The sequence below is a fragment of the Pituophis catenifer genome, unplaced genomic scaffold (assembly GCF_029215685.1).
Source record: "Pituophis catenifer annectens isolate HBS135680 unplaced genomic scaffold, rPitCat1.0.hap2 SCAF_1, whole genome shotgun sequence".
Lineage (NCBI taxonomy): Eukaryota > Metazoa > Chordata > Lepidosauria > Squamata > Colubridae > Pituophis > Pituophis catenifer.
The window spans coordinates 258,308,398-258,452,576 of record NW_027256881.1 but is presented as its reverse complement, the minus strand read 5'-3'; the positions used below and the strand labels follow the sequence as shown (position 1 = coordinate 258,452,576).

The 144,179-nt window shown below is 36.1% G+C and overlaps 3 protein-coding genes across 3 annotated transcripts; 2 read left to right on the top strand and 1 right to left on the bottom strand.

Moving 5' to 3' along the window:
* The first annotated feature begins 37,855 nt into the window (after positions 1-37,855).
* EIF3M (eukaryotic translation initiation factor 3 subunit M) lies at positions 37,856-52,121 on the top strand. The gene is made up of 11 exons (XM_070957505.1): positions 37,856-37,958; positions 40,078-40,210; positions 40,825-40,963; positions 41,222-41,345; positions 42,828-42,922; positions 44,924-45,010; positions 45,623-45,722; positions 47,555-47,636; positions 50,967-51,110; positions 51,477-51,537; positions 51,943-52,121. Exons 1-11 carry the CDS (start codon positions 37,917-37,919, stop codon positions 52,061-52,063), a joined length of 1,128 nt encoding a protein of 375 aa, XP_070813606.1. The 5' UTR covers positions 37,856-37,916; the 3' UTR covers positions 52,064-52,121.
* A 677-nt stretch (positions 52,122-52,798) lies between these two features.
* CCDC73 (coiled-coil domain containing 73) lies at positions 52,799-99,299 on the bottom strand. The gene is made up of 15 exons (XM_070957504.1): positions 99,168-99,299; positions 90,803-90,874; positions 89,961-90,032; positions 87,178-87,213; positions 85,400-85,474; positions 79,447-79,485; positions 74,691-74,826; positions 74,344-74,423; positions 70,297-70,422; positions 69,963-70,022; positions 67,374-67,478; positions 61,552-61,717; positions 58,587-59,492; positions 57,100-57,233; positions 52,799-53,044 (listed from the first exon to the last, which is right to left on the bottom strand). The coding sequence occupies exons 1-15, from the start codon at positions 99,297-99,299 to the stop codon at positions 52,799-52,801; spliced, it is 2,385 nt and encodes a 794-aa protein (XP_070813605.1).
* Positions 99,300-122,739: 23,440 nt separating this feature from the next.
* PRRG4 (proline rich and Gla domain 4) lies at positions 122,740-136,833 on the top strand. Its single transcript, XM_070957503.1, has 5 exons — positions 122,740-122,842; positions 125,063-125,226; positions 126,974-127,022; positions 128,373-128,505; positions 136,601-136,833. Exons 1-5 carry the CDS (start codon positions 122,740-122,742, stop codon positions 136,821-136,823), a joined length of 672 nt encoding a protein of 223 aa, XP_070813604.1. The 3' UTR covers positions 136,824-136,833.
* Positions 136,834-144,179: the final 7,346 nt, after the last annotated feature.

Genomic DNA, 144,179 nt, shown 5'->3' with positions numbered 1-144,179 from the left:
CCAGCTCTGTCTCCCTAACCCTAACCAGAGGAAATGGCAGGGACTGGCTGCACATGCATTTAAATATTTTGAAGGAGGGCTTATTTTCAGGGGGCGGCTTATTTTAGTGCATGCGCTCAAAAGGGTGATTGGGCTTTTTATTAGGGGGTGTCTTATTTTCAGAGAAACAGGGTAATCAAAGCAATGAAATACAGGAGAGATCTATTGAAAATATCACACTTAAATTGTGAAGAACCTAATCTATTGAAATTAATTTCATAAATATGAATGAGGGATATACAATAGAGATATACATGAGGGATATGCAATGATATATTTGCTGTTCTTGCTAAATGAAATACATAAGGGATGTGATGCCCTAAAACTAGTGCTTCCCAAGTGTTTGACACCTTAATAGTATCCCATACATCCCCAAAAATGATTCCCTTTCCTCTGAACAAGTGAGATATTTCAGGGACAATATTTGTTTGTTTGTTATGAAATTTCTGCACCATCCATCTCCACCCACATAAAACTAAAAATGTTAGCTTGCTTTAGGCGAAAGCAATGGAGAGCTTTCAATGGAAAACACCTTTGTAATATCTTCTTCATGTTCAGATACTGAAGCAAAGCATACATTCCTATAGGCAGGTAGCAGAGCTTAGACTGGATTTCCAAAGATTTTGTCCGCTCCTCCTTCCTATTAACTCCAGGGATGAAAAAAACCTCCCACATTTATCTCTCTCTCTTCCCCATCCCCTCAATTTAGCACCCAGATTCCTACCTCCCAGACAAAATTAAACATTTTGTTAACGGCATTAACCTTATTTTTAAAAAAAGAAAATACAAGACTTTCAAATTGATTGTGGCATCAGAGGATGTGACATTTAACCCTTCATGCTGAACAATTTTCCTTGCCAAAATACCCTCTCATGCCATTTATTTATTTATTTATTTATTTATTTATTTATTTATTTATTTATTTATTTTATTAGATTTCTATACCGCCCTACTCCCGAAGGACTCAGGGAGGTGCACAGCCAAACAATAAAAACACATACATACAAAATTTAAAAATAGAATAAAATCAAATTAAATAATTTTGGCCCCGACAAATTTAAAACCCCAAACTTTTAAAACCAATTTAAAATTGAATATATAAAATACTAAAAGATATTTAAAATTTTAAAAATCTTTTATAAAAGAGGGGGAAAATTTGGCCAGGCTACCATCTACAAAGGTGCTGTGGGCCACATGATAGCAAGGAAGCAGAATGGTAGAAGAAATGAATCTGCCCTTTTTTATGTATCATAATTCTGAGATGGACAGGGAAAGGGCCAGCATCTGGGTTTTTTTTTAAAGAAACACAGATAACTTTACTAGATATAAATTAATATCACTAATGTAAGATGATTTGCCAATCACATATAAATCTACAGAATGTTTAATTGTTCCAAATAAATTGCCCATATATGGTGAAAGAACATTAAAATGACCTATACCCACTTACTTTAAAATAAACCCACTCAAGGATAAGATATAGATAGGACTGCATCAAATTCCCTGGATCTTGACAGACTATTTTATAGTAATTGACCCATTCCAAATAATCAGAAAAGGGCAAACTCATAAATGTATTTCATTTCACAAGCAACTGAGACCAAGAGTCGAGGATTGTTGAAAGCTGAGCCCAGGATAGATCAAGCACTAATGCATTTTAATCATCTTTTATATAATAAGGCCTCAGGAATGACTGCACTATAGTTTTCCAACACTATAGATCCTGAAGAGATTTCCCTATACAGGTAGTTCTCGACTTACAACAGTTCATTTAGTGATCATTCAAAGTTACCAGGGCCGGATTTAGATGAAAAGAGGCCCTAGGCTATTCCACTTATGAGGCCCTTTCACCTATAGTGAAAGTGTAATTTTAATTTTGCTAACAATTTGAATGTAGGCCCCTCTTGATCTTGAGGCCCCCTCTTGATCTTGAGGCCCCCTCTTGATCTTGAGGCCCTAGGCTGAAGCCTAGTTAGCCTATAGGAAAATCCGGCCCTGAAAGTTACAATGGCGCTCAGAAAAGTGACTTATGACACTTTTCACATAAGTGTGAAAAACATAAGTGTTTTTCACACTTATGACCATTGCAGCATCCCCATGGTCGAATGATCAGAATTTGGATGCTTGACAATTGTTTCATATTTATGATGGCTGCAGTGTCCCAGGATCATGTGATCCCCTTTTGCGACCTTCTAACAAGCAAAGTCAATAGGGAAGCAAGATTCATTTAACAATTGTGTTACTAACTTAACAACTGTTATGATTCACTTAACAACCATCTCACATAAATTTGGGGCTCAATTGTGGTCATAAGTTGAAGACCACCTGTACATTTTTGTCAGAGAAGCATAGTATGCACCTTACATTTTCTTACAGAATTGTATCTGCACATATTCTGTAAAGATGATTTGACTTTAACTGTTGCAAGGAGGATGAAGCAGAGAACATATTCAATATAAAGGTGTAATTTAAGCATATCTAAGGGTACACATTGGGGGAAATAATTATTTCAAACACTCACAGTGTCCTTATCTTCCTGTGGAATTGGGTTGTTTACCTGGGATATCAAACTGCTGATTTTTGAAAATTAAATTTTAAGATACCAAAATGTGTGGTTCAACAATATTGATCCTTAACACTATGTATTGGAATTTACAGGCAAAATTCTCTGTCTTGGTGGCCTGGAAACTGCCCTTCTATTGGCAATAAGGAAGGATAAAATTCAGCTATTCAGATAAGACTAGCAAACATTTGCAAGTCAAAATCTGTAGTGCTTCAAATATTTCTCCAACACTTCTCAAACATTCATTTCATCAAGTCCTTTTCTTTCTCTTCAGAAAGATGCATAATTGTATTGGTAGACATGAAGACCTACAGTTAGGAGAAACCTGTTCATATGTTGAATGCAAACATGAGTTTAAAAACTTATTGATGCCCTACATTAATTACTTGCTATCAATGTGTAATCAGCCCCAGGAAAAAGACATCAATAAAGGAAATCAGATAAATGGGACAGAATAATGGTTCAGGGAAGCAATGTATCACTGCTGAATGGCTCTGACAGTGACTATAAACCTTTGGATCCTGCCTAGCACCCACAAGGACAAGAAGAATCTTCACATCTGGAAGAAAAGCAGTGAAAGAATCACTAGGCATTTATTTATAACTCCCGTCCTCTGAAAAGCCAAGGAAAACAAGTCTATATGTGAGTTACACAAAGAAAAGGAAAACACATCCAGATTATAAATCCTTGGACAACACTAATCAGATATAGCTTAATCAATTAAGAATTCTTAATGAAGAATATAGATATTCCTAAATTGTTTCTGCATGTGAAATATAAAATAACAATAATTAGCTGGGTTCATCAGAATTAATAATATATAGGACTGTAAAATATGGATTATATCCCATTATGATACCAATACAATATAAAATGCTAACATGGTGGAATCTCTTTCTGTCTCTCTCTTGCAATCTCTACTCATATCTGCTCTGGATGGTTCCGACAACTTCCAAAGCAAATTTAGGAATCCCACAGGAGAATGCAAAGGATAAGAAAGCAAGGAGATCACTACTGCATAAACTCATAATGGATGTAGTCTATGGATTTCCTGCCATTAATAAATCCATAATGAATCTTAGATTTTATTTTGCATTCATAACAAATATATTATTAGAATAATAAACAAATTAGCTGAACAAGAAAAAGAGAGAGCATAATGAAAGAGAGCCATCCAATATAATTTGAAAAATGTTTAAAATATCAAGCAGCAATGATGCCTCTATTTCACCTCCTTTTTTTTTTTTGGTCATTTTACCCGTATCTAATTTAGGCTATAAGAACTTTAGGTTAGAGACCATCAAACCAGAGTTTTGTCAAGCAGCATTTATAAACACAAATGATGCTCACTTTCAGACTTCAACAAAAATTCCCAATGAGCATGTCACTCATTAAAACAAAAAGTGCCTGTGAATCTTCTTTAGCTGTGAATCCAAAAAAGCTCTTAGAGCTGGGATGCCTTCTCCTGTCATATGATGTCATTCCATCCCTGAAATATTTGATGTGTGCATATTGGCAAACCCTGTGATCTGGGATACAGTCCAAACTCTGTATAATAATATGTCAGCAAGAAACCATGGACAATGTTAATTGTATCTACTATGTATAGACAAAGACTAAGATACTGGAAGATCCTTTAATAAGATACTAAAATTCACAGTTTATACTGTGAAGGGAATGCATATGATATAATGTTTCTGCATAAAGGTTTTTACATATGAAGGATAGGCTATAACTTTTCTCCCTCACATTATGTTTGCTGTGCAAAGTATTTTTTTTTCCTAAAGGAGCATTCCATTGCAGGATTCTTCCTGCCTTCTGAAGTGATACAATCCAGATATCAGTTAATAACTCTTTGTGACAACTAGGAATTAAGATGTTGCTAAAGATCTAATATACATTTGGTAGTCACGTTGTTACATGATCCTACACATGTAAAATGGACAGCCATTGATGTCTCTGCACAAGGGGAGTTGTGATTTGCCCAGAATTTCCCAGAGAATTTTTTTTTTTATTTAAATGTCCATCATCATGATTGCTTGATATATAGGAGGTAGGTTGGCATGATCTGTAAACTCCTCATATGTTTTGGTCCTACCTTAGCCATGAAAGCCGGCTGGGTGATCTTGGGCCAGTCACTGTCTATCAGTCCAACTTACCTCCCAGGATTGTTATTATGGGGAAAATAGGAGAATTTTGTGTTGGATATGTTCACCACCTTGAGTTATCTGTAAAACTAATAAAAGTGGGAAACACATTTTTTTAAAAAATGTCCTTTCAGGGTAAGAAATTTAAAAGGATCCCCTTACTATGAACCTTTATTAAGTAGCATGTTAACAATAGTTTATTTTAAGATAACAAATGCTATATGGATTGTTAAGATAGAACATAAGCATATAAATAAAACCTATTTAATTTGCACTTCTCTCTACTTTTTGCTACAGCTAATTATACTTCTGTTGTAAGGAAGAACAGCAGTAGACAACCGAACTAGAGATGCCCACGACAAAGAGTGTTAGGGAACTGCAAATTATATAGGCTTCCTTTGTAACTTTCTCATCTGGCATGGCAGAGCCAAAATTTGCAGAACAGAATGAAAAATCAAGGAGAAAACCCTAATGGGACAGTCCTCAACAATCACATTCATAGAAGCGGGACAAGCTGACAAGATGACTCAATAACAGAGCATGCTCAGTTGCCCACAAATGCTGTAATGCTGCCTGTTTATGGGGGTGAATTATGCCTGAAAATTCTACACTGCATTTGCAATGGTCCCACACTCTCAAATAAAAGCTTCCTCTGTGTCTTTGGTTTCCTTGTTGTTTCCTTACAGGAGGTAATGACACAAGAGAATTCACTACAATTAGCTTGGACTCTAGTCTAACCTGGAATAAAAAGAAAATCTATTGCAGGAAATATACATAACCTTCAATAACATGGATAGGTTCAACTGTTGGTAAATATCACCTTGGTCACAGTATCTGCACTTCCTCTCTACTAAAAAAAGCCAGTGTTACAATCCTAAATTGAGGACCCAGATTGTACAATCCTAAATTGAGGACCCAAAATGCTGACTCTGTAAACCACTTAGAGAGGGCTGTAAAGCACTGTGAAGCTGTATATAAGTCTAAGTGCTAAATATACACAGTAGCTAGCACCAGGAATTGAAAACTTGACAAAATGTATATTTTAAATTCATCATTTTCATTACTTATGGATTACCTGGTTTGAATGCTTGCTCTTCCTTCTGCAAGGACTTGCTCCTTGGTTCCTTAAGCAGACCTAAAAGTCAGCAGGTGGGCAGTATGGCATGGAGCTTTCTGTGCCATCAACTTGTTACCATATCTAATAGAGCAGCTTCCAATGCTCTTGATCTCCTGTGTGCAGACACCATGGCTTGATGGTTGATACCAGGCAGTGACCTTGCTTGGATAAAGTAACAGCTAAATGGGCAGCTGGAATTGAACCTTCTACCGATCTCTATTTTATTTGGCCAGTTGTGAGGCTTGGTATGCAACTAGTACACTTCCTGCTTTGCAATTTTGGAGGTTTTTTCTTTGATTGTTTGTATCCTACTTTTATTATCTTTACCAATAACCCAAGGCAAACATATCCAGCACACTTTCCTCCTCCTATTTTCCCCACAACAACAATCGTGTGAGGTGAGTTGGGCTGTGAGAGAGTGACTAGCTCAAAGTCAGCCAGCTGGCTTTCATGTCTAAGGTGGGACTTGAACTCATGGTCTCCTGCTTTCCAGCCTGGTACGTTAATCACTAGACCAAAGTGTCTCTGATGTCAAATTTTATCTTAGTTCAGGATGAGAAGTACTTCATAAATTTCATACCAATGCAGCTTGAAACTATGTGGCAGCTGGAACTGAAGAGCAGAAACGAGTCAGAGTTGTAGCATGATGCCTTCTCATGGCAAAGTGTTGCCCAGAAAAGGGTTGTCAACCTAAGATCATGGACAAACACCCAACCATGCCTCTGGTTTGGTCAAACTGCAAGAATATTGCTTAGAAAAACAGAGCTAGAAATCAGGGAACCAGTGTGTGAAGAGATCTTCAACTATTTTATCTTGTTGAAAGCTAGTTGGGAATGGTCATTTTAATAACTGTATTAGTGTCTGATCAATTATCACACAAATAATGTTTTATATAATACTTTATAAAGTATTCTAAAGACCTAACCTAACTTAATGGTTATTAAAATAGCTCTTGTAACGTTGTTTAATAATAGGTGTTCTCAAATGCTCAGTGGTCACTATCTTACTTCAGCAAAAGCCAGATGCATAAATTGTCAGAAAAGTTGACAATCCCCAAACTAAAGCCAATTCTGGGTAAGAATTGCCTCAGGAATTATCAGTTCACTGAATATGCATAGCAATTTAATTACTTTTTAATCAGAGACCTTTCCTTATAATGTGGAAGGTGGGAGCAGTAGACATAAAACTTCAGCCATATCTCTTGGAAGTCTACAACAAAATTCCAACTAGAAGCTCAGTAGACCAAAAACAATAAAAATTGCTACTTTCATTAAAGCTCTTTTTAAACGCTTTTAATTTAATTTAATTTAATTTATTTAGGGTGGGTTCCTGATTAATGCTATAAATCAAATCATTTTTTCTTCTAACCCATATTGAAGTTTAAGAAAACATTTCTTGAACATGTCACCTAAATGACATATAAAGTACATAGCAATACCAGTACAAGGAGACTGAACTTCTAAAGAAAAGAAAAACAAAACAGAGATGTACAAGTATCTCTGTGCATGTATGGATCAATACAAAAATCAGATTCTTGATGCAGTCTTAAAATAAGCAGAGGAGAGGAGCATAGATAGAAAAATTGATATATGACTCTCATCTTTTTGTTATCCCTTCCTTAATTATTGTTTTAGAAAGTGAGAGGTGACATAGAAAGTGGTCATCTTGGATTCTGTCATCCATCCTATCTACAGTAAAAGTAATAAAAGAAAACATTCCCCATAACAACCTGAACATCTATTTTTCTTTAAATAATATTGGCAAATGTTTCCAGATCTTTAAAATTATTTGATGGTGACATGATTTGTATTTTTAGCTTTCTAGCACTGCTTTGAAACCTCACATTAAATTTTCATTCTTAGGCTCAACTTCTTAAGGGCAAGTCCCACGAGTTTGCATGAGCTCACAAGAAAAAGAAGCAATTGTTAATGACACAATTATGCTCATCTTGTCACAGAGCTACACACAACTGAATAAGTAGAAAAAGTAAAACTAAATTGCTCAGTTTATACATAGATATATTGATTAGCTTCACAAGGCACAAAATTGAAAGAGCAAGTAATTTTGTTACCGGCAATTACTATCATCTTAAATCCCTATCATTTCCCAAGCACTTTGCAGAGGTTCCAGTTATTAAAGTAGCAATCAAAATAACACAGTCCATTAAAAAAAAACAGGAATGGGGGAGTTAGAGAAAAATGTGGACATTTTCTTCATATGCAGTTGGATATTTATGACCAGCAGAAACATAAATTCTCCTGAATAGCGATGAATATGAAAGAGATACCATCAGAATCAACCAAATGTATAGGTTTTCCATCACCCTCGTCTCAAGCAGGAAACCCTATACCATTTCCAACAAATGATTGTCCATTCTCTTCTTAAAAACCTCCAGTGTTGGAGCACCCATAACCTCTGGAGCCAAGTTGTTCCACTGATTAATTGTTCTGTCAGGAAATTAATTGTTCTGTCAGGAAATTAATTGTTCTGTCAGGAAATTAATTGTTCTGTCAGGAAATTTCTCCTTAGTTCTAGGTTGGTTCTCTTCTTGATTAGTTTCCATCCACTACTTCTTGTCCTGACTTCAAGTGTTTTGAAGAATAGGTTGAGCCCCTCTTCTTTGTGGCAGCCTCTTAGATATTGAAACACTGGTATCATGTCACCCCCAGTCCTTCTTCATTAAAATAGGCATTCCCAATTCCTGCAACTGTTCTTCATATGTTTTATATATACTGCTCAAAAAAATTAAGGGGACCACAAGCAGAAGACATCCGAGATCTGAATTAATGAAATAGCCTTATTAAATACTTTGTTCTTTACATACAGTAGTTTATACATTGCTCAAACAACTAAAAGGAACACAAAACTACTGTATGTAATGAACAAAGTATTTAATAAGGCTATTTCATTCATTCAGATCTCGGATGTCTTCTGCTTTATTTTTTTGAGCAGTGTATATAGCCCAGCAGTCTGTTCTCACAGTAGTCAAGCTGTGGTGGCGCAGTGATTAGAATGTAGTATTGCAGGCTATTTCTGCCGACTACCAGCAGTTCACTTCTCACTGGCTCAAAGCTGACTCAGCCTTCCATCCTTCCAAGGTTGGTAAAATGAGGACCCAGATTGTTGGAGGCAATATGGTGATTCTTGTAAACCACTTAGAGAGGGCTGCAGAGCACTTTGAAGCGGTGTATAAATCTAAGTGCTGTTGCTATTTTAAAAAGACTGGCTAATTTAGTTTTTTTAAAAAAGCATTAATAATAATAATAATAATAATAATAATAATAATAATAATAATAATTGTTATTGTTATTGTTATTATTTTATTTCTATACCGCCCTTCTCCCGAAGGACTCAGGGCCAATTTAAAAACACAAGACACAACAATGATTAAAAATTAAAATAATTAAATAGATTTGGCCGATTTAAAACCCCAAAAATTTAAAATACCCCAATTTAAAATTATTATGTAAAATTATTATTAAATGCAGTTCCTCTACAAGCAATGACAATGGAATATGTTAATTACTACATGAACACTAAATCACAGGTTGCCTATGATATGTACCAGAATGAAAAAAATATAGCGGGGGGGTTGACAGAACTATATCCAATAAAAGCATATTGCATATGGAAACACAAATATTTTATTATAATACCACCCTGTCTTAAAACTACCTAATGGCCTTAAAATAATATAAAGTAACACTAGCTTTGTATAACACATAATTAATCTGTGAACCTACAACTTTAGCAGAATGCAGGGTGGATTAGAACTGCTACATGAACATTAAGAACACTTATGTCTTTATTCCAAAAGGTACATTATTTAGAAGGAACATAAATCCCCAGATGACATGGTCTAGTAAACCGATCATAAAACAGCAAGATTGGGATAGACAAAGTATTCTAAGAGTAATCACCTTTAGATCTGTGTCTGACTCGGATGGTATTAGCCACTAGAGACAGCAGATATGAGACTGAAACTAGTTGGATTTGGTTTAACAAATCTTTTTAACTATCAGATTAAGGATTATGTGTACAAAAATATCTCTGATACTGAGTTTTCTTAGGTATCTTTTAATGTTACTAGTGTAAGTGACTAGTCTTCTACTGGTAGTATGAACAAGTTTTCAGGTTTTAAAATGTTTGTTGTGCTTCTTTGATTTCCTGTCATCTACCAATCTAAGTAAGTGTGACTGTGATATACTAAGAGTTTTATTTATTTATTTATTTTGCTAAATTCTTGTAATTCACAGGCATAGACCAGACCATTAGAGAAGCTTAACTCTGCATGGAATAATCAGAACATGGGAACAGCACATTTTACAAAGATTTAAACTATCTAAAGTTGGCAGATCAGATTCAAATTAAAATGCTAAATTTCTCAAATATATAATACTAGCAATATTTAATTCAAGGCATGCAATAAAACTGTAACTTTTATTTACCCTTTTGTCCATGCTGCCAAGCAAATCTTTATGTTTGGTAAGACATTCAGTTTGTAAATCCATAGTGCCCATTTGAAAATTGTTTATGTCTCTTTCCTGGATGTAAAGCTTCCCAGAGGCTTTGCTGGTGTCACTGAATATATTTCACAGCATGCTCATGGACACAAGATGCTTAAATTACTATCCTAATCTTTGTAGCTACATAAAGGCCCAAGGAATTATTACCCGTTTAAAGCTGGAACTAGTACAGGATTCATCTAATGCTGTAAGTCTCTATATACTGAATTCTAATACAGTAGAACCTCTGGTCACGAACGCTTCTGACCACGAACCAAATCTGGTTCCAACCAAAAAATTCACAACATTTTTTTTCCCGGCCAATTTCCCCTTCTGTGTCATTTTTTTTTGTAAGTGCCAAATATCCAAAATTAGGTTCAGGTCACAACCAAATTGGGTTGTGACCAAAGTTACAGAACGAATTATGGTCAAGACCAGAGGTTCTATTGTATATTGGATTTACTTGGTTCTCAGTGAGTATCACTGTTGATCTTTGGCTGCTTCAAAAATCTTTTTTTGAAAGATAATATGAGTAAAAAAAATGGAAATGTATAATCAACAATTTCAAGGAAGTTGATTGCATTTTCTTGAACATGTGGAGGATCATAGGATGAGTAAAGAAGGTACAGTTTTATTCACAGTTCCTACAAAAATACAGGTTCTCCAGTTCTTCAGAATATAATACTAGTATATATTTGTCAGTCTTCAAATAATTGTTCTTCTCATGTAAGGAATGCATATAAAACTTGCAGCAAATCAAAAGAAAGGATTTCTTTCTGTATTCTATATAACAGATAGAAATCACAATTATAAAAAAAAAAAAAATAGAGGAACCAGAACAGATCCACAAAACCAACCCAAGGCAGTAAGTACTGAAAAAGCTAAATAAACTCAAACAATTATTAGATTTATTAGAAATAACAGAACTCAAAAAGAAGATAAAATGTTATACAATCATTTTAAGTATGCAAATATACCAGAATTATTTGTATTTTTCTGGTTTATTTGCATAGCAAATCAGAACAAAGAGAGACAGAAGGATGATAACAGCAACAGAGAAATTGTTCTACAAGATTGGAAATAACAGAAGAATTTGCAGAATTTTATAAGGAATTATATTCTAAATTTAAAATTGACAAGAAAATATAAACGCATCATCATTCCTTAATTTGTGAGTCATGAATGTATGAAAATATTAAAGATTCAGAAATTAAAGAATTCACTCAAGAACACAAATTCTAAAAAAATCTATAACAATTCAAGAGATAACTTTTAATAGTTGTTATAAATGTTTATTTGCATCCTGTTTTGATAAACAGTGGTTGACTGAAGCAATATGGATAATGAGTAAATACAGAACACCAAATAAATATTTAGACAGATGTCTTTTTGGACAAGTGTTATAATAAAAATAATTGGCTGACATCAGCTGCTGCAATTTGAAGAAGCCTGTCAACATTTGTCATCATTTGCAAGAAAACCACTGGGAATGTTTAGTGGTACATTACATTTAAAGGAAAATGCCCTTTTGCTCACAGGTTTTTCATACCATGTACTGCTTCACAAAAGATAATAGAAATTCTCTTTAAACTAGTGTTTTGCAACAGAGAACTGGGAACTTTTTTAGAATTACTTTTAAAAATGTAATTCCAAGCAAGTAATCTTTTAATCCGTTGATCCTAAACGCTTCTGACTCAAAACCTAATTTCACAACCTTACTTTCCTTCCTAACTGCATTATTTCTATAGATCTTGAGACATACATTTTTATTGCTACTGATTCTGAGGGGTGAGTATAACCACTACTATTTTTGTTCTAATCAATATTAAAATAGTAGTTCTCAATAATTACATTGGGTAATATATTGTTATCATTGGAAAAAAATATAACTAAGCTTTTCTGGTACATATTGCCTAACTGGATTCATGGTTAATAAAGTAATAGTTGCAGAAATATTATGATTTGCTTAATCTCATCTATAGCCTAACAAACATTTCTTTGTGACTCTCACATACAGTATGGTAGTTTGCACTTTTATTCATCATTTTAATAGAATGTATTATCATTTCCAGGAAAGATCATTATAATACTATGACAGGTGGCATCTAACAAAAAAGCCCTTCTACTAATAAGATGTTTTTTTGAAAACAGGAAAGAGGTACATCCTTCCACCATCTCTAGACCTCTCCAAATCTGTTCCAGAGGGATGGGAAACCTTCCAGTGCACTTCAGAATGGGAAGGAACATCAGGGAGAGAGGCAAATTCATTGCCTGAACATAATCCAATCCCAAATCCAATATTGGATTTTGCCCCAGAGGTTTTCTATGATGATAGATAGCCAAGAATACAACACTTTTTAATTTAAGAGAAAGGAGAATAAAATAGCTGCATTAAAGGTTTTTTTCATGCTGTCTTGTTAAGATGATCTGGAACAGTTTTATGTTTGATATATATTGAAGAAAGTTGCCTCCACAGCTCCCATAGTATATCTCCAGTTAGAAACCAAATTTATATCAGGAGTATGGCATCCAGGGGCTAAGAAAAGATGGTTGGTGGATTACACAAATAAATGAGCATCATTGCCTCTGGACTCAACATAAAAGTGTTGCTGACATTCTTCTTAAGAGTGGGCTATGCATCTTGCTAGCTGCCTACATGTGCTTTTCTGGGAGAGGAAATGTTGGAATAATCCATGTAGTTGGATTTTATTTTATTTACATAGAGGAAATGTGAATATTCTATGAATAATGAATGGCAACATTTAAAACTGCATCTATAAACATAAGAAAATAACAAGTTTTAATCGCAAACATTTATACGGTTTTTATACTATTTATACACACTCATACACTCTCTTACACACATGCACACACATGCACACACACCAGTATTTCCACAGATGAAGGTACAAAATTCTGCATTCTGTATAGATATGATTGCCTACCTACCTACAAGGAGAGAAGAGATAGTGGAGCTTCTATTATTATCTTCAGCCCAAAGAAACTAAGTAAAGGTAAAGGTAAAAGTTCCCCTCGCACATACATGCTAGTCGTTCCCAACTCTAGGGAGCGATGCTCATCTACGTTTCTAAGCCAAAGAGCCAGCACTGTCTGATGACAATTCTGTGGTCATGTGACCGGCATAACTAAACGCCAAAGGCTGTTACCTTCCCACCAAGGTGGTCCCTATTTTTCTACTTGCATTTTTACATGCTTTCAAACTGTTAGGTCGGCAGAAGCTGGGACAAATAACGGGAGCTCACTCTGTTATGCAGCACTAGGGATTCGAACCGCCAAACTGCCAACCTTTCTGATCGACAAGCTCAGCATCTTAGCCACTGAGCCACTGTGTCCCCTTAAGTAAATCTTCCATCCCAGATAGGACACGAACCCACAATCCCTGGCTTAGGATGCCGGTGCCTTAAAGTCCATAAGAATTCCTCAGAATCAATGAAAAGTCATATGCTATTTACGCATGTAATTTTTTTTTTCTCGCAATGGATTCTAGTGTTTTGCAACAGAGAACTGGGAACTTTTTTAGAATTACTTTTAAAAATGTAATTCCAAGCAAGTAATCTTTTAATCCGTTGATCCTAAACGCTTCTGACTCAAAACCTAATTTCACAACCTTACTTTCCTTCCTAACTGCATTATTTCTATAGATCTTGAGACATACATTTTTATTGCTACTGATTCTGAGGGGTGAGTATAACCACTACTATTTTTGTTCTAATCAATATTAAAATAGTAGTTCTCAATAATTACATTGGGTAATATATTGTTATCATTGGAAAAAAATATAACTAAGCTTTTCTGGTACATATTGCCTAACTGGATTCATGGTTAATAAAGTAATAGTTGCAGAAATATTATGATTTGTCCCCTTAAGTAAATCTTCCATCCCAGATAGGACACGAACCCACAATCCCTGGCTTAGGATGCCGGTGCCTTAAAGTCCATAAGAATTCCTCAGAATCAATGAAAAGTCATATGCTATTTACGCATGTAATTTTTTTTTCTCGCAATGGATTCTAGGAATGAAATTTGTTTTGATAAGTAGACCATATAATATATATTTAGAATCAATGAGGGAAAAATAGAATACTAGATAAGATTAAAAAGTGTTATTTTTGCTTCTGTACAGTATTAGTCTGTTAGAGCAGGAAAAAAAACTAAGTTTAGTATAACTGGGAAAACGGAAGATCTGCAGAATTGGAATTTAAAGCTAAGTGGACAATCATAGAACAAAACAGTGGTAGTTAACACAGCAGATATAGTGAAATGCTGAACTTATCTTGATCCCCCCCATGAAAAGGGTACCCTATGCTGACTGATCTTCAGTACAGGCTGTAGGAGTGAAACATGCCCACAAGATAATCACATCCTTATAGAAATTGAAAACGTATGTGAAAGTCCTGGTGGTCCTGAAAAGACAAAGCAAAAAATACCTTCAAACAATTTCTTGATTCAGTGCCATCATTCATTTCTTTCATTTGAGAAATCAAGATTTAGAAGAACAAAGATTAATGTTTTTTTTTTTATAAAAGGGCATTTTATGAAATAGTGAAATGCAGCATATTTCTACCTGATAAATGCAAAGACCTGCAAACTTTGAACCTAACTTGGTCTTTATTTCTCTTGACCTTGTTAAACAGTGATTTATTTTTGGTGAAAGCCTGGAGTTTGCAAGAGGTAAAAAATGCAAAGATTTTTTTTTAATTCTAATAAATAATACTAAATCAGAATAGCTGATATTATAAATGTTAGGAAAAGTTTATTGGTTTTTGTGGTCATTTTAGAGACAATATCTGATTTGTAATTTGGTTTTTTTTAAATAATAAATACAGCTTATTAGAATTCACTTACAAAATTTGTAAGAAATTCATTCTTATGCTAAATGACTTTAGTTGGAAATATTTAAGGTTTATAATCTTTTAGACATCATTGTGCCCATAATATTCTTTATAAGAGAAAGATCAAATCATAGTTTAGCACTTTGCCATGCTTTTGGACATTGATATTTTTACTGTACTGATTTGTTTCTGTAAAAACAGGTTTAAAAAATAGCTTCAGTTTCTCAGAAAAAGAAAAACTCTGCTACAGTACATCCAATCAGTATTGATTGTAAGGGGCCTTTTTTAAAAAAAATTCAAAACTTTGTATTACCATTCATGCACATTTCTCTAAATAGTCATGGTAGGTAACACTTTTATAAGAATGTAACACATATTTCTACAAGTATAAACACACTCTTTTATGTGTGAACACATTTTTGTGCATACTTTTTAATCAGAGGGCTATATTGCAAAGTTCAACGAAAATATCAAAATCATTAGCCAATTCCATTTCAAATTACATAATGGTTCAGGAAGTGGGAATCAATGAAATTCACTTTAAAGTGTAATTTAATTTTTTCCCTTCTCTGTGGATAAGAATGTTGCTTGTGCCACAGATTTTTCAATGGTACATGAAAAAAATATTTCCTTCTACAACATATTTATTTCAGCAGTACTTTTTTTCTGTCGCCACCCCAAATTCACTCCAGAACATTTCCCTAAACATTTTTGGGAGTGAGGGAGGGTCACTGCAAAGAGGGGGAGAGAAAGGAAAAACCATATTCCCTTGGGGATGCATTCTATTGCAAAAGGTGCTATTGGATAACATCCAAAGTTTTAACTGAAGTTTTGCTGAAAGGCAATATATAACTGTTTTATACATGAATTGCTGAAATAAATAATACTTTTCCCTCTGTGGAAGTCAATGTGTTAAAGGTGATAGCACCTTCTGCATAAGATTAATGGCCAATAAGTATTATTACTGATTAGCGCAAAACTAATAATAATAATTCAGATGCTATATTTTGATTTACATGATGCATTAAGAATGACTACATGGTAATAAGTGATTATGATTACTGATTTGTTTAATTTCTGTACCACTGTTCCTCCCAGAATTGCCCAGTTTACAAAAGAGCAATAAAACATAGTCTTAAATAAAGCTATCATAATAAAACCATCAATGCCTAAAATATGAAATATAAAAATTGAAATGAAGGGATTTTTTAAAAAACAAAAAACAAATAATAGGTGATCTAAATAGTAGTTATCCTACAAATGCCTGGATACTCCTTTTTGAAAAAAGACAGAGCAAAATACTCCAAGAGATAAGTATTCCATAATATTATACCAATCAGCTTGCAAATAGTATAAAACTATTGATTTTTTAGTATAATCCCTGCAAGCTGAAAATCCTGACTTCAATGCCTGGATAATTGTTGGATGAGAGAAGAGGGGATTTCATCTCTTTTAGCTCCACCTACCACACTTCTCCATGATACAATAAACTACAATAAAACTTTTGTTTTTTGAAACAAAAAACCATAGCTATGGCAATAGGCATGCCATCACACTAATCAGATATTCCATTCCAGTAACATTTAGTTGGCTGGGACACTGTAGTAATACTGTAAATTGCCATAGTCTATCTGCAAAAAGACAAGGACATGAATGACTATGTACAATAATACAGGAATAAATCCACAATCTTATCCAGAAATTTCGTATTCTGATCACTTAGTGTCAAAAATCTGAAGGAGGAACTTTCAGATTTACATTGGAGTGTAAAAAAATCTCTAATTAAAATGGTTCAAGATAGATCCCTCAAGAATCCAATGTATTTGGAGAATTTCCCATTCTGATGACAGTATTTTTGAAACTTTTTGTGGAACACAGAAACAACCCAGGTAGTTCACACCAATGTTTCTAAGCCTTTGTGCAGAGTTAAATCAGCTCCTGGCCACTATGGAGTTCAGAAGATTGATGTAGAAGAATTGTCACCAAAAGGAGTGCATCTGAGCACGCAGTGAGACCCACCTCACAACTGTTTCCTCCACTTCCATTATATCCATATAGAAGAGGCTGACACTGGTGTGGAGAGCTTTTTTGTATCTCTATTAGAGGGAAGATGGGGAAGGCAAAATATTTCATAAGGTGTAATCTTGACAAATCTTGTCCTGCTATTTTGGATTCTTCTCAGCTTGTAGATATCAAGGACATGGACAAGATGTGTGGAGAGATGAAAATTAACACCTGTTTCCTTGATCCTCTTGGCTTATTAAGAAGTGATCAATGTCTTCTTGTGGGTGAAATCTCTGTTGAAAAGCACCTTCCCCTCAAACTTTCCATAGTTGGAAAAAGTAACTGAAAATGGTTTTCAGCTTGAGATGCATCTGGATAATACTAATTATATAAACCCTTTTTAATAGGCCTTTTGGCTCAGGTATGAAACTGAAACTGCTTTGATCACTAGCTGTAAGCTTTACAAAGTTTTTTAAATCAACACCATCAACTTAAATTCTGTTTAGTAAGTCACAATAAAATGGGCAGGGAAGTCTGTATTCAGCTTTGATAGTTCCCTTTAACCTCTCAGCAGCGTTCAACACTGTCAATTATGGAATTTTTATAGACATTGGGATACGTTGGTAAAGGCACTGGTTTGAAGTCCTTTCTGTGAAACCATAAGTGAAAGATGGTGCAACATTATTATTGCTTAACACTTGGCCATTGACCTATTTTGTGCTAGATGAAACTCTTGATGGGTTTTAGAGTAAGATACCATTCCAGGGAAGCAATCAATAAACTTAATTCAGAAATGGACAGGATGAGTTGGGTTTGACCCTTGGTAAGTACAGTATACAGGCAAATGCTCACAATTGTGAATGTGCCTTATGATAATCCACATGTCTTGCAACAACATTCCAGTGAAGTCCTCAATTCTAATTATTTACTTTAGCCACTATACTTCAATATAGTTTCACTTATATTTTTCTCAATATTATCAAGCACATAGGGTTTTTTTTTTTATCATCATCCAGTCATACCCATGTAAATTTCTGCATCTTGGAAATTGCTTCAAGAAAGTAGTCAGTTTTCATACCACCCATGGATCTGAGTGGTTGTTTTTGCAATATCTAGTGCTGTGTCTCTTACCTCTTCCCATTGCTCTTCAGGTCCTTTTTTGTGTGTGTAAGTTAAGCATGCCATATCTGTTTCTGATATTGTTCCTATCCTATCTGATAAATTTTGCTGGCACACTTATTCTCTTGAATTTCTTAAATCTCTTCTTAAATCTAACCTTATATTTGATAGTAATAATTCACTTACTGTTCTATAATGTGCATCTGGAAGTGTTTTCACTATATGGATTGCACTTTTCTGCTCTTATTATGCAGCCAATTTGATTCTGATGTTGTTCAGGTATAGAGTTTGCATTTATGTTGTGTCGTGGCCCACCAGACTCGGATGATGATGAGGTTGGGGAAGAACTTGGGCCAGTTCTGGAGCCTGGGAAAGGCTCTGATGGATGCTCAGCATCGGGCTCAGAGATAGAGCCAGGGCCGTCTGGCATTTCCCAGCCACTGGAGAGGCAGCTGCCTTTGGAGTCAGAGATGAGTGAGGAGGAGGAACAGCTGGGGCCTGTTCCAGATATGTGTATGCGCAGAGCAGATAAGGAGAGGTGAACAACGGAGGACAAGGAGTTAACTTGGGAAGCAAAACAAACCTGGATGCTGAATGGCCCCTCTCTGGCTGGGAAATAAATAGGAGGAAAGGGGAATGATGGTTGTAGTAGACAACCGTTCGCAGTTCTGGAGATTTTGCTCATTGTGTTTCATGCCACAAAGACTGCCTTGCCAGAACTGAGGTTTGTTTATTTGGACTGACTTAACTTGCAGCCTTTTGGCTGGAGCTCACGGCCTCATAACAAGCTGGTAAGGCCTATTGCTTCAGTTAACTCCTTGCAGAACTCTTGCCTGGGTGAATGCAGTTAATTCACAAGGTGTAAAATAAAGAGCGTTTTTTCTTTGCCAGGAGTCTGTTTCTTGCTTCTGCGAAGGCCGGGACAGAACATGTTGCTTGAAGCAAATGTTGAGAATGAACAATTTGCTTCTTTACAAAATTCCATTTTAATTGTTTATTTATATTTTTATGTATTTATTAACTCTTGCCTTATTGACTTTACTCTATCCAAATCTTTCTTCAATTCCAGGTTCGTCCATTTTTTCCAGGTTTTCTGTTTTAGTCACTATCCTTTCTAGCTGCTGCATTTATCACCTCTTATAATTTATCATCGAATTACTTGATGTTTTTCACCAGTCCATCTCTAGTATTCGTATACACTTATATTACACTGATAATACCTTCCAATTCTTTGCTATAATCCTATTGTGTATTAGGTTATAGCTAAGCATACACTTAGATGTGTCCTTTAAAGCAATGGCCTCCAACCTTTTGTGCACCAAGGACAGGTTCCATGGAGAGAGATTTTTCCATGGACCAGAATGGGTGTGGTTTCGCATGCTGCCTGCATCTCATGGATGGGGCTTCACTTGTTTGCAAGGCCCAGTTTCTGGCATGCTGTGGACCAGTGCTGGTTCATGGACTGGGGGTTGGGGGTTGGGGACCTTTGCTTTAAAGCAGTGTTTTTCAATCTCAGTAGCTTTAAGATTTATGGACGTCAACTCCCAGAATTTCCCAGCCATTGAGATGTTTTAGATATCACTGTCATTCTATTTCTTTACATAGTGGCATGTAATCCTCTGAGTTAAAATGTCTCTTTCTAATGTTCCCAGTTTCCCTTCTTCCTAAAGCATTTCATTTTCTCTGATAATTGTCAAATATTTTTATACACCAATCAATCTGTAGATAAGAAACAGCTGATCTAAAGAATAAGTATCTTGGAATTTTAATGAATACCTTTTAAGCAGAAGATAATGTTACAATGCAGGACTTTCAATGACTATTATTTTAAGTGAGAAAATTATCTACAGGCAGTCTAAAGTGCTAACACCCTGTTCTAATTATCTCTCTTGTAAAGATGGGGCAATATGCATTCATTAATTGTTTTGGGTAATTGTGGTTAAAATTTTTATCAGTTTTACATTGTCCTTGGCCCATGCTTCTCACAGCTGATGTTCCAGCCCACCCACCATGTCAATATAATAATTTCTTAGGCGGGAATAAGAAAAAGCTAGCTGAATTTAAAGCTAGATCAAGCAGAGTTGCTAATGGTAAATAGGAAACAGCTCAAGGACTGAAGTTCTGCCTGTTTGAGCAAGGTCACACTTTCCTTTAAAGAGCAGGCCTGCAGATTCTCATGTACCATTCGATTCAGAGGTGGTGGTAGCAAATGTTTTCATAGAATCAAGGCTAGTATACTAGGTACAATTGTTACAGAGTCAGATCTGGAAACCCTCTTCTTGGTTTACATAGCCTCTTTACTATTACAACACTATAAAAATAACATCCACTTTACAAGACTGTTGTGCTTAATCTGAGTGAATGTTATTATGACATTCCAATGCACTGAAATTTGCTTTTCACAAAACTACTGAGTGTCCTATCTAATGATACAATTTTTTTAGATTGTTACGTGTTGTTTTTACATACACATTGTTGTCTCTTATGATTCGTGATGATTGTATTATCATTATGATCATGATTTATCACTTGTTGCATGTATGTACACTGAGAGCTTCTGCACTGGAGACAAATTCCTTGTGTGTCCAATCACACTTGGCCAATAAAGTCTTCTCTTCTCTTCTCTTCTCTTCTCTTCTCTTCTCTTCTCTTCTCTTCTCTTCTCTTCTCTTCTCTTCTCTTCTCTTCGTTTCCCTTCCCTTCCCTTCCCTTCCCTTCCCTTCCCCTCCAATCCACTCCACTCCACTCCACTCCACTCCACTCCATCCACTCCATTCCATTCCATTCCATTCTAAATTTCAGGTTCATTTCTTTCTTTCTTTCTTTCTTTCTTTCTTTCTTTCTTTCTTTCTTTCTTTCTTTCTTTCTTTCTTTCTTTCTTTCTTTCTTTTGAATATTGTGATCTGTAATTTCTGTTCAAAAATTTGCAGCCAGAATAAAGTATATTTGAAACAGCCTCTGGGTGTCCGCCACACTTTTCTGAAATCAATGGCAACCTCTGATTGCATCCAACAGCTAACTTTTAAGTACTGAGGGCTGCATGGCTTTCAAGTTGCTCATGGCTCAACCGCATTTACTTCTCTTCTCCTCTTTCCCTCCCTCTGTTCTTGGCTGGAATCTTCATGTGTCGTCTTCTACCATGCTGATTTGGCTCAGCCCTTTCCATTTCCTAACTGGCTTTCATCCCACTTCCCTCCCACTTTTTCCTGTAATACCGCATCTAATAATCAGTTTCCTTTCTCCTTTTCATAACAACCTTTTGTCCTTACAGCCTTACTATCTCTTGCTCCTCTAACTTTCCCTTGATATTTAATTTAGTACTTTTTCAAAATTGTTAAAAAACAATCCCCACCTGTATTGTAACTTTAGTGAAAGCACCTACAACTATGTGGATATGCACTTAGCCCTGCCTCTTGTTTGGCATATTGTTCTTAGTTTAAAAAGAGTTTAGTGAGTTCTTGTCTTATTTATTTGTTGTGTAGTGGCCAGGCACATTTCTGGCACTTCGTTGCTAATAAATAAGACTAGTTTATGCAGACAGCTTGAACGAAATCCAAGTGCTGCACTCACAAATAGAAATTTCTTCCCAATAGAAGTTAGTTAAATAAAGCTGTGTAAATCTCTTCTCCATTCTATTTTTTTCTTTCTCTTCTTGGCAGAAACCAACAGCTTCGGTTCTGGCATAACAAAATATAGGAATTAAATTTCTGATATAAAAAAATGTTTATAAAGTAAGGCAGTTGTTAAAACATCTTATCTCCCATTTCATATGTATTTCTCTTAGAATCCACACTATTTCTTTTTTGCTATGATTAGTAAAATATTTGGAAATATTAACTTTATATGGTCTGCTTTTTATATTACGTATTCTTAATAATTAGATTTTTTTCTAATTATTATCTAAAAATCCTAATCCTGACCCTAATAAAATTCAGAAAATAAAATGTATTAATATATTATGTTACTTTTAGTTATAACATATTACATTAATATATTATCTTATTAAATGCAATTAATAAAATAATTTAACTTAATTCAACTTTAGTATGGATGACAATCCAGAAATATATTGAGTAAAATAATAAAGTATGACCTAACAGTACTTATTATTAAGTACTAAACAGCACTTAAACAGGCATTATCAAAACCTTGAAACATATTCAGTAACATTAGCAGCCAGTGCAGTTTCTTATGAATTGTGTTATATGCTATCTAAAAACATGGCAGACAGCAATCTTCATACCACAAGTCCCAGAGGTGGGTTTCAGCAGGTTCTGACCAGTTCTGGAGAACCGGTAGTGGATATTTTGAGTAGTTCGGAGAACCGGTAGTAAAAATTCTGACTGGCCCCACCCCCATCTATTCTCTGCCTGCCAAGTTCCAGCTGATTGGGAGGACATGGGGATTTTGCAGAAACCTTCCCCTGCCATGCCCACCAAGCCATGCCCACCAAGCCATGCCACGCCATGCCACGCCATGCCACGCCCACCAAGCCACACCCACAGAACCAGTAGTAAAAAAATTTGAAACCCACCACTGACAAGCCCCTATTTAAAAGTTTCTGAATCACCTTCAATGGTATATCCATCTAAAGCAGGGCTGTCAAACTCCCGGCCCACGGGCTGGATGTGTCATGTACTAGCCACACCCACGCAAAGGGGAAAAAAGTCCAAATACGTCACATGAGGATGCTGTGACGACATGAGTTTGACAGCCCTGATCTAAAGCATCTGTAAGAATCTTATCAAGAGGTCACCAACAGGGGTGGGTTCTAACCGGCTTTACTACCAGTTCCCTTTGTGCGTGCGCTTCGCGCACAAATATAAGGTTGGAATAACGTGGGGGCGGGCAGGAGGGCCCAGCTCCTGAAAAAAGAGAACCGGTTCGGTGACATAATAGCATCACTGCTACTGACTCGGCCGAACTAGGCCGAACCGGGAGCAACCCAGCACTGGTCACCAAGGGAGGGACTATTGAATCCAACAACAAGACTATACATCAGTGGTGGTATTCAGCCGGTTCGATCCGGTTCAAGCGAACTGGTAGTGGCGGCTCCACCCACCCAGACATCATCACATCCTGTTTTTGATGTTCTGTGCATGCATGGAAGCCTCTGCGCATGCACAGAGATGGTGCATGAACCAACATTTGCAAACCAGTAGTGAAGGTAAGTGAATACCATCCCTGCTATATATCTATCTCTTCCAGAAGAAATCCCCAACCTTTGTGGCTTGGTGGCCCAGCTGCAGGGACAGGGAAACCAAACCGTGTGAGCGATGAACCGGCGTGCACATGTATATGTGCACAGTTCGACTTGCAAATGCGCACATATGTGCATGTGCACTGGCCTGTTGCTCATGCGGTCCAGTTCTAAACAGGCCATGGTTCGGTGGTGGGTGATGGCCCGGGGGTTGGGGACTCCTGCCTTAGGGGACTTGAACCCATCCAGATACAAAGTCTTATTCAATTCCTGGATTCATGAATCACCAATCCACATCTCCACCATCTTAGTGTTCAGTTAATGAGAGAATCCAAACACCACTTCAACAATATTTGCACCATCTCACCTGACTTTGATGACAGGAAGATATAGAACTGAGGATCAGGACATCCAATCCCAAACCCTTGATGGTTTTTTTTCTTCAAGGCTTCATATTCATAAACAAAAATTACAGAATAAACCTTTGTTGATTCCTCTACCCTATCAGCAATGGGAACAGAATTGCCTAGTGCCATTACCTGGATCTAGCCCTGCAGTTAAAAGTGGATCCACAAGAACAGTGCCTCATAGTCTGGCCATGATCAGCTCAATGGGATATCACAGTTCATGGTGTGAAGAGCCACAAAAAGATACTAAAATATTCAGGAGAATCAATTCACTTAAAACTGAATGAGCCACGGTGGCGCAGTGGTTAGAGTGCAGTACTGCAGGCTACTTCTGCTGACTGCCGGCTGACTGCAATTTGGCAGTTCAAATCTCACCGGCTCAAGGTTGACTGAGCCTTCCATCCTTCTGAGGTGGATAAAATGAGGACCCAAATTGTTAGGATATTTGTAGCATCCAGGTCTCAAGTATTTAAAATGTCAGTAGAATACAGACAAATTACCATGCATGTTTACACATTATAAACATCTACATTTTGATGCATAAAGTAGGTTTTCATTGTACTTCTGATCCTGAAATCATGTCCATGGACCAATCCTCATTATTCACTATGATGTCTGCAAAGACATATTGTTTACTTACATTTACAGGCCTTCAAAATGGCCTGAATCAATAAATGAATGAAATACTGAGTGCAGAGCCAACAGTGTTTCTGTAGAACTAGGAATATATGTGCATATTTTATTTTTAAATTTTTCTTTGCTCTATTGGACTGTCTCAAATCTTTGATTTCTCTAGTAAAATTATAGCATTGTATGTTTAATCTTAATCTTCCAACTTCACTTTGTGTTCATGAGAACAATATTTTTCTTCTAGAATCAATTGTGATCTGTAAAAATATTTTGAAAACTCTCCATAGAGACTTTATAGAGACTTTGGGTAGAGAACTCTTCATTTGTAGCAGACTAGCACCATCTTATGGTCTGTCTAGAACATTTGCTTTCTTTTTGACTTTTGAAAACCAATTTGCAAATTCCTGTATTAATTTTTGTGCAACTTTGTACCATAATGATTTCCTTTCATGTCGAATGTCTATTATTTAAATCAATGGAATTTAAAAACACTTTTAAAAAAAAAAATTATTCAATAATAAATTTGGTTTTGTTCATCCTGTGATTTACATTTCTCCCTGGGGAGATGAAAGAGGAATGGCTAAATTCTCTAGTCAATGCACTTTTATGCTACATGACAAAGAGATGGCATTATAGAAATTATTTCAACTTCTGCATTTTGATGAGATCTAATTTCTAGAAAGGTAGCCCAGTATATGAGACATGTTTCTCTCGTGCAACAGTGTTAGAGGTTTATATGACAAGATGTTGCCCTCCAGAAGACAGAAAGTGGCAGCAGCAAATACTAGGCTGCTCTCTCGAACTAGAAGACAGGAGAAAAGCATGAAGACTGAGGGACTTCTGGAAAAGGACCTTTGGGAAATTTGGTTTTCTGGTATGCAGGCTCAGCAGTTTCCTATTATTAAATATTTATATATCATTTAGTAACCTTTATTTTTTTTTTCTAGAATGGTTCACAACAATAAAATTAAAGAATAAGAATATTAAATATATCGTGCCCAAAATTAAAACAATACACCAATATAATGTGGTGTATTTAGCCACAATAAAGAGCCTTGGTAGTACAGTGGTCTAAGGCACCCTGTTATTAAGCTGGTTATTAAGACCAGCTGCCTGCAATTACTGCAGGTTCGAATCTCGCCAAGGCTCAAGGTTGACTCAGCCTTCCATCCTTTCTAAGGTAGGTAAATTGAGGACCCAGTTTGTGGGGGCAATAAGCTGACTTTGTATAAATATACAAAAGGATGAAGGCTATTGCTTAGCGCATTGTAAGCCGCCCTGAGTCTTTGGAGAAGGGCAGCATATAAATCAAATTTATATATATATACATACATACATACATACATACATACATACATACATACATATATATATATATACATATATATATTCCTGCATGTTTGAATTTTAAAGATAGTACAAATTTTATTTGCTTTATTATTGTTCTACTTTAGTGTGACCGTGAGTAGTCCTGTCTCAGACACAAAGCTAGCCAGTTGACTTGGGTCAGTTACTCTCTCTCAGCCCTTAGGGACAAGGAGCCAATGTTAAACCACTTCCAAAAAAAATCTTGCCAAGAAAGCTCAGCAGGGGCTAGGCCAGGCAGTTGGTATGTGTCAAAAACTTGTCTTGAAGGCACATAAATAAATAAATTCCAATCGATAAACAATATGATCACCATTCTTGCTTGCAAAACTATAGATGAAAAATTTGTACAAAGAGTTGAATTCCCCATCATTGGACTTAACACACATTTGTCACTCAACTACAATGGCCAGATTGCTGGGGGCAATATGTTGACTCTGTAAAACAGCTTAGAGAGGGCTGTAAAAAGCACTATGAAGCAGTCTAAGTGCTATTGCTATTGCAAACTGGTTTTTCAGAAGTGGTTTGCCATTGCCTTCTTCCTAGGACTGACGGAAAGTGACTGGCCCAAGATCATCTAGCTAGCTTTATGCCTAAGGTAGAACTGGAACTCACAGTCCTCTGGTTTTCTAGCCTGGTACCTTAATCACTCTAACAAGCTGGGCCTCATTAAGTTCCTGAAAGCTGAGTAAACATTTCTCAGTTAAATAAAAATATGAGTTGAGGTTCATTTGATTGGCAGATCGTATTTGTACAAAACAGTTTGATACAAGTTCCACTGAGTTCAATCTAAATTACTCCCAAATTAAAAATAAAATTGCAGTCCCTATAAAATTAACAAGAATAAATGTGTATAATAAATATTATATACATTGAAACCTCTGTCAGCTAATTAGTAATGAATAATAATTTTCATAAATGATATTTTCAGTGTTATAAGGCATACTTTTAGGAATTTTTTGGACTTTTGCATCCATATCTATGTGCATCTTTTAGAAACAAATTGATTTAATCACGTATCTTTAGAAAGCAGTTCTTTATACTTTTTGTTCCAATAATTATGAATTTCCAAGTCAATTGTTTCATAAAAGACAGATTTTATTATTTCAATATTACATATTTATAGAAAATTCTACATATTCTGCACTAACTACTGCATGCAGAGGTACAATGTGCCTATTTTACTGGGAGTGGGAATGCAAGCTGTGAACATTTTTTATTGTTCGTCTTCACAATAAATATTTATTTATTCTTTTATTCAATTATTTATTTAATACAAAATTGTTCCCAATGTGATGTAGTATAATCATTACTCATGTTAAAATATATATCAAAGAGGTATGCTATTTCTTATGTGGAAATTTTGATCATACATATGTGTGCATTTATGTAATACATATACCCACTCACTGCCTATACATAACTGTAACAGAGTTGGAAGGGACCTTGGAGGTCATCTGGTCCAACCCCCTGCTCACACAGAAGACCTATACTAGGGATTCGAACCGCCGAACTGTCGACATTTCTGATCAACCAACTCAGCGTCTTAGCTACTGAGCCACCTAGCCAGGCTGAGCCACATAACAAGAGCCAGTGAGGAGGAGGAGTCATAATGCTTGACTAGGGGCAAAGATATGCAGGTTCTATTTCTCCTTGAGGCATAGGAGTCAACTTTAGGCCCATTGCTCTCTCTCTCTCTCTCACTCATAGACTAGAAAGTCAAGAAGCATCTATCTACCAGCCCACATTTGACCAGCATAATAGATTATAGTCCATGACCTTCAGTGTAGAACCTTCTATCCTGCAGTGGATTGCTTTGGGTTGACTTCCATAATATGCACATGCAGAGAGAGAATACATGGCTCATAAGAAGAGAATAGCAATATCTTTTTTTCATATACTGTCATGAGATCATAGTTGAAAATATTAAGCTGCCTACAGTTGTATGTTTTTTGTAAGCCATTCCATTATCCTCGGTCATAATCTTCAATGGCTTGAAAAGCAATTGCTTTGCAAAAACACACAGGAAGTCTGATTTTAATTTGCTGTCTACATCTACATTCTCATATTCTTTTTATAGATTATTTGAAGTTATCGCTAAAATCTTCCTTCACTCAAACATAAGTGAAAGTTTTATCTTCCTTTGTATATCGCAAAAATAATTTATTACTAAGGAAACAAAACCTTTTGTCTCAGAATATATTTCTTTAGGACAGCCGTGGAATTTCAGAGCAAGCAAAAAACTGCCATGATCTGGGCTGCAATCAACTATTTTTAATAGGAAACTTTTACAGACTTTTAATAAGTTTGCCTGACATAATTTATGAGGAGAGGTTTTGAAGTGAAGAGGCATTGCTTGGCAAGTGTCCTTCCTCTAATCTCAGGACATTTAAATAAAAGAGTGCTCATTTCCTCCAATTTGAGATTTCTGCCACACAAGAAAAAAAGTTAAGAAAAACACCTGTTACATAAAGCTACAAAACGGTATATTCATAGTCTCAGCAAAATATATTTGAGGGGAAAAAATCTAGAAGACACAAAGCTTCTGGGACAACCAATCATGTTAATATTATTATTACTAATATTTAAGAGTAGATATTTACCTATACAAGTAGTCCTCAATTAGAGTCAGCTTTATTCAACAACTGCTTGCAGTCTCACATTTATGACCACAGGTTTGTAAAGCAGAGGAAAACTGAAGTAAGATTGAAGACACAGTCCCAGTTTCACTTAGACACCACTTTTTAAAATGATGGAGTTGCCAGCCCCAGTTGCGATCACTAAATGAGGAATACCAGTAATTTTATGCAGCAAGAAGATTATGGGCTGGTGCGCCAGTTTGCTTATATTTTCATGAAATATATTTTCATTTTGAACTTCATGAGATATTAGAAACAAAAGAGATACCTAAGAATGACCAAACTATTTTACTTGCTATTAAATTGTTAAGACCATGTTAAGGGATATCCATCTCTCATATTGATAACTATAGGATGTAAATATGCTACATATGTATGCCTTCTAACAGTTCATAAGAAGCAATCTGCCCACCTAGTTGGCTTTGACTGAAGCAGGGTTGATCTGGAGAGCAATTGGATAAGAAGAAATATCATGGCTATAGGAGTCCTTGGTGCTCTCCAAGCTTGGTTGTTTCCTGCAGATGTTTCATTACTCAAACTAGGTAACATCATCAGTGCTAGTAAGGAGGGGGTGTTGCTCTCAGTTTATATTCTAGTGGATTGCCCTGTCAGGATTGGTGGGAGTGGTCCTGGAGCAGGGGTGAAATGCTCCCGGTTCGGACCAGATCGCCCGATCCGGTAGTGATGGCGGCAGGTGGTTCTGAGAACCGGGACTAAAGTAAACATTACCCCACCACCACCAAGCCACACCCACAAAACCGGTAGTAACAAATTTTACATTTCACCACTGTCCTGGAGGTTCTTTGGTTGGGCTGTTTAGTATAGGTTTGTTTGGCAGTTCCTTGAATCGGGTATTTACTTCTGGACTCTATGCTTATCTGAGCATTGATTGCTGATTAACTCCAAGATTAACATTAGACCAACAATCAAGAAGTAAATCATACCCCAATCAAGGAATTGTCAAACAAGCTAACAGTAAGCAGCCCAACCACAGAACCTCTGAGACCACTTCCCCAAACACTGACAGGGCAAACCATTAGAACATAACTGAGAACTAGAGAACTGAAACCAAACCTCACTCCTTACTAGCACTGATGTTACTTAGTTTGGGTATGAATCGTCTGCAAGAAAACAAGAAAGTGAGCACCAAGGACCCCTCATTTCATCCCTGAGTTATAAATATTCTCCTTTATTGGTAGCATGGTTATAGGTTCGAACGGAAAAGTCTCAGAGGCAATAGTGAAAAAGCACTTCCCGTATTGTTAAGAAAAATAAATGGACATGCCCAAGAAATCAGCATGAGTAGAGTTTAATGTGAAGACAACTTGACTTTTAGTAAAATAAATAAATAAAATGGCAGTTTGTAATGCCAACTGAGTTTCCCAGACAAGGTGCTATGATTAAGAACAGCCACAACTTGGAAAGAGGTGCTTCCCATTGGTTCCTCTCACTCAGATCACTCTGAACTTGAATCTGAATTGTTGAAGTTTGCAGGAACTTTCAGGGTCTCAATGCTCTCTCATGCATCATACAATAGGTACCAATTTTGTAAAAGAAAAAAGCCTTCTGTCCAAACTCAGCTGAATCAAGGCTCTAATGTTCGATACACCATCAGGTCATGTTAAATCAGTCTACAGCAGTGGTGAAATCCAAATTTTTTTACTACCGGTTCTGTGGGCGTGGCTTGGTGGGCGTGGTCTGGCTTGGTGGGCATGGCAGGGGAAGGATACTGCAAAATCCCCATTTCCTCCCCACTCCTGGGGAAAGGATATTGCACAATCTCCATTCCCACTCCACTCTGAGGCCAGCCAGAAGTGGTGTTTGCCGGTTTTCTGAACTACTCAAAATTTCCGCTATCAATTCTCCAGAACCTGTCAGAACCTGCTGGATTTCACCCCTGGTCTACAGTCATAGGAGTTTCATTGCTGATTTTGCTGTCTTAGTAAGTGCTTTGCTTATAAAATCACTCCAAAAGGTATATAGACCATGTATAGAGTACATGGTCTATATTCAGTTTGGAAGGGAACTCTTAAAATACAGGTTTGCTTTCCCTTCCCCCATTGTTCAATTAGCTGATGGTGACAGCATGGAACTTTAGAATACCAGCTAAAAACATGCAGGTATGTTGTTAGAATCCCTCAAATCATCATCAGCTCCTTGTGTCTCTGTGGACAAAAGCTCTGCAAACCACACAAATCCTGCAGGTGTATTCCTGTGGCTTCTAATACATATTCTGGCTATCTACCTCATGAAAACATACTCTGGCTATCCACCTTTTCTTCTACTTATTGTCCACCTAGCCCAGCACTAGAAACTTTTCCAGCCTATATGATGTGTTCTAAGTGAGATTTTGTTTTTGTTTCCCGATGCTTGTTTCCAGTGTGCATTCAGGCTTGATTTCCCCTAGAATGGAAACAGCACATGACGCCCTCCCTCTGAAAGAGAGAAGGGAAGGGGAAGAGGGACATACAGCTTTGGTCTGCTTAAAATGTGGGGGAGAGGGATAACATGGGCGGGGGAAGAAATGTGTGCTGAGTGCTTAAAAATCATCCTCCCCTGCAATCTAGAGCTTGTATAATTATAAAATGCTTCATTTTGGAGCTTGAACGGCTTGAAGAAAAAATACAGTCTTTACCCCTTCTGTATCAATCTCATCTGTCCCTCCTCCCTGCCACCATCATCAGTGACTAGAATTCAATTCCAGACTGAAGCCTAGATGAAGAATCTAGTTTAGTTTAGAGGATAATATGTAACTTGGACATTGTTAAGCTTCAGAGACTGCAGAGGAGGGAATTCCAAAAGAAAAGGCAAAAAAAAAAAAAGTTTCTTTGGGGATGAATTTGGACTCCAGACGTTGCTACCCAGACAAACACATTATATCTGAATGGGTTCCTTGCACAATGGCCAAGACAATTCGTTTTTAATATGTTTGATTGTTGTAGAAATGTTTTGAGTAGGGAAAAATTAGATGCTTATTTTTTTTTATTTTGCCCACAAGTTTTTAAAATTTAAAATTCAGTTGTACCCGAATGACTCAATGTTTTGTCATCTCACAATGACAAAGATTGAATAATTTTAAAGCAGTAAAATGGGAGCTTAGTAAAATAGCATTTTATTTTAAGTCATAAATGAAGACTATTTTGAATGTTCACAAAATGAAAATAAAATGCAATCATCTTCTGGCCTAATGACATAAACAGCAAGAATTTTCACTGTGATCTTTTATGTTATTTTAGTGTATTATAATTGTATTGATTTTCATTACATCTTGAGTTATTATTTTAAATTGAAGTAAAATGTACCTTATTAATGATTTTGGATAATGAGACATACAAATATATTAAATACATAATAAAATAAATAATATAGGAGACCAAGCTCAGTGAATATGGCTATTACCCGTTTTCTTGTTAAAAAAAACATGTTTATCTACTGTGAAGCTCTTACATATTCATTCAATGCCAGCATTCTGTCTTTAAACATAATCAAAAGAATGAAAGAAATCTGACTGAGTAGAAGTTGGATAGAGCTCTCTAGGTGCACTATTTCTTCTCTAGTTTATATTCCCCAATTTTCGGGGGAGGGCTGTTTTCAGCAGCCGCATTCCATCATAAAAGTCTTCCTGATCCATTCAACCTTGTTAGCATCAGTAGAGTCTGACAACTTATCAAGTTATTGCATTCCACTGTAGGACTGCTTGGCTGCTTGGGAAAAGTTATTGTAAGGTCATGAACTCCACATCTTGCTCTTTTACATAAGCATTTTCTCCATTCTGATACATAATACCCATTCACCCTATTGATGCAAAACAAATATAAATGACACTATTTGAATAAAATGGGCAAGTGCTTCCCTTTGCATAGAACAGAGTCAATAGAAGCCCTGAACAAACAAAAGTCTGTTCATGCAACAAAGCTTTTATGATGGCTCTCCTCACTCCTTACCATGGTTCTACTAATTTCCTAAATATGTGCCTTAAGGGTTAAAGATGTTTTTAGAATAGAACAGAACAGAACAGAATAGAATTTTTTATTGGCCAAGTGTGATTGGACACACAAGGAATTTGTCTTGGTGCATACACTCTCCGTGTACATAAAAGAAAAGATACGTTCATCAAGAATCGTAAGGTACAACACTTAATGATAGTCATAAGGTACAAATAAGCAATGAGGAAACAATATCAATATAAATCGTAAGGATACAAGCAACAAAATTAGTCATGCAGTCATAAATGGAAGGAGATGGATGGTGGGAACAATGAGAAGATTAACAGTAGTACAAACTTAGTGAATAGTTTGACAGTGTTGAGGGAATTATTTGTTTAGCAGAGTGATGGCATTCGGGAAAAAACTGTTTTTGTGTCTAGTTGTTCTGGTGCGCAGTGCTCTATAGCATCGTTTTGAGGGTAGGAGTTGAAACAGTTTATGTCCAGGATGGGAGGGGTCTGTAAATATTTTCACAGCCCTCTTTTTGACTCATGCAGTATACAGGTCCTCAATGGAAGGCAGGTTGGTAGCAATTGTTTTTTCTGCAGTTCTAATTATTCTCTGAAGTCTGTGTCTGTCTTGTTGGGTTGCCGAGCCAAACCACAGTTATAGAGGTGCAGATGACAGACTCAATAATTTCTCTGTAGAATTGTATCAGCAGTTCCTTGGGCAGTTTGAGCTTTCTGAGTTGGTGCAAAAAGAACATTCTTTCTGGTGCTTTTTTGATGTTAGCTGTCCATTTTAGATCTTGCGATATGGTAGAACCTAGAAATGTGAAGGTCTGTACTGTTGATACTGTGTTGCCTAATATTGTGAGAGGTGGAACTATGGAAGGGTTTCTCCTAAAGTCTACCACCATTTCTACGGTTTTGACTGTGTTCAGTTCCAGATTGTTCCGGTCACACGACGAGACTACTTGTTCAACCTGATAAGGCCAACAGAGTTAATGCAGCAGGATTGAGGAAAAGAATTAGTAAGAGCTGTTCAGTGTAAGAATGTGCTTCTCCCGATGAAAATGTGTTTAAAACCAAGCAAATTATATACGGATAAAAGTGTATAAAGGCATGGAGGTCCTACAGAAAAGGTTTTGTTGATCTTCTTTGAAAGAATTTGATTTCTTCCTGGGGTTTTTGAGAAGCTAGGTAAATTTATTTTTAGTATTACCTTGCTAACAAAACAGTTTTAAACTAAGTAACTGCAGGGATTTTCACAAAATCATCTACAAAATCATCCGAATGCCATTATTCAGAGTGCACATACTTTTCTCCACAATGTCCTCACTGCTCTGCTATACAACAAACCAATTTGTTCTCCATATCATGTTTTTGGTTACATTCTAAACCATTGAAGGAAATTTTCTTGATTTGAAAAACTTCATTGTTTCATTTTTATCCTGCTTGTAGAATTGATCTCCTTAGCCTGTCTTGTCATGAACAGAATCTCAAACTATTGTGCATTGTAAATCTTGCAGTGATCTATAAACCCAAGCACCAGATTTCTTCTATTAATACTTGAGCTCCCACCATAACAATTTCTCATGTGTGATTTGCACATTGATGATATCTGTGTCCAAAGGTGATATCTGTGTCCAAAGTATGAGTCTATTTTCTTCTTAATCCAATGGATTAAGAATCCATTGGATCCATGTTCTTAATGGTCAAGAACATTATGTCTCCCTTTTACTAATACTTTGTCTTTCTCTGATATATATCTCATTTATAGTCAAAGCTGGTCATTATCACCATGTATACAATGTTTGCACACCTTCAGGATTTACTATTGTCATTGTAGAGTCCCCAGTTTAAATGAAATGTAATAAAGGGTATGACTACTAAGGACTATTTCTTTGAAACCCAAGTACAGTATTTGTTTTCTCTACCTACGGTCAAAATAAGCAAAGCATACAGCACAATGAAGAACAAATGTCATGTTCATAAAAATAATAAAAACTATAACAACAGACATGATTGGGCTCCACTGAAATCAGTGCAAGATACATACATACTATAAATAAAGCAAGGAACAAGTCCTGAAAGGAAATTAACTGGAGCATATATTGCTCTTGCTTGATAATAGTAATTATGTTCTGAGAGTGTTGCCAGCTGCAAATATGTAAGAATTAGGTGGCAAGAATATCAAGTGCTTTGTATGCTTTTTTTTATATTTAGGTCTTAATGTTAGAAATCACTGGTCTGTAGTAACTTAAATATAAATTATGAATTCATGGTGACAGATTAATCCATAGAAACTGCTATTTTGTAACAAGAATGAGAACCGAACAGTCATTGAAGTGGATTTTTGTAGTGATATAACTCTGTGAAAACAATTTACTTGTCTCATAGCACATAGCTCTAAAATCCAAATACAGATACGGTTTTTTATGTTAGTGTAATGTAATACGTTTATACATCTCTTTTCCACTATAGTTCAAGGAGCATGACTGAAATAAATGATTATGAAATGAATCAATGTTGGTTGACCAGTGCCTTTATGTTTCCTAGTTCAATTTTAATGCCTTGTAGGAAGCTTTATTCCAGGGAGGGAATATTCTAAGAAGCTATAGCCAAATATATAGTCAGATATAACTATTTAGCCAGCTTGTAGATTTACTACTACACTCTGACAGTATTGCCCTCTCTAATAATTTCTACATTTTTTTTTTTTTTTAATTTGATTTATATGCCGCCCTTCTCCGGAGACTCAGGGCGGCTTACAATACGTTAAGCAATAGCCTTCATTCTTTTGTATATTTTATACAAAGTCAACTTATTGCCCCCACAAACTGGGTCCTCATTTCACCTACCTTAGAAAGGATGGAAGGCTGAGTCAACCTTGAGCCTTGGAGAGATTCGAACCAGCAGAAATTGCAGGCAGCTGTGTTAATAATAGGGTGCACTAAACCCCTGTACTATCAAGGCTCTCTTTTGATTCCCTCATCATTACACTAAGAAACTGCTTTTCCAGAAGCATAAATATGTGGCTGCTGCTTCTCAACATTATTCTTAGATGTGACAAATCATCCTGGGTTTTTGTTGTGGGTTTTTTTTTTTTTTGCTTCTTTAAAGTCATAAAAGAAAGATGAAATATGAAAGGGTAATTTCATTTCTTTTTGTCTTCAGCTTTGCTGTTACTAAAACAGCATGAATGTTTCCCACTTATTCATTTAAAAGTTTTTTTACAGCCACCCTTCTTATGTGGCATAATCCTTACTGACTCACAAATAACAATACAAGCATAAAACTCAATACAAAAAACTGACGGTAAATTTATATTTCATAATTAATTATTGCACTACAACCATTGGATAATTGACATTATTTAAGGCTGCTTCAAATTTTAAAATATGGCTGCTTCAATGCAGTATCGTCTCCATTTTCTCCAAAAACACATTAAACAGAATGGAAATTATAACAGAATATGGGGATATTAAGGGAAAACAGAAGACTGGGTTTTTGCACTAGATTCCTTCATATCCACTAAGCAAAAGTTTTACCCTTTTACTCTTTCTCAGCCTACTTACATGAAATGTCCATCCTCCACATAACCTTGTCTCCCAGAATCATTTATCTCAACTGCTATTCCTTTTTATGTTCTATAGTTCTATGCTTTAAAAAAAGAGACAAAACTTCCCCCCACCCCTTACTCAAATTGTGTCATGGTGCTTTTTTTAAAAAAAAAAAAAAAAACTAAGTACAAAGGCGGGGAAAACTCTTTTAAACAGTTCAAATATTGGATCTAGCATCAGACTTTAATCAGAAAAGGTGTCTTGTGGTTTACATATATAAGAAATGTCCTTTTTTAAGACAATGAAATTTTAATTGATATTTTCTGTAATAGCAGTCAATGCTATTATTATTTAAACATTGGTAAATATGTTTTAGTGATAATGACTGTTGTAAACGATCACTAGGGAAAACCCAGTTATCACTTTATGCCTTAATTTGTCAAGAGAGAGGTAAATATCAAAACCTTCCCTGGTATGGGGGCTTCTTTCACGTCTTTAGTTTCATTGGCCCCAGCACTGGAAGGAAGAAGCAGGAAGGTTTCTTCTTTTTCTTCCTTTACCTACATTCTTCTATATTACATGAACAAGAATGATTTAGCAGATCTCTGGAAAAAGTTTCAGGGCCGGAGCTCACACTTCAAAACAAGGCCCAGATTTACCCTTCACGTTTGTAAAGTACAAGCCCTTCTTTTTCTACCTTTATTGTACTTAAATGGATTTTGCTTCCAGATAAGCACCTGCACGAAAGCAGAGGAAGCATTAGTTAAGTTAGTGAAACTTTTTCTAAAATAGTACTGGAGGCACAAAGCAAAGTACCTTATTTTATGTCAAAGCAAATGAATACACCTCAAGGCTTCAGTGTGACAACCTTCCATCTTTTAAAACAGTAACACCCTATACATCCGCCACCCAAATTTTGACTTTTTTGTTTCAGCAATGACTTGTCTTTCAAATCGATTTAAAAAAACGAGGGCAAAAAAAAAAAAGTCTGATTAGGTGGCTCAATGTCTAAGACACTGAGTTTGTCGATCGGAAAGGTCGGCAGTTCGAATCCCTACTATAGGTCTCCTGCGTGAGCAGGTTGGGCTTGATGACCTCCAAGGTCCCTTCCAACTCTTGTTATTGTTATATATAAATATCTGTATTACAATCAAGCCGGAATTGACTAGATGAAAAAAGGGGAAGGGGCGTTTTTTCTTCGATCAACGTGTCCGATCCCCAAGATTAAAGCAGAAAGCACAAAAATGGCTTTCGGTCCTGGGAGAGCTAAAAAGGCTTGCTTTTTAGCTAATGATAAATTTGATGGGAAAACCATTGCTTATTAATTCACGAACTTGAGAACAGGGCTCGTTGTTTTTGAACCTGTGTAACATCTCCTAACTGCAGAGGGAGAAAAAAAAAAATCGGGCGATTTTTCTCCGAGCCGCAATGAAGGCTTGAAGGTTTTAAAACGAGGCTTGTTTCCCCATTTAAAAAAAAAAACCGTTCAAAAACTTGTTTATCAGAGGCAAAATAATATTAATAATAAAATAATAAAATAATAATACTACTAATACTAATACTAACACTAACAATCATCATCGTTCAATCCCTGCGGCACTTGCGACGGGAAACCGCGCGTCCCTTTATCGAAGTGCCGGAAAAACCCGCTCAGCACCGCTGTCAGCGTAACTACCCAAGAGACTGGAAGCAACTAGGCGGGCCTAGAAGCGCGCTGAGGAATGTCGATTGGAGGAAGGTATCTATGCCCCGGAAACGGAAATGACGTCCCTAGAATGGCGCGGCCTTTTCCGCCCGGAGAGTGTGGTAGAGGCGAGGTGTGGGGGTTGTCGTGGCCATGAGCGTGCCGGCTTTTATCGATATCACGGAGGAAGATCAGGTCGGGATACGGGGCGGTTGCTTTCTCTCCTGAGGCTGTTGGTGCCTTCCATTTGTCATACCCTCCCTTCCCTCCCCCAGTCCTCCTTATTCCCCAATCCTTAGGAATGACTGTCTATGGCAGGGGTGGGCAACTGTGGCCCTTTTACAACCTGTGGACTTCAACTCCCAGAATTCCTGAGCCAGCTTGACTAGATCAGGAATTCTGGGAGTTGAAGTTCACAGGGCCACAGTTGCCTACCCCTGGTCTATGGAGATTCTCAGTCATCCAGGTTCGTGGTTTGTCCCAAAAGGTGCTTTTTTTCCCCCTTTTTTTTTTCAAGAGGCAACTGGGCTTTTGTTTTTGTTTTTCCCCCATGGAGACGCTTCGCTTCTCATCCAAGAAGAACTGAAGAAGCTTCTTGGATGAGAAGTGAAACGTCTTCAAGGATAAAACAAAGCAAGTCCAGTTTTTTTGGGTGGGTGGGTGGAAAAAGCACCTTTGGGAATTTAGGAATGAATGTAAGACAGGACTGCGGCTCCGGCTGGCTTGTGGCAGGCAGAAAGGCAGGGATATTTTGCTGATTGCTGGCAGCAGGACCTGTCTGCCTACCTAGCCAACCTATGTCGATGGAGGATAACTGTTTAAGTCAGGGGTCTCCAACCTTGGCAACTTTAAGCCTGGCGGACTTCAACTCCCAGAATTCCCCAGCCAGCTAAGCAAAGCAAAGCTGGCTAGGGAATTCTGGGAGTTGAAGTCCGCCAGGCTTAAAGTTGCCAAGGTTGGAGACCCCTGGTTTAAGTTGCCTTTTCTCCTGGATCTGCTCATCCCTCCCAGAGGTAGGTTTTAGCAGATTCTGACCAGTTCTTGAGAACCAGTAGTGGAAATTTTGAGTAGTTTGGAGAATCGGTAGAAAAACTTCTGACTGACCCCGCCCCCATCTATTCTCTGCCTCCCAAGTCACAGCTGATGGGGAGGGAATGGGGATTTTGCAGTAACCTTCCCCTGGATTGGGGAGGGAATGGAGATTTTGCAGTATCCTTCCCCTGGAGTGGGGTGGGAATGGAGATTTTGCAGTATCCTTCCCCTGCCACACCCACCAAGCCATGCCATGCCCACCAAGCCACACCCACAGAACCGGTAGTAAAAAAATTTGAACCCCACCACTGCCTGCTCTGGCGATGCTTCATTGATCAGGAATTGTGTCAATATGGCTTCACTTGCAGTCCAGCGTCTATTTACCCCTATGAGCACTTCACCCCTAAGATTTAGGACTGACGCAAAGAAGAAAGTCCTAAATAGTTTTTGAGCCCTAGGGATTTTTGTTTTCAGTATCAGAACCGAACACAAAATTCACTTCCGTGTAACCATTTGCTATCCTTTCATGTTCATAGGGAAAGATAAGTAAAGTTGGTGCTGTTAAAACAACTGAAAATTCAAAAAGCCTTGAAGAGTTCCTCCCAATTATCACTAACTACCGTGTTTCCCCAAAAATAAGACCCTGTCTTATATTTTTTTGAACCCTGAAATAAGTGCTTGGTCTTATTGACATGCTCTCAAAAGCCCGATTGGGCTTATTATCAGGGGATGTCTTATTTTGGGGAAAACAGGGTAGATCCTAGTTTGCATCGTTCCTACCTTCTGGTATTCCTGGTTAGGCATCTGAGCCCTCGTGATTTTCTTTTTGACACTGGAGATCGCAAAATGGAATCAATTATGATTGTGGCGATTGTATCCTGAAATAATGGTTATATACTATTTTGTATGCCTGAGATAATAAGATACAGGTTAAAAAAAGCTAAATGTCAAATATCATGTGCAGCTTAAAATAGACTTGAGTGGAAAATTATCATGAAACCGTCGTGTGTTTATTCATATATAGGTTGTGCATAGTACCAACAGCATTACTATTCTTGTGATCAGCTGATCAGCTGATCAGTTTGTTCTCCGGCCATGCTGACTTTAATTGATAATTTTGACTACTTCAATTCTTTATGGTAAAATTTAAGTTCCAGTTACATTACTCTTATGTACGGTAACAAATTATATTTTATATTAACCAAGAAATGATTATAATTGTTAAGTTTTCTAGAGCTGCTGAGCATGTGCAGTTTTCACAGGCAATGTTCTTCTTTAAAAGGCTGCAGAACTTAGAGCCTATCTAAAATCCAAGGGAGCAGAGATCTCTGAAGAGAATTCAGAAGGTGGACTTCATATTGATTTAGCTCAGATTATTGAAGCATGTGATGTGTGCCTAAAAGACGATGACAAAGGTTTGTACAATACAGATGCTTTGGTAAATGTTTCAAAAATGAAAGAAATAGAAATGATGTAAAGACCAGGAATATTACAAATTAATTGTATTTTCCATATAGTTTTTAGCCTAGATTGAACATATAAATGAACTTAACTCACTGGTGGATAACTTACAGTGGGAATTGAATAGAAGCCGAATCACATGTATTTTTCTGTATCATGAGTATCTAAGGGTTACCCTTTACACGAGGGGAGGAGGTGCATGGAGATTTAAAGCTGCATTACATTTACAGGCATGATTAGGTTTGGGAGAGACTTTCTGGACTATCAGGAAGTTTAGGATTAGTGGGTGTTATAGTTTTGACTCTTTCTGGAAGAGCACTTCTTGAACAATGGTGCTGACAAACTTTTGTTCTTTTCTCTAATCAAGATCAGAAAGTATCAGTTCATAACCTAGTGTGATTATACTGGCCAAGCCACCTAAATTATATATGAGGCTATCAGATTTATGTGACGCTATTAAATTTATTTGCCCATTCTAATGTCAGAGATGAATCAAGGAATACTTGATTACATATCTTCAAGACAAGAACTTTTTTCTAATTAATGTAAACTTTTGTTTTCCATATAGATGTTGAAAGTGTGATGAACAGTGTAGTATCTTTGCTTCTTATTCTGGAACCTGACAAACAAGAGGCTTTGATTGAAAGTTTGTGTGAGAAACTAGTCAAATTTCGGGAAGGTGAACGGCCTTCACTCAGGCTTCAGCTGTAAGTGTCTTCTTTGGGAGAAAATAGTATGTTTTTCATTCCATAAAGAACAATTATCTCTGGTAAAAGTAATCTGGACGTCTTGTAAGACTCTACAAACATTTTTCACATTTCTGCATATGAGTAGCAAAATGGGAATAATATTCTATAAGGGTCAAAAAAATTCTTGAGTATCACAGAATTCATTGAAATGGTAAAAATGCTTGCTTTTAGTACACTTAAAAATTTGGTGAAAATAGATTGTCCTTTATTGTTTAGGTTGAGTAACCTCTTCCATGGGATGGATAAAAATACTCCTGCAAGGTATACAGTCTACTGCAGCCTTCTTAAAGTAGCTTCCACTTGTGGTGCTGTACAGTACATTCCAACTGAACTGGAACAGGTAAGCAATTAGACCTAAGAGGTGAGGGCAGGTTAACTAATACAAAATTACCAATTTAGAATAATTTCTAAAATTATTCTTTAAAAATTAATTTGTATCCAGAGATCATTTTCAGGAGCAGGATCATATGCTGAGAAAACTGTTCAGGCAGTCCATCTTTCTGAAGATGGGAAGTTAATAAGATTTTTATTAACTTCACCATCTTCCAGTATTCCACTGATGCTTTTAAAACACATTCGAGAGGATTAATGGACTCTGGAACATTGGCAGTGGAGGATTAGAACAGGGTGGATTTGATTTAAATCAAATCAATTTAAATCAAGTATCATTAGTAAAAAGGCTTGATTTAAATCAACTCGATTTAAATCATAATTTTTAAAGAGCAGTCATCACTGTCCTGCAGCAGCTCCTCCTCTGACCAACTGTTGATTTACCGATAATCCCAATATTGCAGAATATACAGCCTCATGCTATATAACTAAGCTCCATTTCATGCTGAATAAATTAGATTATTAATGTATCTTAAATAGAAAACTATCTTTAGATAGATGTTTACTCCAAAAGCATTTTATTAAAACAAATTAGATTTTTTTAAAAATCTGATTTAAATAAAAAAAATTGATTTTTTTGATTTTTTTAAAAAAATCATTGATGTTTATCCACCCTGGATTAGAATTTAGAGTTGCTATATTTTTTGCCATTGGGTCAGATGCCTTCCATGGGTAGAAATAAATCCAATCCATTTCTTTGGTACTATGTTGAATGCAGATATTTTTCAATTGGAGTTTGGTTTCCTGCTTTCAAATAAACTATGTGTGGTAATATTACTATTTCTGGAAGAGTAAGTATAACATTGTACTGATCCTTTCTTAATGGTAATGTGTTCAGCAACTGTTCGAAATTAGCCGTCTCTCTTCGGAGAGGGGCAGCATACAAATTGAATTAATAAATAAAATAAATAATAAATTATGACTGCGCTGAACAAAGGGTACTTATGACAGGTCTTAGTTGTGACTATCATAGCATCCTCGTGATCATGTGATCGCTGTTTGGGCAACTGGTTTGTAGTGTATGGCATTGCAGCATGCTGTGGTTACCTGATCGTCATTTGTGACTTTCACTGCCAAACAAAATCAATGAGAAAGCTGGCCAGAGGTTGCAAATGCCAATCACATGACCATGGGATGCTGCGACCATGCAGGATTCCCCTAACAATGGCAACTGGGCCTGCTTGAACCGCTATCATAAGTCATATGACATCACATTATTACTATTACTTAATGATGGAGCTCCTGGTCCCAATTATCATTGATAAGACATCAGGTAAGGACTACCTGATGACAGAAACCAGCTAATATCTGATATCCCAGATTTGACATTCTTATACCTTATTTTAGAAATGTTTTCATTTCGAAAACCAAACTATTGAATGATGTTGCTCAACAGTAAAAACATACTTTTCGTCTTAAATATTTTATATAGGTTCGAAAATGGATTTCAGATTGGGATCTTAACACGGAGAAAAAGCACACTGTTCTTCGACTGCTATATGATGTATTAGTGGACTGCAAGAAGAGGTAAGAAAAACTGCATGCATATCAATTTTTAAAATATACATTGAATCCACAGTTAAACTTATGTAGACAACTAGACAAAGCACTGAAATTTACCTTTGTCATGACTAATTTGGTTTCTGTTGAATTCATTGAGTCTCTAATAAATATGTTTTATTATATTTGGGACATCTTGGACTTCTTCCATTTGGGACAAAACTCTTCCGGGAAGTGTTAATTCCATCCCAGAATGACATAGTATAGGAAAATATTCAGTAGGACACAGAGAGGGATCAGAGCAGAATGCTCTGGTAAAGGGGTTTTTGGCCTAGTCATAGGATTGACTCCAGACTACTTTAACTTCTTCATTCAAAGAGATTGATTGAATCAATTTGAATATTTAGGAAATGTGGTTGTTAAAAACAGATGGGTAGGATTGAGGGGCAGATAACAGAATAGTTGAAAGTAATTTTATTACTTATGATGAATTCAAATGTCAGATTGCAAGATTAGATTAGGCTTTCAGGATTAGAATAAATGGTAATTTCCACATACCATCTATTGGTTAAGCAACAGGAAAATTTCCTCGTTTTGGCCCCTTCTAACTTTATTTTCCTAAGGGAAAAGTCAAAGAGGAAAAAATCTGGATTTGATTTTGGATTTTCTTGTTCTTAGATGATTTGATAGATTAAATATTCTTTGCTTCCCCATTCCTAAAGTAATACTGAAGTTATGTATGCTGAGTTAATGGGAATATGAATTAATAGTCATGTTATACTAAGTGATCCTACTTTTCTGTTGATGGTTTTTTTATATTTACATGATAGTGGTGCTAATGGTTTTCCTTTTCTCACTGTGAGAGTGAATTTCCAATAAATTTATACAACATAAGATCCATTCAGATTCTTTTGCAGAAAACTATTTAATCTGCCTTTTCTTCAAAGCAAATTTGATGATAATAGTGATTGATTGTTACAAGATCTGAAAATAGATTCTTGAGTAAGAGTCTCCAGGGATATTAAAATATTGAAGAACAATTCAACATTGTGGAAGCAGACTTCCCCTCTATAACACACTCTAGGGGCACATGTGGAAATTCATTCTGCTGGATGATAATAATAATAATAATAATAATAATAATAATAATAATAATAATAATAATAATAATAATAATAATTAATAATAAATAATTTTGACTTTGAATGTTTATTTGGCAATTCTATCTTGGATCTCCTCCCCTTCCCCCCCTAAAAAAAGAACAAGTTAATGCAGGAACATGGCTGTTGGCCTTGCAGTCTCAGGAAATCAAATATTAATTGAAGTTAGATCAAATTATATTTGAAAATTTGTGAAGGTTTATCATTAAAACTTTAGGCTCAAGAGATCATTCAAAGTACTTATATTTTAAGGTATGACAAGTTTAGAAATCTTCCAAAAGTATCACCCAGCACTGCCGGTTTTATGAACAGCCTCTCTGACATTTTGAGGAATGACACCTGGTACAGCATCGCCCCTGAAGTCCATATGGCCCTGATAATATTTTGTTATTATAAAGGCTTAAAGGCCTAGACTTTTCAGCAGACCACAGGGGGTGGTTTTTTATAATACTACTCTATAAATATTCTGTACTGTTTTTGTGGCTCTTGTATGATTTTCTTATCTTTTCTGCCCCTCCAAAAAGGAATTGAAAAGATTTAAGCAACATTAGCATTTACTTTGCTTCTTAACAATTATATACAGATGTGTTTTAACATTTTCTATCTGAAAGGGCTTCCTTCAACCAGCCAATTTTCCTACAACCAGTGTAAGATTACTGTATAAAATTACTTTATTAATTACTGTATAAAGTTAACTATGAAACTACATTTTAAGAGGAAAATTGAGACTGAATAACTTCACGATGCTTCTTTATCCTTATACTTCTACATCATAATTGTAACTTTCCACGCGCTTTGCATTAGAATAATAATTTTATAATGCCTTTATGAAATGATTTTCAAAAGAAGTGTTTATTTGTTTTTTCAGCAGCGACAGTGCAGCAAAAGTCATGGTAGAATTACTGGGAAGTTACACAGAAGATAATGCATCTCAGGCTAGAGTCGATGCTCACAGGTAATGTAAAATCATGAGTTTTTCATAGAGGATTTTGTTCAGGATTAACTGTTTACTTCCTCTGTGTCTTTGTAAAGCTGTATTAAACATAGGGCAAAAAGAGATGCAGCTAAAATAGTCTATGAATGGGAAAAGGACATAGGTGCACATATGTCGAAAAGGCAGGGGTCTTATTATTACTACTATTTTAATAATGCAGATTTCAGGCATTTAGAATGTAGGCAATAGGAAATATTTTTTTAGAAGAGTATGTTATATAATCTTCCAAAACATGGAAGAGTATTTCAGTTTAAGTACAATTCATTTCTTGCTATTGAATTTCTTGCAAAAGAAAAAGCTAAAATAAAACTCAAGGTCTGCCTACTTCAGTTGATTTGTACAGAGAAAGTGTATTTTTTTCAGAGAAAACTAATATTTCTTTATAAAAAGCATTGCTTTTCTTCACTGTTCCTTATTTCTTTTTTCTGTTAAATTGTAGTTTTAGGAAGTTTAGATCTAAGAGCACAGATTATAATCTTTAAATTATTACCGAAATGTGTTCTGCTAAATAGTAAGATAAAGTAATCCAATAATAGCATGAAATGGTGTATGTTCATTTTGCTTTCTGTTTAGGTGTATTGTCCGTGCACTAAAGGATCCAAATACCTTTCTTTTTGATCATCTTCTTGCTTTAAAGCCAGTCAAATTTTTGGAAGGAGAACTTATCCATGATGTAAGTATTATTAAAAAATATAAAACTCGTATAATACAACATGAGATATTCTATCTAAGGTATTTGAGTGATTTATGTCCACTTTCTTATGAATTCTATCAATTTTAATGGTTGCAATAAATTACATCCCAATGTGTTGTAAACAACCAAGAATGTTATAATTATCATTGGGCATGCATGCTTCTTCCTTCCTGTTTTCAACTTCTCCATGTTTCACAAATCATGGTTAATGTGAATAATACTTAGCTTCAAATAGTTCAACTTTAAGTTACTGAAGAAAGTAACTTGCTTAAATTGATTGTGGATAAGTATAACCAGCATTGTCTGAACAAGGGAAACTCCACTTAATGAAAGAGAAAGCTGAACTTCTTTCTGGACTCAGGAAGAAAGAGGAATGTAATAATCTAACCATGGTTTATTTCTGCTCATGCATGTCATGCTAAATCTCAGCTGGAAAATCTGAGCCCTATATATGTCCCTTATAAGGGACTTCTGTTTTATTTTATTTTATTTTATGTACGGGACTTATATGGTTCCTATCTTATAAAATAACTCTTGCAACTCAAAGCAGTCTAGAAAACATAGTTAAAAATAAAAGATACCTTTCCCTTCAGGTTCCAGACTAAACATTCTCACAGCTCAATCTCTTATCCTAGCCCAATCCTTGGGGAAAGAGCCAGATGGTCATAGCCCTCCGAAAGATTAAAAGGGTTGAAATCCTCCTGATTCCCAATGGGAGGCTGTTCCAAAGGACGGGGGTGGCCACAGTGAAGACTTATGGTTTTTAGCGCACTTAAATAAATAATCCCACCCCAAAAAAGAAGTCCAGGCAAAAAAATGCCTCTTTGCATAGCCACCATGATGCCTATAGCAATTTTATTTGTGCGTGTTTGTATGTGTGTATGTATTGGAGAAATGGACAATTTTGATTGCCTCAGGAAGCAACCTCTGAGGCCATTCTCAATCTTTTTTTTTTTACCTCTCATATCGATATCATTTCAGACCTTGTTTTTGAACTTGAAGTTCATATAATTGAATCAATTTTAATTACAACTGCATAGGAGCATTTTGTTGTTATGGTCCATTAAATCAAGGCTGACTACGTGAATAAGTTCTTGATGTTTTTTTTATTAACATTTTTTGAAGTGGTTTTTTAAAACTTCTTAGCGTTGTGAGAAAGTACCTAACCTAAAATTACTCAGATAGCTTTCATGCCTTAAGGCAGGACTAGAACTCAAGTCTCCTGGCTTCTAATCAAGCATCTTTAATTACACCACCAAATATATGAGGCTACCTTACACCAACTCAGAGAGTTGGCCGTTTTGCCTGGTATCATTAATGCTAAATGGTAAGAGATGGACATGGCGACGTTGAACACATAAGTGGTCATTTTCTGTTGGAATGAAGTTGGAATTTAGTGCATTGTAAAGCACAGAATTGCTTTACAATGCACTAAATTATTGCATTAACCCCTGATTTAGAAACGTCCTTTAGTTATAGTGGCCATGTAAAATTCCTGAATTATGTATTGAGAAAATCAAAATGGCGATGTCTGTGTCCAAAGAATATTGTTCGGAACTATTGGATTAAATAAATTTTAATCATGTTTATTAAGGCAATTTTTGTGTCCTTTCTGCACCTCAAAAAGATCTAGGGAGCTGCACATTATCCACACTTCTGAATGAAATGTTTGTGAAATGCCTATTGAATTAAATTTAGTTTTATCTTCAAACCTATTAGATTTATTGAGAATTTCTTTATTTCTTTCTTTCTTTCTTTCTTTCTTTCTTTCTTTCTTTCTTTCTTTCTTTCTTTCTTTCTTTTTTTGATAGCTTTTGACCATTTTTGTAAGTGCCAAGTTAGCATCCTATGTCCGTTTTTATCAAAACAACAAGGACTTCATTGACTCTCTTGGTAAGAATTTTGTTATTATCCTTCTTTTATTTGTTTCTTAAATCTGTGTTGTTATTATTATGAAATTTAACCTATCCCAGCCTCTTCAAGAAAGAGTGATAAGAATGGAATACGTCTCTTTATTCTGTAGTAGGCTGTAATAACTCCTGTTTCACCTCTGTTTTCGTCAGTAAGACCCATAACCCAGCTATCTTCTTGTAATCATATATGCATACTACAGCTAAGATAAGGCTCAGATGCATCATTGAATAAACTACTTTTAGCTTCCTCACAGGTGTGATTTATCTTTGTTTCTTATTTTTCAATTGCAAAATGTCCCAAAGTGTATCAAAATGAAAATCTGGTTTGATAATCGCTTACTTGGTATTCTCCTGGTGTATCAAATATTAGAATTGGGATGTCAGTTCTGTGCCACATATTATAGTAATAAATTATGCTAAAACCTCCTAACATATTAATTGGGATCATTCAAAGTAAACAGGCATATAAAGAAATGAATCTGCCTTTCTATAGAGTAGTCTTTAGATAATTTGAAAACTTTGTAAAGGAACTCAAATTACATGTCCTAGATCAAAGGTTCCCAAATTCAGATATATTCAGTGTACTGCTATAGCACCTAAAAATCCTGGCATTGTTCTTCTGACGAGATAAGGTTTAGAATAGTTACACGTTACTATTCACAGGGAGTGGAATTGGTTCCCCCCCTTCCAAATGTTCATTGTTTGAATTACTAAGAATTTCTTTTTACCGGTCTTGGAGCTTAGTACTGGTTACAGGCTTGTGCCCCATCTTTTGTGTGCAAATGTTGTTTAAGAAACCATTAAGGTACTAAAGTGCAGTAAAATTAAATACTTCTAAGTGTTCTTATGCAAGCTTAAGCTTTTTCAAATGTATTAAAACCTATCAAACCACATTCTATCAGAGTTAATATGTTTCATAGGATGAAGCTTTGTGATGGAATGTTAATGTCAGCACCCTCTTTATTTATACACCATGGAAAGAAAAGGAGTAGTAATTAACACTTTGACACTCCCCCATTGGTGTGTAATTGACTGTTTCAAAGGAGCACTGGTTCATAAGTAATTGCATGCATGAAAATTACTTTTTCTGTATTGCAGCATTTTAGGACAAGGGTCAGCGACAAAGCAAAAATTGTTCAGTGATGCAGGCTTTTATATTACTGCATTACGATTTAGGGATACTAGTACTGAATAAATATTTTCATAAAATCAGGGTTTAATATTTTTGTGGATTTTAGTTTCTAAAATATTATTTGTTTCCATTGGATGAAAAAAAATGTAATTCTAAAGCAAATGCAAAATGGAATGCCGCTGCTCTTATATCAGTTAATGAATACAGTAGAATTTTTAAAATAATTTTGTACCACATCCACTTGAAGTCATTGTGGTTGCCACACAAATCCACACATTTGCCCTTAACACAGTGTGGTTGCCTTTGAGGAGACAAAGTAAAATAGTGACTTTTGCAGATCTGTCCTTCTGGCTATGATCCATTTTTCACCAAAAGTTTGATCTCTCCCCAGAAGTATTAAAGATGGCAATGAGGGCTCAGGTAGAGAAGAAATGGCCCAATGTAATTTCATTTCCTTCCTGTATTAAAAGAAGCCTCTGCTAGATCCATAACTATATAGTAGACTAGGCTCAGATAAGTATACTCATTTTTTCTAAGCAAGTTTAGCTTATTTATTTATACATGAAACTGAATGTATACAGTTGCCTTTATACATAAGTAATAAGTACGGTAGGCTGCATGTGCTCTTTTGAAATATTAAGATACAGGGAATTGCACAGAATGCATTTGATACCTCTTCTCTTGTCAATCCATTTTACCCAACTACGATTATTAATTCATCTGGTATGTGAAGAATTCCATAAAGGATTACAATTCTTTTAATTTTCTATTCTTAAAAATTATTTTTCCTCTTTTACTTGCTCATCTCCCCTTCTTTCAAAATTATTAACAAGCCACATGAAGCTATAAAATCTGTTCAGGAAAGGCTCCCACAGGTGGCATCTGTTTGTTACAATGCATTGCCTTATTAATGTTGACAGGTTAGGCCAACAGTTGTATTATCTTGTGTCAGCTGTGAATCACCCTAACATGTTCACATTTGAATCTCATCATACAGACAAGAGGCAACCTTTTTACTTTTAAAGGGGTAATTAATGCTTCATTTGCATTTGTTAATTAGAGTTAATGCACAACTAATTGATTTTTGGTGCTTGTAGATTTCTATTAAGCCCAGTTAGCTGTAGTTTCTGGAGCACCCTGTTTGGTTGAGTTATGATGATCACATTTTTGTTGAATCTGTGCCAGATAAATAGTCTGCATCATAATTATTGCTAATTAATGCAGCATTATGTCTGGTAGTAATCTGCTTCCTGCTCTTATATTAATATAACAATGTTATGAATTCAAATATAACTATTAGTTGTGCATTTGGATTTGCTTTGGCAATTTCTAAAATATAATTAATGTATTGTACAATAGTTTTATATAGTTGCAAATTGAATGAAAAAATTGACATATAAAAGATTTCATCCAGCTATAACTTTCCAATAGTGAAATGGCTTTTCTGTACAGTTCTGTACACAAGACAAATTGATTCTATATTTGGGAGGCCTGGAAAGGAAGTTTTATTACATAAGCAGGTCTTCTTTGATGCTGGGTGAGGCCATAGAAATGTACGTAAATCAGATATTTATCTAAGCTTTCAATGCTCAATAACATATATATGATTCAGCAAGATGCTTTCCTCTTTCGTGTAACACTAGCATAAGAAAACACTGAAATCAACTCTTCTTTTTGTAGCTCATACCACATTTTAATTGTGTAGGTTTCTTTCCTCAGCATACCAATTGTCAAGCAATTTTCTAACTTCTTTATCTTAGTATTGCACTAGCACATTACCACTGTTTTTTTAAAATATCTCCAACTCTGATCTGATTTTCATTTTCTACCTAATGCAATCTCTTTGCCAACCATTATAATTACTAGCTTTTCATCTCAAATCAAAAATATTTTCTATTTTGAGGAACTTTACTTAGGTCAACAGTATTTTGGCAGGGTTGTATAAGCATCAAATTGGCAGAGGTGCTCACTGAATTAGAATTCTAAGATTATAACTATTGAAATAGCACTCACATTTTGTGTGCACTGGTGTGTGGGTACTGTGGCGTTTCATGAATCTGCAAATTTATCAAAAGAATCTCAGTTATAAAAAAGGATTTTTTCTTAAATCATGTTACAAGAAAATTATTTGTCAGAGTCTGCACACAAGTAATTACATCTCAGTATTCTTTAACATAGGTCTGTTGCATGAACAGAACATGGCAAAAATGAGATTGCTTACCTTCATGGGAATGGCAGTAGAAAATAAGGAAATTTCATTTGATACCATGCAGCAGGAACTTCAGATAGGAGCTGATGATGTGGAAGCATTTGTTATTGATGGTAAGGTAATTTGTTAAACACAATTTGTAGTATAATTCACTTCTGTTGAATATAAGATTTTTCAGTTGTATGAGTTTTTAAAGCTGAATTTTAAGTGAAATACACAATTACTTTAATAGCCATGCATAGTTTTTGCAATGTTGAATATCATTTTTATTAAATTATGTATTTTATGGCAGAATGTATAGGAATAAAAAATGCACATTGTATTTATTTTAAATAAATTAATGTATAAAATACATCCTGGTAATAATCCTTTCTTCCTGGGTTGAAATAAACCCACATTAAAAGAATAGAGAGTACTACAAGGATATTTTTAGAATTTTAAAAGGAATTCATTATGCCTCATTCTGTTTTGTTTTATAGCTGTGAAAACAAAGATGGTGCATTGCAAAATTGATCAAACCCAGAGAAAAGTAGTGGCCAGGTGAGTCCTCAGTCTTTTTCTGCACCAACTTAACGCGGTGCTGATTATAGTACTTATACATCTGTTTAATATTTTAACTAGAAGTAAGATAATTCTTATCAGTTTCCTGTAGTTAAATAGTTGCTATTTATCATAATTTTATTAAAGTTCAGACTGAATGTGATTAGCTTATTTAATGAAAGAGTCCTATTTTCCAGCACATTTCATTTAATGGCCAAACAGTGGCAAGAATACTAATGAGTCCTGTATGATGTTTTTTAACTGAAGGCTGCAGAATCCTTATAGCTGAGACTTGCTATAAACAATTTGAAAAGGATTTTTTAAAAAATCTAGATTCTATCTTGTATTTTCTAAGTAGAAAAGTGTAACATTTTTGTTACTTTATTATTTTTTACATTTCTTTAGTCACAGCACACATCGGACCTTTGGAAAACAGCAGTGGCAGCAATTATACGACACCCTGAACTTCTGGAAACAAAATTTGAATCAAGTGAAAAACAGTCTTCTCAGTTTGTCAGATACTTGATTCTTTATTGATAAGTTTATCTCATTGAAAATGGATGACAATAAACCATTCAGCTTAATTCTGTGAATTTCTTTATTGAGATACTAAACAACAATTGGATTTTAAGGCATTCATTAAATTGCCTTACAAGCTTGTTTAAATGTAGCAGCAGAAGTAATAAATTCCATTTTCATGTAAAATGTGAAACAAAAAAGTAGCAGGTTGACTTAACAAATAAATAAATCTGCTGACGATGTTACCTAGTCTGATAACAAAACATTTGAGAACTAAATGGAAACAAGCTCGGAGAGCAAACCACTGCCAAAATTTAAAACCCAAGCTACAAGTATTTTCTATTATTTCAATAACTAATTTTTTTCTAAAATAATAATGTTCTGTAGTATCTAATTATATAGGTTATTTCAAAGTTTGGAAAATTCCAAAGATACTGTATTAGGATTCTGGACTATGAAAATACACATTATCTTGAGAACTGATCTACATTTAGTACCCTCATATTGATTGCACTCATTTCCCTCTAATGATTAGTAGTGAGAAAGAAACGCTTTAAAAGAAACAATGTATACCTATTCTCCCCCCCTCACCCCCCCCTCCATTTGCCACTTGGAAATGGAGAGAAAACAAAGATTTTTGAGATTATCAGAGCAATTCAACTTTTCTCACTTCACAAGATGTTATTTTAGGCACTGAATGTAACAAGCATGAGACAAGTCAAGGACATGCATATAGGAACAATTACATTTCCATTTTTCCTGATATCACTGCTTTTTCCAAATATTCATACTTTCTCTTTCTGGACTGGCCGAGCTTTTCTAAATACAATAACTTTTCAGTTTTACTGATCTGGGTGTCCGTGAAGACATTTTGTGAATTCCCATCTTCAGTGCTGTCTAAGCTCCCTTTTAAAGTAGCTGTACTGACTTCAGAGAGCAGAAGCTGTATTGACTTCATTTGCGGCTGTGACAGAATCTCTGTTGTGGCCTAAAATGTAAGTATACAATATTAGAATAAATAAATAAATAACTTTATTGTCATTGTACGTGTATACTCAGTATACCCATACAACGAAATTCACTTAACACCCAAAGACCAGGTCCAACACACATAACAATCCCCAAACACACTCCCACCCACCGCAATTCTCCACCCCTAAACCACCCAAACATCCACACAACAGACCAAGTAATACTGTGTAACAGCTCACTGATGGTGGCCCTTTAGTTCATTGTTGAGTGCAATTATAGCTCTGGGATAAAAACTGTTCAGAAAACATGTGATCCGAGTTTTAATAATTCTGTATCTTCTGCCAGAAGCCAACAGTCCAAAAAGATTGTAAGCAGGATGGGAAGAGTCTCCTAAACAGTATATCTAAAGAACAGTCATACATTTTTCTATAAGTATTTTTAGATACTAGGAAAGAATAAGCTGGAATCTCTGATACTTATTTGGGTTTATTTTTCTGTAATTTAACTACCTCAGGCATGTTCCTGATGCAGTTTATGAAAGGTAATTAAACTGACACTACTAATAATAATTATTGGACCAGAGTTTCAAACACAACTCTATATAACATTCAAAAATATGTAAAATATGTACTGTAGGATTAAAACTAAATATTTGCCCAGTATCAGCCACATCGACAGCATTTTCTCTCACCAGCATGAGATCTACATGTTAGAATAACAAAATAACAGAGTTGGATGGAACCTTGGAGGTCTTCTAGTCCAACCCCCCTGCTTAAGCAGGAGACCTTATGCCATTACAGACAATTGGCTGTCCAATCTTAAAAACGTCCAGTGTTGGAGCACCCACAACTTGAGGCAAGTCATGATTAATTGTTCTCACTGTCACTAAATTTCTCCTTAATTCCAGGTTGCTTTTCTCCTTGATTAGTTTTCCATCCATTGCTTCTTGTTATGCCTTCAGGTGCTTTGGTGCTCCCTCTTCTTTGTGGCAGACCCTCAAATATTAGAACACTGATAGAATACTGATATCATGTTATCCCTAGTCCTTCTTTTCTCTAGACTGGCCATACCCAATTCCTGCAACCGTTCTCCAGCCCCCTAATAACATCTTTTTTTATATGGTGGCAACCAAAACTGAAGGCAGTATTCCAAGTGTGGTCTTAGTAAGGCATTATAAACTGACATTAACATTTCACAGCCTAGGACTGCATTATGGAGAAATCTGTAATAATTCTGAGTCTGACAACAGCAGGTGTCAGCTATCTCACCATTGCAAATGCCACTCAGCCGAGGCCAGCCTGGCAGAGAAGATATCAAAGCAGTTGACTCCAAAACCCAAGCTTGCTTACAGGACAATGTTATGTCAACATTATGTCTGACATTGAACATTCTTATGTAACTTTTCTTTGGGGTATAGAATATAAAATGGATAAGCTGAAAAATATTGTATAAGTCATCTAGTGAAACCCTCCTACTTAATACTGGGGACCACTGAATCATTTCCAATAGACAGCTACCCAAACCTTGTTTAAAACATGGAGAAATCCCCCATGTTCCTGGCAGATTGTTTTACTGCTTAACAGCTCTTGCCATCAAGAAAGTCCTCCTACCAAATCTCTTCTTGTAACTTCAGTACAAACATTTTCTTGTTTCTCCCCACCCCCCTCCCAAAAAAAAATCATCTGCCATTTGCAAAGGAATCCCTTTCAAATATCTATAGACCGTGATCATGTCTCCCTGCACTCTTTTCTTTGGAAAGTTAAACATGCCCAGCTCTTAATGCACAGGGCTTGGTTTCCAGACTCTATATCATCCTGGTAGCTTTCCTCATAACCCCTTCAGCTTCTTCATGTCCTTTTTAAAGTATAGTGCACAGTGCTGGCCATGATGTTGCTATTGCTTTTATGATCTTTATGCAGTATTTTCTTCTAATGTAGGTCAAGATGATAGATCTTCATTGTTTGTTCCTGTTCAGCTGCTGATCCACTAGTAGTCCTTGATTCTTCTCATACATTATACCACCATGCTAGGCCTTCCAAATCCTCAGCTATGGAAGAAGCAACAGAAGCAGGAACAAAGTTAAATATTCTAGGCAATTCAGGAACCCAATCTTGCTGGGTGTGGCTGCAATACACAAGCCTGTTGAATTCATTTTGAATTGTGATTTTGTAATCATGTTTTTGCTCATCTAACTTGCCCCTAAAGGGTTGGTTAGAGGTTTGTGACTTTCTGCTACTATAATGGAAGGGGAGGGGGGATGCGCCTTTGCATCCTACAGCAATGTAATAGCAATTGAGAGAGATTCAGGCTATTCAAAAATGGGAGCAGTTCCTTACTGTGATTTTCTTCAGAGTTCTGATATACAGTATTCAAAATGTATTTCTGGTTAACTGCAAACATATAATTTTATATCTTTTGGATTTCTTGTTTTTGGTTTATTTCAAGGAGATGATTAATATAAATAGTAAGCAAACTTTTGAATTCAAACTCTTAAATGCTCAAAACATTGCTTTGAGTTCAAACAAGTTCAAACTTTATCCAGAGTTTTCTCATGTTGTTTCATGTATTCTGAAATTTGAACCAGGACCATCTTGACAAGTGAATAATATGCCTCTGAGAGGGTAGAATAATCTGATTTTAATTTAAAATATTTTGAAATTTGAAATAGTTGGTTAAGGCATCAGGGTAGAAAGCAGAAGATTATGAGTTCTAGTCCCGCCTTTGCCATGAAAGTCAGCTGGTTGACTTTGGGCCAGTCACTCTGTAAGCCAAACTCACCTCACAGGGTTGTTGTGGGGAAAATAAGAAAAGGAAGATGAGTTGGAAATGTTTGCTGCTTAGAGTTATTTGTAAAAATAATAAAGGTACAAACAAAAAATAAATAAATAAATGGAAAGCCCTCTTTAGTTGCTGTTAACTTACACAAATGTACCCTGGTAAGTTTTTTTAATGCCAAATTCTCATGACCTTCCCTTAGTCTAATACCCAGCCTATAAACCATCTTAACATTGTTAAGTATTCCAGTTTTGAGTCTGCTTTTCCTTTTCTCCCAACAATTTTTGTTACGGATACAATTTGCTATTTTAATAATTTTTTTGTAGTCAGAGGTTAGGAAGTGCCCATATCCTTTAGCCACTGTAGGCGGCTGCAAGCATGCTTTCTCTCCTCCAGTCACTTCACTTGCCCTTCTTAGTCATTCTGGATTGGGCTGCAGAGAATATAAATTCTGCAGAAGTATATGCCCATACAATGCCTGAGCTTTGCTTTCCACAGTGCTTCTTGGGTCTTAAGCATTGATTCCTTGTAACCTGAAGCTTCATTTTCTGAAAAGAATTTAGACCTGTTCGTTAAATACGAGTTTAGTTTCTTTTGTAAATATTCTAGTCCTGGCTACCTAGAAGTTTGACTTGAAGCAGGTTCTGTTAGATGTTTGAACTTAATATTGTTATCAGGAAATATATTACACATTTTTGGCAAATGAGGTTTTTATGTGGCCATACTTTTTATTATATTATTTTACACAAGAATGGCATAGCTAATATTTTGGCAATGATCTTGGCACTATATTGATCTATGCCGTTTTCTTGTAGATGAGTACAATTTCCCCCATTCTGTTCCAACTTGAAGAATGCTGTTGCTTAAACAGAAGCCTGCATAACATACTCAACATTACTTTTAGATTTAGCAATCAGACAATGTAAGTAGAAGAAAAAGAAAATAAAGTCAAAGTGTTATAAATTGTATTATATTTCATTCAGACTTACAAATTGCTTATATCTGTAATAATAGTTAGAAAATAAACAGAAATAACTATTCATGATTTTTTTTACTTGAAAAGTTTTTATGTAGACCTTGTCTTCAAATAAGCTGTGATCGATTTGATTTATATGCTGTGACTTTTTCCTGCTGTTTTCTATCAACTTTAATTGTGAAAAATGATGCCACATTTGCCCTCTTGATATTATTGTGGAGATCAAGTCAGTCTAAAAGCATCAAGATGCATACAATTCTATACATAGCTGTGAGGTTAGCTCACCAAGGTCTGCTCTGCAATATTTTTAATTGACTTACATGTTCTGTGGGAAAAGAAGGATCATAAAAATTGTTTGCTATTGCATTCCATTCTGCACTGGGATTTCTCTTGGGGATTGGATTAATAGTTCCGGTATTCAAAGAGTCAGCATTTCTACTACTGCAAGCGGAAACTGATCAACAAAGAGGAAATGATAACAATTGTGCTATTTCCATATAATTTTACAGTGCCAAAACTTTAAATTTACTTGTATCTTTTTATTAAATCAAGAAAAATACCTTTTTGCATTATACTATAAAATAAATAAATAAATCTAGTATCAAAACTTAGTTGTATAATCTTTTGTTCTCTCTGCTTAAAGAACTTGATGCAAACTATATACATGTTACTTGATTATATATAGCAAAAAAAACCCTATAATTTGTCAACCAATACTATCCATGTTTGTTCTGTTCCTCCCACATTCCAAATGTTTCTGGATAACATAGGGGGAAATCCATTTAATAATTATCCAAAGAAAAACTCCCATTGGCTATTATACCAAGACTTTATCAGTAAATAGTAGCTTTAAAAAGAATTTAGAGTTCAGACATTAACAGGCAGGTAGATAACCACATTCAGACATCATTGGACCATACATCTATTACTTTATAATTTTCTCCAGAGAATTTCCATCCATTTCTTCAGTTCTGTCTACTTAGCCAAGTATAATTTAGAGTTAATAAAGTAAGCTATAGAAAGAAGAAGGTGACAGCAAAAGAGGTGAATAAACCAAGTAGTAGAAGCCACAGAAATTATTAGAAAGAATAGGATAACTCACAAAGTGAAGAAACAAACTAGGCCAGTGGCCCCCAACCTTTTGGGTACCAGGGACCAGTTCCTTGTAGAAAGCTTTTTTCATGGATTGGACGGTGTGTGGTTTCATATGCTGCCTGCACCCCATGGATGGGGCTTTGCTTGTTTGTGCGGCCCGGTTTCTGACATATCATGGACCAGTGCCAGTCCATGGACCTGGGGTTGGGGATCCCTGAACTAGGCAAAGAAATGTTCCAGCAAAGGTCTGCTGGATGCCATGAAAATAATTGTACCTTACAAGATCATCAGAGCTCATTGTCTTCTCTGAAGCTAGAACAATACTCTCTTCCTAATTCTACAACATAGTCAAGTTAATCCATCTAATGTCCTTCATAGTGGTTTTGCTAGCATACGGTCACACTCACTGGAGTAAAAACAAACATCACTTTGGGACTACCAATACCTTATCCAATTTTTCCAGGAAATCCTTCACAAAAGGCTTATATTAGACTATTGTCAAAAGTTCATTATATAATCCCTTCCCCATTGGTCAGATGGGCAGTGTGTTCAACTTCTACACACTTTGTTCAACCTGCTTCCTTGTTTTGCAGCAATCCCTTCCCTTGTCCCCAAATTCCAGCACATACTGGTTTGGAATGGATGTCAATTTATGACAGATGTTGTGGCTATATAATTTTAAATAACTATTGGCATTTAAATATTTTCTTACCTGGTGTTTCTTGTCTTAAATCACTATGCATGTTTATAATCTTATCAATTCTTCTTGAGCTCTGGGCATTTTTTATTTCTTGGGAGAGAGGCCTTTCCTTCAAAAAGAAAGGCATTGTTTGAACTTCATCTTGACATTTTCTTGATAAATCTAAGTATTCTGTTTTTTCATCCATAACTGGAAGGTCAAAGGATAGCCTTCCATTTCTGTTTATTAAATTTTCTGTTGTCTTCATGAGCAAAGAACAGGATTTTTTTGTGCTTTCTTCCACAGTTATTTTCCTAATTATTGTATTCAATGATTTTTCTCTTTCTTTTTCTTTATTAAAAAATTCAATAAATTGCTCACTGTTGTCTTTGGAAGTATGGACATTTATCTGTTTATCTTTGGCAACTTCATTAATTTTCATGTCTCCAATTTCAGATTCAGGTAGATCTTGAGAATGCAAGGGCAAAACCTTTGTATTCATTTCTTTCAATTCGGAACTGTATTTATCAAAGTGTTTGCTAGGCATTTCATGTACACCTCTAGCTGAATTTTCAATACTTAAAGCTTTCCCCAGAAGTAGATTATTAATGTTTTCATCGATATGAATATTTATACCTATATTCTGACTGGAAGATATATGAAGTTTTGGTGATGTTTTTTCTGCATTACTAGTATCATTGTACTTATCCAAGTCATCTGTGTTGATCGCTGGTAACAATACAGAATCCATTTCAGATTTCATATGGTTATTTGCAGTTTTCTCACAAGTAATTTTAATTTGTTCTTTAGGCTTCTCACTGATTCCTTTATTTGTCAAATAATCTTCCTCATGGGTTGCATTGTTAATATTTTCAGTACTCTCAGAAATGCAGTCATTTGCAACACCAGCACCCAGATAATCAATAGAATGTTCCAATTCTATAGTGGGATTAAAACAATCTAATTTCAACACTTTAAGAAAGTCTTAAGTTCTTCTACTGGTAACAACATCATAGAATAAAAATTGTCCAAGAGAATTACTTTTACCTTTGCCTGCCTTTTATCAAGTAAGGTTTCATTTCTTTCTAGAACTGCCCTTTCTTCGCAATTAGCAATCCATGATTATATAGGTCAGTTCTGGTGTAATTAAATTTAACATATAAAGGGCTTTGCTTATAATGATTTCCCTTTGGCTTTTCTTTTAAACGATCATCCTCATTCATACAATTAGCAAGTCATTTTAAATCTGTTAAAATCTAGAATATATTAATAGTAAATTACTCAAAAGTAAACTACTTTTAAATATGTTTCATGTAATATGGACACATGCATAATGTTTTTCTAAACAATAGTAGCAATTAATAAGTAAATGAATAATAGCAATTCATTTGCAATCCATTAATGTAGTTCTACTTCTATATATTTTAGTCAGGCTTGTCTTTCAATGTGCTAAGGTTTTCTATCATCCAGAGGGAAACTCACACTGGAAACCCATAATGTTTAGAAGACTATAAAAGCAGGAATAATGTTATCAGTGGGTTTCAAATCCTATCGCTACTGGTACACTCATGGGCATGCGTATGCTTGTGTGCGCATGTGACGCTTCTGCGCATGCTCAGAAGCGTCCAGGCAGGTGGGTGGAGCCTCCTGCCGCTACCAATTCACCCGAACTGGGGCGAACCGGTAGCAACCACCACTGAATGTTACTCTATCTCTGTAACCTTTGCTATTTTTCCAGAGGCAAGCAGTTGAAAGCATGGATATTCTCAGGAGCTTGTTGTTTTTCCATCAGAATTACAAAAGCAGCACTGTACTGCAAGCTTCACCCATATTGTATGTGCATGTGATACGATCCCTAACAAAAGGGACAAGGCTTGTTTCAGAGCACTGTAACACTGCTTTCATCGTTTTGCATCCCCTTGTATTCCTCCCATGGGTGTCTCTACTGCTAGTGTAAAGTGCAGATAAATGAATGTTAACATACGGTATGATAGTTATCAAGGTAGATGCTTACAGAGAATAAGCACCTATCCTCAGTCCAAGACTGTAAATCTGAGACAGTCTGGTACTGTTTTTCCATTGTAAAAATAATGGGCCTGCCCATTCTGCCGGGAAGAATAGAGTAAGCATGCTCCAGATCCTATCTATTAGAAACACTGTCTGTCAAATGTATGCAACCAGAACCACTCTGAATAGACTCAAATAAATACTTTATTGCTGACCACCTATATTACAAGAATCTCACCAGACCGTTTGCGTTCCCTTGGGAAACAGAAAATGTAAACCTAAGGGTTTGACCTCAGCTGTTTTCTCCCCCGAAATGACTTCAAGGTGGAATGTCTCTTTATTTCCCCTAGAAAACTCCCAGTCTCCTTAAGTTGTCATTTTGCAGGACCAAGGAGGTGTTCTTCTGTGTCACGGTACCTGGGCGAATTCAATATGTTGGTGATCGCCTATAAAGCCCTATAAGGTTTGGCCATTATTACTCCAAGGATGGCCATCCTTGCAAAAGATAGCTGTCCCATAAACTGACCAATGCTTTCTCCATATTACCAACTTAAAAAAATTACCTTTCAGCCATCATTCTACCTCATTATTGATTTTTTATCAGTTAAAAACAACACATGAGAAGATGGGAAAGTATTCTGCTACCTTGACTTCAGAGTCTCAGAGACTCAGGTAAGTGGAAGGCAGACACCAAACACTGTGAGCGAAGACAAGGCAAAAATTCTTATCATCAAAAATATGCCTGTTTTAAACCTAGCTTATGTACATTACTCACAGCTTTTCTACTTCTATGCTAACTGAGTTGGAAGTTAATCAGATGCAGAAACACATAAACTTATGAGAACAAGTGACATTGTTCAGATGTGTTAGGGTGCTCAATGTTGGTGTTTCTGTTGGCATTGTAGAAACGAGGAGATATAACTTATTTTATAACTTTTTACCATATTGACTGATTATCAACATTTTATGTTTTAATTATGAATAATTATACCTTCGAAATATTCTGAATGCTTTTTCTCTACGTTTATACCACTATCTATCTCCAGATTATTGTTTCTTCCATTTTCTTTTTGTTCATGTTCCTTAAAAAAATCCATTGTAGTTTGTGTATACTTATCATCTTTTTGTTCTTTATTTTCATTAGACATGTTTTCTACCTGCAGCAAAAAAAAAAAAAAAAAAAGTAGTTTTATTTTTGAAGATACGAAATTGAGAGACATATTATTTTCTTTGTAATAATTTTTAGCATTGAATTTACAAATGGAACAAAATAGTTCTAGAGTTCAAGAAAAATATTTCTATGCCAAATGTCCCAAAGATACTTTCTCCAAAAGACAACTGGTCTTTCTTGTTTTTTGTTTGAAAACATTTCACTTCTCATCCAAGAAGCTTCTTCAGTTCTAACTGACTGGAGGGGAATGGAAAAATTTATATTCTTTGCTCTGAGAGCCCATTGTTATCTTTATCCTCAGAGTCACCTGAATTAGAGTGTAAAAGGCTAAGGAACTTTCTTGGGGCTGCTGAAAGGACTGCATTGTAAACAGGAGGTAGGTGATGTCATATCCCTTCCCCTCTGTTGGGCTGTTCAATTTTAACATAGATGGCAACTTTGACACCTCTTTCAAACCAATGGTCCTCTCTGTCCAGAATGTGAACTTTGCTGTCTTCAAAAGAGCGGCCCTTTTCTTTCAGATGCAAATGGACAACATGTCATGGATAATTGAGAATCTCCGTTGTCATTCTATTCCAAATAGGAATGATATTACTTCTTTACACCAGGCGTACATTCCAACATACTGTATATACTAATGAAAATAATGCAAGGAAAACAAATAGCAAGCATTCAAGTATGCATTTAGATATACATTACCTGATCCTGAAGAAATAGCAGAAAGCCCACTAAAATGCTTTCCCTCAGTTTATTTGAAATCTTATAAGTTATTTCATGTTCAGTTAAAAATTAAATTAGGTATGTTATGGATTTTTATCACATGGAAGATAGTTAACTGAAAATTCTAATTCCCTTAATTTGACATGGAAAGTGATGGATTAATAACTGTGGAAATATTTTTGGTCACTTGAAGAGAAGAAACCAAATAAAATTTGCACTTTTTCTTCCTAAACAATGTAAAAATCATCAAAAGATCTTTATAATTCTGTAAGATTTTAAGTTTTAAGTTTTACACTGTTTGATTTCATAACAAATAAAAAATATTATGAAAGACATGAGTGGTTATGAATTTACTAATAACAGTTAGAATACAGTTGAAAATCATAAAATATATAGATGTCAGTGATGGAAATTTTTGGATCTTACAAAAATACAGAAAAAATACCGGTAGTCCTTGACTTACAACAGTTCATTTAGTGACCGTTCAAAGTTACAAGGGCACTGAAAAAAGTGACTTATGACCATTTTTCACATTTATGACTGCTGTAGCATCCCCTTGATCACATGATTTACATTCGGTTGCTTAACAACTGACTCACATTTATGAGGGTTGCAGTATCCCAGAGTCATGTGATCCCTTTTAGCAAAGCCAATGGGGAAACCAGATTCAGTTAACAACCGTGATTCTAAGTTAACAACTGCAGTGATTCACTTGACAAATGTGGCAAAAAAGTCGTAAAACAGGGCAAAACTCACTTAGCAAATTTCTCACTTAACAACATACATTTTGAGCTCAATTGTGGTTGTAAGTTGAGGACTACCTGTATAGTATCCTAAACATAAAGAAAAAGATTTCCCCTGTCTAGTCATTTCCATCCTTAGGAAGCGGTGTTCAACTTCATTTCTTAGCCGAGGGAGCCAGAGTTGTCCAAAAACATTTAAAACATTTAAAACCTAGAACATATAACCTTAATAAAGCAAATTCAGATTTGATTTGTTTAATAAAATAATATTAATAAAAGTATATTCTGCTTTTATTGTGGTGTTTATGTTCATATACAAAGGTTGGGAATGTGCTACATTCCATATTTCATAGGTCTGTACTTTATATTTTTCAGTGCATTAAAACTTATGCAGTGAAACTGAATAATGATAAATATTCTTATACCCCTTTATAGCTATTTTTATGAACTATTTTGGGTTAGCTAAACTGAATGCCCTTTCCTGTTAATTTATGAAAATTATTGTTGTGATAGCACATTATCACTGATCTGTATGGCACTTTCTGCATGTTATAAGAAAAGGTCTAAGCAACATAAAACACATCAAAATTCATTAAAGTTGTATTGATTACTTTTTGGATAATTAATTTTATTGCAGACCCTTGGAAGAGATAATGAGATGCAAAGGGAGAATGCAAAAGAAAATGAACAAAAGTTAGCTAGTCTTCTGAATGAATATAAGAAAGTACAAGCAAAATGAGGTTGGTTTATTTTATTTATTTTGAATTTATTATTTATTTTACTTTATTTTATTTTATTTTGAATTTGTATACCGCCCTTCTCCCTGAGGACTCAGGGCGGTGAACAGCCAAGTAAAAACATCAAATACAAATATTAAAATACAGTTAAAATATATATATAAATTTGGCCCCATTAATTAAAACGATAAACAAAACAATTAAAAACACTTAAAAAGAATTAGGCCAGCCCGGCTTGTTGGAAAAGGAAAGTTTTAAGGGCACGGCGGAAGGCACTGAGGTCATGGATTCTCCTTATCTCTGGGGGCAACTGATTCCAGAGGGTAGGTGCCCCCACAGAGAAGGCCCTCCCCCTGGGGGTCACCAGCCTGCATTGTTTGGCTGATGGCACCCCGAGGAGGCCCTCTCTGTGGGAGCATACGGGACAATGGGAGGTCGTCGGTGGCAGCAGGCGGTCTCGAAGATAGCTAGGCCCTATGCCTCAAATGCTGTATTAACAGAGTTACCAAGTACTAAGCAAAATGTTCCAAATAATCTCAGAAGATGACAAAAGTAAGAATAGGACAAAAAAGTATTTGTGTCGAGTCCTGCCGGAGCTCGCCATCAATGGCGGGTGACAAGCCGAGAATTTGTCTTTAAAAACTTTATCCAGTTGCTATACTAAAGACTTTTGAATAACACTGAGAGTTTTTCTTATTTATTTATTCAGTCAATGACAGAGCAACATAAAAAGGGAAATAAAAGACAATTACAATCAGAATTGAGAGTAATGAGTGCAACTATACAATAAAATAAATCAGGTTTCTCTTCAGATCATGTAAATCTTTCGCCTTTTACTTTGAGAGTTTGAATTTTTGAATATCTCATTATTGGGGGGGTTTCAAAGTTATATTTAAATGAAACTTTATTTTATTGGAGGAGAAGAAAGCATGAGTAATGTTCTAGAATCTAGATAATATCATAATTTTGCATACTCTTAACAGAAAAAATATTTCTAACTATCACTAAATTTGAGTAAGTTTTTAATACGGTAGACATAAGGATAAATACAGTAACTGCCAATAAAGTTATTTAGACTATTTCTGGTACAAAATAAGGCATATCAACAAGAGTAGCAGAGTACAGTAAACAATAGTATATTCTACAACACTACTTAATCAATTCCCCACATTTATTTAATACACTTCATCTATAGTAACCATCCAGTAACATTGCCTGTGTGATTAGTTGAGTTGTGCAACATTTATAAATTGTTTGGAAGAAGTGCTTTGGTCTTGTCCCTTAAGCAGATAGTGTTTTTCCAGACTTTTGTAGAAGGCTGGAAAAGGTTTACCTGCTTTAAGGAGTCAACTCATTAAAGATAATACAAATGTTAAAGCAGAAACATTTTTTCCAGGCTAGTGAAAAGGGATTGCTTTAATTAATAGCAGAGATGTAATGCTTGTGCTGAATTATTTTTTTAGCATGCACAATCCTAATTATAATTTCACAATTATTTTCTGAAAAATTTTCCTCAGATACAAAAATATTAAAAATATTGTGCAGATTGCTATCAAATCCACATTAATGTTTTAAAAACAAAAAATGGTTAGTAGTGTTATATGTGCCATGAATTTAGAATGCTCTTGGCTTAAATATAATGGATGTTTGATTTTGGACAAAAATAATTTAAAATTAGATTTAAAATCTAATTATTTTAAGGATTGTGAAAAACAACACAACTGCTATTTCACTGAGTTATTTTTGTTTTGTCTATTCTCATTTAATTATCCATTTAAATTAGTCCAATGAAGTAGAAAAAATACCTAAAAGTAATAATATTTATTTGTTTATTTGTTCAATTACTTAACATAATATAGCAACAAAAATGTATTCGGAACTAGAATTTTAAATTGATGCTCTTTTAAACTCATTGTAAGTTTGAATGGTCATTGAACAAGGGGTCAGTAAGGAAGGACTACCTGAATAGGGTTTGGGGTTTTTTTGCAATTCACTACTTCTATCCCATTAGAAATATATAATATTAATAATTTTGTCTATTGAAGAAACATATCAGAATATTTATAAATGTGAACTATAAATGTCTACTATACATAATGAGAGTTTTATTGGGGGGATGACATAATATCACATAAACTATATAAGCATTGACATGAACTAAATAAATGTTCCACGTAAAACATATTTTTAAACCTGAATTTCAGGAAGGGTTATTTCAATGAATGCTTCCAGATTGTGGCATAAAGTGAAAATATAATCTACATTACAGGTAGTCCCCGATTTACGACCACAATTGAGTCCCAAATTTATGTTGCTAAGTGAAACATTTGTTAAGTGAATTTTGCCCCATTTTACGATCTTTCTTGCCACAGTTGTTAAGTGACTCACTGTAGTTGTTAAGTTAGCAACATGGTTGTTAAGTGAATGTGGTTTCCCCATTGACTTTGCTCGTCAGAAGGTTGAAAAAAAGTGATCACATGACCCCAGGATATTGCAATCCTCATAAATGAGTCAGTTGCCAAGTGTCTGAATTTTGATGACATGTCCAGGGGGATGCTGCAACTGTCATAAATATGAAAAATGGTAATAAGTTATTTTTTTCAGTGATGTTGTAACTAGGAATGGACACTTTTAAATTGAGGATTACCTATAGTAGGGGAAATCTTTGAACAGTTTTGGAGAATACATGGTAGGCATCAGAGGGAGAGTAAATTGGCTCCCTCCTCTTTCTGTTGACAGAAGCCATTCCATCAATGCAGAAGGAACTCATTGTATAGCAACTTAGAACGAAGGAGAAATTTCCTGACAGTTAGAACTATTAATCAGTGGAACAACTTGCCTCCAGAAGTTGTGAATGCTCAAAGACTAGAAGTTTTTAAGAAGAAATTGAATAACCATTTGTCTGAAGTGGTGTAGGGTTTCCTGCCTGAGCAAGGGGTTGGACTAGAAGATTTCCAAGTTCCCTTCCAACTCTGTTATTCTATTCTATTCTATTCTATTCTATTCGATTCGATTCAATTCAATTCAATTCAATTCAATTCAATTCAATTCTATCTGATGTAACTTTTGCAAAGCATTCTATAATTCTATAATAAGAGCCTTGGTACTACAGTGGTTTAAAGCACCCTGTTATTAACACAGCTGCCTGCAATTTACTGCTGGTTCGAATCTCTCCAAGGCTCAAGGTTGACTCAGCCTTCCATCCTTTCTAAGGTAGGTTAAATGAGGACCCAGTTTGTGGGGGCAATAAGCTGACTTTGTATAAATATACAAAAGTATGAAGGCTATTGCTTAACGCACTGTAAACCGCCCTGAGTCTCCGGAGAAGGGCGGCATATAAATCAAATTAAAAAAAAAAAAATTCTCATTTTATACTTCATTTTAATTATTTAGAATGAATTGGGGGTCATTGGTATATATTCATATAGAGTCAACATTTTACCTGATATTCTTCTTTTAGTTTATTCAACTCCACCTCAATTCTGTTACTTCTTTTGGTCTGTCTGCAGAGCAGTTGCTGCATATGTTGTAGAGAAGCCATAATCTCCTTGTTTAATAAAAAAAAGAAAAGAAAAAGTGCAATACTTCAGGTTAAAGGATTACTCTGTGAAGTTCCCTATGATGGAATCATTAAATACATGTGTGAGGATATGTGTGCATGCATGCATGTACAGTCAGGTCCAGAAATATTGGGACATCAACACAATTCTAGCATCTTTGGCTCTATACACCACCACAATGGAGTTGGAATGAAACAAACAAACACAATGTGCGTTAACTGCAGACTCAGCTTTAATTTGAGGATATGTACATCCAACTCAGGTGAACGGTGTAGGACTTACAGCAGTTTGTATATGTGCCTCCCACTTATTAAGGGACCAAAAGTAATGGGACAATTGGCTTCTCAGCTGTTCCATGGCCAGGTGTGTGATATTCCCTCATTACCCCAATTACAATGTGCAGATAAAAGGCCCCGAGTTCATTTCAAGTGTGCTATTTGCATTTGGAATCTGTTGCTGTCCACTCTCAAGATGAGATCCAAAGAGCTGTCACTATCAGTGAAGCAAGCCATCATTAGGCTAAAGAAACAAAACAAACCCATCAGAGAGATAGCAAGAACATTAGGCGTGGCCAAAACAACTGTTTGAAACATTCTCAAAAAGAAGGAATGCACCGGTGAGCTCAGCAACACCAAAAGACCTGGGAGACCACGGAAAACAAGTGTGGTGGATGACCGAAGAATTCTTTCCCTGGTGAAGAAAACACCCTTCACAACAGTTGGCCAGATCAAGAACACTCTCCAGGAGGTAGGTGTAAGTGTGTCAAAGTCAACAATCAAGAGAAGAGTTCACCAGAGTGAATACAGAGGGTTCATCACAAGATGTAAACCATTGGTGAGCCTCAAAAACAGGAAGGCCAGATTAGAGTTTGCCAAACAACATCTAACAAAGCCTTCACAGTTCTGGAACAAGATCCTATGGACATATGAGACTAAGATCAACTTGTACCAGAGTGATGGGAAGAGAAGAGTGTGGAGAAGGAAAGGAATTGCTCATGATCCTAAGCATACCACCTCATCAGTGAAGCATGGTGGTGGTAGTGTCATGGCGTGGGCATGTATGGCTGCCAATGGAACTGGTTCTCTTGTATTTATTGATGATGTGACTGCTGACAAAAGCAACAGGATGAATTCTGAAGTGTTTCGGGCAATATTATCTGCTCACATTCAGCCAAATGCTGCAGAACTCATTGGACGGCGCTTCACAGTGCAGATGGACAATGACCCAAAGCATACTGCAAAAGCAATCAAAGAGTTTTTGAAGGGACAGAAGTGGAATGTTATGCAATGGCCAAGTCAATCACCTGACCTGAATCCCATTGAGCATGCATTTCACTTGCTGAAGACAAAACTGAAGGGAAAATGCCCCAAGAACAAGCAGGAACTGAAGACAGTTGCAGTAGAGGCCTGGCAGAGCATCACCAGGGATGAAATCCAGCGTCTGGTGATGTCTATGCGTTCCAGACTTCAGGCTGTGATTGACTGCAAAGGATTTGCAACCAAGTATTAAGAAGGGAAAGTTTGATTTATGATTATTATTCTGTCCCATTACTTTTGGTCCCTTAACAAGTGGGAGGCATATATAAAAAAACTGCTGTAAGTCCTACACCGTTCACCTGAGTTGGATGTACATACCCTCAAATTAAAGCTGACAGTCTGCAGTTAACGCACATTGTGTTTGTTTCATTCCAACTCCATTGTGGTGGTGTATAGAGCCAAAGATGTTAGAATTGTGTCGATGTCCCAATATTTCTGGACCTGACTGTATATATATAAAGTTGACATCTTAAATTTTAGTATATATATTTTAAGCATGCATGCATTTTATTTGTGCCAATTGTTAAATAGGAGTTTATAATCTAGTCTTTCATAAGAAAATGTTGCTTATCTGTAACTGGTTCTTCAAGTGGCTAGCTGTACATTCACCTGTACTGATACTGTGCCTGCATAAAGCTATTGCCTGGAGCCTTGCCTAGCTTCCTCTATCCTCAATCTTCTAAAATTCTAAAATTAATGTGCAATTAATACAGAAAGAGTAGACTACATGATTATATACTAATAACCTACAATTATAGATAAGTATTCTTCTTCATCATAGTCTCTGTGCATCACACAGATAAATAGCAAATTTATTTAAAAGATTAAGGAAGTGTTTTTATTAAGTCAACACAGAAAAAAATTCATTCAAAAGATGCACTGTCTGGGCTTGAATATTTCTGATATAATACCTGAGAAAATGTGTGACCAAACTGTGTGGATGCAGAAAAACAGTCAAGGGAATAGCATACAGCAGTGATTAATTCATGTGTACACAAAAATGTCACACATACATACGTATCTATATACAAGCACACATGCACATTTGTCTTTAGACCTTTCCTGTTCTGCTGTAAAGAGAGGAAATAATTCAACTCCTGTGACAATTAATTCCACAATATGGGCCCCACCACATTGAGAAAGCAGAAACATAACCTGTTTCTCTTCTTTGAGTCTTGCAATTTCTTCCGTGATTTTTCCATTTAAATCTACTTCCTATAAATAAAATAAGCACATTGATATCAATTCCACTGGTCCCTTTAGTTGGTTAATGTTTACTACTGTACTCAATAGTATGCTTACTTTAATATACAAGAAATGTAACATGAACTTAAAATCTTACACTATGTAGGAGGTATTAAGCAAAATTATTTAACATTCAAGTCATAAGTACATTAATTACAGCTGCCTAAAATATAAAATTTAAAGTCACCTTTTTAAAATAAGCACAACCTCTTTTTCTAAATTATCAAGAAATATTAGAAAATACCACTGAATTTTTTTGCTGTAGTATTTGTAGCTCCAGTTCCTTTGCTTTTACATTGAGATCTTCTTCCACTTTATATTGACAGGTAACCTTGGATTTTATCACATCTGATGTAACTTTCCTTAGTTCCTTAATAAATAAATATTAATTAAAAATTCATGTATGCAACCTGGATGAAAAGTTATACTTAAATTAATGCTTTTCTAAAATGACCAGAAGCAAGTTAGATCAACTCACTTACAGCAGTGATAGATGCATCATTGGAAAACTTGAAAGATCAGGTTAGGAACAGATCATCATGGAGAAAATCTATTGAAATGATCTACTGCATAGGATCATGAAAATTTGATACCTACTTCATCAGTCAAACAGAAAGACCAAGCACATTATTGGCATTAATAGAAGTTTGGAGAACTAGTTTGATCTGCAGATTAACTGAATTGGGAATGATCCAGCTTTAGGCACATAAACCAGCTAGCTGACTTTTGGCCAGTCACTCTCTCAGTCCTAAGAAGAAGGCAAGGGTAAACCACTTTCAAAAATGTTGCCAAGAAAACAAAATACACTTGTAACTGAGAGCCAATTTTGATACAGTGGTTAAAGACATGAAACCAGGACCTGGAAAACCTCTTTTGGCAGAAGCAGCCAGGTGACTTCGAATGGCATTCAGTCATTCTCTCTCAACAGTGGCCCACTATTTTTGAAAAACCTTGGGAAGAAAACTGAAGGGACTTGTCCAGGCAGTTGCCAGGAGTCAAGACTAACTCAAAGCCAATAATAATAATAATAATAAATTTGGAAGGACTTGATAGGTAGATAAAATGCCAAATCCAGTCTAAACATCTGGCAATTGTGCAATAAACTATCATCATCAACATCATTATCATCATCATCATCATATAAACAATGACATCATTTCAGAAGTGATATTTATGATTAAATATATGCTTTCTACATTCACCCATATGCTATCTACATCGTTCTTTTTTTGTTTGAACACTACTAGAAATACTACTGGAGAATGCTAAACAGTTTCCTCTGTACTGTATAGTATTGCCATATTACTAAAAGATCTGCCAGGTCTTCCTGATCTAAATGGAGCAAATCAATCAAAGAAGAAACATCATCAACTATCTAATGATTTAGCTCTCTTTGATACTTTTAACAATGAAAAATTGGATATAATTTATATTATTAATATAAATAATTGTTGATCTCATAAGGATTAAACATGCCTAGTCCAATTTACCTGAATTATGTCTAAAGATTTAAAATATAAAAATGCATTAAAATATGGTATTGTTTGCAGTTCCTTTTACCTTATTCCTTCCATTTTCTACCTAGGTTATTCACAGCAGCTAATGCAGCAAATAAACAGTACATGCTTTGAGCTTATTAAATTACCAAGTATAGATCTCAGAGTCATAAATATTCCATCTTTCCATACCTCTTCCTTTTTTTTATGGGGTAGCCTGTTTAATATCTCTCTCTCCTTGAGTGTTCTGACGTTTACTTAGACAAATAGCAAAGGTTATGAATGCTATTTGTAGATAATATCAGGAATTCTTCATAATGGCATAGCATTGAATCAAGTATTCAAATGGTGGTAGCTTTATCTAGGAGGAACTAAGTTTGGTCTGTTTAACTTTTCTTCATAAAAATGGAATTCCCCTTATCACAGTCCAACAGTTTAACTGTTCTGGACAAAATCATAAAACAGTGGAAAAATAGAAATAAATATTCCAGTTGCTGAACTTCATGAATATAAGGTTATATAAATACAGCTACTTTTTAAGGAAAATTATTTCAGTCATAGTCCGACAGAAGGTGATGTTACAAAGAGAAACTATTTCTAACCTATAGTTCTCTTCAAATGCTGATGCTGAAGTGCATGCAATGAAGCTATAATATTTTTTTTAAATGCTATTGGACAGTAGAATCAAAATAGCAAGCATGATATTTCTTCTGTTTGCTCTTGCCTAACAAGCATTGCCAAAATGCTGGACTTCCTGACATGACATTTCCTTTTTTAGAAGACACGTATAAGGTTTTGTGGTGGCTTATCATCCTTTGCTCTAACTGAGTAGTGCTTTATATGGCATCTTCTACTCCCAGAAGGTGATAGGCCTCTCCCCATTAACTAACAAGCAGAAAGAGAGAGGTGAATGCTAAATCAAATATATTTGGAAAGGAAATTATTTGCCAAGAAAACTGCAGGGAGTTGTCCAGGCAGTCTCCAAAAATTGAACAGAGGGTATATGTGTATGTGTATAGCAGTGTACAAACAGGTATTAAATATCTTATTTATATACAGCTGAGATATGATGGCATAGTGGTTAGAATGCAGTATTGGAGGCTAATTCTGCTGCCAACTGCCAGCAGTTCAGCAGTTAGAGTCTCACAGGTTCAAGGATGACTCAGCCTTCCATCCTTCCAAGGTCAGTAAAATGAGGACCCAGATTGTTGGGGACAATATGCTGATTCTGTAAACCACTTAGAGAGGGCTGTAAAGCACTGTGAAGTGGTATATAAGTCTAAATGTTAATGCTAGTGCTATAACTTGTTCTATGTTCTTTCGGTAAAACAGGCCATGTGCAGCAGCATTGGTGATGGGAGGCCATATCCACCATCTTTTGACCTTTCCATTGTGGTTTATTTTTATTTTTTTATTTTATTTCCAATTTATATACCGCCCTTCTCCCTGAGGACTCAGGGCGGTGTACAGCCAGAATTAAAAACATGAAATACAAATATTAAAAAACAATTAAAATATATATAAATTTGGCCCAAAAATTAAAAAATCACCAACCAATTAAAACATTTAAAAATTTCTTCTTAAGCCAGCCCGGCTTGCTGGAAAAAGTGGGTTTTAAGGGCACGGCGGAAGGCACTGAGGTCTTGGATTCTCCTTATCTCTGGGGGCAACTGATTCCAGAGGGTAGGTGCCCTGACAGAGAAGGCCCTCCCCCTGGGGGTCACCAGCCTACATTGTTTGGCTGATGGCACCCTGAGGAGGCCCTCTCTGTGGGAGCGCACGGGTCGATGGGAGGTTGTCAGTAGCAGCAGGTGGTCTCGAAGATAGCTAGGCCCGATGCCATGGAGCGCTTTAAAGGTGATAACCAACACCTTGAAGCGCACCCGGAAGACCACTGGGAGCCAGTGCAGCTCGCGCAGGAGCGGTGTTACATGGGAGCGCCATGCTGCTCCCGTCACTACCCGCGCTGCTGCATTCTGGACCAGTTGGAGTCTCCGGGTGCTCTTCAAGGGGAGCCCCATGTAGAGAGCGTTGCAGTAGTCAAGGCGAGAGGTGACGAGGGCGTGAGTGACTGTGCACAGGGTTGCACTGGCTGCACTACAAAAAGCAATAGCAAGACCCAAGACAAAAATTAAATCTGACCACATCTAGGTTGCATTTGATTGTAATGAAAATTAAGTAGAATTAATATGTTCCCTACACATATGTTTCACCATTCCCCTCTTTAAAAAATTTAAAGTTTTTAATTGATAACTTTTAAATGTTTCATCCAAGAATTTCTGAAGCTACATGAAGTTCTGAGGCCATAAATTATATATACCACTGTTATAAAATAACAATCCTATTTTTTATCAAATTAAATGTTACCATATTTTCAAGAGTCACCATGGCATACATCATAAAATATATTCTATTATATAGCAAAATATTGAAAGTACAATAATCAGCAATAACAATAATTAAAAAAAACAATGTCTCACCAAATCCTATGCTCCAGTAAAAGCATTCACATTATATTCTATTCTAAGCCTTAAGACAAAAAAAAAGTGAGACTAGCTATTTCATCCTAGGCACAAAGCAAAAGAAGATTATTTATAGCATAGATACAGAAAAACAGTTGGAACTGTCTTCTTAGGGATTACTGTTTATAACAAATGAGTGGGCAGACAAATCTTGATAACCTGCAATAAATTATTGGCGCTGATTACTTTAACAGGGTTCCCAATCGTTCAGATTATATGTGTTTGGATGCCTTAAACTCACCTGGGATAAAACAAAATGCACTTCATACCTACCTTTTTTAGGTTATTTATCTCAGACTCTTGTGTTGTATTAATTGCTGACAAGTTCTTATTGAACTGAATTGCTTCCACAACTTACATAAGGGATATGAAATAAAAAAATAATATTAAAATATAATCTTCATTGTGTTACTTCACATATTCTACAAAGTAGAATATTTTACATTTATATATACATTTATATATATATATATGTAAAATATATACATTTTAGAAAATGTGTTTGTGAACTTTTTTTCTGACAAAGTAAATCTCTTTTGAAAAGTTAGAAGCAGTCTCCTTTGTTAACATTACTAAGTTGTATTTTATTAAATTGTATCCAGAATGTATTAAATATTTACCATTTTTCTCTAATTTCCCATGAGCACTTTTTATTATTTCAAATTGATTCATTATAACTGCATGGCATTTTTCAAATTCATTCAGTCTTTTCTGATAATCTTCCTTTGATGAATTGTACAATTGCATCTTGTGCTCCTGCAAAAACAAGGAAAATTCTTTGAAATGTTGTATGATGTAATGTCCATAAAACAATAATTCTAAATCCAATTATTCTAATGTTAGCCTCATTTAAATATAGACTTTGTTTCAAACAAACAAGCTTTTGTCTGTAATAATCCAGAGTCAGGCTATATATAAATTAATAATAATAAAAATATATATGGAGCACCACTTGAATACGATTGACATTGACAAAATCACTATCCATCAATTGTAAAAGGCAATGTTACCTGGAACAGCTTACATTCTGCAATGATACTTTTACTACCATCAAATAACAACATCTACCTATCCCAGTCCTTGTAAATAAAAATGCCAATTCTAAACATCTGATTGTGTGTCCAACCATATTAATAACAATGATATCCTCCTGCATCATCTTTTGATTTTTTTTCCAAAGTCTCTGTAAAAACAATGTAGAACAATATCTCATCTACTTTCATTGCACACCTTTGATCAAAAGGGATACAATTTTTCATGACAATAAAAGTCACAAAGAGATGCATGAACACACTCCACGTTCTTCTCTCCTGGACATAATAATCAATCAGGGCAATAAGCAGATTCAAACATAAATTTGAAACCATAGAAATAGATTTACTAAATCATTCCAGTGTACTGTACTAATATTATTTAGATGTTTTGAGCAGCCATCAGAAGTAAAAGCAGTAACAGTCTGTTATTTAACATTTAAAATTACCTTCCGAGTTCTATTAATGCACCCATAAATCTAAAACATACTGTCATTCAATTTTCTTGATGTCATTTACGTTTTTATTCTGATCTTTTTTAATGTTAGTTAAGACTGGTGATCTGTACTGATAACAAAGATATATTTTATATTCTGGCATTATGTCTTCAATTTTTATATTTAAGATATTCCATACAAATAATTTATGGTCTGTCCACAAATTGCATTTAGAGGTATTCTAACTGATTGGATTACACTTGTCCCTCTTTTATTTCCCATTATGTACCTAATTTGATTTTGATATTGTGATATTCATATATAATATATATTATGTTACTTAAAGCTTAAAGGTGCTAGAAATAAAACAAACCTATATTCTGCATCACTGTGTTTACTTAATCCAAAAATTCGTGACCATATTTCTGTTTCCATATTCCCTACATTGTTACACTGATTCCCAAACTTTCTGCACCTATAAATTTATTAATCGCTTCACTCAATTGATGTAGAGATACAAAGCAAGGGAATTCTGCACTTTCCCTTTCAAAAGATTCCCTTTTGTATATCTCTATTGCCTTGACTGATATTCTAAACACTTTAACTTCCTTCCTTTCTCAATTCAGTTCTTGTTCTCTTCTGATTCCAATCTGAGCATTCCAGGCAGTAGTGGGTTTCAAATCCTGTCGCTACCGGTTCGCTCACAGGCACGGGCACGCTCACAACACTTCTGCACATGTGCAGAGACGTCCAGGGGGGTGGATGGAGCCCCCCGCCGCTGCCGTTGCTACCGGTTTGCCTGATCCAGGGTGAACCGGTAGCAACCCACCACTGATTCCAGTGACTTGGAATTATTACCTGACTTACCTGACTTCCTTTCTCTTTCTATAATGAAGGAAAAGACTTTTAGTTGTAGATAGCCTTAGGTAACTTGGGCTTTCCTTATTTTTAAAATACATTATTTTAAAATATACAAAGCTAACCACTTTCCAACATTCTATATTCCAATCACCGGCTAGTAGTACTGTGTCCCTTCTAAATGTACATTTGACATATTATGTCATTTGCCATGAAATTCCTCATTGTCTGCTATTAGAATCCTACATTCTTGATTTATCATCATAAAAAGAGTTGCTGAATACACACAGATTATACATTCTGCTTCCTAAGAATACTTCGCTGGTCACATGTTATTTCTGGAATTAGGTTGTATTAGTATACTGGGGTTAATTATCCAATAAAGATATGGTCAAAACAACCTCCAAAATATTTCCTTGCATATATTGTTCTATTATTTCCTTGGTTGTCAGCTACTCCTGCTTATCTTTTACTCTTGTGCTTAAAATAGCAGTTCCTGCCCTAGGCACAATAAAATGAGGATTAAGCATGGCTGGAATGTTGCATCCACTTGTATGTGCTCTAGAATATTCTCTGCAAGTGAAAAATAATACAACTTAAATTTGTATAATTGTATTTAGTTCACTTTGGATTTTTAAATGCATTACTCTGTGAAACAAACTTGGTTCTTATTAAATATGAAATCTGTAGAACTAGATTTATATATTTATCTCTTTACATTTAAATTTATACTTAATTAAATTTACATGTATTTATTAATTTATACAACCAGACCACTCCTGCAGTAAGATCAATTGCAATCTGTTTTACGACTAAGAAATTCTCTGCTTGATTTTACTTCTGATTAAAACTGGATGAAATGTTCATAGTAGCCATTTATGAATTTTTTTCTTGCCATAGTTGAGAAGAATAAATTCAGGGGTTTTTTTATGGACATTAATATTTTTTTGGAATTTCAACAAAAGTGAACTAATCTCTCTATACTTTAATAGGCATTTACAATGAAAAAAATTATATATACTATAGTTAGAAAAGCTGGGAGGGGGGGGATCCAGAAATATAACATTTAATATAAAATTTCTCTGTTTACAGAAAATCTTCACAGATGACATGACTTATTTTGCTCTCTATATCAGTTTTAGAATTTTGTTGTTGTTACTTTTTTTCTTTTCCTTTTCTTCCTTTTTTTAAAATACACATAATAAATATACCCCCAGGGAAAAACAAGCAAACAAAACAACCTGGAAAAATATTTCAGGGCCTAAGCATGATACATGAAAACATTTATGGCTGTAGTTTTTGACTCAATTGCACCAAAATCAACTAGTTTATTAATATGATGTAAAGACTGGGAAGCCATTATTTTTTAAAAAAAAATACCTTATGCTATACATTGGTGAAAATACATGCTAAGAACACATTTATGTCCTATTTCCTGCTAATAGGAAAGAAAATTAGCAAAAAAAAGTGGAATATATTAATGTAACACCCTTCATGTAGAGCTCTGTTGTCTGTTACAACTGAGTACAAACATTCACACTTGACCATTGAAATAGATTAAGGAACCCTTTCTTTTATGTGCAGAAGTAGTAATAAATTGGATCCAGACAAAAATAGGGACAGTGTTCACTAGAAAAATGAAAGAAACAGGATGAGACATGGATCTCAATCTATGATCCTTTTCCTTTGTTATCTCTTGATGCAGTTTTATTCTTATCAGAAAAGCAAAAACCAGACTTAGTAAGGGAATTGTTACCATACTCCAAAGGCCAGCTTTATGCTTTATTGAACATCTGGTTGTGTCAGAATGGTGTCCTGCCAACAGGTTTGCTTTCCATAGTTATTCAAATAGCATGGTAAAAATTCTCTTCATCATTAAAGTATGATTTCAAACCATCACTAGCCAAAGCACTTGTATGATTCTGAATGTATTTTGTAAATATCAGATTTTATCATCTTTAACATATTAAGAAATTATCAAATAAGTTCCAAATCTACTTTATATCTGATACATTAAAAGTAAAAGTGAAATAAAGTGTCATTTGTAAAATTAAGAATTAAAATGTATAACAGGCATATCTGTATGTGTATGAGTGTGGGTAGTAGAACACAACTTAAATAAAGAATCTAACTTAAAAGTGAAATAGGATAAACACATTTTACATTGCCTTTGATCTTTAACTTGTAGCCTTATCTCTCAGGTCAAAGGACATATTATTCAATTTCACCATATTTTGTGTAAAACCACTGTAGCGTTGAAGATGACTTTCTGTACAAATGTCATGGTACTTAAGGCTAAACTGGACTCTAGTTTTGAGCTTCTTAATTAAAATAACAGTTTATAATGGTCTGACAATATTATCTTTGTTCTTTCCAGTTGAGCAGCAGCAGAATTTTCACAGCTTTTAGTCAATCAAGCTTAGCAGTGTTTGAAAAGCTCTCTTTAAATTCAAACATGATTCAGAGTGGACTGTTCAGGACTCTTATTTTTCTGCATAACAGTGGAAGAAGAAGAACACTACAGTATTTTATATTCCCTTTTTTAAAATCAAAATTCAAATAAAATGCAGGTCTCATATGCATATTTTAATTATAAATACTGCCTTCCAAATAGAAAATAAGATTCATCAAGACACATGTCACTTTAATTCATGTAGCTCTTGCTAATAAAAGATTATTTTATAAATAAAGGTGGCAAATGAGAATGCACAAATGAGAATTTCACAAGAACAAAAAAAAATCAAATACTGCTTGGATAAATAATTTTAAGAAATATTGCGGTAGCATTCAATAAAAAGCTGCTTGAGTTGCCTACCAACCAATGTCAGCGATATACGTATAATCTAATTGTTGCCAGAGTTCTTAATTAGAATTACTTCACATAAAATGCAAAATGTTTGGCATACAGTTCAGCTTTTTCTTTCATGACCAGAGGAAGAGTTATGCTTCCAAAATAACACCTATCCATAAGCTCATAGGATCTCATAGGAATAGAATTTTCATTCATTGAACAAGAGATTAATATTCTGTTTTTTCCTTATAGCACTTACCATTTCATTAAGCTTCTTTTGCAATGTGTATTTTGAAATCTGTTATAATAAAAACAAATAGTTTTATCAATATTTAATTAGCATAACTAATTATGTTAATGCATTTAATATCAGTTAAAAATTATTTGTCATTATACTATTTTAAGGAAATGATTACAAATTTAATATTTTGATGGGAGGTTTAGTACCAAGGTCTAACAGCTTGCAAGCTATTATGCACAACCAAGTCTTCTCTTTTGTGATTAAAAAAATAAAGAATCAGTGACAAAACAAGTCCAACATGAATGCAGAACTCATGACAAAGAAATTTCAGAAGTTTATAAAGTGAACCCATAGCAAGATGGGCAGCAAACAAATTTAATTACTAAATAATAATATCTAAATAACGCTGGCTAAACAATGGTGAATCATGATTAAGAACAGGTAGATTTTTGACTTGCAGAATTTTCAAACAAGTCTCTCCAGGACCAGAATTATAACTAGTCTTGTTAATTTAAAGTATCTATAAACAATCTGAAACAAGGAAAAAGCAATTCCAAACTTGGAATCATAGAAAAATAAATGGACAGGACAGGACCTGACAGGACAGGACATGGTAGAATACAAGATGGACATATGGATGACCAACTTTTCACACTTTTGCATTAAAAAATGGCAGACCATTAGTGCTATCAATCCTATATTGTGATCAGCAGCTGCTATATAAGCAGAAATTTTACAAGTCAATATCTCCACAAACAATATGTTCAAAGAAAGCTAAAGCTAAACCCATTTACCCAAATAAATGTCAGATGTGTCAATAAAATAATAATTAATCTATATTTCAGATATTTTTTATTCTTAAATTGAAAAAAAAGATTTCTCTAGTCCATGTGCTTAGAAATGAAGAACAAATAGCGCAAGAAGGAAACAACATGCATTGGAGGAGCAGCTCCTTCCCTTGCTAGTAAGTGGGATTTAGTTAATATCTATGTTGTAACAGGGAAGAAGTGCAGGTTCTTAATAGCTTTTGTAAAACCATCTGCTTATAGTTGCTGCTATCAGAATTGCATAAGAGTGTGTTTCTATTCTGAATAAAAGAAGCCTGATAACTTTCCTGATCAACTAAGAAAAGAAGTGATTCTGTATGTTTTCTGATATTCAAATATGTTCTATAAAATAGAATATGTGAACTACTTTAGTGCAACTGAGCTGGCTGAAATAAAATTAGAAGTATTTCACTCCAAAGCCTTTGTTATAATCAGTTTAAATAAGATTCCACCACTAGATGATTTTTTTCCCAAGTTTATCTTAGTTAAGAAAAGCTAGGGAGCATTTATTACTTTAAAACTATGTAACATGCTCACCCAACCATGAAGTACACTATATATCACTTCTGCTGTGTCATGAATTGAGCAGGGCATAACAAATCCTTTCAGCCTTTTGCACAGAAGGTCAACAATGTGAAGGAATTTGCTTTTACAATAATCTCAGCATTAACTGGATTATTAAATAAACAAAGAATGACATCAAAATAACCAAGCTATTTATAAAGTTAATGGGAAAAGAGTAATCAGTACAGAATTAATGGCAGATAACATTTTTCCCATTGCGGCAGAGTAAAAAGAAAGAGCATAAATAAATAATGCTTAAAGAATAAGTTTTTAGTAAAATGTCCTATATTCATGTCAAGGTGTGGCTTAAAATTTGGGAATAAATATTTAATAGTGAGAAGTTACTCTGGTTTCATATAGTTCCAAAAGATGTTTCAGAATTCCTTTCTACTTTTTTGCTTGACAGATTTTGTTTTTCTTAAACTTAAAACAGAAGAAGCACATCCAGGTAATAATTTCTATAAAGTAGAGACTTTAATCTAAATTTAATTATTCTAGCATGAATGTTTTGGAAGTTAAAAAAAAGTCTCTCTGAAGTTTTACTCTTGTTGGCAAGAAAAAAAAAATATTTACTTCAGGATTAAGTTCCAGATACAACTGGATTTATACTGCAATTCACAAATTGTAATAATCATTTTATGTCTACTTCAAAAATAAAAAAAGCAAGATAAGATTTCATATAAGTCCATAAGAGATGACTTCTAAAATTCTGTATACAGAGCTGCAGCGGAACAGTTCTCATTTCACCAAGAAGATTGAAACGTCACAAAAAAGTAAGTCTTTCTTTGGTTGTGGTGGTGGTGGTGGTGGTGGTTGTTAGGAATCAGCAATTTCCTTTATGTCCTCAGAATCATTTCTTATTTGTCCAGAACATTATTTGAATGAATGGGGAACTAGTACTTAAAATGAAAATGTTGCAGATCTTGTCCACCCTACTATTGTTTCTTAAAGGTTGCTAAAATTATGTCTGTTCTATCTCACTGCCTTGTTGAGAAACAGCTTTTCATTTTTGTAAAGCGATCTTGAAACTAGAAGTCCTCAAAATTTGAAGACTGTAATCTCTTTAAATATTACATGGATTTCTAAGCTCCATCTCATGAATAAAACACATGAATTCACTGGCATAAGGGTAGGGCATGAAATAAATATAATATTTCCTAAAGCTTTCATCATATTTTGATTTAACTTTACTTTTATTAGTAACAGTAAATTAGCCATATTTAGCTTTTCTCATACTATCCAAGAAGTTTGATTAACTTTTTTAAATGATCACATTAATCTGTATTCTAAGCAATTTAGCTAAAGTGAGATGAAGATTCTCTTTCCCATAGTAGACGCCTAAAAGAAACTCCATATTTTAATCTCATCAAATGAGTAAATCTCAGAGGAATATGATCTGAGTCTATGAGAAGAATCTATGCTTGATTTTATCTGGCTTGAAATATTCTACATTTGTTATATCAATCAGATTTATGATTCATCTGAAAGCAGTCCAAGCACAATCAGACTTACATGATTGCTTCTGATCACAACCTATAGAAATATTTTATAAATTGAAGGCATTGCGTTTGTCCATTCAGAATCAGTTAATATGCTTTGGTATTTAGAGATTCTTGCTCTCAGAGCTTCAGATTGGGAATCTTTCCATCAAAGGAAACACCTTGCTTCTATGGAAGACAATTAGAAATCTCAACTTGTACTTCTGGGTTTTCCAAATATGAATCAAGTGCTTTAATTTACACTATGTGTTTTTTGTCTTCAATTTACTGTTGAACAGATTTGTATTCATTTTCAAATTCAAAAAATAGCGAAAAGACAAAAGAAAAATCTTACTGATGCATTGAAGTTAACTTTAGTTCATGGTTCTTATAGTTCAGACAGAACTACTTGGAGATCTACATATATCCTGTACTACTCTGTGGCATATAGGCTTGACATGATAGTTGTTCTGCTGGTGAGTCAGCATACAGTACTTGGTGAATAAAAGGGGAAAGCAGTTTTAGCCTTGAAAAGTAGTTCTGCCATCACAAAATCTGATGGGCTGACTTGGCTCCTTGCCAGGGGTGGTGTGTGAAGATTCTGAGAAAGGTGTCCCAGTGGTCCAGCCTGATATATGGGTGTTAGGGACTAGAATTCTGGGGTGAATCCACCTCTTTGGTTGCTGTCAGTCTAGATAAAAATTAGAGAAAAAAGGAGAAGAGAGGAAAAGTCTATGCATGGAGTGAACAAAGTGGAGAAATGTTGAGAAAGAAGTTAAGTGTGCAGACTTGTCAGTTTCTGGTCAACAAGGGAGAAGAAAAATCCAGGGACAGCTTCCTTAGAAGAAAGGAAGGGAAGACAACAAGAGTTAGAGCTCCACCCAAGATTCAAAAAGATCCAAAAAGGGAAGAAGGGGATCAGCTGTCAGTGGCAAAGCCCTGATCTCTAGAGAAGAAAATCTTGAGAAACATCCTGCCCCACCAATGGAGAAGCAGTGAGTGTTTGGCTAAGCAGATCCAGAAGAAAGTCAAATTGTGCTGAACACACTGCAGTAATTCAGTCAATTCCTTTCTTTTTGCTCTCTCTCTTTCTCTCTTGTTAGCCCAGAAACAGGGGAGGGAATTGGAGGGAAAAGGGAAAGAAAACAGAGCAACTAAGTAGGACAGTTGAAGGAAGATATAGTCTCTGAGAGGGAGATCTAAGAGGAAACCTGACAGTGAATGAACACCTGGACTTTGTGGTAAATAGTAAACAAACAACAAACCCAACTGTCTTTTTTCTGTGTCCATTACCACTTATATAGATCAAAATATATCTACAGTTCAAAAAGAAAGCGTTATATTGCAATACATTGAGCCAACAATGTACAGGAAATCATGTGCTATGTATCATTCATGACGAAAGTTGTGTGTCTGATTCTGACCAAGTCATGTGTATGAGCTTTTCTTTCTTTGAGAATAGAATTATGTCATGTTCAAAATTTATCAGAACAAGCTCTAATATGACAGAGATATATCACAAAACATCATCCTTTCCAACCTGATGGTAGAGAGATACACTTTCCCTCCCACCTGGAATGGTTTGTGAGGGGCCCGCTTTTTGTCTGCTTGGGCTTTGAATGCTTTCGTTAGTGCTGTTTTCACAGCGCTCCATACACTTTGTATGGTATCCAATCATTGGGCCGGCATGGGGAGGGCGGTTCCTGCAGATACTTGGGAATAGGCATGAAGTCTAACCCATTGACCACCCGGAATGGGGTGAACCCGGTGCTACTATGCACAGTGTTATTGTATGCCACCTCTGCAATTGCCCCTGTGCATTTGTCTGCCGAAGGATGGCACCCACAGCCACATCACTAGCATCAGCCTGGATGATAAATGGCCGTTCAGGGTCTGGATGTTGCAGGACGGGCTCCTTCGTGAACAGAGCCTTTAGAGCCTCGAAAGCCCGCTGACAGCCTAGCGTCCATGGGAGTAACTGGCCAGGTCGGAGCTTAGTAGTAGCAGGCTTGGTCTTTAACAAATCGGTTAACGGCAAAGCGACCATTAGATAGGATCCTATGACTCTTCAAAGAAGTGAGAGAAAATGAAATTTTAAGAGGTTGGCATTTTTTGGACTTGGCCCATTATAACACTGCTTTGAAGGACATTTACGTAGTGGTAAGTTAATTGTTCTTGAAAGAAATAGTGATCTAATATCTCCCAGTATGAAGAAAATAAAATATCTGATACTAGAAATCAGAAGAATTTCCTGCTTTTCCATGCTGACATAAAATTTACAGCCACAATAAACCGTGCTTAAATTTTCAAAACCTACAAAATATATGTTAATGCATGTACTATTACATATTTCTGCATTTATTGTATGTATTGGGGAACATCAGGGGTGTCAAACTTGATTTCACTGAGGGCCGCATCAGGGTTGTGTTTGACCTCGGGAGGCAGGAGTAGGCATGGCTGGGATGGGTGTGGCCAGCTCATCACTTAAGTCAGGGGCACCTGTGGAGGCCCGAGCGTTCTACCAGAGAAAACCGGCTCCCGAGCTCCATTTTCACTGGCAAAGGCCCCACAGGCCAGTCCTTTCCTGTTTTCAAGACAGCCCCGCGGGCCAGATCTAAGCACCACACAGGCCAGATCCACCCCCCAGGCCTTGAGTTTGACACCCCTAGTGTACACTGTATCTGTTTGGAGAGGACCGTCCCTTTAATGTCATTCTAATCAGTTGTACACATTTGTTGCAGTTTATAGAAGTTGGCCATAGCAAAAGCTGCTGAGATCAAAGATTCCATGAAAGTTATGACATAATACATTTGAACATTTTGTTGTGACTGACAATGGGAAGAGGATTTCTTATTTTCTTTTTGAGTTAATACATTGTTTTCCTTAGAACATACCTGCAGAACAGATCTTTTCAATCTAACACAGGAAACATATAAATAAAAACTAAATCTACTAATCAGATGACTGGGAAAAGAGTAGGGATTCATGTTATATTATTTTTCATTTAACCGGCAAAATCAGATAATTCACTACACCCATCACTGTTGTACTCTATAGAGATAGGGCCTAAATAAATAAATCTTGAATTCAATGTTAATGTACCTGTAAGTTTTTAAATGTTTCTTTCAGTCCTTCCACTTCTCTTTCTTTTGATTCCACAGCAAGCAGGTGTTTTCCCTTCAAAGAAATTTTTTTTATATCATGCACTTCTTGATAAGTCTTCTAAAATTTATTTATCATTATGTATAAATAATAATAGACTGAATATAGATGTGTACATTTATTTTGTAAGCACACATACTTGAGAAAGGCTAACTCCCAAGAGATCCAATGGAGAATAACTAATAAAACATGTATAAGGACGTCATGTTGCAAACTCTGTAATTTACATACTATACAAATATGTACAGACAGAATTTGTATTGTGATGTCACACATGTCATTTTTCCATCATTGTAGCCAGTTACAGGCACAATTGTTTCTCTGTGTTGAATACAGTTACTGAATGGGATTTCCTATTGTACTGATTTAAAGGATGGAAATATACTTATTCCAAGGACATTGAAAATGATACTGAAGAATATATCTCGCTTTATATTCTTCTAATCTACAGTAACTTATGGTCTCTGTTTGAAATTGTTATAAAATGATCCACAGATTCTGTCTTAATATGCAAGGAAATTATTACTCCAATTTTATTTTTTGTTTTGTTTTGCAAAATCTGATATTTTTACTTTTCATATATGGCATTTTAAATAGCACAATATGCAGTCAGCTTCTAAACTATATTCACACATTCTACTATTTTATAGTAACCTGCCAATTGCAAAAGTTAGCTTAATCACTTCTATCAAGTACCGTATTTTTCGGAGTATAAGATGCACCAGACTATAAGACGCACCTACCTTTTTTGGTGAGGAAAACAAGAAAAAGAAATCTGCCTCTGTCTCTGCCTCCCAGAAATTTTGTCTCATTGCAGCAAACAGCAAACAGCCTGCTTTACTTTCATTTTCGTTTTCAGTATAGCTTGATTAGCACAAGAAAAAAAAATCTGCTCCAGCAATTTACCTCCTTGCAGCAAACAGCAGAGGCCTGCGCAAAACAGCTGAGAGCAAAACTGTTGAGAGTCGGGAGGCCGATTTAATCAACTTGTGCTAATTAGGCTGTGCTGAAGCTGAAACGCGCTGTTTCTTTTTGCTGTTTGCTACAAGGAGGTAACTGCTGGGAGGCAGAGGTCAAAGGGTGGGGACCAGTGGGTAGGTGGGGCTACATTCGGTGTATAAGACACACCTAAATTTTCACCCCCTTTTAGGGGGGAAAAGGGTGTGTCTTATACGCCAAAAAAAAAACAGTAATTACATACAAACTTCATTAATTAAACATTGTATAATTATTTCTTTAGACTATATCTTAATTGAAATATAGAATGGCTGATTTATTAGTATCAATTTATTTACTTATTGCATTTATTTAGCTTCCCATCTCACCAATCAAATTTTTACAGTATGTATCATACTATGTTAAAGAATCCATTGTTTACAAAGTAGAATATTTTTTTAAAAAATAGACCCTAAACTATAAATAACACAAAATCATTTTTTAAAAGATTATAATAGTACCCCAGATTCATTGAAGCATTTCATGTACTCTTAGAAATATAGCTGATGTTTCCTTCTGAAAGCATACCCATGAATATTTGGGAAGCTAGGTTGAAAGGCCATCAATATTCTTAGTGGGACTTATCAGTTATTGTACACATTGCTATTGGAAAGTAAGAAATGAGCCGCTGCCAGTACCTTCCATACAAAGCACTTAAATACTCAACCGCTAACTGAACATTCATTAATTGAACAAGTAAATTATACAAGTGTTCATATTACCTTTTCTTCTTCCATAGCAATCATTTTTGCTTGAAACTTGTGTCAAGAAGAAAAATAAATAAACAGTATGTTCAAACAATATTCAACATTTTAGCCAAACCAGGTCATTTTTATTTAATTGATATAAAATATAATTACATTGTAAGCTTCCAGAAAAATGTATTAATTTGCTCTGCAAAGGAATCTGCTTTCCCAAATGAGAGCAGAGTTCTCATTAAAAATTCTACAGGAACAAAAACTTCAATAACTGCTTCAGATATGAATAAACCTCAACGTTTTATTATTCCAAAATTGGTTTTTTCAAGGAAATGGAATAGAAAGAGTGACAGGAAATAGTTTTGCTAAATAATAAAACAAATTTCCAACTACAATTAATGATTTTATCAGATTATTATCAGACACATGTGGAACAACAGATGTTAAAGCAATATATTATAGGACTGTTCCAATATCAGTTCTTTCTGTTTAATCCTTTCACTTTAGTAGGAATGTTAAAACAATGTTTTATGGATCTGTAAGATCTTATTTAGAAAATTGTAGTTTTTAAGTGGTTCTGCCTTTGCTACCATATCTACACATTTCTCCCATTCTATTTTCTATGACATTGGTGCCCTTTGATTATAAAACTGAAAAGTCTGCTTTTCATTAGCTAGAATTTAACAACTTAATTTTCTTTGGGCTTCCTACAGGAAGAAAAAGAAAGAAAGCAATTTCCCCTTTCAAATTTAAAGACTCTGTCTTGAAATTTTGAAGGTTTTAAACTAAATAAAAACTATATTACAATAATAGACCAGCATAATGTTTAAATTATTAATATCCAGATGCTTTATTTTAATTTCATGACAGTTAAATTGTATATCATAAATAATCTTTTTTTAAGAATCTCCTAAAATTCTAAATACTGCTTTTCCAGGGGAGAGAAAAACTTACTAAACCTCATTAACTGATTGGATGCTACCATGTCAACATTCAGGTCCACCAAATCATGTTATAATTGTTTCTTGATATCTAGTGAGAGGGAGACCATGGGACATGCAAAGAATTGGTTTGCTAGGTAGAGATTTGGATTTAGACCCTACCCCCCCCCCCCCCCTTGGAATAAAGGGTTTCTGAGCAAATTAGACAATTTTTTGATTACCTGCAAAATGTCTGAACCATATTTTGTGATCAATGTACACTGTATTCAAGTCTAATAGTTTTGTGCTCATTTTTACTGTGCCGAGATTAGCCTCCCTGCTGCTGGACTGAATTCAGAATTTTCAGAGTAATTATTGACATAGCTCCTTGTGGCAGATGAAGAATGCAAACCATGCTAATTATCCTCACTAATTCAATAAAACAATTTAAAGGCAGCATATATTGTGTGCTATTGGGGCATGCAGTGTAACTAGGATATTCTCCGAGGCAGGGGTTAGTATGCAGGAATTATCTATATTTACATTTTTTTTAATATACTAGATTAGAAAGTGATAGACTGTTCTGATCCTATTAAAAAGTGCAGGATCTCCACTCTGTGTCTATATGTAACTTTTATTTTAATACAGTAATGATAAACAATAAAATAAAAATTACAGTATTTTTTTTCAAAAATATTGAGAGGATATTTTAAAGTCATAGTACACTGAATCTGCTTAGTATGTCCAGCAGTGTACTTCTGGATGAATAGAAGCTTTCTCTAAAACATGACTGCTGAAATCCTGAAGCTTACTATGACCCATTTACTGAGTACTTTGCTAATGTAATCTCTTGACCAAGGATTATAGAATCACATTGTCTTGTTATAGTGTTATAGACAATTGTTGTAATCTGACAACTTTAACAAACTGCTTGGAGGAGTGAGGCTTGTTGCTTGTTCTTTAGACCATTGTTCATCCTAGCTTTTGCAACAGGTTAGAGTTGGGTTGGGTCTCTAGGTCTTTGAGATCTCTCCTTCATAATGAAAGTCCTCACAGTTGTAAAGGTGGTAATGATGAAGCATCAGCTGAAGAAGACAAATTTGGTCACAGAGCTCTGGATAATTACTATTTAGTCTCAAACCTATGTTCCTTGGACAAGGTGTTGGAGTCTGAGGTAATCTTTTAATTCCAAGTAATGTTGGATACTCTTATCTATTTAGATAAATTCTGATCAAAATTTAGGCTTGGTTATGAGAGAGATATGATCCTGCTCGACCTGTTGTATGACTTATATTGGGGAACAAATGGGAAAACTGAAAGCTCTTCTGGATCTCTTAATAATTTTTGATACTATTGAACATGAAATCAACTACAAGATTCTTCAGCCTTCTAATCTGAGCCGAGCATATATACCCTTCCCAATGGAATGGTCTTAAGTATGGATACTATGATCATCTATTGTACCACATTGCCATTAACCTATGAAATTCCATTCCCTACTCTTTTCAACATATTTATTTATTTGTAAAATTTATTGGCTGCTCATCTTACCTTATATATATAAAGTTGACTTGGGCTGAAATATTATTAGTATAAAGTATAACTCTTGATTTGTTACTGAAGGGTTTCTTTGCTATGGATGAGAGTATACAAACTTACACTTAATTTATATAAAACAAGCTACTTCAGACAGAAGCTGACATTTGATCTTGCAAATACTACCTTTTTGCTTTTCTTTCAACTGAGTTCAATATAACTTATTCCCAGGAAAGTGTCAATTGTAGCCAAATTCTTGTAAATTCATATGGCAATATTACTTTCCACATAAAGCTAAAATTAATCTGTTCAGAAATATAATAATTATTGCTGAGGAAAAAAGTATCTTACTTGTTTTTTTAAAGTTGTAATGGCTTCTGCATGCTGCTTCTTTAATGCTTCTTTCTCATGCTGAACAGCTTCCTATTTGTTGACAATAATTTAAAATCTAATATTTGAAGCTGACCTTTAAGCACATTTTTTTAAAAGTGTCATTGATTAAGACATTTATTTATTTAGAGAATTTATATGGCTGCCCACTCACTTTCAGTGATTCTAGACCAAGGCCACATATAAAATATAGAAGTCCATTATAAAAATAGTAAACACATTAACCTCTCACCCTATCATTATCACCATACCACTAGTACATTATATTTAATGTACAATTTAATCTTAGTTCATAATAATGATTTTTTAAACGATAATAAAGAACGGCTTAAGTAAGCCATACAAGGTAAAAACAACAATTACTTTCTAATCAAGGTGCAATAGGTTTATTTGTGTGACAAAACAGGCATATATTTTCTATAAATTAGTATGAAAGAGAAGCAACAATAGGATAATCTTTCAAAAAGTATGAAACACTTTATATTTTTTCCTTTCAGTTCCAAGATATGATTTGTTTTGCAAAGTAATTAAATTATTCAAAGCAGTAGTAATCTTGAGTCTTGGACTATATTCAGAATTTTCTGGATTAGATGAAAATAAAAAAAGGCATTGGAATACAGCTTCTTCAGATTTAGTTTTGCCAGATTCTAAACACATGTAACAGTTTTAGGATTCAGTTGATTATTATATCCACTAAATTTAACACTAAATATTTAGTGGAAGTATATTAAAACGTTCAAATATCAGTTTTTCCTTATTCTTAAATTTCAATGATAAGATCAAAAATTATGACAGTCACCAACCTTCTGCCATACAAGGTCCTGTTTTTCAGCAACATGTTTGCTAATTTGTTTCTCATAAAGATTTTCTGAATCCTAATTTCAAAATTAAAACAAAATCATTGTTGTAATATATGATAAGTTTTATTATTAAAATATTTTCAAAGGATTAATAACTGACTGAAATTGTTTTAGCATTGAAAATTATTTCTTTATGTCAATGCATTTTCTTACTCTATCATCCTAAAAATTTTAAAAGTTGTATTTATGCAAATGAGAATACATTTAAGACCATGGTGGATTTTTTTGATTAAAATAGTCTACGGCTGGGTTTGACAACTTCCCCCCAACATAACATCTGCAAATGAATTTATGGAAACCTGTTCACCTAATCTTTCTAGGAAATGGAATGGAGGGAGATTACTAGTCTTTGAAGTTCTTTTTCCAACCTGCATGCATTTTCACAGTATTTCTTTATTCAGGACAACCTTAGAAGGACAAAAGGGATAATACATATGAAATTTATACATCAAGCCCTTTCCACAGCAAGACAAAAGGTATAATTCATATGAGATTTATATATTCAGCCTCTTTCATAGTCTGAAAGCAAAATTTTGTTTTGCTGCTATCTTCAGTGGTGGAAGGACAGTTTTATTTTTAATTCACTGTAGATGTAAATAACATTTTTGCAAAAGTTAACCCTCAATATTACAAATAAGTGATCTTTGTAAAGAAAAGTCCGTTTTCAGTATCTATTCATCTTTAGGCTGCCCATTTGCTATGCCCACAGATGAACTCCTAAACAAGGCTGCTTCTCATGGGTCTGATAAATCTACCCACGAATCCTGAAATGTTCACATTTTTTATCAGCTGCCAAGAATTCCCACCAGTGCTTCAGTAAGAACTCAGGAAGCTGGCCTGGCATTGTCTCTTTAAAAAAGTATTTTTTAAAATATTTTATTTAAAGAAAGATTAAAAACAAACAAAAACTAATATGAATGTCTTTCACAGATCTAGGTTTTATGTGCTGTAACAAAAATGAAGGAATCTGCATTGTGACTACTAGTCTAGTAATTCATGTTCTGTCTGACAGGTGACAAATCCTGCTGTGTTTCCCTCAAATATCTGAAAGATCCAAAGTGCCTCTGTGAGTTCCGTGTGCTAGATACACACACGAAACTTACAGAGGTGCTTTGGGACATTTTAAATATTTGGGAACTGCAGGAATAGTCTGGTAATGTGCATGTATGTCAGTCTTCTGATGAACAGAAGATGGAAGGTAGAAAAACTTTGTCAATTTCTCCCACAATCCCTTTGGAGGAGGAACTGATGAATTATCAAACCAACATTTCATTTAAAGGACTTGAAACTCAAGCCTAGATGAGAGGTGGAATGTAGCCAAAGATCAACTTGAAATAATTTATAACTTCTAATGCCTGATGCATATTTAAATTCTTTAAAAAAAATTAGTTTAGTTTAAACTATAGAGAAAGCAAATAAAGCAAAACAAAAAAGTGGTGCAGTGGTTTCAATTACATTGCATCTCAGCCAGTGGTGGGTTGCCCCCGGTTTGGATCGATTCTATAGAACCGGTAGTAAAACTGGTGGGAGGCTCCGCCCACCGACCCCGACATCATCAGGAAGCTTCTATGCAGGCACGCGTGGCCCCATTGTGAACCTGTAGTAAAGGTAAGTAGAACCCACCCCTGATCACAGTAAGTAATAAACATCATTTAATCTCAGCCAAACTTCAACACTGTTAATTCACAAAAATACAAAATGTCCAAAGCTCCTTCCAAGCTGGCCTACAGATTCTAGAAATTCCACAAAATTTCTTGCATTGTGTTGTCCTTATCTGCAGGTGTTTCAACCTTTGTCTGTAGCTTACACTAAATATTTTTCTGGAATGTAAATATGCATGAGGTATTAGAAGCTATACATTATTTTAAATTGATCTTTTCCACGGCACCATAAATCAGTACAGTGAAATTAAATTTATATCATTAATCTGTTAATAATCAGATATTTGAATAGAAATTAACAAGCATTAATTTTTTTACAATTATGCATATATTTGGATTAAACTTGTTAAGTAAAAAAAATTGGAAACTTGGAGCTTTAAAATAGCAAATGAAAATGAAATATTGTCCTATTTGAGGGGAAAAAATTCAGTAATTACATAAAAGATATCTCAAAAAGTTATTTTTTTAATAAAAAAAACCTAATCTTGAAGTAAAAGTGAAAGGCTTCTTTAAAATCACCAGTATTGACTGCTTGGTTGTTTTTATTATAAATACAACACTTTCAATTTCTTTTGCCTTGAAACAAACAGTTCTGTTGCTCTTTAACAGGAAAACTTTCTTCTGTTTAGGAGAAAAATGTATATCATTTTAAGAAGATAACAAGCAATATAAAACCTTTACAAGTGTTGCTGTTTTATTAGCTGCCTTAGGACTACAAGGATTTAAGTGTTTTTTACAAAAACACCACCATAACAATAAAAGAGGAGTCATTTGATGGTTTATTTACTCTCTATAACCTTTAGAAAGTGTCAAGCCTTTTGTAAAATGCTTGCTTCAGGCTGTAGTTTTACAAGAAAGGCAGTGTATTGTCCAAACCCCCCTGATTGTTTGACCCTGAACAGATTTAGGAATACCGTACAGCTGGCTCATATCCAAGCAGCCCAAACTAGGTACTTTTACTATCTTTTTCAAAATCATAATCCACCTCCTACAAAATTGCCACATCTATTTCTTTTTGTTACCCAACCAAACAGTTTCCAGACTTACAGATTCATAGTCTGTTTAGGGTGCCCTACATAAAGTAGTTCCTCAAGTGAAATTTTCAAAGTTTAACATCCACTATGGTATGTCTTAAAAGAAGAAAAACAGGTTCCTTCTTGGATCTGTTTATACCAACAGGATAAAAAAGAAGCAAAATATTAAACAACCAATGTGGCCAGTGACTAACACAGTTAGTGAATCTGATTTTCTACACGTTACTTATTTTTGATGTTTTATTGGCATCATTGAGGCAAATAATTTAATAAGTGTTTTTGCTCCATGAAATGCTCCGTGAAATAGTGGGGTCACTATAATAAAGGGGAGGAGGAAATATCCGGGTTAGCGCATGATTTTTGTGTATTTTTGCAGTACCGTAAGCAGTAAATCCTCAAGTGGTAATACTTTTGATAGTACTTTACTAGGGGTCTTTTTGTCCTGATTTTTTAAAAGATTATTTTAATTACGGCAAGAATGGAAAGACAACATGTCACAATGTAAAGCATGAACCCTCGTGCACAATGTGTATTTCCAACAATATTTTTCAGTCCCACATAAACTGAAGTTTAGAAAATGAAAGGATGAGCATCTGCAAATCAGTTATTTATCTACCCAGACAGTTGCCATTTAGAGGACATTGTCTCTCTGATGTTGTAAACTGAGCCTGCTAACTTTTTGAGCATTATCTTGGTGTCACTAACTTTAAGCATATCATACACTTCTAGGAAGGTGTAATAAACATTACTATAATTTACAAATGAAGGCAAATATACATGTCCTAGGATAATGTTGCAAGATCCAATCTGGGTCGGTCACCGGGATCAGTGGTTTAGACTTCTGTGCTTTCAGACTGGTGCTGGAGCCCATTCTCAGGGAACTTCTCTCTACCAGAATGGATGCTTTGGGCTATTCTATATATAGTACTTCTGTGGTGCCTGATTGGCTGCTTACTGATTGATTGAGATGTTGATGGCCAGCTATTCAGTCATCGACTGTTGTTTCCTTGTGCTACCAAGTCTTTGGCTCCTAAGTACTTGATAAGCTGGTGGCAAATCAGCACTCCTGTTGACTGACAAGAGACCCATTTCCCAGTCTTCAATCATTTTCCTGGCTATCTTTGTACCTGCTTGGCCAACAATCTTAGTAGCTGCAAAATTGAATGTGTCCTTGTTCATTGCAATGTAAAGCAACCAATGAGTAGCTTTACATACTGACTCCTCATCAGACCGCTCACTTTTGTTCTTGCAGTCTGGTGATTAGATTCATATTCACCATTTAAATATTGTCTTTTTGAGGATTTGATTTTCCATAAGTTTATTACAGTACACAATGGTTCTATAATTGGGAAACTGATCTTCAGAAATGTTTTGTGTCCATGGAGGCCTGATAATTAAAATAATCAGTTGGAATGTAAATGGACTTCAATCAAAAAGAAAAAAAGGACAAATTGTCAACAAGTTCAAAAAATTACAAACACAATATTTCTATGCAAGAAACATATATTCTGCCCTCTTTTTAAGGTCTAGAAGTTGGATTGGATATTGGATATCAATTTGTAACTGGGAATAATTATTAGGCTTGAGGACACTTGCTTGCTGGACACTTTTGCGGTATCTCTGGCAGCAATGGAAGGCAGAGACACACAGGTGAGGGAGTGAGGCAATCCCAGCTGCCTGGATTATTGGAGTAAACGTCCATTTATGCAACCGTTTAGCAAGTGTACATCGGGGAAGGTCTCGTCTGCTCATCTGGCATGGTTAAAATCTGAAATCTGACTAACATTCCAATCAGCCAATTCCTTTGTTTTTACTTTCACACACACATACACATACCGGTACATGGGGATGTAAGTGGGCACTGCAGAAACAAAATACAATCCTATGAAAAGTGCCTAAGAAAGTGTCCTCTAATGAAGTGTCCTCATTATAAACTGTCCCCTATAAAGGTAAAACCTTAAACATGTCCCCCATAACAGTATGTCTGCAGCAGATCCCCTATAATAGTGTGTCATTCCTTGATGTTCTCAGCTACAGTGCTCTCATAACAATAAAGGACACATTGCTGACAGTTCTTTCTTGAAGAAAAATACTATGGTACCTCCTCACGCTACATACAAGGATGTCAAACCAGAAAAGACTAGCATATAAAATTTCTTTTACACTGGAAGTAGTAAAATATGCTGAGGAACATGGAAACAGAGCAGTGGAGAAACATTTTGGACCACCTCCAATTGAAAAAATGATAAGAGAGTGGAGGAAACAGGTGAATCAGCTGCAAAAAGTAAAAGATAAAAGTAAACACAATTTTCTTGGGCTTGCTGCAATGTGGCCACAGTTAGAGATGGACATGAAAGAATGGATTACACATCACCGGAGTAATGGCTTTGCAGTGTCTACAAAAATGGTAATAGATGAAGCCAAACACATTGCTGTAGAGAAAGGCATTCAGGATTTTACTGGATCACCATCATGGTGCTACAAATTTATGAGGCGATATGGCCTTGCTTTGCGCACCAAAACTAATGCAAAAAATGCCAAAAGAATATGAATCTAAGATTCAGTCTTTTCATACACTTGTAATAGATGCTAGGAAGAAAAATAATTTTGAAATTGGCCAGATTGGGAATATGGATGAAGTCCCGCTAACCTTTGATGTACCATCTAATAAAACTGTTGATCTGAAAGGTGCCAAAACCATAACCGTGAAAATCTCAGGATATACGAAAACACATTATATGGTTGTGTTGTCCTGCTGTGCAGACAAACCAAATTGTCACCAATTTTAATTTTCAAAAGGAAAACCTTTCCAAAAGAAGTGATTCCATGAGGAGTTGTTGTGCATGTTCATGAGAAAGGATGAATGGACGAAAATGGAATGAGAGTATGGGTTGAAAAAGTGTGATTCAAATGTCCTGGAGGGGTTCTGAAAAAACCTGCTTTATTAGTGCTCGACCAGTTTAGAGCCCATATTAGCGAAACCACAAAAAAGAAATTTAAAGAAGTGAACACTCCTATAGCTGTAATTCCTGGGGGTCTTACCAGCCACTTGCAACTTCTTGACATTTCCATCAACAAACCATTTAAAGTCTATATGCAAGAACAGTGGAACAAATGGATGGCTGCTGGTAATCATGATCTAATACTACTGGACAAATGAAGAGGCCCACTATCACTCAAGTTTGTGAATGGGTTAAAACATCATGGCACTCAGTGAAGGACGAAATTGTTGCATGGTCATTCAAAAAATGTGGCATTAGCAATGCATTAGATGGAATTGAAGATAGTATCATAAATGAAGATAGCGAAGAAAGTGATATCAGCGATTGTGAGCAACTGAGCTTCCTAAATTCTGACACTAGCAATGATGAGTTCTTAGGGTTTCCAGAAAATTAGAAGAGTGCTTGAATCTTAAAGTCTCTTCTCATTTGTTAATGATAGTGATAATGGTTCTTAATACTGTTGTTGACTTTACATGGTTGAAATATTATTCTGCTATATTTTATTAAATATATTACTACACCATTTGGTTCAGAATATTTTTTTCTTGTTTTCCTCCTCCAAACCTAGGTGCGTCTTATAGTCAAGTGCATCTTATAGTCCAAAAAATATGGTAATTCCAGATTTCTACCAGTTTCTTTCTTGAGACAGATTCTGTAAGTTATTCAGTGGCTCCACAAGGATATTAGCATTTTTTGAAGGCAAGCATATATGTCAACAGTTTTTCTCATCTATGAAAATTAACATGTTGAGGTCAAAGCTGACTGATGAACAATAGCAAGTAAATTGAGATTGGTTTCAACTCAATACATTAAACCAAATAATAGTTTAATGAAAGACTGCTAGATAAGAAGCCAGAACAATAGTGAAAAAAATTGTTATCCTTTTTTTAATATAGTAATTTTATTAAAGATTATAATTTACAAGATTAAAAACTAACTGAAAATACAAGGTATGAAAAAAAAAGAGAAAAAGAGAAAAGAGATAAGAAAGAGAAAATAAGGAGAAAATAAGAATATAGTAAAGAAAAAGAAACATATAAAAAGAAACTACTTCTCCCTTTATCACAAGTATAAACAATATTAGTAACTTGTCACCTCTAAAATAAAAGAAATGCTCTTTCCTTGTCATATCCCATCTCTCATCTATAAACAGTTCCATAAGATCTCATCATTTATGTCCTGAGGTCTGCAAAAGTCCCTTAATGATTATCAGAGATAACAAAATATCTATTTTAACACTGTTCAAATAAAATAACTTTATATTATTTCCTTTTACTTTTAACAATCTTGATCTTTAGTCCTTTCTAATAATGTTCTATTTTTTTTTTCTTTATCACTTCTCACAAAATTCTTCAAACCTTTAATAAACACTCTGGTAAATCCAATATAATATTTTGAAAAAGCACCTTTGGGACAACCATGACCTGGATGACTGAGAATCTTCATAGAAAATTAAGTTCTTAACTTTTATTTAAAATTTCTTTCACTAAGGTTTGAAGGAAACTCATCTGGAAATATAAAACATGTTGACCCAAAAGTTCCTAAAAAATCAATTAATGAGCAATTTTTTGAAAATGATTAGAAAAGAAATGTGTGAATTTAAAAACATTGAAAATGGTTTGAGCAAAATAGCTATTTTCTCATCTCCCACAGCCCTAAAGACCAATGTCTTGCAGTTTTCTCATGGAGAGCAACTGTCTGGAGCACTTGTGAATGATCTCAAGTTCTCTCCTTATTCAGAGAAGTTACAAAATATTTCAATGCCTTTTCTGTGTTCTTTATATTCAGGAATCGTAAACAGCTACTGCAATAGGAATTTTATTTTAAATTGTTATAAGTGCCACATGAAAGCTAGTTATATTATCTAATACAGTATTTAACTGAATAAATTTACATTTAACAGCATATCTTATATTGTTCATTTTCTTTATTATTGACTCAATACAGATGTTTATTTCTATATATGAAAAAGCTGTAGTGTAGTAGCCTCCTAGCTGCAGAATGGGACAACTTGCCCCAGTCAACTCACTGTGGCCAACTTGTCATGGGACAACTCACCACAGGAAAATTTAACAGTTCAATTATTTAAAATATTTTTTTTTTAAAAAAAATTGTCATTCACATTTCATTCTGTCCCTCCTTTCACATCCTTTCTTTAATGATTCTATTCTACCATTTCTTTAACATTAGTGTAACTCTTGTCCTACAGTGAATTATCCTGCAGTCAGTTGGCCATGGCAAGTTGTCCCGTGGAGAATTGGCCATGCTGAGTTGGCGGTGGCACATTGGCCATGGTGAGTTGGCTGTGGCAAATTGTCATAGACCCTCCTGATTTATAATGTAGTTCTCATGTGACACTTGCAACAACTTTAGCTCAAAACTCCTATTGTAGTACTATATACTGAATATGAAGAACAGAAGAGAATTGAAAACACTTTTCTGCCAGTGACTACTCTGTTTGGTTTGGGTTTCCAATACTTTGAGATGGTTAGGAATGGAGTTTTTTTAACTCATTTTAATAGATCTTAATGACTATTTCATTTTATTGATTTTACTGCATTAACATTTGATAATAATTCAAAAACTAAACATAAATAATAAATGCACCTACCCTTCTCATACGCAACTCTTCTATGGCCTCCAGAAATGTTGTTTTGAAATCTAGCAACTGAATAGAAAGCAATGCTTCTGAGGAGTTTTGTAAGGAATACGCTGCTATTTCTTTATTTAAATCTTCATCCATTTAACCTATGGAATCTAAAAAGAAGTTTTTAATTACTAAATGTAATATTAATATTATTAGGGCCAATGTTTGACCAACTCCCCACTCCTGGATTAATTGGTGCAGAAAGAACAAAGGCAGAGAAGAAGGGAAGCTCTTGGTGACCCCTTGATTTCAAACTTTGCATGACATTAACTAATGTGCCCAAGGTTTATGCTTGTTATTCAGATCAAAACTGCACTTGTCTTTGAATGTTGAGGCTTCTCATATAAAAGTGGCCAGAACCAAAGAGAAAAGTATATATTTGAGTGAAATATATGTGAAAGGAAAGTAGAAACAGATCCTGGGTGACAATGAAGTATGTGGAGTGTAACAAATATACATCAACCCACACTAAAAAATGAGTTTGGGACAAATGTGCCTCTAATTTGAAGATCAATTTAACAATCTCCAAACTCAACACTATGACAAGTATTCCATCAATAAGTACTAAATAAGTATTAAGTATTAAGTATTAATATAAGTATTAATAAGTATTAAGATTTTCTTTCTTGTTTGGCAGGTGATACAATGCCCTGAACTTTCCAGAGCACTGAGCACAAGATTCCAGGCACATTCTGGAGAGAGAGAAGTTCCCTGAGGATGGACTCCAGCACAAGCCCAAAAGCTTGGAAGAATAAACCTTTGGTCCTGGTAGCCGACTCAGAATGGATCCTGTAGACACAAGCCAGTTCAATCTCCATCAACACAGATGTCAAATTAATGACAAGCACATATAATATTTAGAAATTGTTTTCATGTCTCAGAATTAAACAGAAAAGAATATTTAAAAGAATAATAGATTTGGAAGGGACTTTGGAGGTCTTCTAGTCCAACCCCCTTCTCAAGCAGTGATGGAGCACCCACAACTTCTGAAGGCAAACCATTCCACTAATTAATTGTTCTAACTGTTAGAGAATTTCTCCTTATTACTAGATTAGTTTTCTCATTTCCATTCATTACTTTTTGTCCTGCCTCCTTATATAAACAACACTCCTTCCTGCTGACCAATTGGCATATACTAAAACTGAGACTTGATGCCTTTTGGCCCTTTCACTGTTTTTCATTTATTATGTTTGTGGGGTTTTCAGGTAAGAAAAATCTGCCCTTTCCCAAAGCAGCCATGTAATTTATCTAAACCACTCCTCGGAATAATCAGAAAGCTACAGGGAAATGGCGACAAGATGCATCTTTGATTTATAAAATGGAGAGGGAGATCAAGGGATAGAGATCAGGAAACAAGGGAAACTACACCAAAATTAGAGGAAAGAGGAAAAAATGAATTTCTTGAAGCTCTGTGTGGAATTTAACACCAACCTTGCATATAGAAAGATCCATAATCAAATCAATAATGATTTTATATGCTTATCAGTCTGAAATGATGATCAGTTTTAGAAGGTACCTTACCACCTATTAAAACTTGTACAATAGCCATAGTACGTAGGTATCAATAAGCAACACAAGACTGTAAATATAAAATTACATAAGTCAAAGAAGATGATTTTAAATCATTGGTACGTTTATATGTAAGGAAGTCTTAAAATTGGGTCTGGATGGGGAGAAACAGACTTCGACTCAACCCTTCCAAGACCGAGTGGCTGTGGCTGCCGGCGTCCTGGTATAGCCAGCTGGTGCCATCGCTGGTTATTGGGGCGAATCATTGGCCCCCACGGAAAGGGCCCGCAACTTGGGCGTCCTCCTGGACGCACGGCTGTCTTTAGAAGAGCATATGATGGCCGTGGCCAGGGGGGCTTTCTATCAGGTTCGCCTGATACGCCAGTTGCGCCCCTTTCTGGATCGGGACTCCCTACGCACAGTCACTCAAGCACTCGTCACTTCTCGTCTGGACTATTGTAACGCTCTCTACATGGGGCTCCCCTTGGGGTGCACCCGGAGGCTCCAACTGGTGCAGAATGTGGCCATGCGGGGGATTATGGGAGCGACGGGATGCTCTCATGTGACTCCTCTACTGCGTGAGCTGCATTGGGTTCCAGTGGACTTCCGGGTGCGCTTCAAGGTGTTGGTGATCACCTTTAAAGTGCTCCATGGCTTAGGGCCGGGGTACTTACGGGACCGCCTTCTGCCACCAATTGCCTCCCACCGGCCAGTTCGCTCCCACAGAGAGGGCCTCCTCAGGGTGCCGTCGACCAGACAATGTCGGCTGGCGACCCCCAGGGGGAGAGCCTTCTCTATGGTGGCACCTACCCTCTGGAACAATCTACCCTCAGAGATACGAGTGATCCTAGACCTCTGGACTTTTTGTCAGGCCCTTAAAACCTACTTTTTTCAGTTAGCCGGGCTGTCCTGATTTTATGGTTGGTTTTAAATTTGATATTGATTTTAATTGAAATGTTTTAAATTATGGGCCAAATTTTATCTAATTATTTTAAATCTATTTTAACTTTTGTGTATGAATGTTTTATATTTGGCTGTTCACTGCCCTGAGTCCGGAAGGAGAAGGGCGGTATAGAAATCTGAAAAATAAATAAATAAAAATAAAAATTGAAATATTTTAAGAATTTGCTGATAATCCTGATAGTCTTGTGTGAGATACTTCACTTCAGTAAATCACTTCTTCCACCTTAATTTTTCTACTCATTAACATAGTGAATGAAGCTTTTATTTTGTGTTCTACTGAAGTTTGATGAATATAGAGCTTGGATAGATACAAACAGAAGTCTTATCTGTAGTGTTGCCTAATCGGTTGATCTCCTCCCTAAGGAAGTCACCCTGTTTGTCTATGGTGGCATATCACATTGAATTGTTTTTTGTTTGTTTGTGGAAGACTTTTAGGTTATGGTACTGAATGCTAGAGCAGTACTATAGAAATAGATTTTTTAAAAAATATTGTATCTGCTGATCAGTATTAATCTGATTTTTCCTTTAGCTCTGCGTTTTTTCTACAGTGTAGTCAAAATTATTATTGCACTTATTCTAATGCAATAATACACACATCATGCTCAACCATAGTTTCTTTAGTTATGATATACTGACTAAAGTACAATTGATGGGCTCACACAATATTCTAAACTATATTTTATTAACTGCAGGAACTGCATTCACACAATGCATTAAGCCAAACACAAACAAGTCAAATTATAGTGTGATGTGCAAATGTAGTCACTATTAGCTGCTTTAGATATTTGAGTGAAAACTGGGCAAATATTTTTAAAGTAAATTAATTGCTTAGGAAACAAAATTTAACATAAAAAGTAACTATATTTTAGATTAAATAACCTAACTTTAACTAGAGATCAAATATTTATTCTGAAAATCAAACAATAATTTACCTTTTCCTGAGCTGATAGTCTGTTGTATACCTGATTTATAAAGATATTTCAAAAATGTAATCTCAATATTCTGCAATAGTTAAAATATATATTTAGCTTTACAAATTGTTACGTATGGACGTACGGAGCACCCATTTTCATGCCTGCAGCTGATTGGCTAATCTAGTGGCAGGAAAAATAAACCGCTATCAGTGGCTGGCAAGACTGCCAGGGCTCTATAAAAAGAGAGCTCCGGCAGCCTGCCTCCTCTCTTGCTCCTGATTGCAGCTGGAAATAAAGTACTGAAATGAACTACGGTGTCCTGCCTCTTCTATTTGCACCCCCTATCTAACACAAATAAAGCAGCAATTCACAATATTGTTTCCTGATTTTAATCAAATATTATGACCAAATAGTTTGTACCTATGTAGAAAAAATTTATAGCATTTAGTAAGCTATCCAATAATAGAAATACCACTGGTCAGACGCATTATAAACTTTCCAAAGCAATGAAATAATGCCTTCTGACAGCAAAACAGTTAAAAGAGAGTCACCTCGAAGCAAAATGAGTGACAAACAAATCTAATAAATAAATAAAAGCTAAAACTGATTGGTGTGAAATATGCCATATTCAGTGTCCTTTGATCATATTAAATAAATGATTTGATTATGTTTGCACTAAAGAATGCTTTTCTATACGTTATTTGAATTACTGGCACATTATTTTGTATAAAAATATAGCAAAAAGGGCAGTTATAAAAAACATTTTAATATAGCTATAAAATATATAATTATTAAAAGGAAAATGCCTATTATAGTTTTAGACAATTATTTTCTTGTTACAATTTTTTATTTTACATGAATATAGCAAAAGAAAAAAACAGTTAAAATTGCTGCATTAAAATATCCATTGCATATACCCTTTAATTACCAATTTTGAATTTAACCAATAGTTCATGGTAGAAGTTTTCATTTTACAATGAGAATGCATTATAAAAATATGTTTTACCACACCCATAAGTACTGTGTATGTTTTCATATATTTGAACAACACTTATTAAAAATTACATATTAAATAATCTGCACTAGAAAGTAAGGCAGTAAGCCTGATAGGGGTCAAGGTAATAACACAGGATGGACAAATTATACTGTCATTTCACTTAAATTATTTAAGTTATTTAATTTGACCTGTAGATAGACTCTTGTCATCTCATCATGCCTGACTTTTAAGTGGGAGGTCTTCACTCGTGATGATCCTTTAATGGAAGCAAAGCTTTCTCCATTTAACCCATGGTATTATCAATCATGTACAGGGATAAATGAGCCAGTAAGATTTTGCCAGTATCACAAATGACACGGTGACCTGAGGCCAACATCTTTATTTGCTTCTCCAGTGATTCACTTCAGCAGATATTAACCAATTTTATAATCCATGAAAGGCAAAATTAAAGGACACCATCCATAAAACAGAATAATTCCTATCAGCAACAAAGTGATGTCTGTATTATCTTATAAATTATATAGCCATATAGTGTGGAAATGTAATGAAGTAAAGATGGTAATAATCAAATGCCTAGGGCAAACGCTAATATGCATTTAATCACACAGCATGAAACCATTTGTCACTACAGTTGAATGCATGTGTACATAAAATACATGAGTCACGTCCTTATTGTTATACTATAACAGCATCAATTTCACACTATCGTTTTTACTACTATAACAACTAGAAGGATTTGATATTATTTTTAAAACCCAAACACAATAGGTGTCAGCACTTAAAGTTAGTTTAAAGTGCAAGTTTTCATATACTTCTATTTTTTTTAAAAAAAAAAAAAAACATGCTGTGACATTTAAGCCATTTACCAATATTTTCTAAAGCATTGTGGCATCTTGGTATAACTTGAATAAAATATTACGTGTTTAATATTTTTAATGAACATTTATTTGCTTTTCATGGATAACTGCTCATGTTTATAGATTTAAATTGCCAAAGAAAATATGTATCGATGTGCAGATTGCAATCTTATACACAATTTTGACTTTTTAAATCCTAATATTTTCAATGTGACTGATGCAGCCTAAGGGGAGGATTGCCATCTTATTTTTTAAAATCAAGATGGGAGAAATCTTTAGAGAAACTAATGAATATAGCAATAGCACTTAAACTTATATACCGCTTCCCAGTGCTTTACAGCTCTCTCTAAGCAGTTAACAGAGTCAGCATATTGCCCCCAACAATCTGGGTCTTCATTTTATGGACCTTGGAAGAATGGAACACTAGGTCAACCTTGAGCGTGGTGAGATTTGAACTGCCAAACTGCTGGCAGTCAGCAGAATTAGCCTGCAATACTGCATTCTAACCACTGCACCACCATGGCTCATATATGTAACAATGTAATGCTTATGTAACAATGTACAACAATGTAATATTGTTGTATATCACTAATGAAAATATTCAGTACAATATATATTATTTACTCACTTTCAAATATATTGTTTACACTATGGCGAAATTTAAATAAGCACTAATTTTACTTCAGATACTGCAATTTTTTAGAAATGCTGTAAACTCCCTCCTTCTAGACAACAACCCACCATCTTCCTCAGTATAAAATGACCCACCTTTTCCTTCACTATGTTTGCTTTTAGTGGCCAAGAAAAAGATACCAAAGTGGACATTTTATAAGGAAATTCCATATCTACATGGAAGAATGGAATCAATCTACTTATGTGCCTTTCCTTTAAAAATAAAACAGGAACAAAATGATTGCTCAAAGTAGAAGTTGAAAATGTGGCCTTTTCAGCATGGGTGATTTAAATAACTTGTTTTTAATTTTTGTGTATATTTTGAAGCATTGTTGTTATGCTACATCAGAGTTCCCCAACATTTCTGGCTTTGCGGACTGGTGGGTAGGGGAGGGATGGTTTCCTGCAAGCAGTGGACAACAACACATGCAGTTCCATTTATACCAGCAGCAGGCAAGTGTGCCTGCTGCTCACGCAAATGGAGCTACACAAATGCACGTTTGCCCACCACTTCCGTGACCCAGTTCCCAACGGGCTGCAGCCAGTGGTGGGATTCAAAATTTTTTACTACCGGTTCTGTGGGCGTGGCTTGGTGGGCGTGGCAGGGAAAGGATACTGTAAAATCTCCATTCCCACCCCATTCCAGGGGAAGGTTCCTGCAAAATCTCCATTTCCTCCCGATTAGCTGGGACTCGGAAGGCAGAGAATAGATGGGGGCAGGGCCAGTCAGAGGTGATATTTACCGGTTCTCCAAACTACTCAAAATTTCTGTTACAGGTTCACCAGAACTGGTCAGAACCTGCTCATACCACCTCTGGCTGCAGCCCAGTACTGGGTTGCGGCCCGGGGGTTGGGAATCCCTGCTCTATATTATATAATTTTAAAGGCATTTTAAATGGTTCTTCTATGCTGCGTTGAATCTTTGGCAAATTAGACTACCCTTGAGAATTGAATTATAGTAATAGTAACAATATAAAAAATTGCCTGCCTCATGATCCCAAAGAAACACTGCAAAATTATTTTCACAGCATTTCTCCAGAGTTGCAGTTAATCAAAAGTTTGCATTGGTTATCCACAAAAGTGTGTACACTTATCTCAAAATTATAGCGGAACAAACTGTGCAGAAAACATACTTTTTAAAAAAATGTTATTTATTTAAAGATACAAACAAAACAAAACAAGTAAAAACAAGACATACAAAACATATACACAGAAAAAAAAGGTATAATCATATCGAAGTTATCGCAACTGTAGTCTGTTATGTAATTCTCATTTGTATGTTTGACTCCTCTCTCATTGGGTCCTTTATGTTGTATTTAAACTTTTTTAAATCCCTGTTGGCCTACGGTAAATAATTTGTGTTTCTATGTCTATCTTAAATTCCACTAACCACTTCCTAGTTCTGTTTTTTCCTTTTCCTATCTTCCAACCAAGTGTACCACTTGTCCCATACTAAATAGTAATCATGTTCTTCCTTATCTTGAAGTTCCTTTGTGAATCTGTCCATTTCTGCACACTCCATGATCTTGCTAATTACTTTCTCCTCGCTTGGTATGTCATTACTTTTCCAATTTTGTGCAAAAGTTATGCGTGCTGCCGTTGTTATGTGAATTATTAGGTATTTTATTTCCTTTTCATATTGTCCAGATATAATGCCTAGTAGGAAGGTTTCTGGCTTCATTTCTATTCTGTGTTGTGTGATTTGTTCTATTTGTGTTTTGATCATTTGCCAGTATTGTTTTGCCTTTGGGCAGGTCCACCATGTATGATAGTAAGTTCCTTTATTTAACTTACATTTTCAGCATGTTGAAGATGTGTTAGGAAACATTCTTGCCAATCTGGCCGGAGGGAGATGCCATCTATAAAACATGTTAAGCAAGTTTTCCTTATAGGGTACAGACATTGTCAATTTGTAGTTTATTGTCCATAATTTTTCCCACTTATCTAATTCGATGTCATGGCAGAAATTCTTTGCCCAGCTTAACATATTATCCTTGACTACCTCCTCTTCTAATTTATATGCTCGCAAATAATTGTAAACTTTTTTTATCAATTTATCCTGTGGTCCTTGTAAAATTTTGTCTAGCTCGTTTTGGCCTTTTTGGAATTCAAATTGGGTCAAATCCTTCTGATATCTTGATTTTATTTGTAGGTAAGGCCACCAGTCAATGTCTATACCCATCTCCTGTAGTTCTTGTCTTGTTCTTAGCTCTCCTTGGTTGATGATGATGCTAAATTACAAATTTCATTAGTCCCAACATAATTCATGATCAGGGATGATAGGTATTGGAGTCCAATAGCATAAGCAGTGCCATAACCTTCCTATTTGTTTTCTACCTTACTGTTGCCTAGAAAATTATTTGAAAAGTATACAATCTGTTTTGGAAGTAATTCGGTAGAAAAATATCATACATATACAAGATTATTACAAGATTATTTATTTGTAGAACATGCATGTAGAATAATCGCTGTGTTTAATTTCCTCCTTATTTAAAGATCAGAGAATATTTGTGAGGCATATGCTATATACCTTTGAATATATTCTAGGTACTAGGTTTTTGAAAAGGAAACCAGCCAAATTTATTCTTAAACATTTTTTAAATTTCAAATACACAGTTCATTAAATTAAATATCATTTCAGAGTGTGTTTAGACATAAAGGGCAGCACTCATTACTTACTGTGTTAAATGTTTTAAAATTCACATGCTGACAGATATCAAATAGAATTTCCAATACATTTCATGGCAGTTTTCATGCTTTTTAAAATACTGCTCACTGAGCATCTTCAGCAAAGTCATATCAAAATTATGGATAAGGATAATAATTTAAACTGGAAATTCACACTAGAAGTAATTTAACTTCTAATGAATTTAAATGTTAAAGGCTATGTCTATTTTTAAAAAAATATCAGATGCTATTTATATAATGACTAAGTTAGCTATCAAGGGAATCATTAACAATGGTTTTACATAGGTCTGTATTGGAATGTGAACAAAAAACAAAAAACAAAACCCAATGCAGTATATAAGAGCCTTGGTAGTACAAGGGTTTAAGGCACCCTGTTATTAAGCTGCTTAAGACCAGCTGCCTGCAATTACTGCAGGGTTCGAATCTCGCCAAGGCTCAAGGTTGACTCAGCCTTCCATCCTTTCTAAGGTAGGTGAAATGAGGACCCAGTTTGTGGGGGCAATAAGCTGACTTTGTATAAATATACAAAAGGATGAAGGCTATTGCTGAGCACATTGTAAGCCGCCCTGAGTCTTCGGAGAAGGGCGGCATATAAATCAAATTAAAATAAAATAAAAAATAAAAAATCTGTAGAATAATAAAACTGTATAAAAAATAAAAAAGATCTACAATACAATAATAATATCATGGTTATAATGATAACAACACAGTAAAATTTATACAACTGGCAATTATTAAAATTATTTTGCCATTTTAGGGATAATTTTATGAGTTCCCCAAAATTATCTTCCCCTGATTTTGCCTGGGATAACTGTAATTATATGTAGTTCTGGCCTTAGTTAAGAGTTAATTACAATTATATGCCAAATGCCATTAAAAGAAATGGGAAAGAAAATAAATTATATGAAATGTGTAAGATAACAGGACAAGAGTTATATACAAGATGGGCAGGCTATTTCTGAAATAGCAGTGTAATTCATTGTTATGCATTCCATGTAGAAAAGGCTTTTAAGGCACTGCTGCAGTATTTTTAACCAGTAGAGTAAAAAAATACATTTCCTGGAAAATAGGTAGAAGCCACCAGACCAATGTAGAAACAATTAACCTTTTAATTTTGAGGTAAGGATATTGGTATTGCAATATTTATTCTGAAAAATACATCATATTTTGCAAATGTTTCTTTAAAATACTATGGGTTTCACCTTGTTGCTGCTTCACTGGCATAGTTTTGGACAATATTACTTGGGTTTTCTCTTCCTCGACTAGCTACACTTTGACCCCATAATTAGGCACTAGAGCTGAGCAAAGTGTTTGAAAAAAGTACTTTATACAATATGTTATTGCAATAAAACTCTTCCCTTCAAAATGCTCACGTGGTTTCTTTGAAAACTCCCCCTGTCTATCTCCAGCTTCTTCAGTCCCAGTAGGTGTCTGTGCCTGCAGAACGATGTGCCAATCTGCTTTCAGAGTAACTTTTATGCTCTGAACAGAGATGACTCACAATGATGAGATGACTAGCAAAACACAATTGTAAATAATCGATCATATAAAATTTATACTAGGAATAAGTTAATACTATTCATAAGAACATTTTCACAAGAAATGGCATATAATTAGTAAAAAGGTAAAAAATAGTAAAGGTTCCAATCTAGCTAGAAAAATGTACTCTGTTCCTTCCTATGTTATAACCAAATCTAAAAATTGTATTATTCTTTATACCAATCAATTAATTCAATTAAGAGAGAATAAAACGTCTTTCAAAACTCATTCAGCTGTACAAAGTATAAGCTTCACTGAATAGAAAATAAAATTAGGAATCTACCTGTATAATAAAGATACAGGTTAAGGCCATGATAGGCTTCACTGAAAATAAAATAAAATTAGGAATCTACCTGTATAATAAAGATACAGGTTAAGGCCATGAGAAGTTTTCTTTGTGTAGTAATTATGCATTAAATTCAATAATATATGGAATTCCATATAACACAAATATATCTGAAATGTTTGCTATTTCTTTATTTGTTATACAAGGAAATCAACCCTGATTGTTCTTTAGAAGGACAGATACTGAAGCTGAAACTCAAATACTTTGGCTACCAAATGAGAAAAGAGGATTCATTGGAAAAGACCCTGATGCTGGGAAAGACTGAATAGAAGGGTGATGAGGTGATTAGAAAGTGTTATCAACGCAATGGGCATGGATTTGAACAAATTCATAGAGACAGTGGAAGGCGGGGGAGGGAGAGCTGGCATATTGTGGTCCATGGGGTTGTGAGGAATCAAATGTGATTTAGCAACTGAACAACACATTTGTTATACAAATAGTGTACAAACACATAGCAATTTGCATGAACAAATAAACTCTTTCTCTTCTTTCTACACAATATTTCCTTAGACACTTCTCTTGTCACATTTCACTGCAGGAAATTTCTACAATTGTAAATTATTAATCATGATGAGATTAATCAGAATTCCTATTTAACCAAATTTGGTACACAAACATAATTTCACATCACAGATCATAAAAGAATTCTGGTTGGCTTTTTGTTAATTAATACTGCAGGTATTAAATATACTTTAATTTAAAGTACTTTAAATTTAATATAAATTAAATATACTACATTTAGCTTAGAAGAGCAAAATTCAGAGTCTAGGAAGTTAGAAGTAAAGTTAGGAAGAACATAGTCTCTTAACAAGTTCTTGATGGCTTCTTTAAGCAGGAGATGCTGCTGCTTTTACATGGGCCCTGTTTCCACATTATTAGTTAATCTCACTGCCTACTGTGTAAATCACAACCAAAGAAATTCCACATTGTAATACCATTCCGGGAGACATTTCACAGGAATCATTTTTTGAAAATGTAGCTTCATACAGGTACAAACAACTTGGGAGACATAATTTCTATTTTCTTTACTTACACCAATATGATTTTTTTAAAAGAAAACATTAAATTGCAGTTCTCTGCCTAGAATATTAAACATTATACTGTCATCCAGTGGTCATTATAATGAACTACACAATTTCTTTGTTTTTATATGTAGTAGTATAGTACTGTTCAAGAATATCAATTATGTAAATTAAACCCAGATATATTATAAATACAGAAAATTTCTAATTTGTTAGTGTTTAAAGTCCCATAAGACTTTTCACTACTGTAGAAATATTAAACAACTACTCCTCTGAAATAAAATGAAAGATGTTTAAGTGAAAGAGTGATGTGTTATAAAATACAAACAATTAAAGATATTGTACTAAAATATTAGTTTTCAAACATATACATTGAAGCAATTAGCTAGTGAACAAACATTAAAAGAATGAATATGAGATTTGACCTTGACAATATGGAGACACTGTGGATTGGATCGCAAAATTTATAAATTAGCATTTTCATTGTTTTTGAATAGATTTCACTTAGCTTAAACAATTCTCTCTCACACACACACACACACACACCAGTAGTGGGTTGCTCCCGGTTTGGCCCAGTTCAGCTGAGCCGGTAGTGGTGACGATGTGATGTTACCGAACCGGTTCTCTTTGACTGGGAGCTGGGCCCTCCCGCCCTCCCCACTTTATTCCTACCTTTATTTCTTGTTTTTTAGCCCAGCTGATAGGTGTGGCAGAATGGCTTGCCGCACCTCAACTGGCCAGAAACCTAACACGCGCAGAGCGCAAGTTCAACGCGCATGTGAGCGAAGCGAGCATGCATGCGGCGATCGTGCGCAAAGCACGTGCACGAAGAGAACCGGTGGTAACATCAGTTGGAACCCACCACTAATACACACAGTATGAATCTTCATTCATCGTTCCTATTCAAGGTAATTAGAGGTATATATAGTAGAGAACAAGAGTAAGAAAAACCAGAGAACTAGAAGAAATAAGAAAGCGAGAAGGAAATACATCTAAAATTATTATGTTCCATAGTTGTACTTAATTGAATATATTGTATTGCTTCAGAAGACTAAGAAAACTAAGATCTGCCATGGTGGGTATGCTAGGTATCATCAGGTGGAATCTTGGAAGCATGCCTTCTGTCACGAATAAAGGCGAATATACGTGTGCAGGATAATGTTGCACGATCCAATCTGGGTCGGTCACTGGGACCAGAGGTTTTGTTTTCTGAGCTTTCAGACTCATACTGGAACTCATCTTCAGGGAACTTCTCATGGTATTTGCTTTATGGAACATCCTTCCCCCAGGAATATGGTTGGCAGTGACCTATCAGCCTTTAGGAAAGTGGTAAAGACCTGGCCAGAATATTGATAGAGCTAGCACAAGGTGACTGTGAATCAATATGAGTTTTATTGGGGGCCACAATGCTGTTTATATCCTTTTTTCTCTTTATTTTAGAAGAGTACAAAATGTAGGCAAAATACCAAGATCTACAACAATAACATTGTAAATAACATGTAAACAATCCTTAAAATAAAAATATTAATAAACAAAAGAAAGTAGAAAAAGGGGAGATTCTACAACAAAAAACCTCTTATCGTATGTATTATAGATTTTCATTGGTTTATTAAAAATACCACATACTATAGTATAGTCAGAAAGAAAATATCATTGTAAAACATCATAAAATATATACCAAAAAAGAACAATTGCTATATCCATAATTAGAAGATATCGTATTTTCCAGAACTGCAGTATGCAATTAAAATCCAATTTTGTACAAGAATATTCATCTTTTTCTAAGCAAATAGGGATTTCTAATCTAAGGTCACAAGAGAACATTTCCTACCTGCCACCAACTAGGCAATATATGCAATGTGCTGACAGCACTCTGAGTTATCTATAGCTATTTGTATTTGCTACCACTGTCTAACAATAGTATCTGACGTCATACTTAATATGGGTGTAATCTAAATTCTCCAGATTCTTAATAGGCTGCTTGACAAAAGGTTCATAGGTATAATTCAGCTAGAGTTATGTTATAGATAACTTAAATAAGAAAAGAATGAAACAATCTACAAACAGATCTGTTCGCAGCAGCACACACCAGTCAAGGTTTATATACGGGAGGAGGGGTATCTGTGTGTGTGTGTGTGTGTGTGTACTGTATGTATATATAAATATATATAGATTTATGCTCCAGGATTTAAATTCTATTCTTTTTGATCCATTTAGTATAGCCTAGCACATAGAAAAGTAGAAATAAGAAATTGCTTAGTGCATATTTTCCTAATGCACATGCTTATCTTATTATGACTTCATCTGTATCCAGGTATGGAAGGCTTGATACCTATCTTATAAGCAATAATCTGTTTGTAATTTGAGTTTTCTTATTCCTGGAAAGTAGATACACCTTGCATTTGGGAGGGGGGAGTTCTTTCACCTTGGGAGTATTGCTAACATGTTTTATGTCTGACTGACCAGACTCTGCAGACCCTTAAACTAGTGGGGAGTCTGAGTATTGGGTTTGTGTGGTCTTGACTAAGTGGAGAAATGAACCAGGAAACCACATTGAACCTTTCTGTAAAAGTTGAAAAAGAAGAGACAGCTTTAGGGGTCATGAGTGGTAGCTTAGTTTCTCAACATGGGTCAGACCAAGCTCTTAGGAGCCTTAGTTGGCCCAAGAAAAAAAGAACATTCTTCCCCAACAAATATAATGGGAATCTTTTCCTTTGGTTCATCTCTACCAGGACCTGATTTTATCTTACCCAGGAATTAGGTAATTGAAAGTGAGTGAATGACAAGAGCAGAAAGGAATATCTCATTTGGATTTGAATCATTCTCTTGCCTGGAGAAGCTCTCTTGCATTGGGAGGAGCTGCATGGCAGAACTAAAAGAAACGCCTAGATTTGAAATCACAGATGTAGAAGGGAGGGGTGCTTTAAGAATACCATCAGTCAAAAGAATAAAATGCTCCTTACATTCACCCGCTAATTATATTCTTGAGAGAGAAAAATATAAACAGTGAATCCACAGTTTTCCAGGGTCAGCAAGATTGATAGGCCTCAGACCTCCTGCAGGCTATAATGAACTGTTATAAAACGGGGAGACAAGGTGAGAAATTAAGTTCTTGTCTGGTCCCATTACTAGAATAGTATATTTCTCTTTCATTCACATTCGCACACAGACACCCCTTAGTGCAAAACCTTGAAGGCCTAACGTTTTTATTTCCTGCTGCTGCCCCCTGACTGGCAGTACTCTGAATTGTGTATTCCTGAAAGTGTGAGTCAAATTTAATTCATCACAGCTAGGATTTCCAACCCCCATCAGAGTTAATTTAATTAAATCAAGATAAATACATTTCTTTCACACACACACAAAACTGATTTAAGCAGGACAAGATTAATTTATCAGCTGAACCCAAATGGTAACATGCCAGGTTTAAACAATGTGGAAACTTGTGCATTCTTATTTTTTACAAAATACGAAATGAAAAGTGGACTGATGAAGAAAAGTTAGATGCTTCTTACACAACATGCTGTTTCCCTGGTGATCTCTCCTGAGGTGATGGATCTTCTGAGAGGAATGGAAAGAGATTTAGGCCAAGAACACGTGGGTAGAATTTTGGCGGGAAAAAGAAAAAGAATAACATAAAGGAAGTCTTAAAATTGGGGAAACAAGAAAGGTAAAACAAGGAAGGAAAAGAAAGAGAGTGTTTATAAAAGCAGTCTAATCAGCAATCTTTTCTAGTTTTCCATTTTGATAGAGTAAAAATGCAGCATTTCCTCCTTGTGTGTCAATAGCATAGGAGAGAGCAATGGACTTGACTAGGGGTGGGGGAGGGGTAGCCCAATCTGCTGCTCTTGGAAGCTGGAATGGGGCTGCTCAATCCATGAGCAGCTTTGCACCAGGGATGGAAGAGATGCAATATAGCAGAACGTAAATGGAAAATTATATTTCAAATGCCTCATGTTTGCCTGCCATATAGTTATTTAGAGCATGCAGTTTTAGCAAGCAGAAGACCACATCCATTCAATTGCATTTTATAGTGTTTTATATTAAAAAATGTGTATTGATCATTCAGGTTTCTTTTGACTTGAAGCAATGCAGTAAAAGTATGGACTGTAACTATTTCTCTGCCTTTATTGTGTCTGCCCACAGTCACCCAGCAGTTATGTTTTGGATGACTTGGTCCCTCCTTGGAGAGATTAATATGGAAATTCACATAAAGCATTGCTGTGAGGAATATGCTGTGCATTTGGCAGACAATAATTGCTTGTATTTGCTCTGTGTTCGACTTCAGCCTTATTGGAGAGTCAATGGAGATGGTTGCAAGGTGATTTGGGAAAAGTTAGAGCCCATGGAACCTGAAGAAGTGATAGGGCCCCCTCAGCTGCTAGTTCAGCCACTTGTGTGTTAGATTGAGCCTTTGCTAGTTAATTAAGTTCGTGTAGGAGAAGACATACGTGTGGATCTGGATAGTAGCTAACTCTTCCTTGAAAGAGGGAGCCCTTTGAATGATGATATGGACATCCTACCTCAATGTCTACAGCTGTGATGGCAAACCTATGGCCCGTGTGCCACAGGTGGCACGCGGAGCCATATCAGTGGGCATGCGAACTCAGCTCCGACGAACATGTGTGTGCCTGCCAGCTAGTTTTCAGGCCTTCTGGGCCCACCGGAAGTAAGGAAACAGGGTGTTTCTGGCCTCCGGAGGGCCTCAGGGTGGGGGTGGGGAAGGCCCGTTTTTTGCTCTCCCCAGGCTCCAGAGCCTTTCTAGGAGCCTGGGGAGGGCGAAAATGGCCTTCCCCACCCTCCCAGGGCCAGAAACGCCTGTTTGCCGACTTCCGGTAGGACCGGAAGACCCATTTTTTGCTCTCCCCAGATTCCAGAGTCTTTCTAGGAGCCTGGGAATGATGAAAATGGGCTTTCTCTGGTGTCACTGGAACTCGGCAAATGGGCCATTTCTGGCCTCTGGAGGCCCACCCGGGGGGGAGGTCATTTTCGCCCTCCCCAGGCTCCTAGAAAGCCTCTGGAGCCTGGGAAAGGCAAAAAACAGGCCTACCGGGCCCACCATGCCATTGCGTGCCAAAAGTGGGGGGTGGTGTTGGTGGATGATCTCTGGAGGGCTCGGGACAGGGGTTGCTGTCCTGGTCCTGTTAGATCTCTCAGCGGCTTTTGATACCATTGACCATGGTATCATGCTGCAGCGGTTGAGGGGGTTAGGAATAGGGGGCACCGTTTTGCAGTGGTTCTCCTCCTTCCTCTCCGACCGCTCACAGTTCATGTTGACAGGGGGGCAGAGGTCGACTTCGAGGCGCCTTGCATGGGGAGTGCCGCAGGGGTCGGTCTTCTCGCCCCTTCTGTTCAACATTTATGTGAAGCCACTGGGTGAGATCATCCGTGGTTTTGGGGTGAAGTCCATCTGTACGCTGATGATACTCAGCTGTACATCTCCACCCCAGCCCCCCCAACGATGCCCTTGATGTGATGTCTTGCTGCCTGGAGGCCGTGCGGGTCTGAATGGGGAGAAATAGGCTCAGACTCAACCCCTCCAAGACCGAGTGGCGGTGGTTCCTGGCGCCGCGATATAGTCAGCTGGTGCCATCGCTGACTATTGGAGGTGAGTCTTTACCCCCCACAGAGAGGGCCCGCAATCCGGGCGTCCTCCTGGATGCACGGCTTTCTTTAGAAGAACATATGATGGCCGTGGCCAGGGGGGCTTTTTATCAGGTTCGCCTGATCCGCCAGTTGCAGCCCTTTCTGGACCGTGACGCCTTGCGCACAGTCACTCACGCCCTTGTCACCTCCCGACTGGACTAGTGCAATGCTCTCTACATGGGGCTCCCCTTGAAAAGCACCCGGAGGCTCCAACTGGTCCAGAATGCAGCCGCGCAGGTGGTTATGGGCGCAACTCGTTGTGCTCACGTGACACCCCTCCTGCGCGAGCTGCACTGGCTCCCAGTGGTCTTCCGGGTGCGATTCAAGGTGTTGGTTACCACCTTTAAAGCGCTCCATGGCATTGGACCTGGATACCTTCGAGACCGTCTTCTGCCACCAGTAGCCTCCCACCAGCCAGTTCGCTCCCACAGAGAGGGTCTCCTCAGGGTGCCATCGGCCAAATTATGTTGGTTGGCGACACCCAGGGGGAGGACCTTCTCTGTGGGAGCCCCTGCCCTTTGGAATGAACTGCCCCCAGAAATTTGTAAAATCTCTGATCTCTGTGTATTTCACTGTGCCCTCAAAACCTTGTTGTTCCGCCAGGCTGGGCTATCAATATAAAGATTTTAATTGGTTTTAAATGGGATTTTAAATTTGGGCTTTTATAAATTGGGCCTATCATTTAATAATTTTAATTATTTTTAAATTTTGTCTGTCTTTGTGTTTTTAATTAGGCTGTACACCACCCTGAGTCCTTCAGGAGAAAGGCGGTATAGAAATAAAATTAAATTAAATTAAATTAAATTAAATTAAATTAAATTAAATTAAATTAATTAAATTAAATTAAATTAAATTAAATTAAATTAAATTAAATTAAATTAAATTAAATTAAATTAAATTAAATTAAATTAAATAATAAATAAATAAATAAATAAATAAATAAATAAATAAATAATAAATAAATAAATAAATAAATAAAAATGCTGAGATTTTCCCAAGCTTACTGATATCCTCACTCTGCTAAGTGGATGCATTTGGTGATATAAATAAGACATTAACTTATGAACTCCAAAAAGCAGAATAATTAAGATGATTGTATATCATGATAAATTATTGGTGAAATTCTTCAGTTTCATAAGAAGTTTCTTGCATCCTATGCATAATTGCTTTTTAACATAAACACATAAGGTGCCTTTGAAACTGTGCTTTCGTTGATCCTTGGAGTACCAAGGCTTCTCTTATCTGATAAGAAATCAAAGTACCATTCTGAGTTATTCTCAGATATATCAAAAATGGCATATATGTTAGAACAGGAAAGGAAAATGGCTGCTTTATTTCTTCATTAAAATGTGGGAGTGAAACTAATTTTCTATTGTGGTTTTCAAATTAATGAAAATAATTCTTCATTAATATAGGAATGTCTTGTCAAAATAATTTTCTAAATTAATTTTCAGTTTTAAGGTTATGACTCTACATATTTATCTAGAATAAGCCCTATACAAATATTAATTAGGAAAGGCATTGGAATGCAGATAAATCTTTAGGATTATCTTAAAGGCCTATAGTTAGACGGGTGGTGGTTTGACAGATTTCAAGTAGAAAAAGGCTTCTCTTTCATACAGGTTTTCTCACACTTTTCAAAGGCAAATAAATTAGAAGAACCTCTGCTGCAAAATTTAAACAGTTTAGGCAGAAGAACATTGGCATCCATCTATTTAAGACACCAAGACCCAAATCAATTCTCAATTTTTCAGTTTGGTTTGGAAATATGCAATCTGTAAACAATATAGTGTATGTGTCATACAATCCAACCATCTGACTCTTCCATCTGACTCTTACGTTATCTACATTGCTTGATTTCCTCATTATCAAAACAACTCAGCAACTATTCTTAGAGGGTAGAAACAGATGGAATCATTCACCCTCCTGCTATTGCAAATGCAATGACTGGATATGGTTTCCTGCTGCAGGTTTAAAGTGCTCCCCCCCTCCCTCTCCTTATGTTGCTTTGAGCAATCCTGTCCATTTTGGCTGGTGCACTTTTCTTCATTACAGGTTAACTCCAGAGCAGGAATTCTCTTCAACTGAGTCAATTGTTGAAATGATCTCTAATGTCTTTTAGAGCTACCTCCCTTACATCAAAGACATTCCAGAGTCCACCAATAGTTACTCTGACAACTCAGGATAAGTGAAGCATATAAACCAACAAATCTGTGCAAAGCTTTCTGACTGACACATAAACCCAGTACCCAAAGAAGCAAAACAGGAATAGTACATAAAGTAGAATACAAAAACTGTGAACCCATTACATAGAACAAGCAGGCTGAAGATTAGCAGAGAACCCAGAAATACTAATGGGCGGCCCAAAGACACAACTTGTATAAAATTCTAATACCCTAGGAGGGGCTTTGCACACCTTCATGCTATGTGCCATTGCACCTCTTCCTACACTGAGAGGCTCTTGTACCAGTATGCAGAAAAGATAGGGAGATAGGGTGAAGAGATGCTACCTAGGGAATGGTCAGATAAGAGACAGCACAGTTTGCACCTGGATAGTGAGCTAGACAAGAGGCTCAGCAGTGACTAATTCTTGGACTGTAAAGGAGATGACTTTAAAAATTCTGTTAATGTAGCTTTACAACAGAGTAAAATTGGCTTATCTGGATATGTTTCCTCTTTGGTCTATCTCAGGGGTGTCAAATTTGCGACCCGCAGGCTGGATGCATCACGTGCTGGCTCCGCCCCCACCCAATTTAGCAAAGGGGGGAATTTCCGATAGTCACATGATGACACCATGATGATGCGAGTTTGACACCACTGGTCTATCTGGTAAGACTGACAGCTCTGCTCAGGGTCACTCATATCATGGTCACTTCCTGGATCAACTGCGGTAATGTGCTCTACATCAGACTGTCCTTGAAGGGCATCTAGAAACTTCAGTTGGTACAAAATGTAGCAGTGTGGACAATTAAAGTGTGCTCCTAGAATGACACATATTGTGACTCTGCTCCGTGAGTTCCATTGGTTGCCAGTTTGATTGTACATCTAATTCAAGGTACTGATTTTGACTTTTAAAGGCCTTGTGGCATGGGATCAGGTTTTGACAGACCACCTCTTTCTGATCATGTATGCCCATCCCATCAGTTCTGACAGGAAGGCGTATACTGCAAGTCCTGTCTATTAAGGAGTTACATCTGGCAGGAACCAGGAGACAGGCCTTTTCTGCTTTGAAGTCCTCCCTGTTGAGCATCATTCCTCGAGAGGTGAGATTGGTTGCAACCTTGGTAACATGTCAAACAGCCTTGGCAATCTCAGAAAAATTGAGAACTGGTGAGACAGCTACAGTGTAACACCAAAGATGCTTTTGAGAATCATATTTGTAAGATAGGCAGTTATATCCTAGGGCTGAGAGAGAATAACTTGCCCAAACCTATAACTGGGCTTGTGGCTCAGGCAGAACTAGAACTCATGGTTTCCAAGTTTCCAGCCTGGTACATTATCCAGTATACCAAACTGATTCTCCTTATAAGCTACTGTATACCATCAATCTATACCTACAAGATAGAACTATATTGAGATACCTGCTGTTGGTATATTTTATTTTATAATATTTTTTTAAAAATCTGCCATTCAATCATATCCAATTCTCTGAGGGTGCCTGGACGAGTCCATGTAGTTTTCGTGACAAGGTTTTTCAAAAGTGGTTTGTCATTGCCTCCTTCCTAGGTCTAAGAGAAAGTGACTAGTCCAAAATCACCCAGCTGGCTTGGTGTTCAAGGCAGAACTAGAATTCACAGTCTCCCAGTTTCCAGCCTGATGCCATGACCATTGCAGCAAAATGGCTCTCATTAAAAGTATTTAGAGTATTTTAAATTGCTTTATAAGCGTAATTTTAAAAAATGAAAGATATCGGAAAGTATCTTGTGAATCAATAATGGATACTTAGGGAATTATAGTACTTTGCTGTAAACTGAATCCAATTAAACAATCACAACTGCTTTAAAATTTCACTAGAGGGCATTACAATTCCAATCAGTTCTCAGTGAACATAAGTGTAAAAAAAACCATACATAGAGAAGGAGGATGATAAGATGGGCCCACTGATCACAATGCCTTTGTTTGCTCATAACACAGCCATCTGGAGTAAGTCAAAACAGAGCAACCTTAAATCTTGACCCTTCTATATAAGCAAAGCCATGGAAAAACAACCTAAGGCAGTAGGAAAGGACAACATCCCACAGTAACAATATCCTAGCCCAGTTCAATCTACACATAACCCAAAATATGACCCTAAAATGTTTCAGAATAAAGGAGGGAATTGATTCATAAAGCAAGCATAATACATTTGATTCAGCTAGTCTACAAGCATTGTATAATTCAACAAAGTTGCACAAAAGATAATTGGTGCAAATGTCATTATCTTTTACGTATACACTCGCCCTTATATCACGACTAAATTAAAACAACATTGTTGATTAAATTTTCAGTGGGTCAAAGGACAAAATGCAGATCACACATGCTCATATTTATCAGAGCTAATGTAAATAATTCAGTATGTGACCACTGCATTTCCAGTCTTTGGATTAATATAAATTGTACAGGAAAGAAGTTTATTGGTGGTGTTTTCAACTGGACTAGTAAATAATTCCAGAAGATTTGGCAACATCAAGAAAATGTAATGTATTTCATATTTTTCATAAAACACATTCACAGGAGCAAAACCTAGTCCAACAAGGCTGAAGTATTCCAGCAGTTTATATTTTATGCTGACCAGATTTTATTGTTCCTCAAACAGCATGACATGCTCGAATACATCCTAAATTTAAAAGTTAAATTGCCATGGCAACAACATAGTCAAAATACTAGTCAAATCAATATAAAGTGAATTAGAAATAAAATCGTAGTTTATTTCAGCTAGTAGCTAGGAACGTTTTGCAATTGTACGAACAACCTCTTGAATGAGTGTTAAACTTATTTGAAATTACAGTCGTATCAAATCACAGCAAAAGGCCACCTGAATTCAACTTCCGACCAGCGTGGGTTGAACGTGTTGCGCAAAGAGAGGAACAAGGACAGCAAAATGCCTTGTTTCCCAGGAGACAGTTCTGATCACGTTAAATTAATCTTCGTTTCGCACACTGACTACGAGCTGATTTAAACGTTTAAATATGCGCTCCCTTCCGCAGCTGAGTCTTCTTTCCAACCCTCCGGAGCCTTCCCGGAATTGAAGTGGGCGGTTACAAAGGCAGCAGCCGTGAGATTATCGAAAGCGGGTTTAGGGAAGACAAGATGCCTTCGCGGAGCGGACGAGACTTCTAACATCTGAGCATTGAACGCAACAGGTAAGGCCGCGGAAAGCGGCCGTACCCACTCGGAAAGGCCACTCGGGGGAGGGAAGGTGAACAAAAAGGAAATCACTGAGCCTTTCTCACTCCCTCGTGGGATTTCCTCGAGTGACGAGATAAAGTCTCTCCATCTTTCTGGGACTTTTGCTGTGCTTGTCCGATTACTTGCTCTGCTTCTAAATCATGTCGGCCAGGGCGGATGAGTTAAGCCGAAAGATGTTTTCGTTTCTCTTGCCTAAGGTACTCGCTTACTTTCCTTTGTCCGGCTTGTTCGAAGTATATGCTGCCCGTCCGAATCGGGTTTCTGACCATTAAGAATTACGATTTGGCCGAAAACGAAGTTAGCTTGAGAAAGAGAGCTAAGAAGTTATGAGTGGGCGTAGCTAAGTCTTCGTTTCCTTCTTGCAGAGTTGCTCTGATACAGTCAACTCTTGGGAACCCCACCAGCCAGCCTCGAAAAAGCTTGTTGTAATTGCAGCTAGCCCAAGAGTCCTTGGGTTCTTAGGAAAGTGTGTTTAAGCACCTGGCTATGTTGAAGCCAAAGTATTTTTGAAAGAGGAGAAATCAGCCAATCCATAGACAGGTCATAATTCTTGGCTGTGTTTTCTGGTTTAACAGCATTCAGTAAAATGCTGATTAACTATTTACATGTATGTCCTTTCATCCCTGTAGTTCCGTATCTCTTGCTCTGTGAATGGGATTTTGTGAGCCAGGCAACTTTGCCATGCAAAATTCTATGCAAAGGAAATGTGGTAGCAGATGGGTGTACAGATGCTTGGCCTATGTCTTCAGTGGTTATATTCCTCTTTCCTTCTGATTCTTGTGTAATTTCTGGGAGCAGTCTAATGCCATTTATATTATGAAACCGCAATGGTTGTACAGGTTAGGCTAGTTTGTGAGAGTTCTGTAACCTGTTTCCAATGCAGCGTTCATTGTACTTGACTTGTGCTAACTTGTGTCTTATATTCTTAGAGCGAGATTAATCCTTTCTAAAGTCTGTAGTGACTAATCTATTAATCTTTTCTTGACAGGCACCAGGCTATGTTATTTTTTTACATTTTGCTATTTCAGCTGCTTATAAATTTGTCTGCATTTCCTCACTGCTCAATACCAATCAAGGAATCAAAGGGTGCCATAGAAGAAGGTAACTTATTTATATTAATCATTGTATTTTTGTATTAAAATTGATCCTAATATGAAGGACAAAATTATGATTGTATACTGTAGCCTAATCTAAATGTTGTTGCTCAAAATGGTTCAGTCAGAGTTCAAGTGTCATTGTAATATACACACACACACGTGTATATAATCTCCACAAATAATGGTTTGTCGTAATCAACATAAGAGAACGAAACAAAAAATTAATTGTTCTGGATTTAAACCAGTTTTTCCCCAGATAATTTCTCTTTAGCATATTTTGTTAAACATCACAATGATATGTTACAGCCAGTTATATAAATATATGATCTACCCTTCCTAGAACATCATTTTCCTGTAATGAAAGTACAATTCACCAACATCATTAATAATCCCTTAATATAGCCAAACATTTACCAGATTTCTTCATCAGGTATGTCTGCAGCTTCTAGCTAGTTCTGAAATTGTGAAGAAAACTTCTGGGTCCTGTCCAGCTACCACAGTCACCAGGATTTAAGGCTGATTTAAAAGCACAAATCAAACAGACCAAATTCAAGGACTAACCAGGTGTAACCTCATTACCTTTCTGAGATCAAGCCAAGTTGTCCAATAGATGATAGAAATTTGCCAATATTTCTGCTGACCATATCCCTAAACTTTTTAAAAAGTTGCCTTGACAGACTCAAGTCTTACCAAATTTGATAGCTCTTTGGGCAAGTTCAGCTTCTTTTTAATAAATTCCTGCTCATTATCTTTTTACAATATTTTTCTAAGTTACTTTATCTAATAAGTAACTTAGATAAAGATGATGCACTTCTAAAAGTCCTTACAGATCTATATTGATGCATGCTAATGTAACATAGATATTGGAAGAACATGGGTATATTTTGTAAAATTAGACTTGGGTGAGATTTTGCCTCTTCCCCCTTTAAAAAATGTAATTGCAATAGTTTTGTTGGCTGGGGAATTGAGGGAAAAGTGGGTGATACCATTACAGTAAGGGGGTGATTCCATTCCTCAAGCTAGAAGTGACCTCCTTACCACTTAAATTCTCAGACAAGCCAGCCACTCATGGTATAAAGGCAAAACTGAGAAACATAGAAACTCAGCTTTGAGACCTCTAATTGCAGGAGACACATTCCACACTTGACTTCCAATTTTTACTGCTAAGTGACTTTGCAAAATTAAAATATAAAAGTAATACTGGGTTTCAATAAGATTAAACTACAAGACATGCTAAGGAACAGTCATATCCATAGTATCTGTATGTCTTTGATTATAACTCTAACATTCTCTGACTTTTGGCCAAGTTGACCTTTTGCAGTTGTAAACTAGCAGATATCTAGGGTACCATGTCCATATATTCCAGTCGTGTGGTCTTACAGAACTGTATTCCTTGATTATGGGAAATAGTCACATTTTCCTAAATATCAGAAAATATCTATGTTCAGTTATTAAGATATCTGCATCCCACTGCAGTGCATAAGCTTTCCTATATAAAATTTCCCTTCAGTGCTATGAAATAGGGATTAAAAACAATTAGCTTTTTGCCTTAACAGTAACAAGTAATGTATGTATATTTTTTCCTTGGGAAATCCACTTATATATGTTAAAATATAACAAAAGTCAATGAAGGCAACAATGAATAAAATAATGCTGCCAAACAAAGCTTGTCCCATCTTTTGCATTTTATAGAAAAAATGAAGATAGTTTTAAAAAGAGACAAGCACAGTATTGTTTAATAATCAGCTCTTCTGTTTCTATTGTTTTGTTTGGTCAGAAAATTATGTCTTGTATCTTTTGAAACTGCAGGTATTTTTTTAAAGTGTTTTTATGGTATTGTATCTTATAATATTTAAGTAAAAGATACTTTAATTCACAGAGTTCGGTAATAATAAATGACAAGCTAAAAAGTGGGTTCTGGCATGTAGGCTACATCTGGCATCTTTCTCATGCTGCCATGGTTGCAGGAATGTAGAAAAAATAATGTATAATTTAAGCCACAATGACCACATGGTTTTCTGGTGTGACTTGGGAAACATCGTAGATTAAAAATATATAACATGATTAAAAATATTCATTGAATGATATCTTGACTTTCTCAATGTAGCAGTAATAAAAGAATGAGCATACAAAGAATTATATAACAAAGTGGGGAGGAACTTTTAAATATTCTAACAAATCCTTGGCATTCTAAGATATTAACATTATTTTAACTATATTTTAGTATTCATCCTTGCAGAGAAAGCCAATTTATTCATTGGACGACATCTTCTATACAACCGATTTGACTTTGAACTAATAACCCAAGGAGATCTTGAAAGAGAATGCTATGAAGAGCAATGCAATTTTGAGGAAGCAAGGGAAATTTTTGGAGATTCAAAAAAGACAGTAATTATTTAACTTACAAATGCTATTGAACATTTGACATGTGGATGCCTTTTGATTGATAACAAGTCAACTGCATACTCTGCATAGGAGCAGCTGTTAACTTTTCTTATATACCCTAATAATGAAGCCTTCTAAGTTAGCCCTGGTCATCTTGTTCTTCAGTTGTTTGAACTGATCCTTTGAGAGCTGTATGTAATGAAATTTCATTTTAATCTATACCGATTAATGTACATTCAGGGCAGTGGTGAAATGTAAAATTTGTTACTACCGGTTCTGTGGGCGTGGCTTGATGGGGGGGAGGTTAATGTGACTGGGTGGGCGTGGCCATTTTTTTTTTTTTTTACTTTTAAAAGCATTTTATCGGTTGCAGAAAAAAATGCTTTTAAAAGCCTCTGACGATCAGGCAACTCAGCTGGGATCATCAGAGGCTTTTAAAAGCATTTTTTTCTGCAACCTCTTCAGCCCAAGAGGTTGTAGAAAAATTGCTTTTAAAAGGCTCTGCCGATCCCAGCTGAGCCGCGCGATCATCAGAGGGTTTTTTTTTTTACTTTTAAAAGCATTTTTTTAGCCAAAGAAGTTGTAGAAAAAAATGCTTTTAAAAGTAAGGAAAACAGCCTCTGATGATCACGCGGTTCAGCTGGGCATGGGGGGGCAGGGATTTTTGCTACTGGTTCTCCGAACCACCCACCGCCATCTCTACTGGATCTGGCGATCCGGTCCGAACCGGGAGCATTTCACCCCTGATTCAGAGTGACAAAGTTATTCTAAGTTCCGTCATGCAGGAATGGAAACCATCCCATTTAGAAAGCAGGCATCAAATATACACATGAATGTCTATAAATCCAAACACATGTGAAATAGGAATACATACTTTATTTTTCTTGGGACTAAGAAAACTGGTTATTCAAACTTTGTGTGATCATTTTAGCAGTGTCAAGATACCCACCATTTCATTTACCAGTCTATGTTTTACAGAGAAAAGGATTTGAAATGTGTAGTGGGTATGTGGATATATATTTTTATATTTATCTAGAAAAGTATGGATCTCAACTCATATTGCAAATGTATGACAGCACTAAGGATGTGATTTGTAAAAACCGTATGTGGATGATGTGAAAAAATCCTAAACGGTATCCAGTTAATGCCAGCGGTGTTCATACATATTCTATGCAGTACTTTTTCTAGGAAAAGATGTGCTTCTTGTGGAAACAGTTTCCTTTTTCCAGCATCACATTATGGTATCCTGGATGCTGGTAAAATGTAATATCCCTGCAATAGTTTTTGAATATTCACTCAAGTATAAAGACAGAATGTAAATTAAATAAACATAGCTTTGAGAAACAAACACCACTGTTCAGTGCAACAAATGTGTCACATTCTGGGAACAAGATTCAATAATTGTCACGATCCAACTATTTCAATTTGTTTCTAAAGTGACTCAAAATAATTTATTTAAAATATAAAATCACGTCTCTCCTGTCTTCCTCTTCCCCAGTATCAAAGACAATTGAAATTTCAAATTCAAAAATATCAATATCAGTTGAGATAGTTAATGTCTAGTTTTAACATTTGAAAGCAAGTACAGTTAAAAGTTGATCTGGCAAAATCTGTCTACTTTAAAATAGATAGATAGATAGATAGATAGATAGATAGATAGATAGATAGATAGATAGATAGATAGATATTAGCCAAACTTGGTCAGGCTCATGTAGACATAATCTAAGCACATTTGTTTTTGTTTTCTTAGATGTCTTTTTGGTCTGAATATACTCTTAGAGGTCCTGGCTCAAAAACAGGTAAGACAAAAATAACATAGTGATGTATTAAAATTATTTTGACATATAGTATCTTGGTTTATTCTTCTGTCTGTGATTGAGTACGGTTGTTTTTTCAGTGGATGTAGCAGACGAGATCCAAGCTGTAATCAGTGTGTTCTTCTTCAATAAGAAATTTGTTGTGGTTCTTCTGATAGACACAGCAGAATAAAGGAATTGTTGACGCTACTATTTCAGCAAAAATGATTACATTTATATTAGAAAAGGGTATTTACAGTATTATGACTTGGCATTTTCTCTTTTAGATGCTATATTTTATATATGGAAATGTGTTTTCTATCAAACTAGTAATGCATAGAAGGGCAAGGTTTTGTTAACTCAGAGTTTAATTTCCTGCCATTATCTGCTCTGTTGTGATCATGCAAGTCATATACTACATTAAGTTCTGAATTATCTGTGGACTAACATATGGAAATTTTAAGCATTTCCAGAAATTTTAACATTGTGTTAGCAAAATGTCTGCTTCTACAGTAGTTTGTAGTGTTCCCCCATCTGAATCTCCTACCCAAATCTTTCCTAAGTTACTGGTGCAAATTTGAAGAATATCAATATAAAACTTTTTTGGTTGACCCCTTCCAAGAATTTCTTAATAGAAGATACTTAAGATAGGCTACCACTGGTCAGGTTGAATTTCCTGACATGTCCTAATCTACCCAGTTGGGCAGTTTTTAGATATTCTTCAAAGAACCTTCAGCTGGAGCAAAGAAGGAATTTTTTGTGTTGACTGAGTAAAGGTTAAGATACTTTATGGGACATGACCTACTGCTGCAGGAATCAATGAGAGTTCTACTTACACCCCATAGAAAGGATCTTTGGATCTTCCTGCCTAAAAGCCAGAAAATTGTCATACAAAATCATCAAAATTTTCTAGAAATGGAAGCATAGAAAAAAATAAGACAACCATCTCTCTCTCTCTCTCTCCCACTCTCCCTCCCTCTCTCTCTCTCTCTCTCTCTCTCACACACACACACACACACACACACACACACACGTAAAAGCCTGTTAAAACTAGTCACATTACCTCCATGAATAAGTTATTGGGTTTCAGCAAGTTTTGAGAGTTTCTCGTACAGAAGTCACCTCTGACTGTTACTTGTCACCTAATTCTTTAGCATTTAATTGTACTTCAAAACATGCATAATGGATATTACTTTTATAAATCTAGGGAATAACTTAAGGAATTTGTTCCTTATATTTATTAGCATACTGTGATCACATTTTCTGGCAATACTGGATTAAAATGTGATTTAGGGTAGATCAGGAAACACTGAGATGGTTGAATACACTTAACAGTCTTTCCTTTATGTACAGACGGCAAAGCAGTAGAGAAGATTGACGTTATAGGACTTTTGACTGGATTGATCGCAATTGGAGTACTATTGATAATACTTGGATTGCTTATTTATTATCTGTGCCAAAGAAGATGCAAACCAAGATTACCAGGGTAAGAAAATAAATGTTATAGTTATCAATATCATTTTCAGTGTTGATATCAACATTAAACATATTATAGTATCAGCACATACCATAGTTTGTATTTATGTTTACATTTACCAGTTATATCCTGCATAGATTTATGCTGTATGTACCTGATAACGTCTGGAGAATTGGTGAGATGACAAAGGTTTGAAGAAAAAACGTAATTCTAATATTCAAAAAGGTAAAGATGATTGACCCAGGAAATTATAGCTAGGTTAATGTCTCTATTGGGCAATCTATAATAGAACAAATTGTCAACAAGCCATGATGCCAAGAATTGCTACCATTATCTGAAGTCAGCATGAAATTGTCAACAAGTTAGGTTTGTCTTAGTTTTTTTTAATGACAAAGTGACTAGTTTGGCAGATGAAAGGAATTCTGTGGTGTAGTATATTATATTGTTAGGATATTGGGTGGTTAAATATGTACTAGTTAGTAATAGGATCTGAAACATTTGCAACTATCTGAATAAGTACATCCAAAGAGTGTTCATAAATGGTTCTATAGCTTCCTGGAGGGGAAATATTGATAACCTGGTGCTGTATTGAATGGTCCAATGCTATTTCACGTCTTTATAAATGACTTGGAATATATGGAGATGGAATGTATACATATTAAATTTGTAGACGACACTGGATGATGGGGATTGATTAATACCCTAGACAAAAGCACAATTCGAAACAACCTCAACAAGCTCAAAAAAAATCTGACAGGAAGATATTCAAATGTAAGGTCATGTGCTTGAATAGATAAAGCTTTGGAAGACTGACTTGGCAGATAAGATTCCAATAAAGGAGAATATTTGTAGTTCAGGATTGAAATGAGGGGTCCTTGGTATTCTCTGAGCTTGTTGTTTTCTTCCAGACATTTCATTATCCAAACTAGGAAACATCATCAATGCTAGTAAGGAGTGGGTTTGCTCTCGATTTACATTTTAGTGGATTGCCTATCAGTGTTGGTAGGGATGGTCTTAGAGATTCTTTGGTTGGGCTGTTTGCTTGCTTGGCAGTTCCTTGATTGGGGTATTTACTTGATTTTAGTCTGATGTTAATCTTGGAGTTAATCTATGCTCCTCTGAGTGCTGATGGCAGGTCAGCAGGTGTTTTATTCTTTTTATTACTTTTTTGGCTTGTTGATTATCTCTTTTGCATAATTTATAGATATTGTTTATGTCTGTGTATCTACTGATAGCTAATTTGTCAGAATACCAGGCTTCTAGAAATTTCCTAGCATTTTTGGACTTGGCTTGGTTTAGGATGGTCACAGTTTCCCAATTGAAACTTTGGTTAAATCTGTCTATATCTTGTGAAATTAAAGCCACTAGAATAAAGAGTTTTCATCATGTCTTCTGACTGTTAGTTGGTGTTCATGGATACATTCTTCTGTTTATCCTATGTAGTGGCTGTTGCAGTCATTGCACTGTATGTTGTAGATAACTCCTGTTTTTTCTTCTGGGGCTGCTGGATCTTTTGGTTTACTTAAGATATTTTGAAGGGCTTTAGTTGACTTCTGTGTCACACCGATTCCATGTGTTTGTAGTCTGTTGGTGGTTTCTGAGATGTTCTTGATGTATAGCAATGTTTTTGAATTTCAACTAATTGAAACACCAAGGATTATGGACTCATAAACATCTGCCTAACCACATACTTCCAATTTTATGGACAAACTTACCAACAAATTAAAGATAGACCTATGAGATCACCGCCTTTAGGACTTATAGAAAAAGTCATTATGCAATGTCTCGAAGTCATAGCACTTCCGCAAATACAACCCAAAATAGGGATCAGATATGTAGATGATACCTTCACCATGATAAAAAAGACCTTTATCAAAAGGTTCCTGACCATTCAACCCAATAAAGCACAACTAACACAAACCCTAAAAAAATAACACTACCAAACATCGAGAAAATCTTAAAAACCACTAACAGATTACTACAACTACATGGAATCGGTGTGGCACATGCCAACAATAGCACTTTAAAACCTCTTCAGGAAACCAAAAGACCAGAAGAAGAAAAAACAGGAGTTATTTACAACATACAGCATAATGACTGCAACAGCCACTACGTAATGACAAACAGGCAGAAGACTGGCAGAACGCATCCATGAACACCAACTAGCAGTGAGAAGACATGATGAAAACTCTTTAATTTCACAACACATGGACAGGCTTAACCATAGTTTCAATTGGGAAATCGTGACCATCCTAGTCTAGACCAAACAATGTTCAAAAATGCTAGGGTATAGACATAAATAATATCTATATCAGAGGTGGGTTTCAGCAGGTTCTGACCAGTTCTGGAGAACGGGTAGCAGAAATTTTGAGTACCAGTTCTGGAGAACCGGTAAAAATTCTGACTGGCCCTGCCCCCATCTATTCTCTGCCTCCCAAGTCCCAGCTGATAAGGGAGGGAATGGGGATTTTGCAGTAACCTTTCTCTGGATTGGGGAGGGAATGGAGATTTTACAGTGTCCTTCCCCTGGAGTAGGGTGGGAATGGAGATTTTACAGTATCCTTTCCCTGCTATGCCCACCAAGCCATGCCCACCAAGCCACACTCACAGAATTGGTAGTAAAAAAATTTGAAACCCACCACTGATCTATATACTATGCAAAAGAGACAATCAACAAGCCAAAAAGGGAACAAAAAGACCAAAACACCTCCCCACCTGCAATCAGCACCTAGATTGAGCATAGATTAACTTCAAGATGAACATCAACTAACAATCAAGTAAGCAATACTGGAACTGCCAACAAGTCAGCAGTAAACAACCCAACCCAACAAAGAATCTCCAAGACCACTTCCACCAACACTTGACAGGGCAATCCATTAGAATATAAACTGGGAGCAAATCCCACTCTTACTAGCATTGATGATGTTACATATTTTGAGTAATGAAATGTCTGCATGCAAATAACGAAGGTCAGAGCACCCCTTCACAAATAAGATTTAAGTATTTAAGAGAACTTGTAGTCCACTAATAATTAGGAATTGAAGAATAGGATAAATATGGATAATAATAAAGAGGAATTTAGAAAGTGAGTCCAAATTTTGGTTTATGTAATTATGTAATTACATAATTACATTTATGTTTATGTAATTCAGTAGGAACTCTACAATTCTACAGGGATTTATTTGGATTATTTTCATCCCTAGCTTGATGTGGCAGGTCTTGAATCTGTGACTTTTTCTTATGCACTGCATAAAATCTATCTCAGTCATAATTCTTTACAGAAATTTCCTAACAAATTAAATAAAACGTAGAATCTTGAAATTGTGTGATTTTTTAAAATAAAGATTAAATAACATACCATTTTCCCCCCAAAATAGGACACGTCCTGAAAATGAGGCCAAGTCTGATTTCTGGGCTGGGCCTAAATATACACCTTCCCCTGAAAATAAACCTTTCCCCCCCCTCTCTCTCTCTCACACACACACAGGTCCCTCACCCCCTCAACCCTCCCAAGGCAGCCACATCCCTGCAAACTACTGCACCCCCCGCCCCTTTCACCACCCATGGCACCGACCGTAGACGTCAAGCGCCTGCTTCTGCTCCTGTGCCATGGTAACAGCCCACCCGCTCTCGCCCCCACGCCCAGGCACTGCGTCCGCATAGCCTGCACTACCGAGCGCCCACCACAGCAGCCCCAGCGCAAGCATTGCTGCCCTGGGGCTTTCTTCACAGAGCGGCCACCGGTGGCCCAGCTCAGCTGTGTCTGTTGGCGCTGCCCTCGGCATGGCTGCCCAGAATCTTGCTGCTAGGCACATGGAAAGAGTAAACTGAACCTGCAGGCTTGCCAGCGGGTGCTCTGCTCAGTCAGCGCTCAGGCAATTGGAGATGAGAAGAGCAGGGGGGTAAGGAGAGGCCTCAGGCCACCATCACCATAGAGTGGGAAGCACACTCCCAGAACAGCTGCTGCCTTGGCTGGGGTTTGGAAGCCGCAGAGGCAGAGTTTGGGGGAGAGAAAAAAAGACTTCTGCTGCTTCTGCTTTTGGCTGCATGCAAGGAAAGCAGCAGAAGTCTTTTTTTCTCTCCCCCAAACTCTGCCTCTGCGGCTTCCAAACCCCAGCCAGGGCAGCAGCTGCTCTGGGAGTGTGCTTCCCACTCTGTGGTGACAGCTGGAGCTGGAGCTTGCAGGGAGAGCTGGTCCAGGCTGTGGCTTCTGCGCGGGTGCTGGTGGTCGGTGCCAGCGGCATTGGCTATGAGCTCAAGGACCTGGTGCTCACTGGCTTCGCCCACATCGACATGGTGAGGTCTGGGAGGCACACGAGTGGGGGGTGGGGACAGTCACTCATACAGCTTGGCGCCTTCAGGTTGCTCATGTTCTACACACACACTCCGCAGCAGGGGAGGGGCTTGATGGCAGGGCGTGAAGGGAGCCTCTCTTGCTGGAGTCCCGGCTTTGAGTGCACAGGCCGCCCAGGCCTCCACCCCTGAAATAATACCACCGATAATAAGGCCAAGCTCTTTTTTCGGGGTTCAAAAGAAAATAAGACCTTATCTTATTTTCGGGGAAACACGGTTTTAAAACTTCTATATTTGTACCCATGTTTCCTTGGATATTGCAATATGAGTAGCAAAAATTAACAATTCATATTTTCTGGCAATAAGGGGGCTGGTGTTCCAAAACTGAATAAATGGTATATATATATATATATATTATAACACAGCATTACAATGTACATCTTGACACATCAGTTGTCTTCCAAAGGAGTGAGAAAGCTTATCCTTAGTGCCATCAGTTTGTAAAGCATATCTAGAATAGGATTGTTCCTAGGACATTGATGATTTTAGAATGTACTGTTATTCAAACAAGTATTTATTGTTAGTTACTGAGGTCATCCCTTAACATGTTCTTCAGTAACAAAACATTGTGGGAGAGAGCTTTAATCCTTGCAAATAGTTTTTACTTGATAGCCTATGAAGGTATGATACGGCTTCTTAGAAATTGGATGAGTGGTTATTGAGCAACAACATAGCATGACTGTTCACCAATAATATTTTCAGGAAAAAGGAATGAATGTTATTTGTTTGTAATTAATTCTTTGAATAAACTACAGCAACCTCTAAAAATCATGGCATGCAGTATAAATATACCTTCTCAGCTTTTGTGGAATATTACCTTTTCAAATTGTTACAAGGTGTACAAGATATGCCCATATCTCACACCATTGTCGAACAATGAATTCAGAGTAATAACTTCAGCAACCTTCAGTATGTTTGATAATAGAAAACCTTAACTCTTTTCATAAAAGTAGCATTTCACTTTATCCTTTTGAGAATGACCACTAGTGATGGCAGAAATTTACTTCTTTTATAATTGTCATTTGGCTTCTTAAAATAGCAAATGGCAGTTTTTGTCTCCAAATAGTATGAGATGTTGTCGTCTGGAAAGATGACAATATTATAACTCATTGCCCGTATCTATTAGTCTGTGCCATTTTAAAATTTATTTATTTATTTAATTTGTTCTTATTTCTATACCGCCCTTCTCCAAATAGGACTCAGGGCGGTGAACAGCCAAAGTAAAAAACAATACATACAAAAAAATGTCTTTTTAAAAATGTTTTTATCTTTTTGCATAACTATTTTCCTTTCATGCTTCTCCTATGCTCATTATTGCATAGAACAAATAAGTACCTAATTAATAAAGTTATTTGTAAGGCTATATTAATCATATTTGCATCACATGGTAGTAGAAATAGAGTGTAACTATTTCATTGGCTGTGTTTTGTCATAATTCCAGTTGGTTGTTATTTCCCCTAGAAAGATTTGCATTGTTGTAACAAGATATCATTTCTTCAGAACTTCATAAGAGTTTAAAATGTCATGTGAAAAAGTGAAATGAATGTTTAATTCAACTTAATCTCTACTTTGAGCTAATGTATAAAATACAATGAATTGCCTATTAACATTTTATTTTCAAATGCAATGCCTTTTTTCCCATTAACCCAAGAATATGTGAATATATATAATTGTTCTGTATTACCTGCAAGCAGTGTTATATGTCACGAATGAAGGCAAATATACATGTCCCAGGATAATGTTGCAGGATCCAATCCAGATCGATCATCTCTGGTCCCAGTGATCGACCCAAATTGGGTCCTGCAGTGTTATATTTCTTAATAAATTTCTGGAATAACGTTTTACCCATGATCAGATTTGTTATTCTCATCTCCCACATGTAAGCTACTTGCAATGTAAGTGCAATGTAACCATACATTGTGGTGGGTTTCAAATTTTTTTACTAGTGGTTCAGTGGGTGTGCCATGGCTTGGTGGGCATGGCAGGGGAAGGATACTGTAAAATCTCCATTCCCTCCCCAATCCAGGGGAAGGTTACTGCAAAATCCCCATTTCCTCCCAATCAGCTGGGACTTGGGAGGCAGAGAATAGAGGGAAGCGGGGCCAGTTAGAGGGGGTATTTACCGATTCTCCGAACTATTCCAAAATTTCCGCTACCGGTTCTCCAGAACTGGTTAGAACCTACTGAAGCCCACCTCTGACCCATACCATAATAACCAGAAAGGAGAAATAATCAGTGAAAGCAGATAGTTTTTGTTGATCAAAAGAAAACAAAATGATATGAAATAAACCTGAAATAGAAATATTTGAAAGCTTCTGAAAATTGAGTTTAGACATTAGAGCAGTATAGTATGTACTTATGAGAAATGGCCTGCATAGTAATGGTGATGCTTTGTGAATCTGTTTTCAAAACAACTATGTTTAAGTTGTCCATGTTCAAAAATGTTACTGAGTGACTTTGGACCAGTCATTTTCAATTTAATCTACTTCAGAGGGATTCTTCTGGGATAAAAATGAAGGCAATCCCCATTTTTGGATGTCTTAAGCTCTGGTGCAGAAAATAAACCACAGACTTTGAGAGTTAGGTTGCAAGAACCTGGAAACAAAATCACATTTTGAAATTTTTATTTTCATTTAATGGTAATGGTAATTAAAGACAGTAATTATAAAGAGGCATCTTTAAAAAACCCATTTCAATAAAAACATTCCATTGTCCCATATTCAATATAAAATTGTTTCAAGAAACAACACTACGCTCCAAATGCCCAGAATAGTTAATTTTTATCCTAAAATCCTACTGCCATTAAAACCTCTGATGGGTTTATAAATAATTTATGGAATTTGACAGTTTAACAGCAGAGATGGCCTTTGCTTGGAGATTATTGTCTACTTGTTTCTGTGTCTTCTGTTCCAGAAGCTGCTTGGAAATCTTGATAACTCTTAAAAGTGGATAAAAAACTCTAAAATGAATTTTCATTTCATTAGAATGAAATGTGAAATTTTAACATAAATTTTTGGATTTAAGGGGTATAATATCCATGACCAAACTAGAATTATAATTGTGGTTTATCTGAAAACAAGCCATTTCCTGGTTCATTTCGTCACTCTGATTTGGCTTCTGCTGCTATTTGGCAAGGCAAACAAATCTGGTGATCTCATCCATGTTTTGTTTAGTATTACACATCAATCAGGAATTTGGGCTTGCTTTTCTTGGAATAAGTAAACTCACAAGCATTTTCCCCTTGGTTTGTGCTCTGATTTGTATTCAGAGGTTACCATTGTTGCAATTTAACTTCATGGTTCTTTCCATCAGCAGACGTTAAGGGAAATAGAGGGTTGCCTCATTCAAGACATTTTTTCAGAGTATTGATTCACTATACTATAATGACCCTGATTTCATTGGAAGGACACTTCATCTCTCAAAAAAAGTATCTCTACGACTTTCAAATTATGATTCCATGGTGTATCACAGAATCTAAAGAACGGATGTACAAAGGAAAATATTGGGAAGCTAATTTTTTTTTTTACCTTTCTCAGAATAGACAATTACATTTCCCAATGTAACCTCTTTTAGATGTATTGGGAATAATGTTTTCAACATTCCCACTCTGGAAGATGTTAATTTGTAAGGTTGTATTAACGAACTTCTAAACTAGGAAGCTGAAAATATTGTTAGTGATTTCAGTTGATCAATTAGCCTGACTTTTAGTTGTCCTTATTCATCAAAGGTGTTTTTTTTTTTTTTATTCTAGGCACAGAAGCTGCAGGAGGCATAATTCTTCCATCGTCTTCCAAAGACAAGAAGAGTTTTCTTTAAATCCTGTCCCTCCTCGTACTATGGGACAGATAGGATTGCCAACTTATGATCAAGCAATGGCATTAAGAGAAAATTATGATTCTCCACCTCCACCATATCCTGGACATTCAGGAAAGCTCAAAGTATTCAAAAAGTCTCTCTCTGTTCCGGGTCCTTGATGAACAAATATGGTCCATATGAAACTCTTGAAAATTAGTCTTAATAAAAGATGTGCAGCTGAAATGCTATAATATAGCACTCTAAGACAGCCTGAAGTTGCCTGCCCATGATGGATTAAAGGGTAACAGGAAGGAACCCATTTCTCCGATGTTCTAATAATTCTAAAAGACTGTGTTTATATTTCCATTTGTGTGTGAACTTGGCTTCTATGCATTTTGAGCCATTGAGTATAACTGAGTTTTATTTTCAATTCTGAAAATTACACGTTTTCTAGCGTATTTTTCTTTTGAATTTTCTCCCATGATAAAAATGTGTTTACTAGTGACTACGTGGTCCAGTCCTTAGTTTTGTTGGCAATAATGTTGGCAGAAGTACTTTGCCATTGCTAGCTTTCTAGGGCTAAGAGAAAGTGACTGGCTCCATTTCATCTTTGTGCCTAGGGCAGGATTACAATTTAGTTTCCTGGTTTCTAGCCCAATGCCTTAATCACTACACCAAACTGGCTCTCCTATGATAAAACTGCTAACACATTATAATTTCAATTATCTAATTGAATATCTGATGTTTCTTATACTAGGAAGAATATATCCATGTGGGTGTTATCAATAAGTTTTTATAAATAAAATAACTATTTGTACCTAGTTCCATTTTCTTTGTTAATGCCAATTAAATAATGAAACTGAAAGAAAATGTCTGATATCTGAAAAACTGCCTTGCTTTATGAAGCCAAAGATCAGTTTAGATGTTAAACAGACTTTCATGAGGAGCTCAAAAAGAAGACATGATGTAATTGCTATTCTTTCATTACAATATGGCTGCAAGGTGAGGTTGGGTCATAGCAAACAAAAGTGCATCTGGATTTTTAGAGGGGGAAAGGTTTTTAAAAACTAAAGTTAGCATCTAATAGTGCCTTAAAATAAGTCTATCTAGTCAGTAACCACAATTTTTTCACCATGGCAATCTGTTCCTAACTTGGTTCTTCAAGTTGTCCAAATGTGATTGTGACTATCATTTTTGCTTCTCACCTAAGATTGTGACAGAAAAGTGTCTTCAATTTTCAGCCCACATAAAGGAATTCTAAGGAATGCTTGGCACTGCAGTTTACCAATCTTTGTTCTGAAAGAAAATGTTACATGACAAAGCTTTGAGCCACTAAAATATTAAACCAATTTGTCTGCCATATTGACTTATACAAGCTTGCTAGAATTGCTATAGGAGCCATTTCTGCAGACCATTCTACAACAATTTGAATTCTTTGTTGTCCACCTTTATCAAAATAATGAAACACAAGATTGTTTAATCTATTTCCCCTGCACAATTCCTAATGGCAATGTTGTATCACAAAGTCTGTGTCTTTTCAATGAATATAATTCAAACTTCCATATTTGAAAGTAGGTCCCTATGGTACATGCCAGAATAAGTACTACAAATTTCCCTCGGATGTTAATCTCAAACTCCTTTTAACTGCATTTCCTACTATCCCCAGCTGCTCTCTAGACACCAGCACAAAAGTTGGAAGTCAGTAGTATTTCTGTGCTAAAAAGATGCATCTTATTTTTTTTCAGCATTCATTTTTACATTATCTAGCTATTGCTACTTATAATTCTCAAAAAATGTTGAGTGTAGCACTCAAGCACAGAAATATGCAGTGATTCATTCAGCAGACAGAGGATTCTCCTAATTTAAACATTGTAAGCAATTAAAATACAATTTATGAAGTTCCACTGTTCAGGTATTTTACCTCACGCATTCTGAAATAGTAAATATATAGGTAAAGAAAATTTTACACACACACATACACCTTTCTTTTGAACTTTCAGACAAGTTTCCCCACTACCTTGCCTGGATTTTCCATCACGTCCAGGTATACCTAATTAAAAAAAACACTAAGAATTCAAATCGTGTGTAAATACAAGCAATTTAAGACATTCGGCATTAAATTTAAAGCAGGCATAAATAGGGAAGAGTGAAAAAAATGTGTCGTTTTAAGCTGACCGGCTACGTGGTCACGAAGCCATTTCGCGCGTTATTTTGTTAGCCTTTTGTTACATTTCATAATACGCGAAGGCGTAAAGCTACTACACAACCGTCTACAAATCCCAGCGAAGCTTTTCATGTACAGACATTGCAGAGATGGAAACCGCGGGAACGGAGAGGACATTCCCCCCCACCTCGCCGCCGCTTCATTTCGCCACCGCGGGAACAAAGTGAGTCGGAGCAATCCCTTCGCGTTCCCGCTCGGCGTCCTTCTCCTCGCTGCAGGCGCCCTCTTCTTTTCTCCTGCTACGGCTGCAACTCCAGCATACCGGCCGCAGCAGGAAGAACTGCAGCGGCGGCGGGCGTCGTTTCTCGTGTCCTGAAGCCGATCGGGCCCCAGTCAATTGCAGCAGGGTGGGAGGGGCAGCCTGGGAAAGCCACAGCCCGACATGGGTCTTCGGCGAGGTGGCTCGCAGCCCTCGCTGCCAACTTGGCCGCGGCGCGCCGCAGCTCTCCGGGTTCCAAGCCGCTCTCCCGCCTCTCGCAGCGGAAATTGAGGGGAGGACCGGGTGGGGGGGTGGCCGCCGCCGCAGCTGCCCTCCTCCTGCGAGCGGGAAGGGGGAGTCGTCCCACTCTACTCGGTCCCTGCAGCTGACCCCCCCCCCTCCGCCCCGGGTAGCCGCTCCTTACGCGCCAGGCCCCGAGCGCAGCCCGGCGTCCCCTCCTTTCCCACTCGGATGATGGACAGGAACTACCCACCAGCCCCCAGCTACCCTGATCCATTGGGTTCGGCCGCCGCTGCCGCGTCTTCGCAACCCGCCACCGTCTGGGCCTATGAACGGGGCGTCAGCAACCTCAAGCCCAGGTAAGGAGGGGTCTCTTCCCTCGCCAGCCCGGGAGTGGGGTGGGGGGCCTGCGTCAGGAAAGGCCGGGGATTGAGACGAGGCCTGCCGTCCCTCGCGCGCCCGCGGGACCTGCTCGCGGCGCTTTCGCCCTCCTCCCAGTCTGGGCGGCTTCCTTGCTCCGTGGCGTGGCGTGGCGTGGCGTGGGACGGAGAAGTGAGAGGGCGCCTCTCCGCTCTTGGGCCCGCCAGTAGGGGAGCGCTAGGGCCCTCGGGATCCCCATTTTCTCGGAGCTTCAAGCGGGGATTTTAGGGGGGCGTAGCAAGGTGGAACCTGCGCGTGGAGGGAGTTTTAGGGACAATGAAAGCAGGAGGCGTTGCGGGGTGCCATAGAGGAGGGACGCTGGGGAATTCGTGGCTGCCGTGGAACCCCGAGCCCCGCTTTCCTCTCTTGCCCACCATAACACACACGTGTTTCAGTCGGGAAAAGCTCCCTCCCACCCACCCGGGAGAAGAGTTCAGCATGACAGAAGCCCCCTTTCTAGGGTGTCCTCGCCACTGCAAATGCCGAGGGATGAGGGAAAGCTTTTGGCCTCCTCCTCCTCCTCCTCTCGCTTCCAAGGTGCTTGTTGGGCAGGCCGTTCAGGTTCAAGAGTTCATGTTTACTTCCTGCGTTGCCTAGGGAAGGCATTTTTGAGGTCTCTGGGAAAAAGAGGGAAACCTAACTATTCCCCCCCCCCAATGTATTTATACAGTGTAGTTAGTAATGGAGTAGAGTCCCTTAAAGAAGTCTTTAAGGAAGGTGTGGCTCCGTTAATTAACTGAAGATTTAGAGCATACAAACCAAGAGTAAATGTGCCTTCCCCTTTGAAATTAGAATTTTGCCAGGTTATAAAGTGGTAGCCAGGGATGGGGATTGCTAATTCTGGGGGAATCTCATCTGAAACCACCAGAGACTGGTTTGAGCTCACTGACTCTCAATACCTTTTTATCATTTTCTGTCTCATTTTGCCAGTTTGTACTTTTCTCTCTCTCTTTTTTTTTTTTAATAGGTAGAGGTTCTGAAGCCTACGCTTTAAAACTTGATTCATGCTGAAACTTGCTTAAGAATATTTGGCTCCCAGGGCTAGGACACTAACACAAAGAATATTTGATGAGATACTTTCCAAGGATATTTTATCAGATAGAATAGCAATTGGCTTTCTCATCTTGTGAGACATGAAGTAAAAAAATTAAAAACTAATTATGAAATGAATTTTAATATAGATGTAATAAGATGTTTAAGGAAGAATCTGTGTTGCTTCTTTAAGAGATGTTATACATGTTTACTGGTGATTTGTATATTTGGGCTCTAATATGTGTACAGTAAGTGTAAAATAACAAAAATGCAACAAATCTTTAAGCCTGTAGGTCAACAAAAATTAAATTAGCTTTGGTTTCTTCAATAGTCCTTAATTGCTTGGTGGCTTGTATGCTCTATATATTTTTCTTCCTGTTCTGCAGCTATGTCACTTCTGAGATGACTTGTTTTGTAGTTTAACTTAACAAAATGTAGCAAAATATAAATAGCCCAAAGCAAAAAACCACATTTCATTGAAGGAGTAGGCAGTTGTGCAGGTAGTCCAGTAGTTCTACCAGGGTAGAAACTAACAAAACTGTAAGTTTTAGTCCTACCATAGGCATGAAAGCCAGCTAGGTGACTTTGGGCCAGTTACTTTCTCTCAGACCAACCTATCACATAGGCTTGTTTTTGTAGAGAAAACAGGAGGAAGGAGGAGCATTGTGTATGTATGGTCCATTGAGTTTTTAATAAAAGTAATAAAGGCAGGATTAAAAATAAATAAATTATGAGGAAGCACAAAAAGGCTCACCTGCAAGGTGAGAGGGTAGAGCAGAAAGCTGCCTGAATAATGAAGGAAACATTTTTAAAAGGGGAGGGGGAATGATTATACAGTATCTGTTCATTTCCTCTGGGGAGGAATGAGTGGGTTCCTGACTAAAGAGACAAGGTTTGATTCTAATTTGAAGATTAGTGGAAAAGATGACTCAGAATATCTGGAAGAAAATTCACTCATCAGCTTCCCTCAATCCTAGATTTTATTAACTTTTCCTTGTATATTATTGCAGTAAACAAATTTATAGTGAGCTCTTTTAAAATCTCAGAATATATCATTCGTGTTACTGAAGAAAATAGTTTATGGATATTGATTATTGCCCCATGTTCGGGACCACTCAAGCCTCAATTGTTGCCTTGAAATCTGTCTTGCTCTGCCCGCAGCCCACCTCAGAAATGCTATAAAAGCAAAATAATTTAATTCTAATTCATTCCATATGCATATAATGATTTCAGAAAGTCTCTTAATTGAAGAATATGTAGAAGTATCATGCACAAACTTGAAGCAGCCTTCATTATTTTGATACAATAGCTCTTCTATGTTGGTTGATGAGTTCAGAAAGCCACGCATAAAGAGAAGGCCATGTAATAACTTGTTCCAAGTTTTCCACCTGATAATTGGGGGGGGGGAGCAGGACTGTCGCAGCAAATAATGACTTAATAGTTTGCATTTATGTACTACATGTATATAGCCAGAATGCCATATGAACAGAAGGGCATCATTTTTCTACATTGCCTCTCCCTTGAGAAATCAATATTTAAATGACATGTATTTCTACATACCTTGAATATTCTCCCATATATCAGAAAGCCTTCTCTCTTGCTGATTGTCCTGTTTTGCTTCCAAACCAATAACCCATTTTACAATTGTAAGGAACAAGAAAAAAAAATGGGTAAGAATAGTCCAGTCAGCTTGTATACAAAATTATAGCATTTTCTTTGTATAAGGTGGGATGAGGGTGGAGAGTTTTGTTCTAAGAAGCTTTATCCCTAATAAACAGTGTGATGCTGAAAACAGTAGGTTTACATTAACAATTCGTTGCTATCAAGAAGATTGTTTGGGAGAATTATATATAATGTATCACAGACTCTAGTTATTATGTTTTAGCAGATTTTAGTTTTCCGTAGTTTCTGTTTTCCATATATGTGTCAACTTCAGCTAATTCTAAAAATGTGTACCATATATCTCAATTACAATCTGTTGTAGAATTAAATCAGGAGTGGATGACATATCATTCTCCTTACGTTATTGCCAGCTCCTATCAGCCAGTATGACTAAGGCACATATCCACAACCAAGTTGTGACACATTCTGGCTTTATACACTGTGCTAAATCAAAACCAAGCCACATTGTGGCTGATTTAAAAAATAAAGTCTTAAGGCAATTTGTGGAACCATCAACCATTTACCCAATTTTATTTCTTTTGCACATATTCTTCCCTTAAGTTGAAAATAATGCTGCCCATAGAAGACAGTGATTTAGTCAACTGTGATAGGGCACCAACAAATAGACCTCGCAACAGTTTTCCAGAAAGTAAGCTGAATGGCTTTATTATTTTAGATCTTCTGTGGTCCTATCTTTTTACTAATTATATGGCTATTTTCTGGTTAAAGCTTAAACCAAAAAGTAATATTTTTTGTGATTCAGAAAGTTCCACAGTTTTGTAGAAATTCATATCTTGTTTTTTTTAATGATCCAGGTTACATTTAGTTTGACAGTTGACCCCTGAGACCATTCTTGGAAGAAACAAATAGAATCTGCAACAAATTGTTTCAATGTACTGGTAAGAAAGTTCAGCTAGTCACACAAGCACTCTTCAGTAGGCTACCCTATATGCTTAGCCCCATGTTTCTTTTTTATTTTTCTATCTCACACTCCATATTGCATGCCTTAAGGGTCAGGCTTAAGTCTCAATAAGCTATTTTGAATTTTAAGAGGGAAGGGGGCTTAGAATTCTTTTTAACAACAGTCTAGTAAGTTCACTAAGGCTGTTATCTCTTGTTCCTTCCTGTCCTTTAGCTCCATCAAGCACTTTAGTTTCCTGCTTGAGATGAATGATCTTGTAGAATTATTTGGTTGCTAGTCTGCTTAAGTGTTAATGATTGGATTTAGATACCATGCTATAGATGAAAGAACAATCCTAGGCATGCAACATATAGTATTAAGTATAGACAGTGCAATCAGAATGATAGTACAGGTAAACCTCAATTTACAACCACAATTGAGTCCAACATTTCAGTTGCTAAGCAGGACAGTTGTTAAAGTCAGTTTTGCCCCATGGCATGACCTTTCTTGCCACACTTATTAATGATTGCAGTTGTTAATGATTGCAGTTGTTAAATTAGTAACATGGTTGTTAAGTGAATTTGGCTTCCCCATTGATTTGCTTGTCAGAAAGTTGCAAAAGATGATCTCATGATCGCAGAATACTGCAACCATCATAAATATGAGCCAGTTGCCATTTGTTTGAATTTTGATCATCTGACCGCAGGGATGCTGCAATAGTCATAAGTTTGAAAAATGGACATAAGCCATTTTTTTCAATGCTGTTATAACTTCAGTCACTAAAATGATTATAAATTGACTACCTGTAGCCAGATTCACACTATTTGCTGAGCCCAAACTGCAATGCTTATATATTA

Excerpts from the sequence above, each read along its gene's own strand:
- EIF3M (XM_070957505.1), top strand. The coding sequence starts at position 37,917 with ATGAGCGTGCCGGCTTTTATCGATATCACGGAGGAAGATCAG. Across the intron at positions 40,211-40,824 it reads CCTAAAAGACGATGACAAAG|ATGTTGAAAGTGTGATGAAC; the intron begins GTTTGTACAATA and ends TTTTCCATATAG. Across the intron at positions 51,111-51,476 it reads GGAAGCATTTGTTATTGATG|CTGTGAAAACAAAGATGGTG; the intron begins GTAAGGTAATTT and ends TTTGTTTTATAG.
- PRRG4 (XM_070957503.1), top strand. The coding sequence starts at position 122,740 with ATGTTATTTTTTTACATTTTGCTATTTCAGCTGCTTATAAATTTGTCT. Across the intron at positions 122,843-125,062 it reads AAAGGGTGCCATAGAAGAAG|TATTCATCCTTGCAGAGAAA; the intron begins GTAACTTATTTA and ends ACTATATTTTAG. Across the intron at positions 128,506-136,600 it reads TGCAAACCAAGATTACCAGG|GCACAGAAGCTGCAGGAGGC; the intron begins GTAAGAAAATAA and ends TTTTTATTCTAG.
- CCDC73 (XM_070957504.1), bottom strand. The coding sequence starts at position 99,299 with ATGGATGAAGATTTAAATAAAGAAATAGCAGCGTATTCCTTACAAAAC. Across the intron at positions 85,475-87,177 it reads TTGCTATGGAAGAAGAAAAG|GGAAAACACCTGCTTGCTGT; the intron begins GTAATATGAACA and ends ATTTCTTTGAAG. Across the intron at positions 74,424-74,690 it reads TGGGAAATTAGAGAAAAATG|TTGTGGAAGCAATTCAGTTC; the intron begins GTAAATATTTAA and ends CCCTTATGTAAG.